Below are 144,179 nucleotides of genomic sequence, written 5' to 3' on the forward strand. Positions count from 1 at the left end.
CCTGGTAGGATGCTACAAATAAAAAGAAAAAAAACCTGCATTTTATAACACAGATCTTACTTATGCACTCAGTCTCAAATGCCAATACACTGTTGGTTATTAATCTGATATTTTAATCTGCTAAGACTACTAGAGGATGGAAAGAACACAGGTGGGGCACTGAAAAGTTCTCAGCCCAACCAAGACGAGAAATGATGCGGAACCATGAAACTTACAAGTTATTCCACACTTTTCTTGATACTTCTGTTTCAATGATATGAAATAAGTATGGAATAACTTGTAAGTTTCATGGCTCCGCATCATGTCTCGTCTTGTTTGGGATGAGAACTTTTCAGCAGCCCCCCATATTACATAAGAATCTTATGAAAGTTCAGAGGCAGTCTCAGGAAATATTATTCTTGCCTACCACAATTTTCTTCCCGCTGAGAGCAAGCTCAACCCCTGTAGATCCTGCCATTAGCAAATAATTTCAAATCAGTCTAATAAAATTGCACTACAAAGGCTGATGTTTCAAGGTGAGGTTTTATCATTTGGATAGCACACACGTTTGTCAGTAAACTGTAGTGCACGTCACAGCAAGCAGTTTGGGTTGGTTTGGTTTTTCCTAAAGTGTTGTACAGATCTTTAAGAAAATGAGATTCATTTTGAATATGTGCCAATTCAAGCTGCCAGATTTGTTCCATTGCTTTATCCAGATTGCAAAAGACTAAATTATAGTTCACAAAGGAATCTACCAGTGAATACATTAATCTAATCCGGGGCAGTTCAAACAAAATACTGCTTGTAGGTTTTGACAATCATCCTACCTTACTAGAAAGGGCAGAAACCCACAGAGGTGTGACCCTGCTAATCTGCAGAAGTGGAAAAAAAAAAAAAAAAAAACCCAACCCGACAACCCAGTGGCACAAACTGTAGAACCTTAGCTAAAAGGCAAATCTACTGTACTTCTGCAAAGATATACAATACAAAATTTGAAATGCGGCATTAGAAAGCTTTTCTCCCCCCAGCATCCTTGAGAGCACAGGACGCCACGTGCCTCTAGAGCAAAGCCCATTCCTCCAGCCATCATTTTCATGAAAGGAAAGTGCTGGGTAATGGAAACGTGCGTTCCTTTTAGAAAGGAGTCGAGACTTTAGCTTTCCACTCCAAAGGGTAGTAAGAGGATCCAGCAGGCTCTCGAGGGGGGAAAAGCATATATGTGCACAGGGAGGTGGCAAGCATTTACCTAGGACGGCGAACAACAGCAAGTGCCTGAGAATGGGATCCATCTGTGCCAGCAAGGAGGAAGTAGCGCGCGCTCTCCACGGTCAGCTCCTGCAGCGTTCTGGGAGCTGTGCCCGCAGCCGCTGCTTTATATCCGGCGGTTTCGACGGGGGCGTGTCCATTCTAAACCCGCCCCCTCTTGCCCGGGGCAATAGAGTAGCGCTAGAGGGAGCGGAAACTGGGAATGCCCGCGGTGAGCGGTGAGCTCATTCTTGGTGGGGGCGTTTTGCTCTTTGGAACTCTGCGTAGGAGAAGGGTTTCCTTCCTCCAGGGGGAAAAAGGAAAGGAAACCAAAAGGCCAGAAGTGGGGCTTCCCTTTTCTAATATATGTCCATTCAGGTAGATGGAAGTGATCAGAGACGCTTGGTCAGTCCCTGAGAGTGAAAGTCTGCGGGAGTTAAAATGCATGGAAAGGAATGTTTTTCCTAACTTTCATTACTTCTAAACTAGGTTTTCTATTAACAGGGATGATCTCAACATCAGCCGTGTTCTGTCAAATGGTTAGGTGAGTTTCACTTCAGCTAACATCTGTACAGACAGTTATTTAATAATGTCCACGGTCCCTCCTGGAAACAACAAAAAAAAAAAGTCTTCCAATGCACAAGGAAGAATTCAACTGGAACCAGGAAGTCGCGAATCACTGCAAAGGTAGCAGTTTATATTTAAAGAGATGCAGAATGCTCTAGGATTACTGAAATGCCAACTAAATATCAAAATAGCAGGAAAATATTTTAAAAAATAATATAAAACGGCTCTTTCAACCTTTGTAGGTCTGTGCTCTTTCTCCCAGTGCTGAGTACGTGCATTTTGCTATGTTACTTCCCTTAAGGAATGACCAGCAGGAGACAAGGAAGAAGGATGTCTGGAGCTGGTGTAGGAAGAATTGGTAACCTGCTTCCTTTTCAGGGCTCCCAGCAAAAAAGATATTGTAACAGGAACATGAGATGGGGAAAGGAAGTAGAGAATGACACAGGGACAAAGTTTGTTCCCGACTCCACCCTGTCCCTACAAGCTCTGCCACTGTCGCCGCCCCACCCCCACTGGCTTCATCTCCATCCCTACCCCGTCCCTGCGAGCTCTGTCCCCCATCCCCGCCCTGTCCTCACAGACTCTGTCTTTATTTGCACAAGCCTTGAACACTTAAGATTTTATATTTAAATAAAGTATTTAAAAAAGGATAAAAGGCTAGATTCACTAAGCCCACTGATCGTGTACACACCCAATTCACTAACCTCTGTGCCGATCATCCTCCGATCCGATCCAATCCGCGCATGCAAATAAGGGGAAACGGCATGCAGTCAGCGATTCACTAACCAAAATATGGAACACCGACTGGGCTGGCCCATCAACAAAGAAGCGACTGCTGGGGACCTGTCGCTCATGTCCTTTCCGACTGCCGCCCTGAAAAAGTTTCTTTTTTTTTTTTATATATAATGTTTCTTTATTGGGCAACGACAACAACATATAGTACAACACCAAACTTGTACAAAGCAGCAACACCAGGATATAAACATAACAAGAAAGAAAAAAAAAACAAAAACAAAAAAAAACCCCGCAAGTGCAGGTATGCATAAATCCATAACAGCCCAATACAGTATTTTACCATTAACCCCCAACCTCCCTTCATGTAGAACCCCACTCTCCCCCACCCCCCCCCAAGCCCCCCCCCCCAAAACCCAGACCCGTATGGTGCATAACACTCTAAATGAGAATATACAAAGAGAGAAAGAAAGAAAAAGACAAAGCAAAAATAAAATAAAAATAACAATAAAAAATATACTAGAGGAAAGAAACCAGGACAAAAGTCCGATCACATCTAGGGCAAAGGAAAAGAGCGCATGAACCCCCACCCAGTCAGCACAACCCAAAGGATTAGCTATTCAGTAATACACTCCGTTCCCTATGAGAAAGGGACAACCAGTATCCCTCCCACACATCCTGAAATTTAGTCCATCTGCCCTCATAATGAGACCCCACCATCCTACGCTCTACTAGCGCTAATTCATAAAGGGACCCGTGCCATTGGGAAAAAGATGGTATAGAGGGAACCCGCCAGAATATCAAGATGGCCCTCTTAACCAGGAGCAGAGCCTTGAACACAAACAATTTCTGTCCCCAGAGCAACCAGAGAGAGCCTCTCCAGCATAAAAAAGCGCAACATCCGGGGCACATGCTGGCAACGTGAGGGATAGGGAAGACAGGAAAGCCCACACTCGCTTCCAAAAAACCTGTATTAGAGGGCAGCCCCAAAACATATGTCCCAGGGTAGCGGAGGTCGCAGAGCATTTGGGACAGCGCTCATGCTCCGCAAAGCCAGCACTGTAGGCCCTCCGAGGAGAGATAAACATTCTCTGGACGAATTTATACTCCTGTTCCCTGTGTATCATATTGCAGGAAAGAGTACGCAGGAAAACAAAACAATGTGAAAGCATTGGGGACGTAATATTGCATCCCAAGTCAGCGCTCCATGCCCCAGCCAGTATGTCCGCCCTCTCAGTTGACAAAGGCAATTGTAGCTCAGTGACATAGAAACGGAGGCGCGGAGCAACATCCTCCCATAAAGCCAGACTTTGACCTAGACTCTTCGCCGCCACAGCGCTCCGGACGGTTCCCTCAAGACCAAGCACATAATGGCGTAGTTGCACATAACTAAAAGCATCCACTCGATCCAGCCCATATAAAGACGCCAGTCCCGTGGCGGGCAGGATGGCTCCACGGTCGTCAAGAACATCCCCCACTCTGCGAATTCCCCATGAATGCCAGAGCCGAAAGACTCGATTGTCACTGCCCGGGCTGAACTGGGGATTCCCCACAAATGGTAACATAGGAGAAGCACCATAATTTACACCCAGATGTTTACAAAGCAATTTCCAAATGAGTCTCATATAAGCCCAAACCACATGTCCCCGTTGTAATGGGTCTAACTGGGCCGAAGGGGCATGTAGCAGGAACAGTCCTGAAACCGGATACAAAAAGTCCCTTTCAACCGAAAAAGTCAAAAAGGAGGAGCTCTCAAGACACCAATCTCGGACTAATCTCATACCACACGCTAGATTATAGGCTCGTAAGTCCAAGAGGCCGAAACCCCCCTGCGCCTCCGGTAACATCAAGACACGCAGGGGCAGTCGGGGCCGTCGCCCCCTCCACAAAAATGTCCGCAGAGCACCATACAATTCGTCCAGGTCCGCCCGGCGCAGCCAGATTGGCAAAGTCTGTAGCAGGTATAACCAGCGAGGCACTATCATCATATTATATAAGAAAATGCGACCAGCCAAAGAGACCGGTAGAGCTCCCCACAGGCGGAGGCTCTCAATAGACCGCCGAATCAAGGGCCGTACATTTATCTCATAAAGGCGGGATAAAGATGCAGGGATGAACACTCCCAAATATTTCACCTGTGAGGAGGCTTCTTTCATGGGGAAATCCGACCAAAGATGAGAAATATTTAAATGGATAGGTAAAGCCTCAGATTTAGATACATTAAGCTTAAGACCCGATAATTCTCCAAATTTAGCAAACAGGTCCAACAAAGGAGAAAGATGGGAGACCGGATCAGTGAGGAGGACCATGATATCATCCGCGAATGCCATGCATCTCAGTGAGGAACCCCTAGCCTCCACACCCACGATCGAGGGATGAGTGCGAATACCTAATAATAGGGGTTCCAAAAATAAGATATAAAGCAAGGGAGACAAGGGGCAACCTTGCCTGGTGCCTCGCCGTAAGGAAAAAACCGAGGACGGCTGCCCATTGACCAGCACCGCCGCCTCCGGACTAGAATACAAGGCACGGAGAGCCCCCATAAAAAACTCCTCCACCCCATATCGGTGTAACAGTGGGAAAAGAAAGGCCCACTCGACCCGATCGAAGGCCTTTTCAGAGTCAAAACTAATGGCTAAAGCCTGCTGCTTCCTTGAATCACAATGGGCCAATGCAATCAAAAGCTTACGAACATTGTGACCCGCCTGTCTCCCCTTCACAAAACCCGCCTGTTCCACCCCTACCAACGAAGGAACCAATGGGGCCAACCTATTAGCCAATATTCAGGCCAAAATTTTTAAGTCAACGTTGATGAGTGAAATAGGGCGGTAGGACTCCACCAAAAGAGGGTCCTTGCCAGGTTTAGGCAGGACTGTAATCAACGCCCGATTAGATCCAACTGGAAAATGTCCCCCCTCTACAGACTGTTGAAAGTAGTTTCTCAGCGGGTCAGCCACGTGGCCCTGCAGTATACGATAGAACTCCCCACTATATCCATCCGGGCCCGGGGACTTACAAAGAGGAAGATTCTTTATTACCCCTAATACCTCTTCCCGAATAATTGGGGAGGCCAGGCTTTCGCTATCCTCCTCTGAGAGACGAGGTAAAGGGAGAGAATCTAAGTATTCTTGGATCGATACGTCCCTATCCACCACCTCCGCCGAATAAAGAGCTCTATAAAATGAGACAAAAAGCCGTTCTAGGTGGGATTGTGCTGTCACCAACCGCCCCCCGGAGTCTTTAAGAGAGGTAATGGAGGAGGACCCCCTCCGCGCCTTAGTCAACTGAGCCAACATTCTGCCCGGCTTGTTACCAAACCGATGTAATCTATACTTATAATAAAAAAGTGTTTTTTGGGCACGTTCATGTAATAGGGCATGGAGCGCCGACTGCGCCAATTGAAATTCCCGTTTATGAGACCCCGTAGGGGAGCGAAGGGCCAAAATCCTGCTCTCCCGAACCTTACGCTCAAGGGCCAGTATCCTGGCTGCCAACAATTTTTTTTTTTCGAGCACAGTAAGCCAGCACCGCACCCCAGAGCACCGCCTTAGCTGCCTCCCAGAAAAGACATCCCTCCCCAACATGCTCACTATTGAATTCTGCATAATCTTGCCACTGCTGCTCAAGGAATGTCTTAAATTCAGGGTCGGAGTACAAAGCTACCGGAAATCTCCATTTTCCCCCTCCACCCTGGTGGCCCCCTGTCAGATTCACATCCATCCACACCGGAGTGTGATCAGAGATGACCAGTGCACCTATTTCTGAGTGATAGACTTCTGAAAAGAAAGAACGAGAAAGAAAAATAAAATCAATTCTAGATGAGGAATCATGCGCTCTAGAAGAATGTGTGTAGTCCCTTTCGTCAGGGTGCAAAGTTCTCCAAACATCCACCAGATTCAGAGCATCCATCCACGCTAGGAGCCCATTGTCAGATCTGCCCGTCGGCCGGAGGTCTCCCCTGATAGAATCCAATACTGGATCCAAGACAGAATTAAAGTCCCCCAGGAATATCATAGGGACCCCCGGCATCTGTGAGATAGACATTAGAACCCCCAAAAGCTTCTTGTAAAAAGCTCTTTGGGCACTATTGGGAGCATACACTGATATCAAAAGCACTGTTCGATGGGACAACATGCCCTGAACTATTACATAGTGGCCCTCTGGGTCAGAAATAACTCGGGAGTGTACAAAGGGTATCGCTTTATGGATCAACAAGGCCACCCCGGCCTTTGCCTTGGGGGAAGAGGCTGAATAACACTGGCCTACCCACGACCTTCTTAATTTACCATGTTCCTCTTCACTAAGTTTAGTCTCTTGCAACCCCACAATGTCTGCCTGGTGTCTCGCTAGGTGTTGTAAAATCTTAGTCCTCTTAATAGGGGAATTTATGCCCGATACGTTCCACGTCACACAGCGCACTCCTCCTTTAGGGGACATCCCACATAAAGATCAGATCAGCCCTCTGAGCATAGGAAAAAGAAACCGTTGCCAGGAGTCCCAGCCCCCCCCCCCCCCCCCAGCAACCAAACAACCAATCCTCCAGCATCCATATCCATGTCAGCACCACACAAATCCCCCCCTCCCCTCCCCACCCACTGCCCCCAATTCCCTCCCCCACCCTTCCCCACCCCACCAGACACCACCACTCCAACAGAGGGACTCCTGAAGGCCCAGACCCCCTCCCCCGGCCCATGAAAAACAGTGTCCCAGTAAGTCTCATAGCAAAAGCAACAACCCTGCAAGCAAATAAGTAAACTTATAGGTAGGTCTTTACCCCATCCCGGCCAATGATAACAGACCTCAAAAACCCCAACTGCCTACATCTATTGACCACAGGAGGGAAAGCCCACCATTTAATTCTCTATAAGCAAGCAAGTATAATAAGAACATAGTCACACAGTCCCCAGTTTCCAGATAGATATCACACATCAGGAAAATCCAGCAGAAAGCCCCTTGAAGGGGTTCCCCCTCTCTTCACCGGCCCGAGAGCCGCAAGCCAATAGATGCCGGGAACCAGAGTGCCCCCTCAGGTGCGAGCCGCCAAATCAGGGAACCAGACATTCAGCTGTGTGCGGGCCGCCGCACTCGTGTCAAACACTACAGGTTGTCCATTGTAAAGGACCCGAAGTTTGGCAGGAAATTGCAGGGTAAAACGCAGCTGCTTGTCCACCAAGATTTTGCAGACGGGTGAATAGCCTCTCCGCAGGGCTGCCACTTGCGCCGAGTAATCCTGAAACAGCAGAATCCTATGGTTCTGGAATAAGAGATCTTTCCGTTGTCTAAAGTTCTTCAAAAGCAAATCCTTGAGAGCAAAGTTCAGAATTCGTATAATCACTATTCTGGGTTTAGGCGACCCCTCCTGCTTTCTGCCCAGTCTATGAGCCCTCTCAATCCTGAGAGGGCCAGAGGCAGAGGACTTAAGCAGCTCCTCCGCTAGCCATTTTTCTAGCACCGCAAGTAAGTCTGAATCCGGCACAGTCTCTGGGATGCCTACCAGACGTAAATTATTTCGCCTGGAGCGATTCTCCAGGTCATCCAACTTTTCCGACGTGCTCTGGACTGTGTTCTTGAGCTGGCGAAGTTCTTCCTGCACCATAGTAAGAGAATCCTCAGTAGTGCTCACACGTTGCTCTACCTCAGTCACCCGATTATTAAAAGTGGTCACGGAGGCCGAAAGTGTTGCCAGCGATTCGGTGACTTGATCCAGCCTGGTTCCCAAGGCCAAAACCACCGCCTCAGTGATCCGTGCGACCATGTCTTCGCACGTGGCATCCGCGGTTTCCGTGGCGCCCGCCATCTTGCCGTCGGCCCCCGGTCCCGATTTTGGCTTTTCTCGCTCTTTCCTGCCGCCTCTAGTCGCCATTTCCGGGGTTCCTTTTTGGACAAATTTGTCCATATAACTGCGTGCTTGCTGCTGTAGATACTGGGGTATATTCGCTCAAAGAGGTTTGGTCAAAAGGGCCAGTGCAGAGGGAGAACAGCGGAGCTCAGGGAAAACACGTCTTCCCTGCGCTCTGCAGGCCACGCCCCCGAAAAAGTTTCTTTAATACTGACCAATAACGCTGTTTCCCGTGCATCAAAATCTCAAAGCACAAGCAACAAATATGCCTTTAAAAAAAAAATTACTTTTGTCTTTCCAGCTGCAGCTATAGCATCTTCCTTTTATATCCGTGATCAATATTTTCTTGCCCCTTTAGCACATTTCCTGACTGCCGCCCTGCTCTCTGCCTCGACTCTTCTCTTGCCGCCCCGCTCTCTGCCCCGGCTATCCTGCTCACCCTTCCCCTTAGTGGGAGCTCATGGTTTCAACCCGCAGGTTTAAAACGGATTAAAACCACGGGCTCGCAAAGTAGGATAAAAAAAAGTTTCCAGCTATGTAAGCATGCGCAGACCACCACAGACAAAGAAGATGGTTTGCGCATACGTTAGGATCGCTCTCTAGTGATCTGTGTAGTCGGTGGAGGCATGCCTCCGATCGTCCTATTTTGCATGCAGGTGCGTTGAGAATCGGTCGCCCGGCCTCGGATTGCCCACGGATTGGATCTGTGGGCTTAGTGAATCTAGCCCAATATTCCGTACAACTGTTTATAAATCACAAATAGAGCCTTCCATTTCGATCTGATTTTGGTACAACCTTCCTAAAGATTCAGTTGCCTGTATTTTTACATCATCTGGAAAGATAATTGGATTGGCTTTTGGACACAGGTGTAGTAGAAAACCTAAACTGTGTACATAGTGGATGAACAGGAAAATAAGTGTCTATTAAATGTTAGAAATGTCCCTTGATGTCAGCAGAAAACAGAAAAAAACTCTTTGGAGTGACGATGTTCCTAAATGGACTTTATTTGAAAGTGTCAAAGTTCCAAAGGTACACTGAAATCATCCACATAAAATAATTCCATCCACATAAGAGCCTTAAAGGTCCTAGTCCGCTAGGGATACAGGACCCAACACAGTCCGTGTTTCGACAAAAAGTATTCTTCAGGGGTCCCTGGGGGTCCTATAAAGGTGAGTACGTGGGAAACAATTGTGTGGTGAGCCGGAAGTGAGACACTTTTGTTTTTTCCTTGATGTCAGCAGCAATGGATGAATCTGTTGCAGTAACAGTAAGATGCTTTAGCAGCTGAGCACATGATGGAAGGACATTGCAAATGGCAGACAAGACAAAAATGATGTCATTTAACAGTAATTCATTGAAAACCAAAAGCAGCTTCTGCATTTTTTTTTTTAATCATTGAATTCAATTGCAGATTGTCTAAGATATGTTAAATTTTTATATATTGATAAGTCTCAAGTTTTTAGAGAATTACATGGGGACAAAGTTTGTCCCTTTCCCCTTGGGCTCTGTCCCTGTCCCTGCACCATCCCCACATACTCTGTACCCGTCCTTGCCCTGCCCCTATGGGCTCTGTCCCCATCCCTGTGTGCAGGTACCCGTCTCTGTGCCATTCTCTAGAAGGAAGCTTGTCTAAGATTTCTCTTGGGGAAGTGTCTCCAGAATGGGATAGTTTTATACACCAAACCAGTGGTGTACCGGGGGGGGGGGGGGGGTCCGCCCGGGGTGCATGCCCCAAGGGGGTGCACAGCTGGCCACCCACCGGGGAATAGGCTGCCGCCGGGGAATAGGCTGCCACTGCCGCCATCGGGAACAAACCAGCGCCAAATTCTCCCTCCCTGCTTCTCTTCCCCACGGGGCCAACCAACTCTCGCCACCCGATGTCAATTCTGACATTGGAGAAGACGTCCTGGGCCAGCCAATCGCTGCCTGGCTGGCCCGGAACATCTTCTCCTACATTAGAATTGACGTCGGGCGGCAGGAGTTGGTTAGCCCCATGGGGAAGAAAAGCAGGAAGAACTCGGTGCCGGCCTGTTCCCGATGACGGCAGTGGCAGCCTTTCCCCGGTGGTGGTGGCAGCATCATGTTTCCCAATGGAGGTGGCATGGGGGAGGGCAGGGAGAAAGAAAGAAAGAAAGAGGGCAGGGTGAAACAAAGAAAGAAAGAAAAAAATGGGGCACGGAGAGAGAGAAAGACAGACAGAGAAAGAAAGAGGGCATGGAGAGAGAAAGAAAGAAGGGGGCAGGGTGAAACAAAGAAAGAAATGGGGCACGGAGAGAGAGAGAGAAAGACAGACATACAGAAAGAAAGGGGGCATGGAGAGAGAAAGAAAATAGAGAGCAGGGTGAAAGAAAGAAAGAAAGAAATGGGGCACGAAGAGAGAGAAAGAGAGAAAGACAGACATACAGAAAGAAAGGGGGCTTGGGGAGAGAAAGAAAGAAGGGGGCAGGATGAAACAAAGAAAAAGTTGGGGGAGGGAATGAGGTCTGGAGGAGAGGAAGCATACAGGAGGCTGAAAGAAGGGAAGAAATATTGGATGCACAGTCAGAAAAATAAAGTGCAACCAGAGACTGATGAAATTACCAAAGGTAGGAAAAATGATTTTATTTCAATTTAGTGATCAAAATGTGTCAGTTTTAAGAATTTATATATGCTGTCTATATTTAGCACTATGGCCCCCTTTTACTAAACCGCAATAGCGGTTTTTAGCACAGGGAGCCTATGAGCATTGAGAGCAGCGTGGGGCATTCAGCGCTGCTCCCTGTGCTAAAAAACACTATCGCGGTTTATTAAAAAGGGAGGGGGTATATTTGTCTATTTTTGTATAGTTGTTACTGAGGTGACATTGCATAAAGTCATCTGCCTTGACTTCTTTGAAAACCCGCGGAATATAAATGATAATTAACATTTTCTCTGCATACAGTGTGCTTTGTGTTTTTAAAATTTTATTGTTGGTAGATCATTTTGACTTGGCTACAACGTTAAGGGGGAGGGAGGGAGGGGAGCTGCTGAAAGACATCTAGTAATCCTTGCAGGCTTGAATGTGCAGGGAATTATTTTTGTAAAATCATGTTTTGTTATGTGACTGGCATTATTTAGACTTTAATTTCTATGAATGAATAGAATGAAAATGATATAAAATTACTTGCTTGTTTTTATGTGCGTGCGCTGAAGGAAAGTGGAGAAAGAGTGGGCTGAGGACGCTGAAGGGTAATGGGGAAGAGAGAGTGGGGAGAAGACGCTGATTTATAAATTGACAATTGTACAGAATATTGTTTCTTTTTATACTTTAATATAATAAGTTCAATATAAAACAATTCAAGGCTTGTGTAGATGGAATCAGGTGGTTTGCAAAGTGGTGATTGTTATGTATCAGTTTTTTCAAATTTACATCTACTGTCTTTATATTTTACACAGTATTAGAGGACATGTGTTACTGTTTTTGTGGTGTTGTGGTATTGCACTGTATGCAGAGTCTGGTTTCTTAGTGGTTCAGTTTAACTTTTGTCTACATATTTCTATTTTTAGTTTGTGATTATTCCATATTGGGCGAGGGTGTATCTCTGTTCTGTGTGTATGAAAAGGACATAGTTTTCAGTTGGCATTGACTGCAGGATCAATTGACTGTGCGGGATCTGGCTTGTTTAGTTTTACAATGTATGTGTTGGTGTTCTAGTGCTCACTGCAGTGTTTAAGATGCTGCCTTTTCCTAGGTACACTCTTGTCGTGTGATATGTGGATTGTTATTAAAAATCATATTTTTCATATAGATGGGGGGGTGTCAAAAAATGATGGGCCCCGGGTGTCACATATGCTAGGTACCCACTGGTAACCCAGATGTGATGAAAAACCAATGTATAATAGAGTAAACACTTTCAACACTCAGTGTTGAAAATGTTTACTCTATTATATGACATATGCTAGGTACACCACTGCACCAAACTGAAGAAACAGATGGGTACCGGTATATTAAAAACCATATAACAAATTATGGAGTCTTTTCACTATATTTGACATTATCAATATTTGTCAAGCCCAGTATCCTTTTCCCAACAGTGGCCAACCCAGATCCCTAGTACCTAGCTAGATCCCAAGTAGTACGAGATAGTAGAACAGATTTTATGCTGCTTTTCCTAAGAATAAGCAGTGGATTTCCCCAAGCCAATAATGGCCTATGGGCTTCTCTTCTGGGAAATTATGCAAACCTATTTTTTTAAACCCACAAAGTTAAATGATTTCACCACATTTTCTGGCAATGAATTCCAGAGTGTAATTACACGCTGTGTGATGAAATATTTTCTCTGGTTTGTTTTAAATCTACTACTTAGTAGCTTCATCGCATGTCCTCTAGTTCTAGTATTTTTGGAAAGAGTGAGCAAACGATTCACATCTACCCTTTCCACTCCACTCAGTATATTATAGACCTCTATCATATCACTCCTGAGCCATCTCTTCTCCAAGCTGAAGACCCCTAGCCGCTTTAGCCTCTCCTCATAGGGGAGTCGTCCCAAACCTTTTATCATTTTTGTCGCCCTTCTCTGTACCTTTTCCAATTCCGCTATATCTTTTTTGAGATACCGTTATCAGAACTGTTTGCTTGTATGTTGTGTACATAGGTGATTGCACATAAACCGGATACTGGGCTTGATGGACCTTCGGTCTGTCCCATTATGGCAATTCTTATGTTCTTAATTAGTTTGTATGGCGTTGTCTAGTTTGCGATCTGCACCCAAATTCTAGCTCCTTGGGAAGTCAGTCTGTCAGCTGTCAACCACTAGACTGCCATTAAGTTGAAGGAAACCCTTTACTGGAAACTTATAAGTTGACATGTGAGTCAGTGATGGCAGGATGGGATCGAGCCAGGATACAGACACAACGCATAGGAAGTGTTAGGAAATTGAAGAAACTACAGGAAGAGTATTTGTCCCTACAGAAACGTAGAACTCATCAACGAATCGGTGACAAGACAGAATGAAGAAATCTTTAAAACAACGTAAACAGTTCTTTGATATTTCAAACAAATGTTATGACTGAACTTAAAAATGAAGTAGATTGAGAATTCCTACAGATGCAAAGGCAGAACGTGTTTTCCTGCTGTATGAGTGGAGCTGACCTTCAAACAACTGCAAAAGAATGCAGAAAGAGGGATAATACAACGATACTTTGACGAAAGATGAAAAACAGAAGCAATTTGTTTCTTCGGCTAGTGACCAGCCACCAAAAGAAGTTTCCTTCTACATCAAAGGCGGCTCTGATGTTCATTATTTGTCGAGTACACAAAAATTACAATATACTGTTAAGCTTAGCAGCAGTTTTAAAAAAATAGTGAGGTGGGGCGACCCCTAAACTTTGTTTAAGTCTATCCTTCCCCTCGCTAAAAGGTATCCTCTATGCGGTAAAATTAGGAAAATCTCTCTTCTTCAGAATCACTGAGCTTTGGAATAACCTTACTGCCCCACTTCAGAATCTGGGCTCCTTTCAACTATTCCGAAAGCATCTGAAAACTAGACTATTCACAAAAATGTAATGCTCTCTTCCCTCCTACTCACCCTCCAACCTCACTAAGTTGTTTCTTCCTTATATTAAACTCTTGAAAACCGTGCCGAACTCTATATTTATGAAGAGGTTGTGGTATATAAACTTAAGGTTTAGATTAGATTAGAATAAAGTCAAATTTTGTGTGGTTTTCATTTTTTTTTTTTTTTATAAAGGAATAAAATTAGCTTTGTGGACAAACGATATATGTTAATTCATTTTTTGACCACCCTACTGATTACTATTCAGTGTATTGTAAATCATGAAAATAAATCATTTATAGTATTCTAAAACTATGCTCCGCCCACATGTGTGCCCCCTCCCTCTATGCAGTTTGGTGCTACTTTCTATTGCACGCAGGCCCCTGTCAATTAGTGACATATTTGAGGCATGTAAGTGGCCTCTACCTCTAGGTGCCAGTTTATAGAATTGCCCCATAGTGATCTAGGCCTCATATAGGAGGTCTTTTATTAAGGTGTGCTAGCCGATTTAGTGCACTCTAGGTGCTAACGTGCCCATTATATTCTATGGATGTGTTAGCATTTAGCGCGCGCTAAATTGGCTAGCGCGTCTTAGTAAAAGACCCCCATAGACAGAGAGGAACTACAGTGCAACCATCGAATGGAAAATTGGTAACAATGACTGTAGTGTCCTAAGAGAACTCTTCATATAAAGCACAGCAATGTGTTAACCCACTGGAAGTTACAGGGGACAGTGTAATAAGTTTGCAGTAAAAGTCTGAGGCAAATAATTAGCTTATCTCTGTATGTACAAGGGGTGTTCAATAATTTATCTACCCGAGTACGCTAGGCTGTGCATGTTGTGAAATGTCTCAAGGTTACTCATGCACAGTTGCGGTTCAGTGCGAGTCTATCATTCCAAGAGACAAGATGTCAGGAGAGTCCTCGTGTGAATCAAGTAAGAAACTGCTAGATTTGGAGCACCGTTCAGTGATAACATTTCTCACAAAAGAAGGGAAAAGCCAAAGGAGACCCATGATTGCATGACTGCAGCTTATGGGGAGTCTGCCCAATCATCATGCAAAGTAAAATTTTGGAGCAAGCAAATTAAGTGGGGTAGAGAGTCCATTGAAGATGACCCTCGCACTGGATGGCTTATGGAAGCAACTTCCTCAGAAATGTGCAAAAACGTTGAGGATTTAATTTTGTCAGACGAATTAAGGATTCTCGAATAGCTGAAGAAATGGGCATCTTGGCAGGTACCGTTTGGAAAATAATTCATGAAAAGTTCAGCATGTCCAAAGTTAGTGCAAGATGGGTTCCAAGAATACTGACATCATGTCAGAAGGCCGCAAGGCTCCAGTGTTGTCAGAGGGAAAGCCGATGGGGTCATGAGGATCACGTTGTTGACCACTGCAAGCAACAACTTCAACTAGAGGTGTGGGGGAAGGGAAGTGAAGGGGGGGAGCGCATGGTAGACAGGATCGGGGAAGGAGCAGGGGGGGTGGAGATGAGGGTGGGGGAGGGGCCCCATTGTCCTGGGTGCTTCTCACCCTCGCTATGCCATTGTTGAGACATCCAGGTTTTACTTCTATTGCTTTTTAATGGAAGTAAAACCCGGATTTATGAGTCCGTCCTGCCTTTTCTGAAGCCTTAGACATTTCCTGTTGTATGCTTAGAGAAAATGTGCGTTGAAGATATGGTAAGTAGCAAGGGCAGGAGTTCAGTTTGGGACTACAGGTTTCACAGTTCTACTAGGGGGCTGAGTTCTGTATCCTGCGATGCAAAAGCTGTAGATGAGGGACTTTAAATGCTTAAGAACATAAGAATAGCCTTACTGAGTCAGACCAATGGTCTATCAAGCCCAGTAGCCTGTTCTCATGGTGGCCAGTCCAGGTCACTGGTACCTGGCCAAAACCCAAAGAGTAGCAACTTTTCACTGTACCCACTAGCCAAGAAGGTGGCTGCTGTGAAGAAATACATCAGAACACATTTTTTTCTTAGGTGCATTTGTTTTATGTTTTTGATGTGGTTTCCATGGAAACCAAGTGTAACAGCTAAGAAAGTGACGCTGGCTCTTTCAGTAGGCTTCTTGCACGACGTGCCACGGAGCCTGCTGGAACACGTAACTACCTGATTGGATATCATGTTCTGTATTTTTTTGTTTGTAAAGAAACTAAAGTATGACTAAATATTAACCACCAAGTCATCAGTTCTGATGGGCAGCATTTCGGGGCAAGGGAAAGTCTTCCTGATCCCCGGTGTGCTGTAGCAAACACTTTCCTCAGTGCAGACAAACTGGTGTGATTTCGTTTCACCAGGCAAAAAGGGCACAGACCCCCACACACCAGCTAGTCAAGGAGAAGCACCTGTAAGTAATTTTTTTTTTCTTTTTTCTTTGGTGCATGCCTTCAGTTCAGGAAACAACAAATATGAATAGAAGATAATATAAACCATCTGTAACTTAAGTATGAGCTCCTTTATTAGGCCATCAGATGTGCTTTCCATAGTTGATCGCTTTTAATTAACGGAAATATGTGTATAGCTTAGGCAACAGTTTCACAAGTTTAATCATTACTTAGCACTCCTCACTGACCCAATGCTTTATATATATGCTTTATATATTCATTATATATATGCTTTAATCATACATGCTTTTGTGCATTTTATTTAAATAGTAAATAATATCAAAAATTTCAATTTTTAAATATGCTTAAAAAGCATTTATCTTGTGCACTCTATTCTACTATGTTACATAGAAACATAGAAACATGACGGCAGATAAAGGCCATTATCTCTTTCGCTCTCTGAGAGATCCCATATGCCTATCCCAGGCCCTCTTGAATTCAGACACAGTCTCAGTCTCCACCACCTCTTCTGGGAGACTATTCCACACATGTTGGATTAGGATTATTTTCTTCCAACATGTTTTGCCCAATGGCTGTTTTAAAGGTTGTCACCTTCAAAGTATACAACATATTGTTACAACTCTTTCCACCTAAACGGCACATATTATATAACTTCTGTAAAACCTTATCCCATCTCTCTTCTATTTTAATAATACCCCTTACTTATTTAGAACTATTTACCTGGGAACGCCATTCGGTCCACTTCTCACCGCATTCAATGCAATTCAAAATGGCCACGGCATTTTTTTGCAATTACTATACAGGAAGTTTAGCATAGGTAGCCAATCCGATGCCTGGCCAGACAACCAATAGCAGGTCATAGTTAGATAGTCCCCTTATTCAATCTATTTAAAGAAGAGTTGCCCATTCTATCTCCAAATTTAATCCATTAGGAGTCACCGTATTTAATTCAAATATCCAACGCTGTTTTTTGTAGTTTAATATCTGATCCAGTTCAGGGCAAACCTCTCATCACTGACAATTACTTTTCACCAGGATTCTTATCTCTTAGAAGCAAAGGATATTGTTGCCATAGATGTTGTATACAAAGTGGTAAATCTATATATATAAAATCGGAGGTATGTATGTGTGTATGTGTGTGTGTATGTGTGTATGTGCCGCGATCACGCAAAAACGGCTTGACCGATTTGAACGAAACTTGGTATGCAGATCCCTCACTACCTGGGATGATATGTTCTGGGGGTCTCGCGGCCCACCTGCACACGTGGGCGGAGCTACAAACAGAAAATCTGATTTCACCCATTCAAGTCAATGGAAAAAATGTAAAAAGCTGTGGGACCGATTTGAACGAAACTTGGTATGCAGATCCCTCACTACCTGGGGTGATATGTTCTGGGGGTCTCGCGGCCCACCTGCACACGTGGGCAGAGCTACAAACAGAAAATCATATTTCACCCATTCAAGTCAATGGAAAAAATGTAAAAAGCTGTGGGACCGATTTGAACGCAAATTGGTATGCAGATCCCTCACTACCTGGGGTGATATGTTCTGGGGGTCTCGCGGCCCACCTGCACACGTGGGCGGAGCTACAAACAGAAAATCAGATTTCACCCATTCAAGTCAATGGAAAAAATGTAAAAAGCTGTGGGACCGATTTGAACGAAACTTGGTATGCAGATCCCTCACTACCTGGGGTGATATGTTCTGGGGGTCTCGCAGCCCACCTGCACACGTGGGCGGAGCTACAAACAGAAAATCTGATTTCACCCATTCAAGTCAATGGGAAAAATGTAAAAAGCTGTGGGACCGATTTGAACGAAACTTGATATGCAGATCCCTCACTACCTGGGGTGATATGTTCTGGGGGTCTCGTGGCCCACCTGCACACGTGGGTGGAGCTACAAACATAAAATCATATTTCACCCATTCATGTCAATGGAAAAAATGTAAAAAGCTGTGGGATCTCCAGTTATTTTACTTAGCAACCTTGACCCACCAAAACTTTGCAATGGCACAAGGCTTTGTGTAAAGAGGTTACTGTCCAATGTAATTGAAGCGACTATCTTAACCGGAAAGGGACAAGGTGAAACCGTATTTATCCCGCGGATACCACTTATTCCAACAGATCTTCCTTTTCAGTTTAAGAGATTGCAAATTCCAGTGAGACTTGCATTCTCTATCACAATCAACAAATCACAAGGACAGACTATTACATACTGTGGAGTGGATTTAAGATCCCCCTGTTTTTCCCATGGACAACTCTATGTTGCTTGCTCAAGGGTGGGTTCACCCAAGAATGTATATGTTCTTGCTCCTGGAGGTGAAACTAAAAATGTTGTTTATAATCAAGTTTTGTGTTAGTTGTATTGTATTCATTTTGTCAAATATTTCACATTATTATTTGAATATTGTACTTTTTATAAAGCTGTAAAAAAATAATTTCTTTCACCACTATAAAGTATCTTTATTTGAATCCATTTACAGTGTTATTGCTATAATTAAATACCCGTGCAACGCCGGGGCATCAGCTAGTTAATTATAATTTCATACATTCATGTGAAGGATAATTCTATAAAAGCATTATCGCATGTATAAACTCAGTATGCACACACAAAATTCCTCTTCTAAAAATTACTCTATGAGTGCTAAGGATGCACATACTTCTATATGTTTAAAACTTCACCAACTGCAAAGAACCTAACTATTGCCAGGTTTTATCAAGCTGTGCTACAGGCCGGTGCGGTAAATGCTCCGACACTCATAGATTCCTAGGAGCATCAGTGCACTTATTTCACTGGCCACCACTAAAAACCTGTAGCGCAGCGCGATAAAAGGGAGGGTTTGTGAGCAAACTTTCTTAAGTCCTCTTAGAATTCATCAAGAAAGTTCTACGAAAGTTTTTGTACATTCAGAGTCTTTCTGAGAGAGCCAAAAAGGTTTTATGTGGAATAATATGGTGTAAAGTGCAGAGTCACAAAGGACTCACTGCAATTCAATGACATCTGCTGTCTAGAGAGAGAAAGGGTATTATACCAGCCTAGCTAGAAGTAACTCTGATATTGACTAATTCTCCTCTGGTTTTCTGCCCTTCCCATCTTTTTGTCTCTCTCATCCTCTCCGCCGTGCTATTGTCTTGTCATCATCCTCTCTTTCATGTGTCTCCATAACCTTCATTCTCCTACCACTTTTTCTCTTTGAAATCATCATTATACAGTTGATGTGTGCCACAGTGCCCTTCTAATGCATAATCAATATAATAAAATGCAGAGATATTTCAATTAAGGTATGACAGGATGTAAGTTGCTGTGAGATACTGACCTGTGAGGAAGGATCTATAGAACTAGAGGGAAACTCTATAAAAGGGCACTTATTGGGAGCCTATTCCAAAATGGAAAATAGGCACCTTCTTTCCTATATAGTATGCCAGTGTAGCCAGGTAGAGAGGGTGAATAAAAAATTAAATGCAATTTTTAAATTATGCGATAACCGAAACAGAGCTAGCAAAATGCAACATTTGTACTTGTATGTTGATACTTTGTTCATGCATAACGTGATCATTTATTTTTTTCCTCAAAATGGGACATCTATTTCCTGTTTCCAGTTGTAACTTCCTGTTTCAGTTTTTAGCGCAGGGAGCTGCGCTGAATGCCCCGCACTGCTCCCAACGCTCATAGGAACTCTATGAGCGTCAGGAGCTGCGCAGGGCATTCAGCGCAGCTCCCTGCACTAAAAACCACTATCACAGTTTAGTAAAAGGGGGCCATAGTGCAAAATATAGACAGCAGATATAAATTCTCAAAACTAACACATTTTTGATCACTAAATTGAAAATAAAATCATTTTTCCTACCTTTGCTGTCTGGTGATTTCATGAGTCTCTGGTTGCACTTTTTTCTGACTGTGCATCCTTCCTTTCTTTCTTTCTTTCTGCACTCAGGCCCAACAATTGTCCCTTTCTATTCCCTCCCTCCCTGCTTCCTATGTCCTTAGTGCCCCCAGTGCCTCCTCCTTCCCCTGAAGCCACGCCAAAGCTTGCCTGCCTTGAAGCTGACCCGCCGCCGCTTCCTCCTCTTCCTCAGTCTGCCACCGCCACTCGTCACCCGCTATACAGTCCCGGTGCCACAACTACAGGAAGGGAAGGGCCAGCACATGCAGCGATTGCACGCAGCCAGCCCACAAGCCTTCTCTTCGACGTCAGAATTAACTATTATAGAAAGAATGAAAGAAGAAAATGTTCCCCATATTACCCCTCCCAAATGGTTAAGAATACATGAAGGAAAATTAGTTTTGAGGGATGGGTTTCTCCACACCAGTGCAGCCATTTTAAAGAAAGACAGACAGTTATGCATTTTAACTCTTCCTGTTTCCTGCTTTCTTCCCTGCTCCCTAGGCTGTGCTATTGCTACCAAGTAGGACATGGCTCGTTCTCCCGCTTACAAACACCCAGGGGACATTGCAAGTTCACAGATACCATCTTGAGGCTAGTAGACCCGCTCTGATCAGTGTGCCCTTCCGACTTGAGATCCTGTGACATAAGGCCCACTAGGAGGCTATTTAAAAAAGAATGTGTTGGGTTTTTTGGGGGGGGTTTTTGCAAAGTAAAATTATCACATTAGAACATAAGAATAGTCATACTGGATCTAGTTCAGTATCCTGTTTCTAACAGTGGCCAATGCAGGTCACAAGTACCTGGCAGAAACCCAAATAATAGCAACATCCCATGCTACCAATCCCAGGGGAGGCTGTGGCTTCTTTGAAGCATTGTTGAAATAGTTCGTAGAGGGTATAGGGACTCCTAGGGCAACTGTTAGCCTGATAGAAGTTTTCTAGAATAGAATAGTCCTTTTTTCACTGTTCTCTTCTTTCTGATTCCATTCCTATGAAAAAAAGACAACTGTCAGTTTACAGGATTTCTTTGTCGCGTAGAGAATGGTAATGGGAGTTGGAAAGGAAAACTTTAGGTTCCATGAAAAGGTCCCCTCTATATCATGGCGCCGGTATACTGGTATGAGCTGGAGCCTCTAAAACAAATTTACCTAAGTACACTTTATATACATTTTTTGAATTGCATATCAGTCTGTAGGTTATTGTTCATTGAAATAGAATTCTAGGAATCTGACTGTTCTATTGCTATAGAAACTTGCGCTGGTGGAATAATGAACACCATTTCAAGGAAAGGCACTATTTTCATTATATTAAACGGTTAATGTCACCACCTGGAACCTAGACCTTGCCAGACATTCAGCATGAGGAGGATGAATGTAAGAGATGAATCTTTTAATTTGCAACATGCGCCATCTGATATTCCAGAAAGTTATGCAGTTGCAGTGAGCTCAAGTATTGTGCAAGAGGATGAACAGGGAAAACCGACAATTTGTAATGCAAATGGGACAAAGTTCACAAGCAGGTCTGCATGACACAGTGCCACAGGCTACACAGTAGAAAAGATGCAGCCTCCCCGTGGAACAGGGAGTGCGTCAGGAACATGGTACAAGACGTTGGGCTATTGTGTTCAGACAGAACTGAGCAACATAAAATGAAATGGCTTTCCCCTTTATATAATTGCTCTACAACTTTACATTATTATTATTGAGAGCTTCTATACCACTACTAATGGCTGAAGAGTTCATTCAGAGAGGTCTACATGATCCTCTGCAAAGGCGCTATAATACATGAGCTACTGTAAAGGAGTTATGTTACATTAGCTTCTGTAGAGATGTTACCATAAGGCGTTGTGAGGTGTTCCAACACATGGGCTCTATAATGAAATACACGGAGCTCTGTGGTGGTGTTACAGAGTTATTAATACCGGCATAGTTATGCCATAATCCATCATCCTACTTATATGCCCATGTTTATACCAAATCAATTCTCCTATGTATATACACATGTAATGCTAGGTTTACTATTGCAGCTAAATATACTAGCAAACAGCATTACTTTAGAAAACAACAACATGACACAAGGAACATTTATCACCCTTTATTAAAGCCAAGTAAGGAAGGTATTCTTCAGAATCCCCAAAGAGCAGATAATTCCAAAAATTGCTATCAGGATGGCATAAAACCACTGAGATCACTTTTTCTTCATAAATAAGATTAGAAGTATTGCGGTTGAGACTTCTTAATACAAGCTGGAGACCCTTATGAGCTTCCAGCATGACAACTCCCCTAATTCCGGAACCCAAGATTTACTAAAAGGGAGATAAATATAAAGGAGCTATAAATACAGAATGAGATAAACATACTGGAACCTGTTTAATGGTAATACAATTATATGCAAACACCATACCATTGAAAACAATCAGTGCTACAACTTTAAAGCAAAAAACAGAGCCGGTTCAAACAGTAGAACTGAAGTCCCATCCCAACATGGCTACATTTCAACGAACCAGAACCAGAACCAGAGACAAGCAATCACCAGTTCCTTTCTGCAACCCAGCTTCAGACACAGTGCAAGCAGTCACTTGATAAAAGGTGAGCCAAAGCAGCCCAACCCTTAGCATTGATAACTGAATTGCTCCTTAAGTTGGAAGATCCTGCCATTGCCCCTCAGGCCAGCTGAGTCAAACCACCTTTCTTGGTACCACCCTCGCCACCATTTAACACACTTGAGTCAATGCCTCCCTTGGCAAGGTATTACCTTGTATCACTCTCCAAGCTATTCAGCGAGTTTCCAGCTGTTTTATGGGGTCATTTCATAACCTATGTTAAAATCTCTAAAAAGGCTACAAAGGTTATTCTTTGGCTTCATAAAATAAGCTCTTAATACTATTCCTAATATTACATAAATTCTCATACACAGATTGGCCCCTGCTCTGGAGAAACTGTAAATACTTTTGTGTACTCTATAGGGTTAATTCTATAATGTAGGTGCTAACATTACGATTCTGACCCTTGTCTTCAAGGGGCATTTCCCCTTCTGCTCCCGACTACATCAGCCGCTTACGTACTCCCTAAGCTCCCTCAAGAGCACTCTGCTCCTACAATGCTAGTCAGCTTGCTCTTCCACTCCCTCCATTATCCGAGGGAATGGTACAGTTTAGGGGGTGAAGAACTTATGTGCACAACAGAAGAGTGGGACTTGGGTGTGATTGTATGTGTTGATCTTAAGATGGCCAAACAGGTTGAAAAGGGGCGTCAAAAGCTAGAAGGATGCTAGGATGCATAGGGAAAGGTATAGCCAGTAGGAAAAAGGAGGTATTGATGCCCCTGTATAAGACTATTGAGACCTTTTAGAATATTGTGTACAATTTTGGAGGCCGCACCTTCAAAAAGATATAAGAAGGATGGAGTCGGTCCAGAGGAAGGCTACTAAAATGGTGCGTGGTCTTCGTCATGAAGCATATGGAGACAGACTTAAAGATCTCAAACTGTATACTTTGGAGGAAAGGCGGGAGAAGGGAGATATGATAGAGACGTTTAAATACCTATGTGGTATAAATGCGCATGAGTCGAGTCTCTTTCATTTGAAAGGAAGCTCTGGAATGAGAGGGCATAGGATGAAGTTAAGAGGTGATAGGCTCAGGAGTAATCTAAGGAAATACTTTTTTACAGAAAGGGTGGTAGATGCTTGGAACAGTCTCCTGGTAGAGGTGGTGGAGGCAGAGACTGTGTCTGAATTCAAGAAAGCCTGGGATAGTCAGTGGGATCTCTCGGAGAGAGAAAGAGATAATGGTTACTGTAAATGGGCAGACTGGATGGGCCATTTGACCTTTATCTGCCATCATATTTCTATGTTTCTAAATGCTCCCCATGTCTCTGCCATTAGCTATACGAGCCCTAAGCTTTGGAACATTCTCCCATTCCATTCCATTTGAAATTCCAATTTCAAGACTGCTTTCAAAATTCATCTGCTCGGGTTAGCCTTTCCTAAAGCCTAACACACCTGTCCACTACCCTCACCACTATTATTTCTCTCTCACTCCTCTGCTTGTTTATTATATAAACTTCATAAAAAACAGTTGTGGCTTTTGTAGTATAGCAAGAATTGGTAAATAAAGACATTTTACATGCCAGTTACATATGTAAATTTTCAGAATAATAGCATATTGGATATGTGCACATTTGTGCATGTCTGTAAATGACAGATATGCACTTATGCATTATTCTATAAATATACATTGCACATATTTGACAGGTGGGCATACACATAAGTAGAAACTAGAAGTGTGGGTGCATAACTTATAGAATACTTTATTAGATGCCCTCAGTGGCATAGTGAGGGTAACCGACGCCCAGGGCGGTGGTACCCATCTTCTGCCCTCTTCCCCACCCCACTCCCTGGCGCACACACCTGCACCCCTTGCCCGTACCTTTTTAACTGTGGCGCTCACAGCAATGAACTTGCTGCCCTTGTCGGCTTCGGAGCGTTCTCTGATGTCACTTCCAGACATAACGTCAGAGAAAGCACCGAAGCCAACGCAGGCAGCAAGTTCATCACTGCTTGTGCCGAAGTTAAAAAGGTACGGGGAAGGTGCATGGGTATATGCGCATGACAGGGGAAGGGGTGGAAAGTGGGGATGGAGAGGATCAGGGGTGCCATCACCCCGAGGAAGACCGCATCTGGGGCGGACCGCCCCCCCTTATGACACCACTGGATATCCTTGTTCATGAAGGTCGGGAAGTATCAGGACAAAACATCTTGAAGACACTTTAGGAACCACCAATGAGCAAACGATGTGGTCTGTACTGGAACTGGGTAGATTTCAATTAAAGCTTGGGACTCTCCTTGTAATAAGAATGTAATAGCATACCAGTATTCATAACCATTGGCTTAAGTATATACAGTACCTGCAAACCCATTCATTGAACAGAAGAAAGAGAATGGAGGGGATAAAAATTGAGGGGAAAAAAAATATCTTGAAAATATTGAGGATAATCCAGAATATGGATGTTAGGATGATCTTCGGTTTAAAAAAGAATGAACATGTCAGTCCGTTCTTTCGTCTATTACATTGGTTGCCATTGGAGGCAAGAGTTCTTTTTAAATTCTCTTGTATCTGCTTTAAGCTGATATCGGGGCAGTCTCCCATTTACCTTTCCCCTCATTTTGAGTTATATAGGCCACTGAGGGAAACCAGAAGTTCTCACTTATTTGCCTATCCCAAGATAAATGATTGTCAATATAAGACTTTTTTGGATAGATCCATGGAGGGGCATAATCAAAAAGGACGTCTAAATCCGTTTAAGTCCATCTCGCAAGTCGTCCAAAGTAAAAAGACAGCTTAAGACACATTTTCGAAAGATACGTCCAACATTTTTTCGCTTTGAAAATCGTCTAATTATACGTCCTGCCGATCTGATCATCCAAGCCACTAAATCATCTATCTTTATACCACATTTTCGTACAACTTTCCATCCAAGTCCAAAACGCCTAGAACAAGCCCTGTTGGACATGGGAGAGATCTGCAAAGTGATGGACTGCACACCCAGATATGCCACCTAAATAGTGGGGTACCTTACAGGGCACTGCTGTGAACTTCACAAAAAGGGTGCCATGTCTTCTCCTCTCTACAGCTCCCTTATAGGTTACAGTGAGCCCCCCAAACTACCTCCAAAATTCCCTACACCCACTTATCTACCACCCCAATAGCCCTTATGGATGCAGGAGCCACTTATATGCCAATACAAAAGGGTTTTGGGGGTATATAGGGGAGTGCACATGTTTAAGATCAATGCAGTGATTACAGGGGCTTATGGGCATGGGTCCTCCTCTCCATGAGTCCCCACCCCCAAGATGACTTAAGCTGCATCTGGGCTTGACAACTAGGCTACTTATGCCAGGTGATGATGGTCTGGAGGCTGAATTTTAAAGTTATGATTAAAATTTTTATGGGGGTGGGAGGGGGTTGGTGATTACTGGGGTAGTGTGTGGGGGTCTGTTTTATATGTTTGCAGTGCTTATCTGGTGACTTTAGGTGGGTCACAATGTCCAAGTTCCGTCTAGGCTCTGTTGTAAAACTTTTGGTTATACATGCTGTATGACTAAGTCTAAGCCGGCCCATGTCCCGCCCAATTCCCGCCCTCGACACGCCTCCCGAAACGCCCCATTTAGCTTTGGTCGTTCAGTGGCACTATGAAGGCCTAGGTCGTTTAGAAATACATCCAAAACCCGTTTTTATTATCGGCACTTGGACGTTTTTCAGAAATGTTCGTCCAAGTGCTGACTTAGGCCGGTTTTTGGACGTTTTTCTCTTTCGATTATGAGCCCCTTAGCGTTTCAGGCAGGCAAATTACAATCTTGGTTAGGTGAATGTATCCATCAAGCCACGTCTTATTGTTCTTTCCGTAAATTAGTCAAGACCACTCTGTTTGACAAATTTATTACTTAACATTGGGACTCTTGCATATTGTAACTTGTATTTTATTGCAATTTTTGTATTTTTATGGCATGACTGTACTTCGCTGATTGTCCAGCTCTTCTTAATGTAAACCGCCTAGAACTTTTGGTAATGGCAGTATAAAAGGATAAAGTTATTATTATTATTATTACTGGTTAGTTTGAATTTACCTTGAGAAAAAACAGATGAGGGGTAAAAGGGGCTCTCAGGAAAGACAAGGCCATAGTGGAGCTAGTACATGAATTCTTTGCTTCGGTTTTCACTGAGGAAGATGTGGGGGAGTTACCGATGCCGGATATGGTATTCAATTCTGATGAGCAGAGAAACTCAAACAAATCTCTGTAACACTGGAAGATGTAATGGGTCAATTTGACAAACTGAACAGTGGCAATTAACCTGGACTGATGAAACTGAAAAAATGAACTTACTTCTTGTTGTTATTAGTAATTTATAATATTTCTTTAAAATCCAGCATAGTACTGGATGACTGGAGGGTGGCCAAATGATGGCAACTTTTAAAAAGGGTTCCAGAGGTGATCTGGGAAATTATAGACTGGTGAGTCTAACGTCAGTGTTGGGCAAAATGGTAGAAACTATTATAAATGTGGACTTTCTGGTGGTGGAGCAGAGCAATTACTATTAAATACAAATATAATGGAAATGTCTAGTGGGGTTCCCAAATAACACCACACAACCAAGGGATTCAACAAGAAAAGAATTATAATGTTTATTAAATAGAAACAGATGAAGCGCGCTAGGTAAGCTGTCCAGGGAGGTACCAATTTATAAGGCTAGATGATATTTTTAGGTGGTAAATTTACCCTCCCCCCACCTCCCCTTTACAAAAGCGCAGAAGAGGTTTTTAGTGCCGGCCAGTGCGCTGAATGCTTTGTGCTGCTCCGACACGCATAGGCACCCTATGACCGTCGGAGCAGCGCAGAGCATTCTGAGCGCCATCCAGCGCTAAAAACCTCTTCCGCACTTTTCTAAAAAGGGGGGGGGGTAACAAAGGTAACAGAATGTTAAAGTTACCATAAGGAAGTTCATCTTCACCCAGAGAGTGGTAGAAATCTGTAACACTCTTCCAGAGGCTGTTATAGGGGAAACCACCCTTCAGGTATTCAAGACAAGGTTGGATAAGTTCCTGCTGGAACAGAACATACGCAAGTAAGGCTAGACTCAAATAGGGCACTGGTCTTTGACCTAAGGGCCGCCGTGTGAGCAGACTGCTGGACACGATGGACCACTGGTCTGACCCAGCAGCGGCAATTCTTATGTTCTTATGATGTAGGTGCCTAACTGTAGGCGGACTTTATAAACTTTGGGGTTAATGTTCATACCAGTTCTTTGACAAGCCATAAGGGTTCTCTTATTGTACCAAGATTGCATCATATGTATCTGTCTATATGTGGTTGGGATGATGGCAAATTGACAACCGGTGCTTAAGCATGAATATCTATAACCTGCACAGACTGACCGCGGCCATGATGTTGGGCAGACTGGATGGAATATGCAGGTCTTTATCTGCTGTCATTTACTGTGCTAATGTGCTATTTTCTTTCCATTGTCAACATGCCTGATCCAAAGATTTACTAACTTTTACTATGTTTATTAAAATCTTTATATACCACATATACAACCAAAAAGGATCAAAGTGGTTTACAATATAATTTAATCAAATATAGTAAAACCTTGGTTTGCGAGCATAATTTGTTCCAGAAGCATGCTTGTAATCCAAAGCACTCGTATATCAAAGCAAATTTCCCCATAGGAAATCATGGAAATTCAGACGATTTGTTCCACAGCCCCAAAACTTTAATACAAAATACTTTTTACGTACATGTATTGCAAGACTTTGCTCGTTTAGAACAGTCACTACATTCCTTCCATGTCAGAGAGAGAAGAACCATCAGCTCAGTTGTGATGTGTGTATACTGTATGTACTTGTATTGCAAGACATTGCTTGTATATCAAGTTAAAATTTAATAAAACATTTTGCTTGTCTTGCAAAACACTTGCAAACCAAGTTACTTGCAATCCAAGGTTTTACTGTATATGAAAAGAATGCACAAGAGAGTAGAAAAATGGCAGTGGGGAGGGGGTAAAAGCAGGATCCTAAATCGATTGTCAAGGTCTTGAAGAAGAGATAGCATACAGAATATGGGTTGACTTGCATGCGGGATGAGATACAGGAGAGGTAGGGTACCAATAGAAGAAAAAAATATATAAAGGACAGCAGTGAGTAAAATGTGGTGAAATGGAATCATATTTGTAGAGCAAGATGGAAGAAGACAAAGGAAATGAACTAAGGGGGGTATGAATACATACAAGCCACAGTATGGATATGGATATTCTGGAAGGAGTGGGTAGAAACTATGGGATAAGCCAGTGGTTCCCAACCCTGTCCTGGAGGACCACTAGGCCAATCGGGTTTTCAGGCTAGCCCTAATGAATATGCATGAAGCAAATTTGCATGCCTATCACTTCCATCATATGCAAATCTCTCTCATGCATATTCATTAGGGCTAGCCTGAAAACCCGATTGGCCTGGTGTTCCTCCAGGACAGGGTTGGGAATCACTGGGATAAGCGATAAGATAGAGGCAAACTTGAGTGCAAAAAAACAGAAAAGTTAATTGGAGAAGAAAGGGCAATAGTTAAGGATGGCACTGTGGGTGTAAGACTAGCACAAGGGGTAATCTAATAGATGGAACTAGAGACAATAAATGGAAAGAGAAACAAGGAAATGATATTAAGGTGGAGGAAGAGAAGGAGCGAGAGAAAGAGACAGGATTGGTGTTAAAGGGAAAATATAAGAAAAGGGAAAGTTAGATGTTTTGAATTTGGAGTCTACACAAAAGGGAGTCCTGTAAACTGTTGTTTGTCCAGTAGCAGCTGAGCAGAGTTTATTGTTTAAGGATCTTTTAGTCTATGTGGTTCAAATAACTTTGCATGGGAGCAATTGAACAGGGGAGTAGGGGTGTGCAGCCAGAAAGCTTTCATTCTGTGTCCTTTCCTATGTGGTTTATTGGAATGTTGGTGTTATTTACAGGTTTTCTGGGAATTTTGTTATCACAGGAGCTATATCACACTCATTCTAGAGCAGGGGTGTCAAACTCAATTACATAAGGGGCTGAAATTTTTTAGATACTTAGGGGTCCTTTTATTAAGGTACGCTAACCAATTTAGCGCCCACTAAATGTGCACCTTAATAAAAGGACCCCTTAGTCTTAGTAGAAGTATAGGGTTACAACCTCTCCAACCCCATGCCGGCTCTGTGATGTAAACAAGACAAATAAAAAAAGACTTTTCCTCTCTCTTTTAGATCCTAGTTCACACTCGCTGTCTAACACCAGCTCTCCTTCTGTCTTCTTCCCTTTCTTTTCTGGAGTCTGAGGAATGGCTTGAGCAGTGCCGGGCTCATTTCTTCTTCTGCTTGCCCCATGCAGCAGTGTGTGTATATGAGAGCTTCCCAGCACTGGGGATCAGAAGGGTAGTGGAAGATATTTCTGTGTCTGCTTGGGACCTGACTGCAGGTTCACGCCGCATCATCTGTAGGTTCACACAGCCTGCAGAGGATCACTGGTCAGCAGTAGCGATCCTAGCAGGCCACCGTAGCTTCAGCTGCACATTCCCTCTGGCGTGGCCCCGCCCGCGGTCCTGTACATCAGAGAAGGGGCGAAACTGCGCCAGAGGGAATGTGCTGCGGAGGCTACGGTGGCCTGCTAGGATCGCTACACCGACCAGCAATCTTCTGCAGGCCGCGTGAACCTACAGATGATGCTGCACAAACCTACAAATTATGAAGCGCTTGTACTGGCGGGCCAGCTGTAGGGGAAATTTGAAATTGACTGATGGGCCAAATTTCGGTATTTGGCCCGCGGGCCAGAGTTTGGCATGTCTGTTCTATTGATGACAAACCAAAAAACCTATTAAATTTCATTGTTTAGCTGTTCATTTTCTCTGCTCTGAACTCAAATTGGGGATATAGCAAAATAGAAGACTCCCCAATAACATAACATACAGTAATGTAACATTCTCAGCAGAGCTGAGAAGAAGAGCTTTCTGATATGTATCAAAAAATTCACAAGCATGCAAATTCATTTAAGAAAGATTTTAAATATATGTTCATGATATCTTATTAAAGTCATTTTTTTGAAAGTTTATTTAATTTAAAAAAAAAGGAAAAAATAAATTTTCTCACTTTTCATAATGCAGAGCTCCACTAGGTATACTGATCAGCTTAAAAGAATCAATAAAACCACAATTCACTGCAAGCCTTGGCAAGTCAGTTTGCAGAAATGATTGCCAGACCAATGCAGCAAGGCTAAAGGGAGACCTGTGCTTTCTAAACTGCATAAGAACATAAGAACATAAGCAGTGCCTCTGCCGGGTCAGACCAGAGGTCCATCCCGCCCAGCAGTCCACCCCTGCGGCGGCCCAACAGGTCATGACCTGCCTTAATCACCAGAAGGGGCCCCCTTGCCCCCTAGGTTTCTCATCGAAGTCCTATCTTCCCATCAATGTCCTAACCTTCCGGCCTTGCACCTGCACGACCTGGTGAGCTGTCTATACTTATGCAACACCCCAGCACCTCCCTCAGTACCCCACGATCCCCTTTTCCCTCAGGAATCTGTCCAATCCCTGTTTGAATCCCTGTACTGTACTCTGCCGGATCACTTCCTCCGGGAGCGCATTCCATTTGTCCACGACCCTTTGGGTGAAGAAAAACTTCCTTGCATTTGATTTGAACCTATCTCCCTTCAGTTTCTCTGAGTGCCCCCTCATACCTGTCGTCCCTTTTAGTCTGAAGAACCTGTCCCTGTCCACCCTCTCTATGCCCCTAAGTATTTTGAAGGTCTCTATCATATCCCCCCTGAGCCTCCTCTTTTCCAGAGAGAAGAGCCCCAGTTTATCCAGCCTCTCAGCATATGGGCAGTTTTCCAGCCCTCTTACCAGTTTCGTTGCCCTCCTTTGGACTCTCTCAAGAACTGCCATGTCCTTCTTGAGGTGCGGCGACCAATATTGAACGCAGTATTCCAGATGTGGGCGCACCATCGCTCGATACAGCGGCATGATGACTTCCCGCGTCCTGGTTGATATGCCCCTCTTGATGATGCCCAGCATCCTGTTGGCTTTCTTCGAGGCTGCTGCACACTGTGCGGATGGTTTCATGGATGGATCCACTAGCACACCCAAGTCTCTCTCAAGTCCGGTGTCTTCCAGCAATCTCCCCCCCATTTTATACTCGAACAACGGGTTCTTTTTCCCTATGTGCATGACCTTGCATTTATCTACGTTAAAGCGCATTTGCCATTTGTTTGCCCAGTCCTCCAGCTTATCGAGGTCCCTTTGCAGTTCCTCACACTCCTCCCTGGTCCTAACTCTGGCGCAGAGCTTGGTCTCGTCTGCAAATTTTATAACCTCACACTTTGCCTCCGTTTCCAGGTCATTGATAAATATGTTGAAGAGTAGCGGCCCCAGCACCGATCCCTGCATGTATGACATCTCTTGTTTTTGTTGGCCCTTTAAAAGGCATCGTGCCCTATCATGGTATCCCGCAGACATTTTTACTCGGCGGCACAGTAAACTCCAAGCCGCGGCAAGAGGACACCCGGAAATGCACGAACTTCAAAGTGATGATGTTACATGTATGTGCGAAGGCCCTCCAGATGAGGCCCTGAGCTGCCAGTGGGGGGTGCTAGAGCAAGAGAGGCATGGAGAAGAGGAGATGCACCGGCGAGGAGAAGAGGCGTGGGTGCTGGCTGAATGCCTACAGGATGGGCCTTTCGCCATGAGAGGCACGTCTTGTAGGCAGTCAGCCAGCACCGGCACCTCGCGGCACACCTGGAATCTCGCTGCAGCACACTAGCGATACACTGACCTATCAGATTCCCATTTTTCAAAGACAAATTTTTCTGGACTTTGTTCCTGTATTTGGTATGCAAATATTAAAATGGTTTCTCAAAGACATGTCTGAAACAGGCTTTAGCAGGAAATGCAGTTGTTACCTATACAAATCAAGAATTTTTATTTATTCATTCATTCAATTTTCTATATCGTTCGGGAGTTCAGAACGGTTTACATGAATTTATTCAGGTACTCAAGCATTTTTCCCTGTTTGTCCCAGTGGCCTCACAATCTATCTAATGTACCTGGGGTAATGGGGAATCAGGCAACCCCACCTAGGGTTGCAAGGAGCAGTGTGAATTCTGAAATAATATGGTGTGGTCATCAGATATGTTTATTGATTTATTGATTATGATTTCTTAACCACCTTTATGAAGAGATTTTCCCAAGGTGATGCATAACAGGTATAGCCTAGAAGAAAACTTACACAGTGTTTAACAACATAACAAAAGTAAAATGACCAAATGTCAGGTTGTCCCCTTGTATCAGTTTTGAAGACTGATTAAGGAAATCCCATTTGATGCTGGACCCCAAATATACTATAAAATGTATATGGTATAACTTTTCCTATAAAAGAATTGGCTATAAGGGGGGGGGGGGGTGGAGGTGTCTACTTCATTTGAATTTCAAAAATCGAGTGAATCACAGATGAGAAGGTTTTCCCTGAAGCATGTAAGAATTCCTTTCTCCTGAGACTCTGCCAGTAGAATTTTCTAGGTATGTTATAAATGGGTGAGCCTCTCAAGAGAGAAGCCCGGGCAAGTCCATTTATGTTCTGTGACCACAGCACAGGCTGCATGGATCCCCCTTACTCTAAGAAAGCTAACAGGAATTTCATTTTTATTAGTGTGTATATTATACTGCCATTGATTTCCTGTCTGTGGAAGTCACACATGCTTAAGTCATCGTGATCACCCATCCTGTTGCAGAGTATCATTAACTCATTAGGACATAAGCAATAGAACATATACAAGTTCAGGCAACTAGAGTGATCACTGATCATATTTACTTAAATTTAGCTCACTCCGTTTCATGGTGGTTCAAGGTTATAGTAGGTACAGGAAGTCCCCGGATTAAGAACAAGCTACATTTTTAAAGCTGTTCTTAAGTCGGATTTGAATGTAACTCAGAACTTGTAGATTTTAAGATTCTTGCTGCTTACCTCTGCTCCCAGCTGATAAAAGGGCCAACTGTCCCTACCGGTGTTCCCTCTAAGGTACAAATAAGTATTTCTTTAGTCACCAGTCCTTAATTCATGTTATTATACTCTTACACCGAAGTTCCTCAGAATGCCACATCAAAGCTTAAAGATGGTAAAGCTAGTGTGGTAGCCCTCCTCACCGGAACTTTTTTTTTTTATTTTTTATTTTTATATATATCTTTAGTAGCTTTTCTTGTGCTTATTTCAATTTAAGCTGAGCAAGATGGACCTCTGGTCTGACTCAGCGGGGGCAACTTCTTATGTTCTTATGTTCTTAAGTGCTTACACCTAAAACATTAGTAATAATTTAGATAACTTAGGGGTCCTTTTATCAAGTCGCGCTAGCGGGGTTAGCGTGTCAGACATTTCATCACGCGCTAACCCCCGCGGCAAGCAAAAAAACTAATGCCTGGTCAATGGAGGCATTAGCGACTAGCGCGGCAGGCGGTTTAACGCACGGTATTCCGTGCGTTAAACCCTTACCGCACCTTGATAAAAGGACCCCTTAGATAACTTAATTTAAAGTGAGACTTAGCTTGAAAACATTATTGCCTCATTCCCCTAAGACGCGTTTCATTCTTCCTCAGGGTCAGGGATGTTAAATAGGCTGCAAAAAATAATTACAATTAGCTTCATCGCAACTATCTAAGTCCCCCTTATCAGAATATATAAATATTAGCTTACCAAAAATGTTCAAGCATTTAGCATTTAGCTTGCTCCATAGAGAAATTCTGCCGAGGCTATTAACATGGCCGCAGCGTTCCTAGCTATGCTAAAGAAGGATACACCCAACAACCAATCAGGGCAAGATTAGCACGTTCACAATTCTAAGTACCTGCCCACAGACAGGGACTATTCAGCTAGCGTCATCCACTCACTGGTTTCATTCAAGCCCTGGGGAATCATAGTATTTAATTTTAACATCCAGCGGAGCTCTTTAAGATTCAGAATACGTTCAATATTATCACCCTCCCACCCAACATGTACAGTATCAATTACTCTCCACTTTAAATCTGATATAGAATGCTTGAATAAGGTCCAATGATGGACCAAAGGTGCAGTTTCGTTGCCCGTGTGAACCCTGGACTTATGCTCCTTTAGTCTAATTTTAATAGAGTGGATAGTACATCCTATATGGATTGTAAAAGATAAATCCAGTCTTGTTCTTTAAAATTCAAAAAGCATTCATAGAGTCACCCCTTCCCATGATTGCATCACTTTATCTATAATACACCACTAAAGATCCTCAGTCATATGCTTATAATTATCCAATATTGGACTAATGTAGCCATCAACATTTGATTTTTCATGTTAAATCAGTGATTTTCACTTATTTTTCTGTTGAGGCCACTTTGGATCCAAACGAACTAAAGGAGAGCCAAAAATATCTTCCCATGCAGAGCCGTATCAGTGCAGACCAGAGTGTCTCAATGACATCCATCCCTACCAAGCCATCTTCAAATTTTTCATTGGGTATCCTCAAGGAGGTGGGCATTTCCAAATACATTCTCTTCTTAAGAACATAAGAATTACCGATGCTGGGTCAGACCAGTGGTCCATCGTGCCCAGCATTCCGCTCACACAGCAGCCCTTGGGTCAAAGACCTGTTCCCTAACTGAGACTAACCTTACCTGCGTACGTTCTGGTTCAGCAGGAACTTGTCTAACTTTGTCTTGAATCCCTGGAGGGTGTTTTCCCCTATAACAGCCTCCGGAAGAGCATTCCAGTTTTCTACCACTCTATGGGTAAAGAAGAACTTCCTTACATTTGTACGGAATCTATTCCCTTTTAACTTTAGAGAGTGCCCTCTCGTTCTCTCTATGTTGGAGAGAGTGAACATCTTGTCTTTATTTACTAAGTCTATTCCCTTAATTATCTTGAATGTTTCGATCATGTCCCCTTTCACAGGGGCACCAATACCTCCTTTTTCCTACTGGCCATTCCTCTCCCTAAGCACCCAAGTATCCTTCTAGCTTTTGTCATTGCATTTTCAACCTATTTGGCCACCATAAGATCATCACATCCTACCCAAGTCCTGCTCCTCTTTAATGCACAACAGTTTTTTACATCTAAACTATACCGTTCCCTCAGCTGTTTGCAGCCCAAATGTATAATCTTGCATTTCTTTGCATTAAATCTTAGCTGCCAAATTTCAGACCATTCTTCAAACTTCACTAGGTCCTTCCTCATGTTATTCACACCATCCAGGTTGGCTACTTTATTGCAGATTTTGGTATCAAAATTGGCCCTTCAGCAATATCATTTACATAAATGTTAAAAAAAACAGGCCCAAGAACCGAACCTTGAAGCATACTACTGGTAACATCCCTTTTCTCAGAGTGATCTCCACCGATTACTACCCTCTGTCACCTTTTTCTTAACTAGTTCCTGACCCAGTTCATCACTTTGTGACCTATCCCAAGGGCACTCAGTTTATTTATTAGATGCCTGTGTGGATCACTGTCAAAATCTTTGCTAAAATCTAAATACACCACATCTAGTACACTTCCTACCTCTTGTTCCAAGTCTTGTCCAATGTTTGTTTGTATGTACATTTCCTAGACTGTTTAATAGGAGGTATATCAAAATATAAATTTGAAACTTGAAACTTCCTCTATCCAATTCTCTGGTCACTCAGTCAAAGAAATTGATCAGATTTGTTTGACAAGACCTGCCTCTGATGAATCCATGATGCCTCAGGTCCTGTAATTCAATGGATTCCAGAAACTTCACTACTCTCTGTTTTAAAAGCATTTACCACAGAAGTCAGACTTGTGGGCCTCTAGTTCCCTACTTTTTCCTTACTTCCACTTTTGTGGAGAGGGACCGCATGCACCCTTCTCCCATCCTCCAGTACCACTCCTGACTCTACACTTAGAAAAGCATTGAAAAGGTCAACCAGTGGAGCCACTGAAACTTCCCTAAGTTCCTTCAGTACCCTTCTGGACCCTTCTCTTTGTACATCTTTAATTTAACCAACTCTTCATGAACACAATACTTTGAAAATCGATCAAGGTCTACCACTCCTCCAGCCCTATTTTCTTTTGTCTTCTGTGGTCCTGTTCCTGGCGCTTCAACTATGAACACAGAATAGAAATATTTGTTAAGCAATTCAGCCTTATCATTATCAGCTTCTATATATTCCTCCCCTTCACTTTGAGTCTCACAATGCCACTTTTGCACTTCCTCCTATCACTATCCAGGCATCAATTCTGTGATGTAATCCCCAATCTAAACAAAGTTAGGTTTGTTTGTTTTTAAGTTTAGAACCTTCACTTTTGAATAAGCCTTCTCTACACCTATCACAATATTAAACCACACCATGCAGTGTGCCAGATGATCACCCACTGTAACATCAGAAACACTTTGTTTGTAAGCACTAAGTCCAGTATGGCCCCATCCCACATGTGTTCCATTACTAACTTCTGGAACAGTTTTCCTTGAAGAGAATCCAGTATCGCCTTACTTCTATATATAAAGATGAAGCTGAAGGCTAGACATGCTTCAGAGATTGGACAGAGGCTATTCTGTTACCAGTGAAGCAAAGAGAAGTATCTGATACTACTGAAGGTCTAATGTCTGGAAAGACACTGAGGATGTGGCCGCCATAACATAACAGTAGGCCTAAGCTAAATCATAAATAACTTGTAAATAACAGAAACACAAGCTAGTGATCAGACTGACCTGATAATGTCACACTGTTCCCTTGACAATGCTTGGGAAGCAAAACATAGCTATTTACCTTGAGATCCCCAGTATTTGCCTCTGGTGCTGCACATAGGTCTGCTGAGATGTCTCGTGATTCAGTCACACGTGATATCTAAGTCATTAGTGTTGCTAGGGAAAATTACTAATGAAGTATGATTAACCAGAAACCATGTGACTTGAATACAACCAATAGAACATTGCTGGAGTATGCAAGTTATCATTGGATTATAGTGAAGCAATTGTAATTTAATTGGAAGATGTACCAACTAAGTATGTATAATAATGAATTAATTGATGATGTCATGATTTCAATAAAATGGCCAGTCACTTGTAATTCAGGGAGATTTTTTGTTGGTTCCCTACCAGTTAGTAGGATGCCAAGAACTCCCAAGGCCTTGAATGCTTAAACTACACTTTTGTGTCTGGTAATTTTTTCCTTGGCTTCCTCTAGAGATGGAAGAGCGAGCTGAGGGGGTTCATGTAGTTATTTAGAGCAAACAGTTGAAAACTTCATTGTCTGCTATTGAGACAGACATGGGGGAAGCCACTGCTTGCCCTGGATCAGTAGAATAGAATGTTGCTACTACACTGCTACCTCCATATACGCTGTGATAGGGGATTAACAGACCCATGAATACAGAAAAACCACAAATAACTTTTTCATATGTTATTTGCTGTTTTCTATTAAAAACCATCATGAATATGGTAAAACCGCGAATAACATGGTGGGAGACCTGGCCTGTTCCTGAAGGAGAGACAAAACATGGTGAAGAAAGTGCTGGGAATCAGCGATTTTCTCTGTAAAGCTTGGAATCAGCAATTTCTCTATGCAAGCTGATATAATTTGGGGGGAGGAGCCAGCAAGCTAAAAACTGCAAATAATGGAAACCGCAATTGTTGAAACCGCGAATACGGAGGTAGAAGTGTATTTGGGTTTCTGCAAGGTACTTGTGACCTGGATTGGCCATTGTTGTAAACAGGATACTGGGATAGATGGACCATTGGTTTGACCCAGTATGGCTGTTCTTATGACAGTCTGTGAAACTTCAAAAGCTACCTCCATCTCTTCAGGTTGTGAAAGTTCTTCCGTTTCTACTAGGAACTTTTGTCTCCCTACCCTGCCCTGGGAAAATATCTGTTATACTCTCAGGGTAGCTCAAGAACTTCTAGACCCCATCCCTGAAATCTGGCTTTCTCTGATATGCCAACTAGAGAATGACAAAGTGACAAAATTAATCACCGTTCCCATCCCTGCGGATAACCGCAGGAAACAATCCTGTGTCATTCTTAAGTGTCTATCTCAACCTCAGTCCTTCTACACCAGCATTCTTCAATGCAAGGCTTGAGGGTCAGTGGTTGTGCCCATTCATACTTTGATTCTTCCCTCTCTCCTTAAAGAATGACATGGAGATGGTTTACCGTAGTTATCTACAGGGATGGAAACGGTGATGAATTTAGTCACTGTGTCATTCTCTAATGCCAACCTTATCTAATGCTTCTGCTGGGGGATGGGCCAAGGACTACATTTCCCATGATTCCTCTGGTCTTCCCAGGCTTGCTGCCCAGCCTCTATAGGGGCTTTTTCTCTACCCCTCCAAGGCACATAGCTGTTTTTTCCATTCACCATCTACCCACAGATCTTACTGCTATTATCTCAGATATGAGTTTTTATTTTACTTTTTTCTGCTGTCTTGCCATGGGACCTTGCGTTTTTGAGCAAAGCATTCCCCTTTTCCCTCTTCTTCATACTGGGATCCAATCCCGAGGTTACTACTATACTGTATAAATAGACCCCCAGATGTAGATAGCCATGCTGTGCATTTTTTTTTTTTTTTTAATAATCAGCCTATTTTGGTATTTTATCTTGTTCTATGGGACTTTATGTGTTTTTAAGCACCAGCTGCTTTTCAGTTTTAGTATAGGCGCAACCTAGTGGTTTATGCAGCAATCTGAGAAATAGGTTCAATTCCCACTGCATGACTGCAACTCCTTTTGACTCTGGGCAAGTCGTTGAAGTTCTAGGGTTATCATATGGCTCCAGAAAAGGAGACTGGATAGAGACATCCAGGTTTTACTTCCACTGAAAGCAATGGAAGTAACGAGGATAGATAAAGATAGGGTTACCTGAGCTCTGGGAAAACCCAGACATAGCCTCTTTTTAGAGGACTTTCTGGATGCGCGGACAGACTTTCCAAAACCCAGTAGTTTGTCCGGGTTTTGGAAAGCCCTGATCTCCTGGCTGAGTCTGGAGGGCCTCTGAACGTGCACAGATGGCATCACATGCATCCGCGCATGCTTAGAAACCCTCCAGACATGGCCCGGAGGTCAGAAAACAAAGATGACACTTTGCAGGGGCGGTGCTGGAGGCAGAACAGGGCATGGCTGGGGGCAGAATGGGTTTCTCTGGACAAAAATCTGGTAACCCTAGATACAGACACCTGGGTTTTATTTCCATTGAAAGCAATGGAAGTAAAACCTGGATGTCTCAATCCGTCCTCCTTTTTCTGGAGCCTTATTGTAACTCTATGTTGAACCCTCCATTGCCGAGCCTACAAAATAAGTACCTGTATATAATGTGTAAACTAGAGGTCTGCACGGGAACAGGGATCACAGGAATCCCACAGGGATTCCCCCTAGGTCAACGGGACTCCCACGGGGACCCCTCCCAGGCCCACAGGACTCCCATGGGGACCTCTCCAAAGCCAAAGGGACTCCCACGGGGATGGAACTGGGGTTCCTTCCTATCTCGACTCAAGGCCTACCTTATTTCTGGTCCGGCGCTGGGCTGAGCTCCCGACGAATCAGTAGCATGTCACGTAGGCCAGGGGTAGAGAACTCTGGTCCTCGAGAGCCGTATTCCAGTCGGGTTTTCAGGATTTCCCCAATGAATATGCATTGAAAGCAGTGCATGCAAATAGATCTCATGCATATTCATTGGGGAAATCCTGAAAACCCGACTGGAATACAGCTCTCAAGGACCGGAGTTCCCTACCCCTAACGTAGGCAGTAAGCTCAGCACAGGCACACATTGGTTCAGCTGCAGCACAATGGACTAATCACAAACATCCTCAGAGTTCTAAGATAGTTTGTGATTGGCCCATTGTGCTGCAGCTGAAAAACAGATCCTACAAAGTACACCAGAACAACGCTTTCTCATACAGCTGGGAAAACACCTGCGGTGTACCGCAGGGCTCCCCTCTATCCCCCACCCTGTTCAATATCTACCTAGCCTCCCTAGGTAACCTTCTACACACCCTCAAGCTCAAATTTTTCATCTATGCTGATGATATCACATTAGCTATCCCTTTTACCAGCCTCACTCCTGAAACACTCGATTACATTACAAACATACTCAACCAGATTGAGCTCTGGATGCTAGCATTCAGGCTGAAACTAAATTCCGACAAAACAAAATTTTTTCTGGCCTCCCCCAACGACAAAATCAAGGACACCACAATCCTACTGAAAGGAAGGCCTTTCCCCCTTGAAAACACAGTAAAAATCCTGGGTGTTACGCTGGACAGACATTTATCCTTAGAAACTCACACCGACCTCAGCGTCAGGAAATGCTTCGCGGTACTCTGGAAACTCCGCACTATCAAAAAATACTTCAATGACTCCTCGTTTCGCCTTCTAGTGCAATCCTCCATTCTCAGCATTCTAGATTACTGTAATATTATTTACCTGAACTCCACAAAGAAAACTACCAGAAGACTAAAAATGATCCAAAACACCGCCGTTCGCCTCATCTACGGCCTAAAGAAATGGGAACATATCACCCCTTTCTACCACCAACTTCACTGGCTACCTTTCGAATCCAGAGTGCTCTTCAAATTCGCATGCTTCTGCTACAAATCGGTAAATGGTCTCTCGCCAAGATACATCAATCCCCTCTTTAACCTTTACTGCACCAACAGGAAATCCCGCAGAATTCAACTGTTCGCCTACCCCTCGCTAAAGATCTGTCATCTTAAAAGATTCCTAGACAAAACCTTTGCCTTCCAAGCAGCCAAGATGAACCCATGGATCGCCCAAATGATTCTTGAGGCTCCCACTTACCTCGACTTCAGAAAAACACTCAAAACTTATCTATTCAACATACAAGCCCCGTAACGCCCCCTTCCCGGAATCACCCGGCCACACGTTCGACCCTTCTCCACCCTTTATTGATCGCTGACTTCCGCCTCCTTCCTCATCAGCCAAGCTCGGCTAAAGTTGTTGTAAATCCAATAAATTCTGGTAAATCAGCCCGTTCGGCCCTATTGACCGCTTTCCCCCTTCTCTCCTTCCCTCTTCCGCTTCTTCAGCCATGTTCGGCGGAAGGTGTTTAAATCCAATACATTGTTTGTAAATCGGCATGTCAATGCGGATCCTAATGTAATTGTTGTGAACCGCCTAGAACTCGATGGGCATGGCGGTATATAAGAATAAAAATTATTATTATTATTATTACTGCCTACGTGATGAGCTCCAGAAGAGGGAGAGCTGGTGGCCAAGTTGCTGCTTCTGGGGAGCTGCAGTGTTTCACTTTTTGTTGATTGTAAAAACAGAAAGACAGTACATCAAATCCTATCCCCTTTCTCTTTATATATATTTGGACTTGACTTCCTGTTAAAATTCCTAATCACATACTCCTTTTACTTGTTCATGTTTGTCAGGATTTGTTTATACTCACCCACTCTCTTTGTTCCTTTGACCACTTAAAGCAAAACCACAACAGCTATACATAAATGCTCTGCTCCGGGTGCATAACAGTAATTTGTTAACAGGAAGTGAGAAGAGCACTAGCTATTTGGCTCAAATACAACAGCATATAAGGAATTGGTGAGGAGACTGCATGATTTGTTGAGTCAGGAGACTTTTACGTAGTGGCGCAAGTTTACATTTTGCCACTTTTTCACAATTATTATGTGCTTTATTTAGGGTTGCCAGGTCACTACTGCCTTCAGGCAATACGGGTTGCACAGAATGCAATAGTGCGGGTGCTGTTGCACTTTGACCATATATCACCAGGTTTGAAGGGTCTCCATTGGTTGCCTATCTCTTCGAGAATACAGTGTCATAGAGCAATGCATACTGAGGCTTCCTTGATGACCAGTTCTTTACTTCAATCTTATTATCCTGACTGATTTCAATATTAAGCTGATAAGTTGTTACTGCATGTCCCTTCTTTCCACCAGGTTAGACTTTAGATCTATAAAGCAGTGATTTTTTGGTTGGCTGGGAAAGGTTTGTGAAATTCTTTGAGGTAAGGAATATTCCTCATTATTTGTACTTTAGAGAGCAACTGAAGGCCTGTTTGTGAGAGCCTTCTATGAGGGGAGCTCTAAGAGATTTCTGAAGGAGTGTAAAAGTATGTACAGTGATGTTTATTGTTAGGATTTACTGTATGTTATTTATGGGGGGGGTTATGTTTATGGGTGTATGATTTATTATGGGCCTGATTCTCTATATCACGTCTACAAATTCGATGCCAATTAGTGCAGTGCTAAGTGTGATTCTATAGAAAGTTATCTGCAATTTATAGAATCACATTTAATACTGGTTACGTCATGCAGGCCTAAATGCCTCTACCTAAGTTATGCGCACATTGGCGCATAAGCTAAAAACATGCTCATACCTTAAAAGAACGCCAACAGTCTGCTCCTTTCACACACCCCTTTTTCAGATTCACTCACTCGAACTGATGCATAACATTTTGGGCAGTGTGCATACCATGTTGCATGTGTAACTTTTAATTACCATACCATCCTATACCATATTATCATTCTCTAACCCCCACACCTCTCTATTTTCTCTTCCCTCCCCCGCAGTCCTGCATCTCTTACTCTCCTCCCCCTCTTATGGTTTGGCACCTCTCACTCTCCACCCCACCCCCGTCGATCCATTATCTCTCACTCCTTCCCCCAACCCTCCAAACTTGGTTTTGTGGTCAGCAACAGCAGCTCTGAACACTGGTCACTTCTGACAAGTCAGCCCCGGACTTTCCCTCTGCCACCTCCAACCTCATCTGATGCAAATTCCTGTTTCCAGTAGGAAAGGTGGTAAGAGAGGGAAGGTGCAAGACAACCTGTGTTCAGTGCTGCTGTTGCTGGCCGCAAAAGCAAAGTTGGAGAGTTGGAGGGACAGTGAGGGATACCAGCCTTCAGGAGGGGTGGGTGGAGAGGGGGATTTGCTGGAGTTTGAGGAATGGGGCAGAATGAGAGAAAGTTTGATGCCAGGGTTGGGAGAAGTTGGAACTAGAAGAATGAGGCAGATGCTGGTGGGTGGCAGTGGGAGAAGGGGTTTAAAAAGTAAGAGCTTGGCAAACAGGAAGAAGGCACAGCTTGGTCAGAACAGTGGCAAGAAGATAGAGGCAAAGGCAAGGGCCCAGAAGGATCACAAAAGATCCACAGCTTCAGAGGTGGAAAGGATAAAAAAGGGAAGAGTTCTGGAGTATGGCTAAGGATGAGGAGAAGGCTGAGGAAGGAAGTTTGACTGAGGATGGGGAAAGGTGCTAGAGGGAAAAATGTGCTAGGATTTAGAATGTTGGGGTTGTGGAGGCCAGTTATAGGCTGAAGGGGTCTGGCTTAAGAAACAGAAACAGGGAGAGCGGAAGGGGAAGAGTACTCTGATTTAAAGGGAAAGTTGGAGTACTCTGGTTGAGAAGAGGGAAAAAAGAGTACACCAATGTCGGTGGAATGCAGACAGTACTGGAATCATGGGGGAAAATAGGAAGAATTCTCAGATCAATGCATCACCGAGGAGGAATCAGAGTGTAAAAGTGCTTTTATGTGTGAAATAGAATGGAGGAGGAACAATATTGGCACCTAACGTGGCTTTACAGAAAAAAAAATCACTATCTTTACCTCTCTGGACATCAATATCTGATCTTGTGGAACATAGATTGCTGTTGATTCATTTGTTTGATTTGGGCGTTCAGGTTGAAGTCCTGAAAAGGTTTCATTCCTACCTTACTGACAGGTCCTTCTGTATCTATAATAATTCTTCCTCCCTTTGGTACCTTCTGGACTCTGGTGTGCCTCAGAGTATTAGCACCTTACCTTCATGCAGCTTTAATTCTGTTCATGGATGTTAGATTTTTTTGCAGAAGATAGTTCTTTATGTTGATTGTAACAACCTTGATTTGACTTCTTTCTATCACTGCTTGCCTGTATGTTTTTGTTTTGTGGTTCAAAGCTCATAATCTGAAACTTACCTACTCAAACCCCACAGCAGTAACAGGTCAAGCCTTCATTCCCTCCATTTCTCTTAGGTAAACCTACAATTCTTTCACATTTTATTTCAGTGCTGGGTGCAGTGCCAGTGTTGGGGGTGAGCAGACAGGACAATTGCTCTGGGCATTACTGGGGCTCCAAACTTGCCTGAAGTTGAAGGAGACACAACAAGCTTTGGGTCCCCTTCCCTTGCATCTCCCAAGGGCCCCATCATGCCAGTACCAGCCTTGGATGGGTGCTATTATCAATTAGAGCAGTTTCCCAAGTCGGTCCTAGATTACCCCCTTGCCAGCTAGGTGTTCAGTTCAGTTTATTTGACATACCGCAGATATAAATCATAGTTAAAATCTGACAATAAAGAGTATGCAGAAGGGGGAAACAAACTACGGTAATAAAAATTTGACAAACAATGAACAGGACAAGATGTAACTGGGACACAAGGAGAAAATAAAGAGGAATGGTTACAATAATATCAAGGATCAAAGGGTGGTGGTGGGGAAACATAAAGGGTATTGGGAAAGCTTATTTCTGTTCTCCAAATGGTAAAGAGTCAACTTGTGTAACATGCCAAAAAATTTGATAGTCTAGTTGATAGCCATTGCTGGCTGTGACATACCAAATCAAATTTAGTATCTTTGTTGGTACTGAAGGTTCTTAAAGTCAATCTAAAGTATCATCTATCACTTTTCAAATACTTCATGTAAGTCATACCAGGACCCTGAGATCTCAAGCCAAAAATTGCTTATTTATTCCCCACCCAGAATGACCCATCTTGAGTTTATGTGGAATTCAGCTTTATATATTGTATCTCCCCTCCTACGGAATTCATTAACACAATCTCTAATTCATAGAAAGCTCAGTAGCAATATTTAGTTGGCCTGAAGCCCTGTTTCTTCTCTTGGGCCTTTGGCTTGATTGTTGCTGTTGTGGTGCCTGTAATAGCTCTGTATGTGGCTTTTCACTTCACTCCTATCCTCTTCCTCTGCTACTGAAGAGTCTTCTGGTTTCCTGTAACAATTGTTAATATATTGATTTCCTGTAGAAACTGCTCTGCTACTCCTGTGGTATAAAAAGATTGCAATAAAATAGTTGTTTTTATGTTTGAGTAAGTGGGGTAGACAGAAAAGGAAGCAGCCTAGTAATCAGAAGAATGGCCTAAGAACTAGGGAAGCCACTTCTGTTAAGGACACTCCAAAGTCACTTTATCTCCCATTGTCTCAGAAAGAACATTTGCACACATACCTACCAATCTGAGGGCTCCCCAAATTAACCAATCAAATCATGCCTATGATCATGCAGCTGTGCTGGTTGATACCTGACAGAGAGAATTAAGGAAAGCTGTGAAATTTGAATAAGATTGCACCAGAAAAGACTGTAAAACTGCTCTACATTCACAGAAGGCCACTGGCCAACATTTGTGGAGAAATTGGAGAAAGGCCAATATAGAATCACAATTAGTTGGTGTACACTGAAGAGCCAATGCGGAAAGCCATGAGTTGGCTCATGAAAGGTTTATATCAGAAAATTAATGATCCACAAATACTGCAGCATGCTGTAATCAGTGAGTCTGCAAATTACTGCTGTGTTAAAATCACAGCAGCTCATTGCAAAATGTTACCATTTCTGTCAGTGCTTGAGCGATGATTGGCTCATGCACTGACAGCAATGGTGACCTTTAAAATAAAAAACAACACACAAGTCACTGGTATCTGCATTAGCTCTCCCTCCCCTTTGAATCCCTGGTGTCTTGCAGCATCCTCCACCCTGCTGACCCAATCCCCCTTGGCAAATTTAAAAAAAAATTCCCCTACCTGACATGACCTCCCTTTCCACCTCCCTGACTCAAAAAAAAAAAAGAAATTTCTGGTGTCTAGAGGCACCCCCCACTCTGACCCCCCTCTCCCAATAGGCCAGGATTCCGGAGTTTAAGACAACCAATGCCTACTTGCTCCTGTCTTGAGTGCCACCTTCTTGAAAAATGGAGGCTCCTGATGCTGGGATGCACCAGGCAGGGTCAGTCTGGGAAATAAGGAATCTTTCCTCTTATTTGGTAGTCTCCACCCAAATAAGCCAAGAATTCCCTTATTTGCCTGCCTGGGAGAACTATAACTCTCAAAATTTCACGTTCAAATATGGCATGGTGAAAAATAATCAATAAGTCCCATTGAGTTGAAAATGGGCCAAATTAGATTGCCTTCCAGAGAAATAAACTCCCACCCCACCCCACCCCACCAAATGGCAATGCATTTCTGTGTGAGAAGCAGTTCCAGCACCAGCAGCATATAGAATTTAATACAGTGAAACATTGCAATTAGGGAATTACTCCTTTCAAATTTTCACCCCTGTTCTCTACTCTCCCAAAAACAGTGGCAACAAAAATGCAACACACATTCAAAGAAAACAACTCCTTGTCTCTAACTAGCTGCCTAATAATGATTCCGATGTGTATTTCATTCATTGTTGTTAATTCTCCTGTGAAACTACTGACTGAATCATATAGTTCTTATTAGTTGCTACATGTACTGCCAGTGCCAACTAATACCTACCAGATTAAAGTACTGGAAAACTAAGCACATGCCTAGAGCTTAACCAGTCAATATTCAGTTAGTGGAGATCAGCAGTTTTTATGCAAATTGACATAGTATAGGCTAACGCCTAGTGGTAATACTGGGAAACTACCACTAGGGGTCATTGCTGCCATTTTGAACCTAGAGCTGATAAGGCAGGAGCAGAAAGGGGGCTGCTCTAGCCCAATCCCACTAGACTTAGAGGGGATATGATAGAGACTTACAAGATCATCAAGGCCATAGAGAGAGTAGAGAGGGACAGATTCTTCAAACTTTCAAATAATAAAAGAACAAGAGGGCATTCAGAAAAATTGAAAGGGGACAGATTCAAAACGAATGCTAGGAAGTTCTTCTTTACCCAATGTGTGGTGGACACCTGGAATGTGCTTCCAGAGGATGTAATAGGGCAGAGTACGGTACTGGGGTTTAAGAAAGGATTGGACAATTTCCTGCTGAAAAAGGGGATAGAAGGGTATAGATAGAGGATTACTACACAGGTCCTGGACCTGTTGGGCCGCCACATGAGCGGGCTGCTGGGCACGATGGACCCCAGGTCTGACCCAGCGGAGGCATTGCTTATGTTCTTATGACACTGGACATAGGTACGACGAGCAAGGTGATTAAATTAGCGGACGATATGAAGTTATTCAAAGTAGTGAAGATGCAGGGGGATTGCAAAGATCTGCAACGTGACATAATCAAGCTCGAGGAATGGGCATCGACATGGCAGATGAGGTTCAACGTGGATAAGTGTAAAGTGATGCATATCGGTAACAAAAATCTCATGCATGAATACAGGATGTCTGGGGTGGTACTTGGAGAGACCTCCCAGGAAAGGGACTTGGGAGTTCTAATCGACAAGTCAATGAAGCCATCCATGCAATGTGCGACGGCAGCAAAAAGGGCGAATACAATACTAGGAATGATAAAGAAGGGGATCACGAACAGATCAGAGAAGGTTATCATGCCGCTGTACCGGGCCATGATGCACCCTCATCTGGAGTACTGCGTCCAGCACTGGTCGCCGTACATGAAGAAGGACACGGTACTACTCAAAAGGGTCCAGAGAAGAATGACTAAGATGGTTAAGGGGTTGGAGGAGCTGCCGTACAGCGAAAGATTAGAGAACTAGGCCTCTTCTCCCTCGAACAGAGGAGATTGAGAGGGGACATGATCGAAACATTCAAGGTACTGAAGGGGATAGACTTAGTAGATAAGGACAGGTTGTTCACCCTCTCCAAGGTAGGGAGAACGAGAGGGCACTCTCTAAAGTTGAAAGGGGATAGATTCCATACAAACATAAGGAAGTTCTTCTTCACCCAGAGAATGGTAGAAAGCTGGAACGCTCTTCCGGAGACTGTTATAGGGGGAAAACACCCTCCAGGGATTCAAGACAAAGTTAGACAAGTTCCTGCTGAACAAGAACGTGAGCTGGTAGGGCTAGTCTCGGTTAGAGTGCTGGTCTTTCACCAGAGGGCTACCGTGTGAGCGGACTGCTGGGCATGATGGACCACTGCTCTGACCCAGCAGCAGCAATTCTTATGTTCTCCCCAACCTGCTACACAGGTTAAGAAAAGCACAGGGGTGCTATCTGTCAAATATCTGGTGACACTCCAGTGTGTCCTGACACACTAGTTGAGAACCATTCTTCTAGATCTATACCTCTGTCATGTTGCCTGTAAATCTTCTTGGAGAGGTATAGATCTAGAAGAATGGTTCTCAACCAGTGTGTCAGGACACTTCTCTGGTTTGTACCTCAGGTAATGAAGGACATCCATGACTTGCTCAGGTTGCCCAGTTCTCAGCTGTTAGGCCAATCCATTCAAACATTCTCTTACACAGATCCCATGACTATTCATAACCTGCTCTCACTGCCAAACCCAGAACTAGGTCCTACAGTTTGTCTTATCAGACTACTGAGGTAGGGGGTGAGAAATAAAGGGGTCAATATTCCGCCAGTGTCACTCAAGCATTTTGCTGACCCTGCCAGAAAGTCAATGCCGGGCCATGTCCAAGCTTCAGCTTTGAATTTTCAGGTTTCCAGATCCAGCTAAACCATAAACATTTAAGTGCAATGTTTGGCACTTAACCAGCTATGGGGCACCATAGGACTGACTTAATTGGCCCAAGTGCTGACGCCGCCCCAGAACAGCTGGTTATGAGTTCAGCACTAATAGCATTTCTGGCTGATTAAACTGTTTTGAAAAATCGACCCTATAGTAAATAGAGATCCAAGGCAGGGGTCCATAAATGTATGCTTCCCTAGGGCCCAATATAGTGTTAATCTATTCATGACTGTGGGCCAATAGCACCTAATAGTTAAAATGTAAAACCTATCCTTTCACTATCTCTTGGTCTAGTTGACAAAGCAAAGACATATGGGATGTCAAAGAATTGGTTGATCAGTCCTTATGGAAATCCTTTGCTGAGTTGCAAGCTTCCCATCATTTAGCGGATTCAGAATTTTTTTGTTGGCTGCAGCTTAAGCCAGCAATACATAAGTGTGATATATCTGTTGCGAATCTTAAGATGCAGCCAGACTTAAAAGTATTATTCTATGTTTAAATTATTAGACACACAGCTTCTCGCTTTTATACCTTACTAGTCTTTTAGCCTGTTACATTAACGGGTGCTAGAATATATGTCTGTCTGTCTGTCTGTCTTTCTTTCTTTATGTATCCCTCCCGGTATCTGTCTTGTCTTTCTGTCTCTCTCCCTCCCGCTGTCTGTCTTTCTTTCTGTCTGTCTTTCCCTGGCCCCCTTTGTCTGTCTGTCTTTCTGTCTCTCTCCTTGCCCATGTGTCTTTCTTTCTGTCTCCCTCCCGCTGTCTATCTTTATTTCTTCCTCCGCTGTGTGTTTCTTTCTTTCTATCTGTCTCTCTCTCTGCCCCCTTTGCAGAAGCAACATTTCTCTACCCCGCCCACTTCCCTGTGCAGCAGCCACAGCAGCATTCTCTCCCCCTTCATTTCCCTGTGCAGCAGCATTTTCATCCCCCCACCCCATGTGCATCAGCAGCATTTCCCCATGTTCATCATCAGCATTTTCCTCCCCCCCCACTTCCCTGTGCAGCAGCATTTCCCTCTCCCACCCCAGTTCCCTGTGCAACAGCATTTCTCTCCCCCCTGTGCAGAAGCTGAAACAGCATTCCCTCTCTCTCCATTTCCCTGTGCAGCATTTCCCTCCCCCACCCCACTTCTCTGTGCAGCAGCATTTCCCTCTCCCACCCGTTCCCTGTGCAGCAGCAACAGCATTTCCCTCCCCCCACCCCCTGTGCAACAGCAGCAGCAGTATTTCCCTCCCCCTCCACTTCTCTGTGCATCAGCAGCATTTCCCTCCCCCCTGTGCAGAAGCTGAAACAGCATTCCCTCTCCCTCCATTTCCCTGTGCAGCAGCATTTCCCTCCCCCACCCCACTTCTCTGTGCAGCAGCAGCGGTATTTCCCTCCCCTTCCACATCCCTGTGCATCAGCAGCAGCATTTTCCCCTACCCCCCTTCCCTTCCTGCGGTCTGCCCGAAGATTTTAAAATACAGTGGCGAGGAGTTTGTAGATGGGGAATGGGAAACAAAGCCTGCCTCCTGCCGTTTGCCAGTGCCCTGAAAGTGTTCTTTCTGCAGCTTTCTACATATGCTGCAGAAAGAACACATCTGAGGCAGTCAGGCAAATGGCGGGAGCTTGGTTTCATTGCGCTGCTAGCTGCCCAAATTTTTTTAAATACAGCATTGGGGAGCTGGTAGGTGGGAGAATTTGGAACTGGGGAGAGGTCAGATCCAGCTGAGAGGAGTGGGGGCTAGGGTTGGCTTGGCTTGGCTTAGACGGAGGGAGGCGGGAAGGAAGGAGGGATCCTTGGCGGTAGTGGCTTAGGTGGAAGCAGGCAGGCAATATCCATGGTGGCACGTACCCCCTACTTAAAAATAAACTTCGGGCGTGAGGGACCGTTGTATGCACGCATGCGCGCTTAGGGGCTCATAATCAAAAGAAAAAAAATGTCTAAAAAGTGGCCTAAATGGCTACTTGGACGATCAAAAAGCCTAATCGTCCAAGTACCCATAATCAAAGCTGGTTTTAGACGTATCTAAAACCAGCTTATGCCTTTCCCCTGCCTCTAAACGCACAGAGAGAAAAGAGGCATTTTTAGAGGAGGGGAAACGGCGGGCGGTAGGATTGCAGCAGTTATAACCAAAACATTTGACAGGTTGCCTAGTCAGCACTTATATGTTTTGACTTAGACCAAGTCAAAACAGGTATAAGTGCCGAAAAAGGGACTGCTGAGCTGATCGTGGCTGCTACGATCAGCTCAGTGGCCCAGCAACCTGCCTACCCCCCTACAGCAATGATCGCGGCAGGAGAGATGGCTCATCTCCCCTGCCATGATCCACCCTTCCCCCCTGACAATGATCAGGGCAAGAGGGAGCCCAAGCCCTCTTGCCCCGGCGGAACCCCGATTCTCTGATTACGTTCAGGGCAAGAGGGAGCCCAAGCCCTCTTGCCCCGTGGCACCCTGATTCCCCGATTACGTTCGGGGCAGGAGGGAGCCCAAGGCCTCCTGCCCTAGGCAGCCCCAAACTCTCCTACGACATCGGGGCAGGAGGGAACCCAAGCCCTCCTGCCCCAGGCAGCCCCAAACTCCCCTACGACATCAGGGCAGGATGGAGCCCAAGCCCTCCTGCCCCATGCCCCCCCCCCCGATTACGATCGGGTCAGGAGGGAGCCCAAGTCCTCCTGGTCTCTCGCCCCCCACCCTCTACAAGATCGGGCAGGAGGAAGCCCAACCCCTCCTGCCAAGGCGGACTCCCTTTCCCCCAACCCCCACTACAATATGGGCAGGAGGGATCCCAGGCCCTCCTGCCCGCGACACAACCCCCCCCCAAACGACCGCCTCCACGAACCCCCTATCGGTCCATGTGCTTAAGGCCCTGCCCACAGGAGGAGCCTAAGGCTCCTGGGCCTATTCTGGTTGGCCCAGGCGCCGCAGGCCCCACCTGTGGGCGGGGTTTCAGCCGCCTGAGCCAATCCGACCCCATTCCGGAGCCGGCTGGCCTGCTGGACGGGCGGGCTTGACACCTGTCCGTCCGGCAATGTTTTGAGGTAAGGGGAAGGGGGGTGGGGGGGTCGTGGGGTCGGCGGGGGGGGTGTCAAGGGCAGGAGGGCCTGGGATCCCTCCTGCCTGTATTGTAGTGGGGAATGGGGGTCTGCCTGGGCAGGGGGGTTGGGGATCACGGGGCAAGAGGGCTTGGGCTCCCTCTTGCCCCGATGTTGTCGGGGGGGGGGGCGGGATTCTGTAAACGGTGTTGTTTTTGACAAACACCGGTTAAAGATCCAGCTTTTAGGCAAAGGACTGGTTCCTCCTTTGCCTAAAAGCTCTTGTTTTGGACGTTTGGGGCTTAGGCTTTTTTTAGGTTGATTATAGGGTTTAAGTTTAGACGTAGTGGTGGTCTGGGCATTTAAACAGCTGAATGTAGAGGCAGGCCATTATCAAAAAAAAAAAAAAACCCCTCCTTTTGGACGTTTTTTTTGATTATGGACATTTTCCCTGCTTCTACTTTCAACGTTTAAGGCCTTAGGCCAAAAGGGGACTTAGACGTTTGTTTTTTTTATTATGCCCCTCCACGCATTTTATTATAATAGATTGAAAGGATTCAAAAATTAATCAAACTAGGATCAAGCTTTACTCCTTTCAAACCAACAGAATGCTTGGGTATTGCATTGAGCCATCCTCTTCCCTGTGTCCAAGTTTAGGTCATGCACAAAAACCACATACATGCACAGAAGAGGTGGAAAGAATTCCATGAGCCATGCTCTGCATGCTTTCCCCACTTGTATAGTATACCAAACTGTCTGATGAAATAAATACATCAATTGAATGACCTGATATAGTTCTGTAAGCTTAATTCAGCTTGTTCAATGCTTTATTATTTAGCTTAAATGTTGGAATACAGCTCTATAGCACATTTAGGCACACTTTTTTCTCACATTTTCCTTCACACAGTAGGTTGAACATGAAAAACAGGATTCAAAACGGTGTGCTTCTTGGTAAACATGTTTGTCATTTGAATGGCAGTTGCTAGTTCAGTTGAATTAGCTGGTATAGACTTTTGATGCAATCAGCATTGGTGCATACTGACTAAAATCAATTACATCAGTCATACATCTGCCTGTTTCCCTTTTACAATTAGACCTTTTTAAGTGGTTTTTGTGAGAAGGAGTGTTGTGGCAAAAGACACTAAGGCCCATATTCTTTAAATGGTGCCTTAACTTAGGCGCCAATAATTAAGTGCAAAATGCCATTTAAAAGACATTTTAAAAGAATTTTCAAGGCACTTAAAAGAACAATGCCAGAATCGTGCCTACAGAGGCATTTTTCAACACCTAATGCTACTGTGGGCATGGCTAACATCAAAAGTGGCATTTAGCGCCAGAAAGAAAGGACTTCAGAGGTTGCAGCTACTCCAGAACATAGCGGCTAGACTGATTTTTCTATAATGCCCGATTTGAGAGGGCCAGTCCACTGCTGATAGAACTACACTGGTGTCAAGTATAGAATTCAATTTAAAATTGCATGTATGGCTCACAGGGCTATATATGGAGACAGCTTGACTGGACTAACTTCAGCCATCCAAGTTTCACACTCCTTCTATAACTCAAGATTGACCCAATGCTATAAAATTACCTCTTCCCTCTCCATGTCAAGTTTAGAGAAAATCATTCTTTGAATCCACCTTTGAGTTTCAAATCCCCAAAATTTGGAACTGCCTCCCGACCTGCTTACGTCAGACCTTCTCCTTTCGTCAGTTAAGGAAACCACAATGATTCCCAGTTGACATTTGCAGGGTATAAGAAATAATATGATATGGTATGGTATGGTATGGTATGGTATAAAGCGCCTCTGTAGGCATGGTTCATGTCACAGGTAGGGGCCAGAAACATAGGCCTTGAAAATCCTGGCCTACATTTCTGGCGCCTACCTTTCCTGAAAATACGATTCTTTAAACAGCCCTGTGACGTAATTGATACACAATCGGTGGCTGCCAACAATGGCACCATTTAGAGAATCCAGGCCTAAGGGGAGAAGCTAGTACTACAGAATTTTTCCCTTTTGGACCAATAGTTTCCTTCTAGAGTTTGCACTGGAAACTCCTGGATAACACTACAAAACACTAAACCTTAGTTGACTTGAACTTGTTTAAACAAAAATGCACTTATGGTGAGTGAGACCTGGGGTGTCAGCTATGACCAATTTAAGCAAGAGCGCTTCCACGGTCTGTCAGTTCTTCATACATCCCCAATCATCATAATATAATACTTTTTATAGAAAATTTTTTTTAATGATTTTTTTCACTATCATAGTTATCAGTGCATCTATCTAGAATTTTAAAGAACTTATCTTTAAAAAGCTGTGTCTTCATTCCATTATGAGTAATGGTGGAACATATCATTTATTCCAACGTTCCGTGCAATTCAATACTCTGAGTATTGAATTGCACGGAACGTTGGAATAAATGATATGTTCTACCATTACTCATAATGGAATGAAGACACAGCTTTTTAAAGATAAGTTCTTTAAAATTCTAGATAGATGCACTGATAACTATGATAGTGAAAAAAATCATTTTAAAAAAATTTTCTATAAAAAGTATTATATTATGATGATTGGGGATGTATGAAGAACTGACAGACCGTGGAAGCGCTCTTGCTTAAATTGGTCATAGCTGACACCCCAGGTCTCACTCACCATAAGTGCATTTTTGTTTTGTTCACTTTTTGCTTTATATTCTACGTTTGTGAGGTTGAACTTGTTTAGCCATAACTATTTAAAAACCAACGGCCTCTTTTACAGAGCTGTATTAGCAAGTCTCACTGCAACAAATATGACGCAGTTCATAGGAATTGAATGGGCTATGCACATTTTCACACTTTTCTGCTGTCTTAATCTTGCTGTTGCATGAGGCTTAATGCCATATCAAAATTAGTCCCTGCAGTCTTATCCTGTGGACGGGGGAAGTAAACAGATGGAAAACTAGAATTGAGAAGGGGACAGAAAAATGAAAGAAAGCTGAATGTGAAAGATCAATGCCAAAGATGGATGTAGGGCATAAAGTGAAGAAGAACAGGGCAAAGAAGAGCAAATAAATAGGAAATGAACATGAGGCCATTTTAGCTCATTTTGAAAAACAAAATATATATCAAATAAGTCCTATGCACAAATATGGTCATCATATAAATAGGTACAAATATATGTCACAAAACATTAAATTTTACTATAAAAATTATTTACATGCAGTTGTGTCTGCGTGTGTGAAACATTAAATTGTCCACAGCATGCAGATTAAAGACAAAAAGACAAAAATGAGAAACAAGAACATTCCAAAAATGTTTTTGACTGCTGTGATTTTTTCCCACACACGGAAACCACCTTGCTTCTCATATAAATATTTAAAAAATTCAGTAAAAGTGAAATTGTCCATGGTTATGCTGTACGAGTTGATCTTTCTTCTAGTGAGAAGCCATGTCCCAGGTTACACGTTCATGGTGCTAACTTCCTTGTATTCCTTTTTAGGCTGTTTGAATCTTTTGGGGTAATACCTGAAAACAGTTCATACAAAAGCAGAAGTCAGTACAAGAAGAAAACTTGTAAGGCACAAAAGCTCTGCATAAGCTCAGTTCCATGCTACAGTTTCATAAAAACAGTGGTGGGATTAGGGAGCAGAAGGTGAATATCCCAAGTGAAGCAGCCCATTACTATCACACCCCAAAAGATACTGCCCTCCATTCAGTGGTCTGTGTGAAATGAGTAACTTTTTTAATCCATGCCTATATCAAAAATGCTAATTCTATATACAGTAGACTCTCAGCTATCCGGCACCCATGGGGATTGGTTGATGCCACATAACTGTTTTTCTGGTTGCTTCAGAGTTACTGTAAAAGAATACTGTCGCACCAGGCAGCTGTTCCCGACAACACCCCTCCCTCCGGCCCCCTAAGCAGCAGAATCAATCCTGACAACACTCCCCCCCCCTCCATTACCAAGGCAGTAGTGGCAGCCGGTGAACAGAAGCAGCACCGTAAATGAGTTGCTTCCGGCCAGCTCCGGCAGGGCCCTTTTTCTGCTGCATTGGAGGTGACATGGAAGAGGAAAGGCCCCGCCAGGGCTGGACAGAAGTAGCTCAGATCCTGCCGTTAAAGCTTGGTCACTAAAGAACTATATTTTTTTTGCTGTGCATTACACGGAGTGCTCATTAAAATACCAATGAGCTCCTTGGAATGCATTAGCATAGGATTCTCGGTGGCTGCTACGACAGTCGGTAGCAGCCACAGAGAACCCCTGGCCTGAGAAAATGCCACATTCACCTGTATAGATTTTCTACATTTAACCCAAAATCCTATCAAGTGCAATCAAAATTTGTAATAATTGGCATCAACAAGCCCTTATTCTACAGATTTTACACCTAATTTCTATGGTGTGCAACTCCATAGAAAGCAGAATGCATCAGGGAAACAGCACCGGAGAAGCCTTAAGCAGTGCTAGAGAACTGCTGCCAAGCCAGCAACCTCTTTGCATTATAAAAGCTGAGGGGGGGGGGGCTTCAGAATGGGGTGAGAAGAAGAGATGGACATCTTGGCCCACAGGGGGCCCCTGGAGCTGCAGGGCCCAGGGCAGCTGCCATGTTTGCCCCCCCCCCCTTAACGCTGGCCCTGCATATTGTAAGTAAAAACCAATAACATGAGTTCTGTATCCATAGAAAAGTAAGCAAGGGAAACCTAAACACACATTCCCCTGAATTCTATACATGGCGCACAAAACTTGTGGGCACAATTTGAGTAATAAACTAATTAGTACTGATAATTGGGCACTAATTGGCAATAATTAGAATTTATATTTGCGCAATTGATAGGTGTAAATTTTTGCGCACAGATCTGGAAAGGGGACATGGCAAGAGTTGGTCATGTATGTTCCAAATATTTGCATGCTGTGTTACAAAATACAGCAGATCCGCACCTAATTTAGGCACAGGGATTTACACCAGGTTTCAGCTTGTTATAAATCCTCATTCCTAAAAGTTAGGCATGGATCCTAGGGAAAGCGATAAGAGTTGGTATTCATAAAATAAAAAAAATTTCAAGAGGAGTATAGAAAGGAATACCAGATGAAACTGAAAGAAGCCAAGAGAGAGATATGTTTGGCAAAAGTGCAAGCGGAAGAGCAAATGGATAGAAATGTAAAAAAGGGGAGACAAAATTTTTTTGAAGTATATTAGTGAAAGGAGGAAGACAAAAAACGGAATTATGAGACTAAAAGAAGCTATGTGGAGAGTGGTGAGGAAAAAACAAACATGCTAAACAAATACTTCCATTCTGTGTTCATGGAAGAAAATCCTGGAGAAGGACCACTATTTGCTGACAAACTTATATGTGAGAATGGAGTGGATACTGCGACATTCACGGAAGAAAGTGTTTATGAATAACTTGAAACTTTGAAGATGGACAAAGCCATGGGACCGGATGGGATCCAGCCAAAGATACTGAGGGAGCTCAGAGAGTTTCTGGCGAGTCTTTTTAAAGATTTGTTCAATAAATCCTTGAAGACAGGAGAGGTTCCATGGAATTGGAGAAGAGCAGATGTGGCTCCTCTTCACAAAAGTGGTCAAGGAGATAAAGCAGGAAACTACAGGCCAGTAAGCCTCACTTCGGTTATTGGAAAGATAATGGAAGCATTGCTGAAGGATAGTGAACTTTCTAGAATCTAATGGGTTACAAGAGCGAGGCAACATGGTTTTACTAAAGGTAAATCATACCACATGAATCTGATCAAATTCTTTGACTGGACAACCAGGAAATTGGATTGAGGATGTGCACTAGATGTAATTTACTTAGTTTTTGATGTGGTTCCTCATAGGAGGCTCTTGAAAAAACCTGATGGGATGAATTTAGGACCCAAAGTGGTGAACTGGATTAGAAACTGGTTGACAGACAGACAGACAGACACCAGAGGGTAGTGGTTAATGGAATTCACTTGGAGGAAGGAAATGTGAGTAATGGAGTGCCTCAAGGATCGGTGTTGGAGCCAATTCTGTGCAATATGTTTGTGAGTGACATTGCCGAAGGGTTAGAAGGTAAGGTTTGCCTTTTTGTGGATGATACCAAGATTTGTACAGAGTGGATATCCTGGAGGGAGTGGAAAACATGAATAAGAATCTGCAAAAGTAAGAAGAATGGTATATTGTTTGGCAACTAAAATTCAATATGAAGAAGTGCGGAGTAATGCAACTGGGGTGTAGGAATCCGAGGGAGTCATATTTGCTGGGAAGTGAGAGGCTGATATGTACAGAAGAGGAGAGGGACCTTGGGGTGATAATGTCCGAGGACCTGAAGGCAATGAAACAGTATGATAAGGTGGTGGTTGTAGCCCAAAGGATGCTGGGCTGTATAGAAAGAGACGAAACCAGCAAAAGAAAAGAGGTGTTGATGCCCCTGTACAGGTTGTTGGTGAGGCTACAATTGGCATACTGTGTTCAGTTATGGAGACCCTATCTGGCAAAGGATTATAAGCAAGTGGTCTAGAGGAAGGCGACAAAAATGGTAAGGAGTTTGTGCCAAAAGATGTATGAGAAGAGACTGTAAGACCTGAATATATATACTCTTGAGGAGAGGAGAGGACAGGGAAGATATGATACGGATGTTTAAATACTTGAAAGGTATTAATATAGAACCAAATCTTTTCCAAAGAAGGGAAACTGATAAAACTAGAGGGCATAAATTGAGGTTGCAGGGTGGAGTAATGTTAGGAAATTATTTTTCTTGGGCAGGGTAGTGGATGCCTGGAATGCCCTCACAAGAGAGGTGATTGAGAGGAAATGGTGACAGAATTCAAAAAAAGCATGGGATGAACTAAGAGGATCTCTAATTAGAAAATGAATGATATAAAACAAACTAAGGCCGGTACTGGGCAGTCCTGCACAGTCTGTTTCTCATATATGGGAAGAACACAGAAGATCTATAATTAGAAAACGGATGTTATAAATTGATGAACTCAGGCCGATACTGGGCAGACTTGTACAGTCTATGTCATGTATATGGCAACTTGGTTTAGAATGGGCTGGGGAGGGCTTCGATGGGAACTACAGTAATTTGGAATACGAGGACGGTGCTGGGCAGACTCTATGGAAGGAGTGGCAACTTTGGTCCTCGAGGGCCGGAATCCAGTCGGGTTTTCAGGATTTCCCCAATGAATATGCATTGAAAGCAGTGCATGCAAATAGATCTCATGCATATTCATTGGGGAAATCCCGAAAACCCGACTGGATTCCGGCCCTCGAGGACCAGAGTTGCCCACCCCTGCTCTACGGTCTCGCATATTCTGCAAACAAAGAGATGGTTTGGATAGGCTGGTGTGAGCTTCGATGGCAACTCCAGTAGTTGGAACCTAATGACAGTATTGAGCAGACTTTACGGTTAATGGCCCAAAAATAACCAAGAAAAAAAAGACAATTTCATTTAATTAAGAATTTTTTTAATGTGTGCAAATATTAGGCAGACTGGATGGACTGATCAAGTCTTTTATCTGTCATTTACAATGTTACTATAAACAGCGCCCAACTCAGAGCACCACTTATAGAATAGTGTTTAGTGCTCATTTTTTTTCCCGCGCCATATATAGAATTTGGTCTGTTCCGTCAGATACAAATTTGCGAAACTCATGCCACATTTCATGTGACAAAATGCTATGAAGTGTCTCTTAAAGACTATTTGCTAAACCGAATAAAGAAAACAAAAAAATGACAGACCATCTGTTTTCGTGAGCATTTGTTGTAAAATGCTGCTTCAGAATTCTATGGATAAGCTAGTCACTCGCCTTCTGCATTCCACCACAGACACAGTTATAGGGCAGTAACATTTACCTTTTATATGCGAAGTACGAGACAGATGCGATGATGAGGATTAGAAATGAGACGACGAGAACCACTATGAGTACCACGTGCTCACTGCTCATGGGCATAAATACAAGTTCAGAATGCACACAGCGAGCACCAGTGTAGCCCTTATCACACCTAGTATGGTAGAAAGAAAAGCTAGATTAGGTTCATATATATATATATATATTTGGACTTATTATTTTATATATATATATATGTATATATATATATACTGTCCTCCAGAAAGAGAAAACCCAGAATACAATAAAACACAGCAGAATAGTAAAATACTTTGCAGGAAGGAGCCGCTCTTGTCGGGATACATGATCTGAGGATGAAGAGGTTACCTTCGAAAGCTAATCATAAACTACATTAAGGGGTCCTTTTACCAAGGGCCTTAGTAAAAGGACCCCTAACTTAGTCCAATAAAAAAAGGTATTTTGTTTTATTCTACATATTACCTTGAAGAGTGGACTAACATGGCCACCACATCACTTCACTGTTCAATGTAGTAAACCACTTCGGATGAATCTCTTAATGAAAAGGCAGTTAATAAGTCCAAATAAATAGACCAGTAAAATAGCAAATTAACATATGTGAGTTGTTTTACAGATAACAGGTTGTTGTTGAATATTGGCGGTACCTGGATAACTTCCAACAGCAGTTTCATAACTAGAGAATGACAAGGTGGCGGTTACCCGCGGCTAGCCACGTTTAGCCGCGGGTAACCCGCCAAAACGGGGAAGAAAAAACAGTGGCCTCTGCGGGACGGGGACAAGGCCATTCACTGCCCCGTGGAGCGGTGAATGGACTTGTCCCTGCAGTGAGGAAATCAAGATCGCGCGGTTCCCGCCATCTCCCTCCCTCCACCTCACCTTTGAATTGGAAGAGCACCGCCGGTTGAATTTCTGCTGGTCCTCGCGAAGGAAAAAAAAAAAAAAAGCCTCTACTTTTCTCCTGCTCTTATCGCCAAGCTGCAGCTACTAAAGCCGACAGAAAGTCTATCCGACGTCAATTCTGACGTCAGAGAGGAAGTTCTGGGCCAGCCAATCGCTGCCTGGCTAGCCCAGAACGTCCTCTCCGACTTCAGAATTGAGTCGGAAAGAAGACTTCCGGCTTTAGCAGCTGCAGCATGGCGGTAAGAGAAGGGGAAAAGGACAGAGGCTTTTTTTTTTTTTTTTTTGAGCGGCAGGGAGGCAGCAGGCTGGCTTTGGCTAGGTAGGGAGAAAGGTAGACAGGCACAGGCAGGCTTCAGGGGTGGGGGTGGGACAAAGTGTGAAAGGCAGTGAGAGGGACATAGGAAGGAGGCACCAGGGGGCACTAAAGACATGGGGAGGGGGCACTAAAGACATGGGAAGGAGGCACTGGGGGCACTAAAGACATGGGAAGGAGGCACTGGGGGCACTAAAGTCATGGGAAGGAGGCACTGGGGGCACTAAAGACATGGGAAGGAGGCACTGGGGGCACTAAAGACATGGGAAGGAGGCATCGGGGGCACTAAAGACATGGGAAGGAAAGAGGGAGGGAATAAAAAGGGACAATTCTTGGGCCTGAGTGCAGAAAGAAAGAAAGGATACACAGACAGAAGGAAACGCAACCAGAGACTCATGAAATCAATCACCAGACAGCAAAGGAAAATGATTTTATTTTCAATTTAGTGATCAAAATGTGTCAGTTTTGAGAATTTATATCTGCTGTCTATATTTGTCTATTTTTCTATAGTTACCGAGGTGACTGAGCTTGCGGAGATGGGGCGGAAACAGGGTTTTTAAATTTTAGTCCTAGTAGTTTGCCGGTCCACAAAATAATTATTTTATTTCTGCCAGTCCACGGGTGTAAAAAGGTTGAAAACCACTGATGTAGAGTATGCCGGCTTTCTTTTTCGCCAAGCCGCGCTCTCGTTGATCAATCTTCTCCTCTCTTGCAACTTCCTGTTTCCGGTTGCGTCAGAGGAGAATATTGAACAAATGAGCACCCGCACATGCGGCTGGGCGAAAAAGAAAGCCGGCATACTCTACATCTAAGGTGAGATGGAGGGAGGGAGATGGCGGAACACTGCAGTCGGTCGGGTGTCTGCTGTTTTTGTATCACTGCCTGCCTGCGCTCACGTTCCAGATCCTCCTGCATTTTTAGTGTGCACAATTGACCTGATTTGAGCTATAGGTGAACATGGGGGACACGTCATTGAAAGGGAGGACAAGTTAATTGATTTATTTTATGTTCGGTTTTTACTACAGGGCAGAGGCACTGAAACAGATTCTCAGTGCAGTAGTAGTAGTGGCAGGACTCTCTTCTGTCTTCATGGTGTTTCGCAGTACTGAGGCTTATATGGATGCTGTGGGGACGGTGACGGGGCGGTGAATGGGATGGCAGTGGCGGTGACGGGGCGGTGAAGGGAAAGGTGGTGACGGGGCGGTGCAGAGGATGGTGGGCAGGGAACGGTGCAGTGACGGGGACAGATTTTTTCCCCGTGTCATTCTCTATTTCATACCTGGATATTCAGTGCCGAATCCAGATATATCCCAGCTCTGAATATCCAACTGTAAATTTAAATATCATGGTCTGAAGTCAAAACTGACTGTAGTGTTCAAATATCATCAGCTACATTTCTCTTGGATAACCAAGGGGGAAGATATTAGCATGGGCTACCATTAAGATGTGTTACTTTACTGTTAGCCCCAGTTACTAGTAATTGGGACTCATTTCATAAAATGAGACCTGTGCACAAGATGGGAATAAAAAACATGTTAACTACATTGACATTATGCCTCCGATTTAAGGTGATGAAGACTATTCTTAGAATGTTATTATAGAATACAATCAAAACTACTGTTCCTGAAGGAGCACAGTTAAATGATTGCAAGAGAAGTACGTTTTTATTTCCTGCTATCTCAATGCCATAACTTTATGCAGCTGAAAAATAAGATAGATCATGAAGCCCAACTAACGGAGGCAATGAGGACAACTTCGCACTGCCTTCTAGGGCAGGGGTAGGGAACTCCGGTCCTCGAGAGCCATATTCCAGTCGGGTTTTCAGGATTTCCCCAATGAATACGCATGAGATCTAGTTGCATGCATTGCTTTCAATGCATATTCATTGGGGAAATCCTGAAAACCCGACTGGAATAAGGCTCTCGAGGACTGGAGTTCCCTACCCCTGTTCTAGGGGCTCCGAGTCTAACCAGTTCAAACACAGAGCTCCTGGAAACTCTGGTCATCATTCCTATGAGTGCAGCTGTAGCTTAAATTGAAATATACAATAAAGTATTTCAAAGCTCAATACTTCTGCAGTGTCAGCTTGTGTTTGGCAACTCCAGTCCTCAAGTGCCACAGATAGTTCAGGTTTTACTGAAAACCACAATAAACATGAATGAGATAAATTTGCATACTCTACCTCTATTGTAGGCAAATCTATCTCATGCATATTCATTGTGGAGATCCTGGAAACCTGACTTACCTGTGGCATTCGAGGATTAGAGTTGCCTATCCCTTTTCTAGAACATATATTAAAAGTATGTTAAATCACCAAGGAGCGGTCCACAGTTCAAATCATTAACAGTGATACACATCACAGTTCTCTGTTTAGAGTAATGGGTTCTCATCAACTTTACTGTAAATTATAAAACAGCTATATACCGTATTTTTCGCTCCAAAGACGCACATGACCATAAGACGCACCCTAGATTTAGAGTAGGAAAACAAGAAAAAAAAAACCCATTCTGAATCAAATTGTATACTTATACCAGGCTCTGCACCCAGCCCCCTTCCCTCCCTGCCCTACCAGGCTATACAGCCAGCCCCTCTCCTTGCCCCGCCACTACCCTGCACCCTGTATCCCCTCTGGTGGCCTAGTGTTAGGCCAGGACAGGGTAGGTCTAAGTGGTAGGCAGTCCCCAACCCCACCCCGCAAGTCCCAAATTGGTTGCCACAGCTTCAGCAATAAAGGAGGGGGAAAAAAAGAGCCAAGACAAATGCTGACTGGGTTAAAAACCTGTCCCCATCCCAAAAGACCATCACCAGCATCTTGCTCTGAACACTAGTTTGACTCAATACCATAGTTTGTTGTAGTTGTTGCTGGGATAATAACAGGAACGAGTCCAACCCCCAAGGTTGGGTATACGGATAGGCGATTCTAAACCTCAGCCACGCTCCCTCACACTTGCATCCTCTCATTGGCTGAGCTGCGTGGAAGTTGCAACATTCACACAAGAAGGAGGCAGCTGAGAGCACACTCGCCCATTGTAACTAGAAAGCAAGCGGTGGTGGTGATGGCAGGCTTGGGTTATGCACACTTGCGTCCTAAGCCGCCACCTCCTTCCCCCATAGGCTGCGGGAACAGAGAGACAAACACTTCCTTCCTGCTTATTGGTGCTTAGGAATGTAGAGAGACACAAACGCCTCTTTGCTGCTTACCACTGGCGAGTGTGTGTGTAGGGTCAGGAAAGTAATTGGATGCATCAGGAGGTGAAGGCAGTTTGAAAGCAACTCTATTCCAGTCAAGAAACTGTTGGGGGGGGGGGGAGAGTGTCGGACTAGCTCCCTCCTTTAAAGTGACCCTCGTCAGCCCCTAGGTTCTTCTTTAACTCTCCCTCCCCCAATTGGCAGCTCTCATGTACCTTCCAAGGCGATTCTCCCACTCATGAGTGTTGGCAGCGGCAGTGTTTCACATTCAATGGCTTGTGTCGGCCCCAGGACCTGCTAGTGTAAAAGCTGAGGGGCGCGTTCTGCCGTTACTATCACAACAAGGCCCGAGATGCTCGGAGGGTGTGTGTGTGTGTTATATTCACTCCATAAGACGTACCTTCATTTTCACCCACTTTTTGGGGGGGAAAAAGTGTGTCTTATGGACCGAAAAAATACGGTATATTTGGAGGGTTTTTAATTCATAGGTTACTTCGTTAAGCATATATACTTTGCCACAGGTATTTTACTGGGCAGGAATGTTTGCCTTGTTTTGAGCTGCCTAGACTAGTGTCTCTCAAACTGTGTGCCATGGCACAGTGGTGTGTCCCGAAGAGATTCCAGGTGTGCCACAAGAGATTCAAGAATTTTATTTTTTTTAATTTCCTTCATAAGTATACATTAGAATAGATGACATGTACATTCCAAACGCAAGAGTCTCAGCGTTATGAGCATCCGAGTGTGTAAGGATACAGGCGCCCAGAGAAGCATCATTCTTTGACGTGATTGGTCCTTGAAAACTAAATGCAAGTAATTTTAGTTTTATTTTTTTATGCAGTCGTTATCCTAACTTGAGCAACAAAGCAACGAAGACTGTTACCGTTTGGATCTTCTTATCTTTGGATTTTCATCTGACAGAAATAACAGAAAAAAAAATGACTGCAGATGGTGGATGACGACGTGTGTTTGCTTGTCAACTGTGGAGCTGCATTTTTAGTTCATATTTATTTATTCAGTTTTCTATACCGTTCTCCCAGGAGAGCTCAGAACGGTTTACAAGAGATTATTTAGGTACTCAAGCATTTTTCCCTGTCTGTCCTGGTGGGCTCATAATCTATCTAATGTACCTGGGGCAATGGTGGGGGGGGTTAAGCGACTTGCTCAGGGTCACAAGGAGCAGTGTGGGTTTGAACCCTCAACCCCAGGGTGCTGAGGCTATAGCTTAACCACTGCACCACATTCGCCCCTAAACACAAGCACATCCAACGCACTGATTAGCAATTCTATTCTATCTGCTTTAGTTTTACCGTTGATACAATTTCCCATACATAGCTTTAAAAACTTTAAATAAATAACTCAAACTTAATTTTTTTTGTTGGTTTTGCAATTTTATAATTTCAATTATAATGTGCCGCAAAAAAACATTTGCTCCGTTTAGTGTGCCAGAGCTAAAAATGTTTGAGAGATGCTGTTCTAGACTGATTACCAGCATGAGTTCAAAATAGAGAATGACATGGGGACAAATTTTTCCCCGTCCCTGCGGGAACTCAATTTCCCCATCCCATCCCCGTGAGTTTTGTCGCCATCCCTGCCCCTGCCCCATTCCTGTAAGCTCTGCCTTAATTGCACAAGTCTTGAGCACTTATGATTTTAAAGTGTTTGAAGCTTGTGAAGATGAGGACAGAGCTTGCAGGAATGGGGTAAGGACAGGAAAAGAACTCGCCGGAATGGGGTGGGAAAATGAGGTCCTGCGGGGACTGGGAAAAATTTGTCCCCATGTTAGTCTATAGTTCAAAACGGATAATAAAAAAGCCAGTTTTGAGCTTCCTCTGTTTGAGCTTAAAAAAATGGAAAAGCCATATGCAAAAGGCAATGGCCATGTGCAGCTGGCATTTCTGCCACTTCTTTTTCATATAGGCTTGTGGCAGAAGTGAGATGTTAAAAGGGAGATTCCAGAAACGCCAATATGAGCACCTTATGTTTGGCCATTGTGACAACACAGGAAGAAGACAATTTGATTTGCTAAAAGGAATTTTCCTTGTATTTTTCTGTTTTTTTAAATATTCCTTAATGAACACAGAATAACATTGTGCAATATCATATTACAATATTATATTCAGTGCTTTTTTTTCCTACAATGAAATGCAGGGCAGGATTAATTTGTCGAGGGCCCCTAGGCACACATGTACACTGGGCCCCCCTGCCCCGCCCCACCCCACCATGCGCCCAGGCGGAAACAGGAAGCTGCGTCAGAGGGAAGCTTTGGGCAAGCAGCACCACTTGCACAATTACATTCCCGTTGCCTTTCTTACCCATGTTGCTTGCTTGTCTTACTTTCCGTCGATGGGGGGGGGGCTGCATTGCCGATTGGGGTTGGGCCCACATTGCCAATCGGGGGGCCCACGTTGCCGATCGATGCTGGAGGGGCCCATCGCCATTTGGAAAAAACAATGTTGATGCCCTCCTTCATCAGGCCCCCCTGACAATTTCGGGCCCTAGGCACGTGCCTATTTGGCCTATTGGTTAATCCTGCCCTGAAGAAATGTGCTGGTAGTGAGATCTACACATAGATGGAAAGAATCACGACTAAGCACTAAGCACCCAGTAATCTACATCCCTATAGGAAACCTCTTACCTGGCATCCAACTGCACAGCTCAGTAACACTGCAATCTTACCCTTTCTATCCTCCTTCTTACTTGCTGATACTTTGCCACAGTTAAGACTTGGAAAAAGCAATGGGGAGGGAATTGAGAACTTCCCTTTCCACTCCCTCTCCTATTGGCACCTATCCCCTCTTTTACAAAACTACGATAGTTTCTAGATTGGGGAAGCTGCGTTGAATGGCCCGCGCTGCTCCCAATGTTCATAGGAACTCAATGAGCGTTGGGAGCAGCGCGGGCCATTCAGCGCAGCTCCCTGTGTTAGAAACAGCTATCACAGTTTCATAAAAGGAGGCCCTAGTTTCACCTGCTCCCTCTCCTCTCCTACTGAAGGTTTTTTTACAGATTCATACTGATTTTTAATCAAATACATATGTAATATGGTCAAAAGTGAGACAAAATATATACAAAGAGTGCCCACAGCAGTTAATTCAAATTACAGAATGCTTAATTTTAACCAATTTCTGGGTTCTGCTAGTGTTCTATATTCTGCCTTGCAGTGGCGGAAGGAAGGAAGTAGCTTCTTTATGATCAAAACTATGGCTTCAAAATGAATTCTTTCTGAAAAGATGCCCTGTGGAGATCATTTTCAAAACAGAAAAGTGCCCAAATAGTGGCACAAAATGGATGGATTTTTTTTCACACAGAATTCCAAATCACTATTTTCAAAACCCATTATCAAGAGTTGTTTTCTATGCAGGTCGTTTGAAGTGCATCTAAGTCTCAAGGGGACATTTTAAAGGTGTGTTTTGGATGGACTACAGTGGGCTTATGATCTGGATCTTTTTCTGCAATAATAGAACACTGTAAACGTCCAGGCAAAAAAAAAAAAAAAAAGTATATTTCAGGCTAGACCTGCTTCAGTAATGAATAAGGGCCAGAAAAGTGTCTAAAACCCTCCTTACGCCCCCAGTGGTCACTGACCCACTCCCACCCCCCAAAGATGTGAAAGAAAGAGTACATAAAAAAAAAACAAAAAACATTGAGATAAACTTTCAGTTACACTAAAAAATAATAGGTCACACCGAGGGCCTGTTTACTTGTGGTTATAGAAATCACTAGTTAAAGTGGAGCAAAAAGCCTCAAAAGCATTCACTGAAGCAGTTACATACAGTAAGATATAACTGCCAAATTCTTATCATAGGCCCAAAAAATCTCCACATCTGACCTTTAACATTTCAAGTAAATCACAGAGATAAGGCAGACGCCAACCAAGCTTGCATGCCAGTCACTTTTCTCAGCTCATTTGGAGATATTCTCCGGTTAAACAAAGTCCCAATGATACTCAGATAGCACCCCGGCTTCAATATTTATCCATGAAAGCTCCTTCAACTCCCCCACAAAGATCCTTGTTTCGCCCAAGAAAGAACAGCTACATCAGGGAAATGGAGATGTACCAAGCACTGACCAAACTACTATGGCGGCCTGGAGTAGTGCAGACTAAGACAAAAATTTAAATCCCGGACAAATTATGTCATTTCCAGGATCGTGGGAACTCTTTGTCGGGAGTTGAAGGAGCTTTCTTGGATAAATATTGGAATTTTATGAAACTAGACAATATCTCCAAACAAGCTCAGATAAGTGACTGGCATGCACGCATGGTTGGCATCTTTCTTATCTCTATGGTTTACTTGAAACGTTAAAGGTCAAATGTGGGAGTTTTTTTTTGCCTATGATAAGAATTTGGCAGCTATATCTTTCTGTAAGTAAACTGCGGCAGTGAATGCTTTTGAGATTTTTTTCTCCACTTTAACTGGTGATTTCTATAACCATGAATAAACAGGTCCTCAGTGTGACCTATTATAATATTTAGAAATAAAGAGTACATACCATCCTGTATGACAGCTGCAGAAACTTATGACCATTCCTATTAGAGCAGCAAGTAGGTCCCTGAATTAGCCTAGTGATTGGTGTAGTGGACTGCAAAGAATGAGACTCAGACCCATATCTCACTCCAACTAGCACACTTGTGGTGGAAAGGTAAGTCCTCGATAATCCTACTAAGAACCTACTGTACCTATATATATAAGTGGCACTTGCAGGCATAAGGGCTAGTGTCGCAGTATACAGTTGGGTACAGTAGGTTTTTGGTGGGTTTTGGAGGGCTTCCCATACAACGTATGGGGGTAATGGCGAGATGTGTACCTGGAAGTTTTTATGGGAAATCCACTGCAGTGATCCCTAGGGTGCTCCACTGCTCTGTTAGCATGTCTGTGTGGCCAGTCCTAAGAATGCTACACACACACACCCGCCCCAAACATCATCATGCCTTGTTTTTGTGCATTTTTTCCTTGGATATATTTTTTAAATGGTCCTAAAAGATACAAGATGTACTGAACTCAAAAACATCTAGAAAATGGCCATTTTCTCTACAGGATTTTTAGACGTTTTTCCCAAAACATCCAAAATCAGATTTAAACATCATACTAAAAATGCCCCTATGTATGTTCCATCATAACGTATATTGGGCTTCTACATAGCCCCTTCAAGATCCTCAATATTTCAGAGACACAATGCAGTAAGTTCATTGCTTCAAACAACATTTGAGTGAGAAACCCTCAAATTAGAGAGATTAGACATACTTTTTTGCCATCACAGGGCAGGATTGTCCTTGGTCAATGTAAACCGGGCTGGTGATTCAGCTCTACTGATTGACTCTGTTTTCTGCACTGTTCAGCCCCTCTCCTTATAGGCAGCAGCCTTCAGAGATCAAGCGGGGAGGGATAAGACTGAAACAGACAGGGCAGACCTCCCCTTGTAATTTCCTCAGGATAGATGCAGAGGGGTAATAAAAAAATAAAAATGTGCAAGTACTACGTCAAATACTGGCAGCACAAAAGCCTTCCTCCCATTGATTTTCTCAATAAAAATTTTTCATCATAACATGGACTATTTTGGCATCCCTGCTGGTTGTAGAAATAGCAGAACTACCACAATCAATTTCAGTAAATGATGCACCTGTAATATTTTATACATTTATAAAAAGACACACTGCAATATGCTAAAGGCATTTTCTTACTGGCAGAAGTGCGCATCGGCTTCCTCCAGGTACTTGCACTCTCCATGAAAACAGTAACTTTGCATTTCTGGTCGACAGCTGCTTATTTGAATTGGAACCACACGGGAACTGTGCTCTGTGAGGGCTGCAAAAAAAATGCAGAAAGATTACGTTTTTAATTTCCCCTTTTTCTTTGTTGCCCTATTTTGCAACAACAGTAAAGACCACTGCATTTACTGGCATAGCGAGGGTGAGAGGCGCTCCTCCCCCCCTATTCTCTGGCCCCCCCAACCCCCATCTGATCCTTCCGCACCCCCTCCTGCTGCACAAGCATTCCCCTTCCATCATTCCTCTAACGTTCGTGGCGCAAGCAGAAACTCCAACTTGCTGCAAAGGTTAAAAAGGTACGAGGGAAGGAGGGCGGCATGTGCGCGTGGTAGAGAGGGACGGGGAAGGAGCAGGGGGGGCAGAGAGGAGGATGGTGCTCCGTCAAATGCACGCAGCACAATTGCTCCCCAACATTTGCGTGCACGACAAATGCGCACACTGAATGGGTGGGTGATCAGATTCGACAATGAGCCCCGACTGGATCCTACAGTCAAACCTCGGTTTGCGAGTGTTTTGCAAGACAAGCAAAACACTCTAGCAAATATTGCCTCGCAAACAGAGCGTTGACTCGATTTGCGAGCCCCCACCCCCGAAAACCGGCATCGCCCGCCACCCGCCCAAACCCTTACCATGATCAGGCACCGGCACGCAGCACCAACCCACAGGATGTGCCAGTGCTGAAGGAGTCTGCTGCCTGCCAGTGATCTCTGCTGGGCCTAGAGTATCTGCACATGCTCAAGGCCTTCTGGCTCCCGCTCTCTCCAAGATTCTAATAAGATTCTCGGAGAAACCCGAGAATCTCATTAGAATCTCAGAAAGAGCGGGAGCCAGAAGGCCTTGAGCATGTGCAGATACTCAAGGCCCAGCAGAGATCACCAGCAGGTGGCAGGCTCCTTTGGCACCGGCATGCCCTGTGGGTTGGTGCTGCGTGCCAGTGCCTGATCGCAGTAAGGTGTGGGCGGGCAGGGGGCGATGCTGGTTCTCAGGGGTGGGGTGGTGGAACAAATCGCCCATGTTTCCATTCATTCCTACGCGGAAAGTTGCTTAGATATAAACTGTACTTTGGTTTACGAGCATGCTTCTGGAACGAATTACGCTCACAAATCAAGGTTCCACTGTATTTTTGAGGGTTACAAAGTAACCCTCTTTTTTGAGGGGGTGGGGGATACACCCCCCCACTATACTTAAAACATTCACTTGTTATCTAGTGTTAGGATAAGTTTTACATGATGATTATGGGAACCCATAAGGGGTCACCATCCTTCTCTCCGCCCCATGCTCCCTCCATAAAGGGATCCCATAATCATCATGTAAACCTAACACTAGATAACAAGTTAATGTTTTAACGGGGCACAATTGGCATTCGCACACTTGTTGGGGTGCACATTTGATGGGGTACAATCATCCTGCACGTAATTGTCGGTGTACCGAAGAAGGGTGCCGGCGCCCCCATCAAGAAGGCACACTGGGTGGACCACCCCATCCTGCCCTCCCCCCATTACTACTCCACTGACTACATTGTCAAACACTTTCATAAGAACTTAAGCCATGCTAAGTCACACCGAGTTCCATCAAGTCCAGCTCCAGACTCCAAGATGGTTGTCAGTCAGCCAGATCCAGATTTGTCCAACTGGGTTGATCCAGTCAGCGAACCTAGTCTTTGGCAGTGCCCGGACTTTGCCTAAAGTACCAGACAGGTCCAAAAACTAGACCAACATTTCTCAAAGCTCATTTCCAGAGATGAGCAGTGGCTTTGCCAAGTCTACCTGGCTAATATTTTCTTATGGACTTTTCCTCCAGGAACTTCTCCAAGTTTCTTTGAATCCAACTATGCTAGGTACCTTGACTATATTCTCCAACAATTATTACACATCTTAATTATGCGCCATGTGAAAATATTTTCTATGATTTGCTAGTTCTATGGAATGACCTCTTGTTTTAGTGTTTGAAAGCTGAAGAACAGCTTTAGTGGAGTTCAAGAGTGTCAGGTCTGGAGTGCAGGCTCAGCCATTATAAGGAGTAAGACTGATTTCATCAGACAAGGAAATACCTCAGAACACCTGAAAAAGCATTACTTAGTGTCAGGTTCAGTCCCTTTGGAACCCCTTCGGAGCTATTTGAGGAGTCAAGGAGCCAGGAACTTTGGTTCTTTAAGTACTAGGGAAATGGAAGATGTAGTGGTAGGTGGGCGTGTCTCTCAACTAAAGGGCCCATGGATCAAAAAATACTAGCATGGTGAGTGGAACTGCTTTTGTTGGACTTAGAGCTAGATTCACTAACAATAGCAACTCAATCACTGTTGGCTGATTTTCCAACAGCGATTGATTCACTATTAAGTTTGCATGCAAATGATTTGCACAGAAACCCACCAACTCATGAGCGATTGAGACATGTGCAGAGTCCTAACAGTAGTGACAGGAGAAGCAGCCTCCTGTCACTGCTTTCAGGGCTTCTGCCGGGTTGTGGGGTTTTTTTAATGGCACAGATATTTCCCCATCCCGTCCCTGCAAGTTTTATTGCTGTCTCTCTCCCTTCCCCATTCCTGTAAGTTCTGCCTTAACCGCACAATCCTCGAATACTTATGATTTTAAAGTGTTTGAGGCTTGTGCAGATGAAGACAGACCTTGCAGGAATGGGGCAGAGACACAAAAAGAACTCACCGGGACAGGACGGGAAAATGAGTTCCTGCGAGGATGGGGAAAAATTGGTCCCTGCGTCATTCTCTAATTCTTAATGCCCTTGCAACATCCTGAATGCAATTGCACCTAATTAGATGCTAGGATTGTTTCTATGAGGGCTGTCATATTATGGATAAAGTCTAACAGTGGTTTGCTCCTCTCTTCTCATAGATTTACTTAGCTTATCCTTTGTATCTGCAACCATTTTTAGTCACACATACTACTATGGCCTTCTGATGAGAACTTTGGTCATAGAGTCAGCCGCACAATCCCACAGCCTGGTTTCCTGAGGTCCTGATCCCACACTGCTGCTGCTTGAGTTCTGATGCCAGAGAAGAATTGCCAATCTTACCTAAAGCTGTTGTACAGTTGCCTGCTGTATCACCATCTCCGCATAAGGGAACCACTGTTGTACCAAAAGCAATTTGGAACAGGTAAAAACCTAAGGAGAAAACCAGTAAGAACAGTTTCAAAGAATGGCCAATCTTACTTGCTATTTACTGAGATTAACATTTGATATTTTTCACTAGTCTTCAAAATTTCATGGTATTAAGTAAAACATGCAGTGTCACTCTTGACAGAGTTATGTTTACCTAACATACTTGAATATAAATTGAGATTTGGGAGCAAAAAAAAAAAAAAAAAAAAAAAAATATATATATATATATATATATATATATATATATATATATATATATAGGAGGAGGGCAGGTAGGCACTGATTCAAATATAAACCTCTTATGATGTTTCTGAATCAGCCAGGACAGGAGGGGAGGGATTTCTCCTGTCCTGGCTCACTGCTGGACCACCATATATATATAAATAAGAAGTTTATATTTGAGTCAGTGCCTACCTGCCCTCCTTCTAGACTTGTTACAGGCCTTTTCTAGGCCTGCCATAAGCCCTGGTGGTCCAGCAGTGAGCCAGGACAGGAGACATCCCTCCCCTCCTGTCCTGGCTGATTCTGAAACATCATAACTCCCTCCTGCCTCCCAGACCTCCAGAAAACCTACCTTGAAAGCCCCGGAATCGGGACAGAAGCGATCTTCCTACACTCCTGCCCCTTGCAGAGCCACTATCTACGAGTAAAATGGCTGCTGTGAGTTCTTGCAGCAACTTTGCAAGTTCCTGTGGTCTCGCAAGGTTGCTGCAAGAACTCACAGCAGCCATTTTAGTTAGTGGCTCTGCACGGGGCAGGAGTGTAGAAAGATTGCTCCTGTCCCAGTTCACCAGGGCTTTCAAGGTAGGCTTTTTAGAGGCCTGGGAGGTGCTATGTTTCAGAATCGGCCATGACAGGAGGAGGGAGGGATCCCTCCTGTCCCAGCTCACCACTGGACCACCAGGACTTACGGCAGAACCAAGACAGGCCTGCATCGGGGAAAGAGGGAGAGGGGGCAGGGTGCAGAGCCTGGCAGGGCACTTGAATATGAACCCTCAGTTTATATTCCAGTTAACCTTTTCCCCCCCTTTTTAGGAGGAAAAAAAAGGTTACCTCAGCTTGACATATTGCCTTTCAATGAGGGATATCAAAGTAGTTAATCTAAAAGTAGCTTGGCCATAGTGAAGTGGAACTACAACTCACTGACAAGAAAGAAAATTAAAAAAAAAAAAGTAGAGTAGCTAAGAGTATGGAGGGGAGAGCTTGTCAACACTATCCTCTGAGAGGTCTACCCCACCGCCAATCCACAGAAAGCTGAGTGAAAATGTAAACTTTCAAAGAGGCTCTTTATTTCAGGAAGTACTGTACTGCTCAATGAAGGGGGAGGAAGAACACTCCATAAGAAGGGGGCAATGCAGCCATATGAATTTGAGACAAGAGCAATACATGGGAGGAATGGAAAGGTGGAATTCAGAGGAGGAATGCATAAACTGGGGCAGTATGTATGGGGAAATCAGGGAGGATAAGTAAGAGAAAACACTTGAGTGCAAAATTTCATGGAATAGTGTTAATCTTTTGTTTTGAATTCTACAGTGTAAGTGATGTACAAGTAGTTTTGAGCACACGAGGAATAATGTGGTCATGTCAGGTATGCGTGAGGAGCCTAACTGAAGTATTTTTAACAGACTAGCCTTTTCAGGAGACAAGAGGAAACCCCAGCATAAATGATGTTAAGAGGTTTTACCAGGATGCTATGAGAAAATATAGAAGGGTTGCCCATGTGGTTTCAACAAGATATAACCACAAATTGATCAGATATAGCATAGAGCCAGAACCCTATACCTAACTATTGAGGTCATTGGGAGGTTGAGGGACAGCTGAGAGTTAAAGATTACCTAAGGTACTTGAAGGAATCCATCAGGGTTTTGGGGGTATGATGTAATGCTGGAGTATGACACAGATGCAGGGGCTGACCAGTGATCCATAAAGCCACAGATTTCAAAGGGTTAAGAAGAAGATGAGAAGACAACCAGATGTTCGAGTCAAAACAAGATTGAAAATCAAGTAAGTCAAAGAATGGAAAATAAAGATCGCTCTATGATACGGCCACACTTCAAATACTGTGTGCAATTCTGGTTCTCATATCTCAATAAAGATAAAGCTGAATTAGAAAAGGTACAGAGAAGGGTGAGAAAAATGATGAAAGGGATGGGACAACTTCCCTATGAGGAAAGGCTAAAGTGTCTCTCTTCAGCTGGGAGAAGAGATGGCTCATAAAATACTTAGAGTGGAAAGGGTAGATGTACACCGCACTGATGTTATAATCGAAGAGCAGTATATACAGTAAATACAAATAAACAAACATACTTGTTCCAAAAATACTAGGACTAGGGGGCATGCGTTGAAGCTACTAAGTAGCAGATTTAAAATAAACCAGAGAAAATATTTATTCACACAAGGTGAAATTAAACTCTGGAATTTGTTGCTGGAGAACATGCTGATATCAGCTTAGCAGGGTTTAAAAAAGGTTTGAAGAAGTCCATAGGCCATGATGGAGATAGCTTGGTGAAATCCACTGCTTATTCCTAGGATAAGCAGCATAGAATCTGTTTTACTACTTGGGATCTAGCTCGGTACTTGGGACCTGGGTTGGCCACTGTTGGAAACAGGATACTGAACTTGATGGACCTTTGATCCGTCTTAGTATGGCAATTCTTATGTTCTTATAAGGATCTTAAGTAGAGACCGAAAAAATATTGACAGCATAGAAATATGCACTAATACAGTAGTCTCAAACTTGCAGCCCGTTAGGTATGTTTATCATAATCACAAAAGTAAAATAAAACAGTTTCTTGATATATGTCTCTTTAGCTATAAATGACAATATTATTATTAGCTTAGCTAAAAGGAAATATTTATAAACTATAAAGAGTTTTACCTCATGCAAAATTGTCATTTCTTTAATAAGACATTAACTATTTTTTTTCTGAGGCCCTCCAAGTACCTACAAATCCAAAATGTGGCCCTGCAAAGGGTTTGAGTTTGAGACCACTACACTAATAGATCTCTCTTGGATCAGCACAGTAAGAGGACTAAGGAATATATTAAAGAGAAGAGGTGACAAAACTGAGCCCTAGGGGAACACCGCACACACTAATGGGAGTGAGGCAGAAGTGGAAGAGGACAGTGACACAGTAAAAATCCAAACAGAAAGAAAAAGAGGTGAACCACCTGTAGACCACACCTATGGCTGAGAGTCTGGAAAGCAGGAGAGACTGGTGAACAAGGTCAAAGACTGCAGTTAAATCAAGGGATATCGCAAATGCAGCATCACTACAGTCTAAAGCAGAATGTAGATAATTCAGGAGGGAAGCAATGACTCTCACGTCTCTTAATGAGCACGCCTGAATTCATGAGCTCAGCTACCACATGACATTTGGTCCAGAGCCAAGCTTAGCCATGCTCTTTCACCCACATCCCAAAGCCTCTGTAATCAGATTCCAGTATGTTTGTAGGCACTATGATAAGTGAGATCTTTGATGAATTATTTTTAAATATTGTTATCTGCCTAGATGTATCTTATTTAAATATTATCTGCCTAAAATCTTATTTGAGATTAGAGTGGGCTATAAATGATATATAGGAGTGTGGTGTAGTGATTAGAGCTAAAGCCTCAGCACCCTGAGGTTATGAGTTCAAACCCCACGTTGCTCCTGCTCCCTATGACCCTGTGCAAGTCGCTTAATCCACTGCCCCGAGTACATTAGATTGTGAGCTCACCAAGATAGATAGGGAAAATGCTTAACTACTTTGAGTGTGGTTGTAAAACTACAAAAAGGTGATATACAAGTCCCAATCCCTTTCCCCTATAGAATAGAATAGGAGAAGTGCCACCAGACAAAACAACATGTAAAACATAGCAAGAAAATATCTGGATTAACAATCTGTGATATTTACAGCAAATTTCAATCATTAGTGAGTCCTCTAAAGTAGGGTTGCCATATTTCCTCTATGGAAAAAAAAAAAAAAAAAAAAAGACACCTCGTCCCCACCCTGTTCCGCCTCCAGTTCCACAATCACCTCACCTCCACACAAACCTCCCCCAAGCTCAGGACTGCATCTGTGCATGCGCGAATGTCGACGCGACGATGAGACATGCATGCGTACGACATCACATCGACATATGCGCAGGCGCCCTCCAGAAACGGCCCTCAGGTCAGGGACTTCCCAAAATCCAGACAAACTGCTGGGTTTTGGAAATCCCTCCAGGCACCCGGACAGTCTTCTAAAAAAAAAAAAAAAAGGACATGTCTGGATTTTCCTGGATGTCTGGTAACCCTACTCTAAGGGATTTATGGGCTGCAAATGGGTTTCTAATGAGCTTCACTACTACATATAGACACGAGACCCTACAGAGTTGCCAACATTCTAAACTGATTTTGAGTGTCGACACAATCATTAACCCGTCCTGGCACAATGAAGGAACTTGCACTAGTTAATGTCAAAATGTACAGCACTGCGAATGCCCTTCAGCACTATAGAAGTGTTAAATAATAGTACTAGTACTGTAATATGTTGGGGGATGGACCGAAAGTCCATCAAGCCCAGTATCCTAACACTAAGCTCATTCACAATGAAACCGTACTTTAAAACAACAAATGCAGCAGTTACATCCCATTTGGGTGCGGATCCCTTAAGCACACATTAACCAATTAGTCAATTAGGCGCCAATTATTGGACTTAGTGCCAAATATTGGAATTAGTGCCAATAATTGGCACTAATTATGAGTTCCGCGCACATCTACCTTTTTTTATAACATGAGCACTTAAATTTCATAGTGTGCAACTCAAAAGAGCAAGACCTTGGGAGAGGGAAGGGCGGGACAGGGGCATTCCCAGAAATTAAGTGCCATGTTATAGAATACTTGCATTTCTGTGCCCAACTTCCATCGGTTGGGCATGAGGATTTACACCAGGTTTCAGCAGGCATAAGTCCTTGCATCCAAAGTCAAGCATAGGATGGCTCTAAATGCTATTCTGTAAAGGTTTTTAGTGCTAAGCAATTTTTAAGAACATAAGAATTGCCATACTGGGACAGACCGAAGATCCATCAAGCCCAGCATCCCGTTTCCAACAGTGGCCAACCCAGGTCCTCCCAAGTACGTAGCTAGATCCCAAGTAGTAAAACAGATTTTGTGCTGCTTATCCTAGGAATAAGCAGTGGATGTCCCCAAGCCATCTCAATAATGGCCTATGGACGTCTCTTTTAGGAAATTAGCCAAACCTTTTTTAAACCCTGCTAAGCTTTGTGGAATTGGCACTTAGCATGGCTCTTAATGGTCTTGCTGCCCTCTGGGTTTGAATTAGCCAAGTGATGTGACCCCTCCTGAGGAAGAGTGCGAAACTTGAGTCAGGGGGCCTGGTTTCTCAAAATGGCTTTCAGCTGTTTTTATTAATGAGCACTTTAGAGCACTAGCACCTTAATATCTTCAGTCTATGGCTGCCGTCACATCTATCAAGAAGCCTCCTGTTCAAGATTTCAGATAAGTTACCTTTATTCTTTATTAATTTTACAACAATATATTATGGTAACAGCAGGAGGTAATGGGACAGTAAAGGCGAAGGTAGTCCCATCGGCAATCATAGTTTAGTGTAATCACTGAACAGTTTTGGTTGAAGGGTCTGAGCACATTACACAATTATTTATACATTTAGAGCTGTGATAATTGAATGACATAATTTTGACCACTATTTACTGAATCCAGCCCATTTTGTGTTAATAAGGAAAACGACCTCTTAATTTGCTTTTGCTCTGTAAAGCAAATCATTAGTTTGGCTGAAAGATCATACTGTATGTTCCGTATTTTTTAAAAAAAACCCCACCACAAAACTGTAGCTAAGTCTTATTCTGCTAATAAAAGTAGATGTCTTATGTAAGGAACCTCTAAGAGTGAATTGTTGCTTTCTGGAGCCAGACTAACCAGCCTTTCATGGTTTTATTTTTAAATACCTTAAGCCTAAAGAGTAGAAGTGCTGGAAACGTGGTTCCAGTCTGTGTCAAATAACAATTGCAGGTATTTCGCCTGTGACCTAATTGATAGACTCTGGGTGTGCCACTCGTAGCCAAGTTATCCCAGACTTTGGTCCACCCTTGGGCACAAAGCAGTAATCTTCAGACATTGCACAGCACAGGTAAAATGTTTCTGCCATTGAATATCAAACACTTGGACAGGCTTTATTGATTTAAAGCTTGTGCCATTAGCTTGGTCATTTAAAAAAAAAAAAAAAAAAAATGGAATGGGGAGGAGGCAAGAGAAGAAGAAAAGTGACACTGTGAAAACTTGCAACAAACCATAGCTATAAAGGTAAAAAAAAAAAAAAAAAAAAAGTCTTAGCAACGGATAAGCCAAGAATTAATACTCGAGCAAACATGCCAAATAGGTCAAGTTTCAAGTTTTCAAGTTTCAAGTTTATTAGGTTTTTATATACCGCCTATCAAGGTTATCTAAGCGGTTTAACAATCAGGTACTCAAGCATTTTCCCTATCTGTCCCGGTGGGCTCACAATCTATCTAACGTACCTGCATAAGAAATGCAATCCAGCATAATGTAGCCGGACCACTTTGCTTAAGATCTGGCCTTCGGCCTTCAGCTATTACATCACACCATACATATCTAGCTGATATGCCAAAAATAAATCCAGTGAGGAAATATGAGAAATAATTACTGGTAACTAGATTATTCACAAGTAGAGCGTCTCTAGAGGATCATTAAGGAATAAAATTGCTCTTTGTGCAAGCTTCTTTGCTTCACATATCATACCCTCATAACTAACTCCCTGATAAAGTATTAAATAAAAATATGCATTTTACAAGGAAATTTAGAATGTGCTTTATGATCTTGGGGAACATAATAAGCAACTGATCAAGTAAAATAGTTTTGTGTCACTTAAAGCCAAATACCTGACTGAAATAGGTTCATTTCATATTGAGACATTCAGTAATTCCATGCAGTGTTCCAGGGTTATTAGCATAATGAAATTTGTCGAGTCATATGTACTAAAAAAGGTGGTATGACATTTCCATAATTGCTAATGAATTTCCTACAGGGGAAAAATAAGTTTTCAGTCTTCACATATTTATCTGGTTTCAGACTATTATATATATATAAATTAATATACTTTAGAACTTCAGGACATGTAAATATATTTCAAATCTTTTGGAACCCTTTCACTAAAAGGCATTAAGCTCTTAAGATATAGTTGGTGCATGCTAACAGGCTACCACAGAACGCATTAAAGCATTTTACAGTATTTTGGTTGTGCATGGTAACCCACATTTCCTATTTTTTTTAAAAACCCTTTTAGGAGGGGATGTGAAATGGGTGGCTAGTGGGCGTTCCCACATTATCCAGCTAGTGTGTTCTGATTAGCACACACTAAGACCCAGATTCTCAAAACGGTGCCTGAAAAAACGAGAAAGGTTGCAAGTCACTCAAATTATGGCACCATTTTGAGACGCACGTTCTGCATCGAAGATAGGCACCAGAAATGTAAGCCAGGATTTTATAGACCTATATTACCGGTGCTTATCTTCGACATAGAATCAAGCTTAGTGGTGCCCACCCATAACGCCTCTTTTGATGTTCAGAGCTGATAAGCATCTGCGTAGATGCGATTCAGGCGCCTTGCGGTGCCTAATTTTTTCCCCAAATTAGATTTTAATTGAGTTTTAATGAAATGGTCAATTACCACATCGTATCGCCAATTAAAAAACACTTAACTTAGGTGCTGTTCGGGCACCTACTGGTGCCTTCTGAATGGCGCCATTTTGAGAGTCTGGGCCTAACTGTATAATGAAGGGTTAACGAAGGAGCACTTAAAGGGGGATTCATCAAAAGGCGATAAGAGCATTAGTGCATGCTATTGCGTTAGCGTGCACTAACCGCTAAAGACACCCATTATATTCTATGGGCGTTTTTAGCAGTTAGCATGTGCTTATCGCCCTTTGATGATTTCCTCCCTTCGTGTTTCTAAAATAGGAGGTGGTTAAGTGTTCCTGCATTAATTCTTTGCAGGTACCACATGCTGATGGGAACATTAGCGCATGACCTGCAAAAACAACAACAAAAGTCCCACAAAAATGCCGCAGTAAATCTAGGCTTAAAGAGGGAACATCCTGCAATAGAACACGCTAAGCCCAGGTTTTACTGTACTGTCATAAAAGTGCCCCTCAGAGTTTTTACAAAGCCACGGTACCGATTCCCAGTGCGGCAAACACGGCACAGATCACAGGAAGCATGAAACTCTATTCCATTACTGCTCATTTTTGGTGCCTTTTTAAAAAATTTTCACATCAATATCCAGGTCCTAACAATCAATTGGCACCCATTAAAATTTGTACACACATCTAGATGCATGTTATTCTATAAGGCGTGATATAATTCTCTTAAAAACAAAAAAGGAAAGAGAGCAAGATAATCAAAATAGAAGATCTTCCCTCCCTAGCGCCATAAAGGAGGAAAGAGGGGGCGACAGACTGTAACAAATGACCAAATAATATAAGAAAAGGGCAGGTCCTAAGTCAACACAGCAGCCCTGGGGACACCAGCCCCTAGGCACGCTGCCACAATAATGACCCAAAAGGGTATCCACTGTGTAACATCCCTAATTGCCCTAATTGTGTATAACAGTGCACAACAAAAACGTGCTACATAACAGTCTATTGCCCCACTCCTTTAAAGAGCAGGGAATCAGCAACCGAAATCTGCGATAACGCCTGTGCCGGAATGGCAAAAAGACACTGTGCTTATCTGCTGGGTGCAGTGGGAGAGAACGCTGAAAAGCAAATCCCACCCTGAAATTCCATAAGCTGCGTGTAGAAAGTAAACAGTCCTACAGGGCTCCGTTTCAAAGGTAGTGACCCCCTTCATCAGGAACTATACACTGCAGGACAAACTGTAAAAGTCCAAACACCCCCCCCTCCCTGGGCAGTCCGTGTTCATGGGCAGTTTTTCCAAGGCAGATTGAAAAAAAAAAAATGGTGCTGGTTAGTTCTTTTATTATTTGGTCATTTATTACAGTCCATCGCCTCTCTTTCCTACTTTACAGCGCCGCTAGGGAGGGAAGATCTTCTATTTTGATTCTATAAGACAGTGTTCTTCAACCTTTTTACACCTATGGACCGGCGGAAATAAAATAATTATTTTGTGGACCGGAAAACTACTAAGACTGAAATTTTTTTAAAAAACCATCGCCGCCCCGTCCCCGCGAGCTCGGTCCCACAAACCATCTGATCCCATCCGCACAAGCCTCAAATAGTTATAATTTTATATTGAACATATTTTATTAAAGTATAAAAAGAAACAATATTCTATACAATTGTCATTTTATAAATACAAATAATACAGGGCAAAGATCAACAAAACCCCTGTCTCCCCTCCCCTTCACATATATCCCTTCTACTATCAAGAAAACTGAATAAGCCAAATTATTACAGAATGCTACACAAATATCAAGTAACAGAATACCACAGTCACACATGACAGGAATGGTGTTAGGGGAGTGGAACTAGGGCAACTGCCCCCTGGTCAGAGAGAGCCCTAAGCCAGCTGGAAGCTAAAGAAGCACTGCCTGGGCTTTGCACTCCCCAATTATGTCTAGCAAGATACATATTTCAAATCTGATATATTTGAATCACAAGATAGAAATAAAATTATTTTTTTCTACCTTTTGTCGTCTCTGGTTTCTGCTTTCATTGCCTTTTCACTCTCTTCCAGCCAGTGTCTGCCCTAAGAACATAAGAACATAAGAATTGCCACTGCTGGGTCAGACCAGAGGTCCATCATGACCAGCAGTCCGCTCACGCGGCAGGCAGCCCTCTGGTCTAAGACCAGCACCCTAATGGAGACTAGCCCTACCAGCGCACGTTCTTGTTCAGCAAGAACTTGTCTAACTTTGTCTTGAATCCTTGGAGGGTGTTTTCCCCTATAACAGCCTCTGGAAGAGCGTTCCAGCTTTCTACCACAGAACTTCCTTACGTTTGTACGGAATCTATCCCCTTTCAACTTTAGAGAGTGCCCTCTCGTTCTCCCTGCCTTGCAGAGGGTGAACAACCTGTCCTTAGCTACTAAGTCTATTCCCTTCAGTACCTTGAATGTTTCTATCATGTCCCCTCTCAATCTCCTCTGCTCAAGGGAGAAGAGGCCCAGTTTCTCTAATCTTTCGCTGTACGGCAACTCCTCCAGCCCCTTAACCATTTTAGTCGCTTCTCTCTGGACCTTTTAGAGTAGTACAGTGTCCTTCTTCATGTACGGTGACCAGTGCTGGACGCAGTACTCCAGGTGAGGGCGTACCATGGCCCGGTACAGCAGCATGATAACCTTCTCTGTCTCTTCAGTCCAGCATCTGCCCCTTCCATTCACTGTCTGTCTTTCCCTGCCATCTCTCCTCCTGCCCCCCCCCCCATGGTCTGGCATCTCTATCCTTCCCTCCCCCCTGTGGTTTTTAGCATATCTCTCTTCTCATTTCCTCCACTCAGATCTGATATCATTATCTGCTCTCTCTTCCCTTTTCTTCTCTGGTCTTCCTTCTCTATTTTCTGCCTCCATCTAAATTATATTCTTTCTTACTATTTAGTCCCGTTTCCCTCTTTTCACTGTGTCTATGCACAGCTTGTCACCCCTTGCCCTCACCCCTCCATTATCTTACTATTTTCTTCCCCCTTTATTTATCTCCTCCTTCCATCCAGTATGTGTTCTTTCCCCACTTCCATTCAGCATCTGCTCTCCCCTCTCAACTGACATCCATCTGCCTTCTGCTCTCTCTCCCTTCTTCTCACTTCCATCATCTGTCCCCTTCTCTCTCTCTCATCTCCTCCATTCCATCATCTGCCCCTTCTCTCTCTCTCTCTCCCCCCCCCCAACTTCCATCATCTGCCCCCCTTCCCCTCACCTTTGTGGGTCACTTTCTTTCCCCTGAGGGTGGCTCATGTCAGAGGGGAAGCTTTGGCCGAGCAGAACCGCTTGCAAGGAACAGTGGAACTTACTTGATTGATGTCGATGCTGGGGCCCGTTGCCGTTTGAAGGAAAAAAAAAGGGACCTGCAAAGGCGAGAGGAAGGGAAACCTCCAGGACAGCTGCTCTTTGCCCTCCTTCAGCGGCCCAAGAGTCCAGACCACCAGCGGCAGCTCTGTGTACTTTTAACTTCGGCACAGAGCTGTCCCTAATCATTAGTTTAGCGCGGTTTCATGAGGCAGCCTCGGGGCCTTTGCTAGGCTGGCCCACTTCGATGATGCGATGTGGGCCGGCCTAGCAAAGGCCCCGAGGCTGCTTCATGAAACCGCGCTAAACTATTGATTAGGGGCAGCTCTGTGCCAAAGTTAAAAGCATACAGAGCTGCCGCTGCTGGTCTGCAGGTGCGGAGACAAGGCAGGAGTCCCGGCGAAGGCAGGAGTCCCGGCACAACGACTGCAACAGGAAGTTGCAAGTCAGCTGACGCCGGCTTTTCGTTGCGGTGGGGACCGAATCCTTTGCGGACCGGCAAGATTTTGTTTGCGGACCGGCACCGGTCCGCGGACCGGCGGTTGAAGAACTGTGCTATAAGACATCAAAAATATGCCAACTGCATATGCAACTGTATTCTCAAAACAGATGAAAGGGAAAAGTAATATAAATTGCCCAGCATAAAAATTTGCTGCACCCCTTTTCAATTCAAGAAACTCTGATTCACATATCATACATAGAGACCTAGAGGCTAGTGAGGCCCAGAAATCACTTTAAGATAAGTCTTTCACACAGGAACTCCATTCTAGAATATAAAGCAATGAATGATTGGTATATGCGATGACTGGATGTTGAGGCTCAAAACCAGGGTAGTATCCCCAACTAGCCTCTAGGTCTCTAAACATAGAGAGGGGCATAATTAAAAGGGATGTCTAAGTTCGTTTTCGTCTAAGTCGCAAGTTGTCCAAAGTAAAAAAAACAGCCTAGGACACATTTTCGAAAAATACGACCAAAAGCTTTTTTTGTTTCAAAACTCGTCTAACTATACGTCCTGCCGATCTGATCATCCAAGTCGCTAAATCGTCCATCTTTATACCACACTGTCGTCCAATTTTTTGTCTAAGTCAAAACACCTAGAACAAGCCCTGTTGGACGTGGGAGGCGTCTGCAAAGTGATGGACTGAACACCCAGACATGGCACCTAAATAGTGGGGTACCTTACAGGGCACTGCTGTGAACTTCACAAAAAGGGTGCCATGTCATCATCTCACTACAGCTCCCTTATAGGTCATGGTGAGCCCCCCAAACCACCTCCAGAATCCCCTAGACCCACTTATCTACTACCCCAATAACCCTTATGGCTGCAGGAGCCACTTATATGGCAGTACAAAAGGGTTTGGGAGGTGTATAAGGGAGTGCACATGTTTAAGTATCAGTGCAGTCATTACAGGGGCTTATGGGCATGGGTCCTCCTCTCCATGGGTCCCTAACCCACCCCCAAGACGGCTTAAGCCACCTCTGTGCTGGACGACTAGGCTTTCCTCTGCCAGGCTGCCAGGTGATGATGGTATGGAGGCTGAATTTTAAAGGTGCCCAACTCCCACCCTCGACACTCCTCCTGAAACGCCCCGTTTAGCTTTGGTCATTCAGCGGCACTATGAAGGCCTAGGTCGTTTAGAAATACGCCCAAAACCCGTTTTCATTATCAGCACTTGGACGTATTTTGACAATGTTCGTCCAAGTGCCGACTTAAGCCGGTTTTTGGATGTTTTTCTCTTTCGATTATGAGCCCCATAGCGTTCTATAATCAAGCACTAATGTATGATATGTGAATCAAAGAGTTTCTTGAATTAAAAGGAGGTACAGCAAATTTTTATGCGGGACAATTTATTCTATAAGGCTTGGCAACTGGGGAAGGGATGTGTCAGGGGCATTACACAAAGTTGCAGCATAGTCCCATTTTTGCACCAAAATGCCCAGAGTACTAGCATTTACACCAGTCGCTGTTTTAGCTAGCATAAATACCAGTGCTCAACTTTTGGCTGAAAAATGGGCTCTCAGGCTCCGATTCTATAATAGCTTCACAGTCAGAGTCGCTACCATTGGTTCAGATCCTTGATTCAGTAATTCCGTGGTCCTTAGGATTTCGGTACTTAGGGATAATTCTTGATTCTTAGCTGTCTTTTAGGCAACATGTGCCATACCTTATCAGAAAAGTGTAAATGCTATTTTAAGTTCCATCTTTTGAACATGCTATATCGCTATTTGCCTTGGAACAATTACAAAACCATCTTGCAAACAATAATGCTGTCAACTATGGACTATTGTAACATAGCATTGTTGGGTATGCCTCAAACTGTGTTGAGCTCTCTGCAGGTAGCCCAGAATTCCATCATTAGAACTCTGAAAAAACATGATCACGTGTCTGAGTTCTTATTATAAGTTGTACTGGCTGAAAATTGAGTTTCGGATCAAATATAAGCTTTTACTTCTGACCTATCTGAGCGTACAGGGTCGTGCTCCTGGCTACCTGGTGCTGTGTGTAACCTCATATTTCCTCTACCAGTTATGTTCCTCGACGCAGCGTGAATTGACGATACCAGCAAGGAGAGAGGTCAGACTGAAGATAGTCGGGACGGGGGTTTTCTCCTGTGCTGCCCCTGAAGAATGGAATAAACTTCCACCTTACATTAAGAAGCAGGCAAGGGGGGGGGGAAATTTAAAAGATTACTGAAACGACACTTGTTTTGTCTCATGAAGTATGTAGGATGAGTCTTTATTTTCTTCTAAATTCATGCTCTGGCTGGTTCATTGGTGTTTAGTGTGGAAAAGAATATGTAATAACCCAGTTCTGTGGATATGGATGGTTTGGGTTATATATTGTGAAACCTTTTATATTGTTTTTAGATGCTTATATGTAATTTTATCGTGGATGTTGTTTTGTGCTCCGCCTTGATAAAGGTGGAATATAAATAAACAAGCATGAGCATGCATAGCCAATCTAGGCACTGTAATTATTCAATTAGGCTTCATCAGCACCATTAATTGAAAATCACAATGAAATCGCAATTAATTAGATCATAGGCACCTCATTTAAAAGGCGACTACAACTTCCAGGTAGGTGCCTAGACTGAGGTGCCTGCCAGAAAGTAGGCAAGGTTAGGGGGGGATTGTGGGTGTGTTTTTCATCTAGGTGCTTAAATTGGACTTAGGTGCCCGTATTTAGGCCACAAAAACCCTGGCATAAATAGGGGGGGGGGGGGGGCGCCTAAGGTTTTGACGCCTACCGGTGCCAAGTCCAATTTAAGCGCCTAATTTAAGCACGATTCTATAAACAGTGCCTAACTCAAGATTAAGAGCCAATAGTCACTGCGTTGCCCAGCACCAACCGTTTAGGCACCATTTATAGAATCAGGGCCTAAGTGCTATATATATATATATTTAGCACTTAGGCCCTGATTCTATATATATGCACTTAGGCATATATATATATATATATATATATATATATATATATATATATATATATATATATATATATATATATATATATATACACACATATATATACATAAAGCATTCAACCCAAAGTACTGATGTTTTTCGGTGTTATTTATAGAATGCCCTCTTAACTGTAGACAATAGCTAATTCAATATAGCTAATCTTCTATCTATATTTCTATCTATATATATATAAAATTGCATGTATGTTTGTATGTATGTATGTTCCAGCATAACTCTGAAACGCATGGAACAATTTCAACCAAACTTGGTATACATATCACTTACTATCTGGGAACAAATACCGTGGGTGTGAGAAGGGGGAGACATGTAAAAATAATAAAAAAGACACTTTAAAAATGAGTGTCTAATCCATAGTTTTCGGGGTTACTGAGATGAATACTGACACTCCCGATGCCGTTTAAGTCCAAGTTCAGCCCCATAGAGAGGCCCATTCTTGCTGCTAAAAATTAAGATGTTCACAATTAAAGTTTCCAAGTTTCTTTATTTTTGATATACCGTTTATCATACAAGTGTCTAATGGTTAACAATAACATATAGTTACAAATTAAAATCATGTCTAAACTAAAAAGGAGGGAAGCATTGACGCTCTGACGTACATAAAACAGGAGGGAAGTGGTAGAGGGAATTACATTTAGGGAGGACGGGCTCACTTAAAAAAAAAGCGTTTTGATTTCCGAAAGGGTTCTGCAAAAGTAAAGGATGATTAGTCAGGGGGTCTGCGATTAAAGAGAATAGGCATCTTTAAAAAGAAAAGTTTTCAGTTTGATTTTAAAATTTATCTAAGAATAAGAATAGCCTTACTGGGTCAGACCAATGGTCCATCAAGCCCAGTAGCCCGTTCTCATGGTGGCTAATCCAGGTCACTAGTGCCTGGCCAAAACCTAAGGTGTGGCAATATTCTATGCTACCAATACAGGGCAAGCAGTGGCTTCCTACATAAGAAATGCCTCTGCTGGGTCAGACCCGAGGTCCATCATGCCCAGCAGTCCGCTCACGTGGTGGCCCAATAGGTCCCGGACCTGTGTAATAATCTTCTATCTATACCCCTCTATCCCCATTTCCAGTAGGAATTTATCCAATCCTCCATGTCTTTCTCAATAACAGACTATGGACTTTTCCTCCAGGAACTTGTCCAAACCTTTCTTAAAACCAGCTACGCTATCCGCTCTTACCACAACCTCTGGCACTGCGTTCCAGAGCTTAACTATTCTCTGAATTAAAAAAAATTCCTCCTATTAGTTTTAAAAGTATTTCCCTGTAACTTTATCGAGTGTCCCCTAGTTTTGGAATTTTTGATGGAGTGAAAATCGATCCACTTGTACCCATTTTACTCCACTCTAATTAGTTTTCTAATTGGAGATCGGCGGGAAGGGCATTCCATAAGGTAGGAGCTGTAATGGAAAAAATGGATTTGCGAGTTGTGTCATAAAAAGAGTTCTCGTATCGGAAGAATAGTGAGCAAGTTTTGTTTACTTGATCGGAGAGCCGTACAAGATGCATATGGAATTAAAAGTTGTCAATGAAAGCTGGTTGATGAGAGTTTTTAGCTTTGAAGACAAGAAATAATATTTTATAAGTGAGGCGGTGTGTGATAGGTAGCCAGTGTGCCTTGAGGAGTAGGGGACTGACATGGTCGTATTTTTTTTGCATGGTAAAGAATATCAGCAGTGTTTTGTAATAGTTGTACCTGACAGATTTCCCTCTGGGTTATACCTTGGTAGAGGCCATTACAGTAGTCAAGTGTCGAAATGACAAGAGAATGAATCAGAATGTTTATAGAAGGGGAATCGAGGAGGGAGGAAATAGAACAGATAAGCCTTAGTTTGTGAAAACATTTCTGTGTTACAGCACTAATTTGTTGATGGAATATAAGGTTTCTGTCAAGGATAACGCCAAGAAGTTTAACTTTGCTGTCCATTTGAATGGGGGAAGGAATCTGCTAGTGCTACTTAAAGAGAAACTGTAGCTAACCACATTGAATTATCTGTCGTACAGTTAACATGCAGGCGGCATCTATATTTTTTCTGTTAGCTGCATGGAAAAATTCTAGAATTTCCTCAGTGCAGACGTTTTGAAGTCACCAAACATGCAGTACTTTTGGGCATTACCATATAGTAACTTCAAAGCCTTTGTGCACTTAAGGGGCTGTTTTACTAACCTGTGGTAAAATGTGGACTTTCCCCACACAGTAAACCCAGAATTACTGCAGCGGTATTTTAAGGTTTTTATTTTTTGCAGGTCCTGCGCCTTTAGCATGTGGAACTTGCAAAAAAAAAAACAAAAAAACACCAGCAATACCCCAAACTAGAGCGTATTGAATAGCACAATTTACTATTTGACTGAATATGAATAATGAAAAGCATTTATTTGGCCAAATATGAATGCCAAATACAAATAATGGACATTGGAGTTTAACATCATAAATAATAAAAGAAGCAACCTGAAATCAGAGATCAAAGGGCAAATTCTATAAGAAGCGCCCAAAAGTTAAGCGCCGATATAGGCACTGTTTAGCGCGGTTCAAGTAAAATTGGGTGCTGTTTAGTGAATCACGCCGAGCAGCAACTATTTTGGAGGCACACATTAAACAGGCCAGCTCTAGGGACTACTAAAAGTTAGGCGCCCATGCGAACGCTTAAGCACGCTAAAGAGCAGTGATTCTGTAAGAAGGCGCCTAACACGTAGCCACGCCCACGCCTAACATGCGTAGGGCCTATTTTTTTGAAGGCCGCCTAAATTTTTAGAGGCGCCTTGTTACAGAATCGCGCTTTCTTGACAGGCGCCTATGTTTCAATCAGTGCTGATTAAAAAGCTTAATTGAGCTTGTTATTCAATTTGGATAGGTGCCTATCTAGTTGGGCACCTCCGAAATAGGTGCCTAACTTTAGGCGCTGGTTACAGAATTTGGGCCCAAGTGTTTATTTCAGTAGGATTCAGCACAGTAGAGCCCCAGATTATTCGTATTCAAAATTTAAATCACTATTCAGGGCCAAATCGTATCAAATAATATTCAGTACAGTACTAAAAATAATGCAGGAGCACACATCACTATTCAGGAGGCACTAAGTGATCCCGCTTTAAGTACATGTTATCCAGTTAGCTGGCACTAATGTGAACGTATTAGCTGGATATTGTTTGTACACCCATCCCTTGCCTGTGCCACACGTTCCAAAAGATATTTGAGAAAAAATAAACACTGCTCCTTGTGACTGAAGGCGACTCACTCAAGCCTCCCATTGCCCCAGGCACAGACATGGAAATATTCTCGAATACCTGAATAAAATTCATGTAAACCATTCTGAGCTCCTCTGGGAAAATGGTATAGAAAATTAAATAAATAAAACATTTTAATGTGGTTTAGTAAAAGGCTCCGAGGCCTGGATTCTACAAATGGCGCATGAACCCCACTTTTACAAAACTGTGGAAGCTGTTTTTAGCATAGGCTGGCGCGCCGAATGCTCTGCGCTAATCCTGATGCTCATAAGAACCCTATGAGTGTCGGGAGCAGCGTAAAGCATTCAGCACCAGCTGAAAAATGCTTTCACAGTTTTGTAAAAGGGGGGTTAATTTAGACAGCGATAGGCGCCATAATACCGCCTAACTTAATTGATTTTAATTGGCATGTTAATTGACCACATCATTTAAAATCTAATTTCTCATTGAAAAGGATGGAGGTGCCTCCAGCAAAGGCACCATTCTCCCGGCTATGGTCACAGAAGGCATGGTTAACACTGAAAGTAACCTTAGGTGCCCTTAGGCGCCTTCATAGTTATGATTCACGTCACAGATAAGCGCCAGAAATGTAGACCTTTAAAACGCTGCCCTACATTTCTGGCACGTATCTTTGCCATGGCCGCAATTCTTGAAACAACGCCGTTGTGCGATTGGCACCACTTTTTTACGCAACCACCATGAACGGCGCCGTTATGAATATCCGGCCTTGAGTGTTTATTGTACTCTTTATCAGCATAATATGAAAAATGGATTTGTCAGCAACAATATAAAACAATACAAGTTAAACTATTTAATTTCTCTATGTTAGCGAGGACCTTTAGCTACAAAATCCCATATTGTCCAAAATGGGAGGGATGACTTTTTCAGAAACAAATCACTACAGTGCTTGCTTGTTGGATTCAATGTGGGGGTAAAAAAGTAGAATTCATAAAGCAGAATTATATAAGGCTCATGCACATATTTCTCTGTGCACATCCAGAACTGGTAGTTCCAAAGGAAGGAGGGGACCTAGATTTCATCATACCATTTCCACTTTTTTATACCTAAGCAAATATCTGTGTCTAGTTAGATAAATAGCTAAAGTAGTAAGTAAAGAAAACAAGCAGAAGCTCAAAGGTAACTATTGCTGACCTGCTTGCCAAACTAGAAGGCACTTAAGTATGAACAAAGCCCTTAATTCCTGAAATACATGCCCTACCCTGTAGTGGGCAAGAGTGATTACACAAATTCTAAGTGGCTATTTTTTTTTTTTTTTTTAGAATGCGATAGCAAATTAGTTAAAGAATAGCAACCTTCCCCCAAAAGGCAAATTCACAACCAAAATGCTACAGAGTTCTGAAACAGGTACTGTCATGATAGACATGTCTACTTAGGTTAGATCTGGAAAGCACAACCGTGCATGTATGATGTCTTATCCATATAGAAATGTCAAATCACATGGCTCATTTCCAACATTTTTTCCTTGTGAGTGGTATACAGCAGTGTTTCTCAACTTCTTCAAGCCAAGAAACCACTAAGTCTAACAAATACATCAACTGAGTACCCCTACCCGAGCTCCGCCCTAGAGCCACCCAAGCTCCGCCCCAGACCCACCCAAGCTCCACCCCCAACTAGTACATCCGATAGACTTAATCAACTTGAATGAAATTACACTCATTAACCAAAAACTAGAAAAGATTAACTCTTGGCTTGACGCACATATGCTCTCCTTGAACGTAGAGAAATCAAAATTAATGATTTTTCCATTCAAAGATGGCCTTTCTCTCCAAACTCCTCCCAAACTCAAAAATCTACCTATCAAAGTGGTACCTTCTTTAAAATTATTGTGAGTCACATTCGACTGTAAACTTACTTATCACTTACATATTAGTACAGTGGTCCAATGCTGCTTCTATTGTTTGCGCATGATTAAAGCTCTAGCAAAATTGTTAGAGTCCGCGTCCCTGAACATTTTAATCCATTCCCTTGTTATTTCATGCACAGATTACTGCAATGCACTCCTCAAAGGCATAACAAAAAAGAAAATAAGATGACTCCAAATAGTACAAAACACTGTAGTAAAAATGATATTTAATGCAAAAAAAATACGACCATGTTACCCCTCTTTTACATAAAGCTCATTGGTTACCAATAGAACATAGGATTACCTATAAAATTCTTCTACTAACTTTTAAAACCAGAGTAAATAACCAGCCAGAATTTATTAATAACTTACTTATCCCATATAATCAAATAGGACTTTAAGATCCACAGCTCACAACCTTCTTACCATCCCCTCATTGAAACATATAAGCACAATGAGGACTACAATTTTCTCTTTAGCGCCACCTCTCTTTGGAACAGTAACCCAAATTACTTACGTGAAAAAATCAACTTTTGCCAATTTTAAGGTGAAGTTAGACATTTCTCTTTCTCGATGCTTTTGTAACTTAAAACTGTCCTTTTAAGGGCAACTTAAATTCAAGAAAGGTTCTTACCTTCAGTTCCCCCTCCCTTTGTTATTCTTCCCCTTGTGTTCTCTTTCTCTCTATCAATTGTAGTTCTAACCCTTCTTCCCTTTTGTTCCCATATTTAAAAATTGTCATTTCCCCTGGTCTGTTTCTGTTTAAAATGTATTTTATTTGGCACATTGTTTTGGAATTATTGTATACCGTCTAGAACAGTGGTTCCCAACCCTGTCCTGGAGGACCACCAGGCCAATCAGGTTTTCAGGCTAGCCCTAATAAATATGCATGAGAGAGATTTGCATATAAAGGAAGTGAGAGACATGCAAATCTGCTCCATGCATATTCATTAGGGCTAGCCTGAAAACCCGATTGGCCTGGTGGTCCTCCAGGACAGGGTTGGGAACCACTGGTCTAGAAGGCTTGATTGGGCGGTATAAGAAATTTTAAATAAACTTGAAACTTGATCACAAGGGGCAGCAGGGGGATCTTAAGTCTGGCCTTGCTGGTTTTCAGCTTAGTACTCTAACCATTAGATTACTTCCATACCTGCTCCTAAAAAGCAAGTACTTTTAGTTCCCTTCCATTCACTAAATCTGACTGGTCTACATTGGTTCTGAGATTATTATTGATATCACATGCAGCATGATCTCACTATTTCTGAGTGGGAGGGCCACAGAGGAAGTACTGGTACCTGTAAAACTGAGCAGTAGCCTTTAATTGATATAGAGTGGCTATTATTGGCCATAATTTTGAACTACTGAGCAGAATACTGAGGTTGGAACTTGTTAAAAAAAGGCCAAAAAACCCTGAAATCATTGCCATGCAATGAAACCTGCTATCATGTAATCCTGAGATAGTTTTATGTACATTTGAGAAGCAAAGTACAAGCAAAAGGATCAGAGTCCATATGGACAGAGGTAGGAAGCCATGGCCCCTCTTCCATGGGAAGAGCTTAGATGCCCATCTCCCCAAAATTTTCAGGGATAACAACCATTTCCAGTGTGACAGGCTGACAGAAAGGAAAATGTTATTGCCCAGGTCAATGGCTCTGTTAAGAAATCTCTTCATATTTTTACTTGTTCCTTTTAAAGGAAAAGGACTTATTTAATTAGACCCTAAAATATGGGTACTTCATGTTTCTAGGTGGGGTTACCAGATATCTAGGAAAACCCAGACATGTCCTCTTAGAGGACTGTCTGGGTGGCTGAATGTTGTTTTTTTAATGGGGGGAATGTCTGGGTTTTGCCGGCTCTCCCAACTCCTCCACCTATCTCCTCCCCAGGCCCAGCAGATGTAATTTAGTCTTCAGGCTGCCAGCAGCAGCGAGGTGAGCCTGCTGCTACCAGCCTGCTCTGCAAGCCACCACTCTGCAGGACCCACTTATGCAGGAACAGGAAGTTGCTGCAGAGAAGCAGCTTCTAGGCCAGGCTGGCAGCAGCAGGCTGAAGATTAAATTACAGCTGCTGGGCCTAGGAAGGAGGTAGATGGGGGAGTTGGGAGCTAGAGAGGTTGTGAGGGGAAGCAGCATCGGAGGAGAGAAGGAGGGGAAGGGGCTGGAGAAACAGCACGGAGGGAGGGAGGGAGAAAGAGTATGAAGGAAGGCTGGAGAAACAGCATGGAGGGGAAGAGGACTGGCAGTATTCAAATCCAAGCTAAAAGCCCACTTTTTTTGAAACTGCTTTCAACTCTTAGCTCCCACTCACTGCTGCCCGATACCTATACCCATTGTATCATTTCTTCTACCATAATCTCCCCAATCCTGAGATGTCCTGCCTGTCTAATTAGATTGTTAGCTCTTCTGAGCAGGGACTGTCTATTATATGTTAAATGTACAGTGCTGCATACACCTTTCAGCGCTATAGAAATGATAAATAGGAGAAGGAGGAGGAGAAGCGTTATGTAAAGAAGAGAATGCTGGAAAAAAGAGCATGGGGTAGGGTAGTACTGGATGGGAAAGAAGAGACAGAAACAGCAGGAGAGGAAGTTGGAAAGAGAGATGGCCACCCATGGGGGAGGAAGGTTAGAGGAAGGGGAAGAGGGAGAAGCACTAAAAGGGTACAGAGGATGGGAAGGGGGTCCAAGGAAATGGGTGGAGTATGGGTAGGGTCATGTGTCCTCTTTTTATTTTTTGTCTTGATAAATATAGTAACCCTGCTTCTAGGTGGGAGCAGAAATCACTGCAATATAGGTCACCTGGGTATGCTAAGGATGGGGCTGCTTAAGGACAATCAAAATCAATATCTAAAGCAGCCAGATATGGCTGCCAGCATTCTTGTGCTTTAAACACAGTAAAATGATTCAGTAACACTGGGCCTAAAGTTAGGGTTATGATATGGATCTGGGTTTTACTTCCACTGAAAGCAATAGAAGTAAAAATCAGATGTCTCAATCTGTCCTCCTTTTTCTGGAGCCATATGGTAACCCCACCTATAGTTAGGGTTACTAGATTTTGTCCCAAAAAAAGGACATGTGGCCCCACCCCATTCCACTCACAGCCCTGCCCCATTCTGTCCCCCAGCCCCGGCACCACACAAACCCCGTCTCTTCAGGGCTGTGTCTGGAGAGCATCTGCGCAAGCGCAGATGTGACTTGATTATGTCACATGCATTCACACATGCATGTAATGTCATCATGTCACATCCGGTCATGCGCAGATACCCTCCAGACATGGCCCTGAGCTCAATGGTTTTCAAAATCTGGACAAACTGCTGGGTTTTGAAAACCTGTCCGGACACCTGGACAATCCTCTAAAAGTAAGTCTAAAATACGTGCTATAAAACATACTTGCATAATCAGAGCTAGTAAGATTTTTAAAAAGATCATGAATTCTTCCAGAAGTATAACTAAAAGCAGAGGTTTGAGGCCTGCAAAAACTTTAAATATCCTTACTATTGCTATTAAAAAAAAAAAGTCTGAATGTCTACAGGAGTAGGAGACTTCTGTTTAAATCTTATCCAAAAAGATGTCACTTTCAACTACAAAGTACTCTTATACCAGAGCCAGGCAAAGGATATCTCTCTGTTGCCCTAGATCAGTGATCTCAAACTCGCGGCCTGTGGGCCACATGCGACTCGCCAGGTACTATTTTGAGGCCCTCGGTATGTTTGTCATAATCACAAAAGTAAAATAAAACAGTTTCTTGATCATATGTCTCTTTAGCTTTAAATTACAATATTATTACGACTTAGCCAAAAGGAAAGATTTATAAACTATAAAGAGTTTTACCTCATGCAAAATTGTCATTTCTTTAATAAGACATTAACTATTTTTTTTTTATGAGGCCCTCCAAGTACCTACAAATCCAAAATGTGGCCCTGCGAAGGGTTTGAGTTTGAGACCACAGCCCTAGATTAATCTTTAGCTATGTGCCACTCCCTCTCAAGGTATACAGTATCTCTCCATCCTTAGCCCTCTGGTGTTCAGCATCTGCCTTTCCATTTTTAACCAACTTCACCCTTCAGGTTTCAAGCATCTCTCTGCTTCCACTTCTGGGCCTGCCTTCCCCTGTCTCATTCCTTGTTGCAGCTGTGCTGGTATAACCAAGTTTTCCCAGGCTTCAAGGCTCTAAACAAAAATCTGCATAGCTAGCACAGGACCTTGAGATCTGTGCACAATCAAGGCCTGCTACATTCCACCCCCTATCTCCGAAACCACCATTGAACTTCCTGTTTTTAAATGGTGGGAAGCAGCAGGCCTTGAGCACGTGCATTTATTCAAGGCCCCATGCAGGTCCTGCTGACTTTTATTAAATAGGGATAATTGCCTCACCAGTGCACCCAAGAAATGTGTAACCCACCAAGTGGTCAGGCAGCTGTATTTAGTAATGGCTCAGCTAGCAAAGAGGGAGGAGTTCTGTATTTTGAATCGCCAACACCGCTTCTTTCAGTCTATATTTTTCTGCAACTACTTCTTATTCAAATGCTATCAGGTGCAGCCATGCTTAGCTTCTAGCCAGCTACTTTCAGGATGAATGTCCAAAGTGACAATAAGAATTCTTGTATCCCGCTAAATCCTAACAAAGAAAAAAGAAAAGAAGAAATTATTTAAAATATTTCCTAAATAAGTAGATCTTTTTGGACCCCTGTTAGGTTGCATAAGCTAGATAGTTCCAAGTCTAATAGATGCTGGCACTGTCATTTAGACATTGGGAAACTGGATCCTTTGATACTTAGCTTTTCGAGGTCAATATGGGGTAAAATTAATAACATTTTAGAATCATCAATTTCATTCTGGTGGGCAAGTCTTTGCTCTAGTTATACACTTGAAAGAATAAATGCTGAGAATATGGGGCATGGTAATATGCATAAATTGATATGGGGCCCAGTGGCATCTTATGTTACCTCATTATAGTTCATAATAATTGAGTGTTTAATGTGAATCAGTTTTTGTTTATTTGGTACATATCCAGGGTAGGGTGGGAGAGGGTTATTTATTTCATAATTTGTTTTTTTTGAATTTCTACACTTGGGATGGGTGGGAAGATATCATTATCTAAAATAGGGTAAGGTTTTTATGGTAATATATGTATTTATGTTCTATTGAATGATTATTGGGTGGGTGGGTGGGGGAAAATGGTTGATTATGAGCATGTGAAAGTTGAATGTGCTTTTATTGTATCATTATACATTGCATTTATTGTATTGCACTGTTGAAGGTTTGAAAATCAATAAAAAAAAAAAAAAAAGGATCTTCAGATTTTTGTGAAAGAGGATGTAAGATGATGTCTGTAACTCAAAAGGTAGAAAGAGCCAAAAGTGAACAGCTTGATGGCTGAAAGATTCACTCAAAGTTGTTTTTTTTAAAAATGTATCCCTGAGAAGGATGGAAATTAAACTAGAAAAGGATCTCTAGTCCTAAACTCTCTCCAATTAGAGGGAAACAAAAGTATACTCAGTAAATATTCTGGAGTACATCCCTCAAACATTTTAAATACTATGGGCTCATAATAAAAAAATATAGAGCTCCGTGTTGGGTGGCTTGTGGGGGGGGGGGGGAGTGGCAAGATGGCAGTGGTGTGAGGAGCCGAACGAGATGCAGTAAAAATCTAACTGCCTCTGCTTTCCTCATTACACATATCGTACCTTGTTTTTCCTCGATACGAAGAGGAAAGGGGTGATTAGGGCCATTTCCTCGCTGGCCCTGGCGTCCACCCCGATCCAGCAGACAGTGGATTGCTTCTTCTCGGCTTTCCCAGCAACTGTGCAGTCCGGAGTGGAGAGCCCGGTATTGGGTGGAAATAAGAGAGAATCTTTCGCCCTTTCAGACATGGAAACATCGCTTTATCCTCCGGGTTCCCTCAATCCTCCGTGTCCAGCGACTACCGAGGCGCTGAGGCAGGAGATATACGATCCTGGAAGTGGAGACACAGGGTTTCCCAGCGAGAGCACGATGTCCATTGCAGAACAGCTGATGGTTGCAAGCAAGAGAGAGGAGTTTTCATCGGAGGCATCCTTGAATAACATCCGGCTTCTACTTCAGCGTTTGGAGAACAAAATGACTAAATCATCGGAAGAGGTAACCAAAATAACAGATAAACTTGACTCCTTAACTAAAACTGTTGAATTCATGAAAATGGATTTTACAGGCCAAGCCAAGCAAAGGCAGGATGAAATACATCATTTGCAGCAATTTAAAATAGCATCAATTAAGGACAATCCATTTCCTTTTTTTCGCCTCTCGTATAGTTTGACCACTCTCCCCATTATTGTGGTCTAAGAAGGGGATTATGATTGATCGATTGATATTGTAAGTTTGATTTTCAATGCCTTGATTTGATTTTCCTCCCTGTGTTTAATGGTGCAAGATTTACTCTTGAAGTTTAATGTAAAATTAGAAATATATAAATAAATAAATATAAACATCCAAAAAGCGTCCTAAATCGGCACTTGGACGTCCTAATCGCCAAGATGATAATCAAAACCACCTTTCTGGACTTCTAGCAAGGTGTCCCAGCCTCTGTGTGTCCAGAGCTTGAGATAGGCATGGTGGAAACATGTTATGGGCGGGCTTTGGGCGTGCATAAGAGTGGATTAGACTTGGACGTCTTACAATGATAATCGAACATTTTGCAAGACGTCCTAGAAGGAACTTAAGACGTTTGGAGCTAGACCCGTTTTAAGTTCAAAGTGTTTTATTAATTTTTGGAAAACACAATACAAAGGAATAAAACAAACAGAAAAAATAATTGCAAAGTACATGGTCCAAGCACATAAAACGTTTTAGAAGCATCTAGGTACCACAAAGGTACCCAAACTGACCAGATGACCACTGCATGCCTCAAGATAAGACTCCCCCACACTCCCCCAGTGCTCACTGACCCCCCTTCCACCACACAAAAATGAGAACAAAAAGGTGCATACCTGGTTCTAGAACAACAGCATATGGTATGAGGAAGCCTAGTAGAACATCAGGTGTGTAGAGTTACCCGGTAGGTGGGCTACTGAACCACAGATGGGAGGACCCAGATCATTAAGCTACTCTAACCACAACATCTATGGTATTAAGTATGAGCCCATCAAAACCCACCCAAACCCTACTACACTGCCATAAGGTTTCAAGGTTTATTAAATATTTGATGAATCGCTATATCTTTATACAAAGTGATGTACATAATAATAAAATTAAGTTAAAATACATACAGTATATATAAACAATAGAAATCCAACAAGACTAACAACAATTGGGAGGGAAGGGGGGTTAAAGTTACATCTATTATATTAAGAAATACATTTAAGGAAAAAACATTAGGGAGTAAGGGGATTTTAAAAGCAAAAAGTAATAAAATAAAGTAAATTTTAGATATTAAAAGCCTTTTTAAAAAGAAATGTTTTCAGGGATTTCTTGAAGGATGAAATGTCTTTTTCAATTTTTATGTATTGGGGCAATGAATTCCACCATTGGGGGCCAACTACAGAGAACATATCTAATCTTCGAGTGCCTATTATTTTTAAGGAAGGAACAACTAATAGATTTTGGGAAGATGATCTAAGTGCGCATGTGGAACTATGGGGAATTAACATTTTTGAAATGCACTGAGGTTGATTGAATATCAAATTTTTAAATATAATTAACAAGACCTTAAATTCTATGCGCTGGCAGATAGGGAGCCAATGTGATTCAATGAAAAGAGGAGTTACATGATCAAATTTTTTGGCATCATGGATTAATTTAATAGCAGTGTTTTGAACAATAACCTGCTACCTGCAGCCATAAGGGTTATTGTGGTGGTACACTGGTGGGTATAGTAGGTTTTGGGAGAGGTTTGGTGGGCTCACTATACATTATAAGGGGGTTATGGTGAGAGATACATCCAACACCCTTTAGGTGAAATTCACAGCAGTACCCTCTAAGGTTCCCCATTGCTCTGTTGGAATGTCTATGTAACCAATCCATTACTATGCTGGCCCCTCCCACATCCAAAGAGTCTGGATTTGGACATTTTGAACATGGATGTTTAAGTATTTATAAATGGCCAAAAAAGTTAGATGTCCTAAAGACCAAGACGTCCAAATGGTGTTTCCCTGCCCCGATATTTGGACATCTTGCAGAATGCATCCAAAGTCAGACTTAGACGCACTACCAAAAATGCCCCTCCACACATGCTAACTTGACTACAATATGAGCCTCAGTAGGAAGCTGCAGTCTTTAAAACAACTCAACTTTACAGTGTAGCATTTTGTTTATGATGCTATTAAATTGGTCCTCCAGCCTCAGGAATCGCTGCAGACACAAGAACTTTGGTGTCACTGCTGATCAACACTCAAGTCATATTTACTTACTTTAGCATACCTGGGTGGTTCAGCCAGTCTTTGCAAGCTGAGAGAGAGAAGGGGGAATATCTCATTTCAAACATCTAGTTCTATCTAAAATGGGCCTTTTAAGTATTTAGAATGACAATTAGAAACATAGAAACATGACGGCAGAAAGGCCAAATGGCCCAACCAGTCTGCCTATCCACAGAATCCACTATCTCCTCCTCTCGCTAAGAGATCCCTCGTGCCTGTCCCACACTTTCTTGAACTCAGACACAGTCTTTCTTCACCACCTCCACCAGGAGACTATTCCATGCATCTACAACCCTTTCTGTAAAAAGTATTTCCTTAAATTACTCCTGAGCCTATCACCTCTTAACTTCATCCTATGCCCTCTCATTCCAGAGCTTCCTTTCAAATGAAAGCCTCACCTCAAGCGCATTTATGCCACATAGGTATTAAACGTCTCTATCGTATCTCTCCTCTCCCACCTTTCCTCCAAAGTATACATACAGATCCTTAAGTCTGTTCCCATACGTCTTCTGATGACTACCACTGACCTTTTTAGTAGATCGCTCTCCTCTAGGAAAAGACACTCTTGGGAAGATCTGCAGAGTTCTGGAATTCTCTGCCCAGTGAAATAAGAAAATTTGTCTAATATCGGGCTTTTTAGGAAAGTGATAAAAACGTGGTTATCTCAGAAATATTTTTGATTAAGGAGGGTGGATATTACATCTTTTAAGATGTATTTAATGGCTTGTAAAATTAGATAGAAACATAGAAATAGATGGCAGATAAGGGCCACGGCCCATCTAGTCTGCCCACCCTAATGTCCCTCCCCTACCTTTGCCTTGTGAATAGATCCCATGTGCCGATCCCATTTGGCCTTAAAATCAGGCATGCTGCTGGCCTCAATCACCTGTTGTGGAAGACTATTCCAGCGATCAACCACTCTTTCAGTGAAAAAGAATTTCCTGGTGTCACCTCGTAGTTTCCCGCCCCTGATTTTCCACGGATGCCCTCTTGTTGTCATGGGACCCTTGAAAAAGAAGATATCTTCCTCCGCCTCGATGCGGCCCGTAAGATACTTGAACGTCTCGATCATGTCTCCCCTCTCTCTGCGCTCCTCGAGCGAGTATAGCTGTAATTTGTCAAGCCATTCTTCGTATGGAAGATCCTTGTATTATCTTTCACTGCGCTTGGAACTGTGGGCCCTTTAAACAAGCTGCGCTAAAGGTTTTTAGCGTGAGCTGGCGCAATAAATGCTCTGATGCTCATAGAATTCCTATAAGCATCTGAGCACTTACCTCGCTAGCCCGCGCTAAAAACCTCTAGCACACCTTGATTAAAGGAGGGGGTTGTGGTTAAGTGGACTATAAATAATGTATAGAAATTAAATTAGTGTATGCTATGTTAATGCGCTACATTAACTGTCTAATGTAGTGCTGCATTGTTGATGTGTTAAAAAAAATTCATATTAAACTCCTCTCCCTTCTAGCGCATAAGACTTCTCTTCAACATGCTCAGTTATCTCACACATGTCACTATAGGTACGAGCAAGTCGCCAAAGGAAATCCGATCTGTCACCATACACTGGTGGCACGCTGCAGTTGATTCACAATTCTGAAGTACACTTGGGGGAATTCATCAAGCAGCAATATGGTCTTAATGCACCTTAACGCACGTTAAGTGAATTAGCCTGTGGTAAATGCTAAAAGCCCATAGATATAGAATGGGCTTTTATCATTTAGAACACACTAAAGGCCATATTCTATAAACTGCACCTACATCAGGTGCCACTAGGTGTCCTAACTGCGGCCACCTAGCAACAACTAGGTTCGGGATCCGCACCTAACTTTTTAATTGGCTTAATCAGCAACGTAATTGACCGTGTCAGTTTTCAGCCAAGTGGTAAGGGGGAGGGTTAGTGCGGGGGAGCCTCCCAGTGGCAGAAGGGAGTGGGCATCACTCCTGCTGATTTTTTATACTAGGGGGTCGTTCATCGGAGGGGGGGGGGGAGTGGTTGGCAGGACTGTCATTGGGGGATTTTTTTTAATGGGACAGATATTGAGCATGTGTAACACACGCACATCATCTGTGCCATTAAAAAAAAAAAAAAGAAAGAAAAAAGCCCAACAGTTGAGTAGCAGGAGGCTGCTTTGGGGCTTCTGCCACTCAGCTGTTTGGGCTTCTTTTGTGCATATGTCAGTCACTCTCACAGCGACTGATTGGACAGGATTAAGACGAACCTCCGTGCAAATTATTTGCATGGAAACTTGTTGGAACAATCGCTGTTCCAGAGTCGGCCAAAAAAAATAAAAAATAAAAATCGGTCAACAGCAACTCACACAGTCTTAACGATTGTGTTTTCTGCACCTAGCCCTTAATCAGTTAAAAGGCTTAATTGGCATTTACTTCATAATTGGCTTTAATTGGACTTAATTAAAAGTTAGGTGCCTAACTCAAAAACTGTTATTCTATAAAAAGTAAGCACCTAGTCCCATGGTAAGTGCCTACCTAAAAGTGGGTGTGGTTATGGGTGGATCTTAGGCGTGTTTTCGAGTTAGGTGTGTCTTTTTGAATTAGGCACATTTAGGTGTCTAACAGGTACAGGTAAAAGAAAACCCTGGCATAATAAGGTGCACCAAAAGTTAGGATGCCTAGCGATGCCTAACACCACTTAGGCAGCACTAAGCCTGATTCTATACAATGCATCAGCATCAATTTTTTTAGGCAACCTATACAGAATCAAACCCTATGAGCATAATGCTACTGAAAACTTTTGCAGACCACTCTGGCACTATCTGGGTGGAGCAGAACATACTAACTCAGTGGTCAAAAAATGCTTCTTTTGCATTGTGGAAACTAAGAACCATAAAAAAATATTTTGATCTTTTATCGTTCAGACTATTGGTGCAGGTATTAATTTTACCTATTTTAGACTATTGTAAAGTCATCTATTTAGGAGTGCCCCAAAAATTTTTAAGGAAATTAAGGATAAATCAGAATACAGCTGTCCGACTGATTTTTGGTTTAAAAAAGAATGACCATATTAGCCCATACTATAGTTTACTTCATTGGCTGCCTTTTGAGGCAAGAGTACTATTCAAATTCTCCTGTATCTGCTTTAAGCTGATATCGGGATTGTCTCCAGTTTATCTTTTTCCTCTTTTTGTGTTGCATAGACCATCAAGGGAAACCAAAATTTTTTTACTTATTTGCTTATCCAAAAATTAATGGATGTGAATATAAGACCTTCTTAGATAGGACCCTAGCGTTTCAAGCAGGTAGACAGCAATCTTGGCTAGATAAATGTTTTCAGCAAGCTATGTCATCTTATTGCTCTTTTCGGAAATTAATTAAGACCACTCTGTTCGATAAGTTTATTACTTAATGAGAATTTTATTATCGGAACTGTATTTTACAAACATCTGCATTTTTACTGCATTATTGTGTTTCGCTGATTTCCAGTTTCTTTTGAACTATTCCAACACAAGCACTCGTAGAAAAACTTTATTTAACTATCCCTCCCTGAAATCATGCTACCGTAATATAAGAAGTTTCTTGATAGAACTATAACATTCCAGGCAGCCAAACTAAATACATGGTCAACTCATACTTGAAGCTGCCTCTTATGCTGATTTCAGAAAACAATTAAAATCCAGATCTTAAATCATGTTCATGGTCATAACTTACTTGAATTTCTATGGCCTTAATTTACTACGATTTTATCAGTGGCTCTTCTTTAACTACCACTGTTTTATTTAAACTATGCTATTATCTAAAAGATGCATTTTTATAGACTTTATTATACTTAAGATTGTAAAGTTCTCTTCAGTCTGTTATTTTAAATTGATTGTTTGTACTTTTGTTGTAAACCGCTTCAAACTTCTGGTATAGCGGTATATAAGAAATAAATTATTATTATTTTTTGTGTAAACTGCCTAGAACTTTTGGTTATGGCGGTATAAAAGAATAAAGTTATTATTATTCCACCTATCTATATACAGTAGCTATATGGATTAATTTAGGACAGCAAAAAACCTGTCCTAAATTGAACCACTTAATTATACAGATAGCAGCTGATTAGCACCAAATATCTATTTAACGACAGTGGTCACTGCTATATACATTTACACACCACCACCTCTTCTGTGGTTAGTGGAATAGAATGCATATAAAACATATGAATATAGCATAAGAACATAAGATTCGCCATACTGGGTCAGACCAATAGCCCATGTAGCCCAGTATTCCACTTCCAATACTGGCCAATCCATGTCATAAATACCTAGCAGAATCCCCATGTCTATTTTAATAGCAAAATAATGGACTTTTCCTCCAGGAACTTATCCAAACCTTTTTCAAACCCAGCTATACTAGGTGCTGTTACCACATCCTCTGGTAACGAGTTCCAGAGCTAAGTGAAAAATATTTTCTCCTATTTGTTTTAAAAAGTAATACCATGTAACTTCATGGAGTGTACCCTCATTGTTATACTTTTCGAAAGAGTAAACAATCAATTCACTTTTATCTATTCTGCTCCACACAGCTATCTCTTCCCCAAGCTGAAGAGCCCTAACCTCTTAAACCTTTTCTCATATGAGACCAGTTTCGTCCTCTTAAATCATTCTGGCCACCTTCTTTTAACCTGGAAATGTACACCAGGGTTTTACAGGCCTACACTTCTGGTGCATACATTTGATGCAGAAGCATGCTTAGCAACGTCAGACATAAGCCTCACCCATAATCACGCCTCTTTTGATGGTCTGTGTCGCTAAGCATCTGTGTAGATACGATTCCGATGGTTTATAGGTGTCTCATGGCATCTACTTTTTTCTTTTAATTTTAATTGGTTTTTAATGGCACAATTACCATGCCGTTAATAGCCAATTAAAACAATTCACTTAGGTGCCCGTAGTGCACTTAATGGCGCCACTTTTTGAATCCAGGCCAAAAATTTCCTCATTCCAATTTCAAGCTTATTTATAAATATGGTAAAAGGTCACAATATAGATATCTGGGATACTCTGAAATGTCTATTTAACCCTACCTTCTGTTTCCTTTCTTTACGAGGCCAGCATTAAAAATAAAAAAGTTTCCTGCAGAATTTAAATACTGATCCGATGGTAGCTAGAAAATAAAGGTGAAGAGAAATTAATGTAACCAGGAAGTTCAAAGGCACTGGGAAAACAGAAACTGACCCAGCTCATTTTGCAAAGGGCTTGGTTACAATGAAGAAATATCTGCCTTATATAATTAAATGGTGTTCACATGGTGCAACGGAGACACATGCTTATTAAATGTGACAGATGACAGATTTGCCCATATACATGAAAATGAAAGGTGAGAAGTATAAGATACAGAGTTTGGTAGTAAGTTAGAAGTAAGTAAAAAATAATAATAACCTGTGGCTGTCAGAAAGCAGGAATTTGAATGCTTTGCAAAATCGTTTTTTATCGATCAATAAATAGCATTAGAGCTGGTTCTTTATAATATCGATTTTAAGTTTTACTAGTTTAAGTTATAACCTTCTTATTTATTAATTACACCTAAGAGCTCTCTATTTCTATGAAATGACACATAATTGGGAAAAATTAGTACCGTGATAAGCTATCATGAACTGAGGTTAAAAAAAACAAAACCAAAAAACCAACATCAAGCAGTCATTTCTTTATGATTTAAGATGGATGCTCTCAAATACGAACTTTATATATTGGTTTTAATTTTAGGTTTGGTGAATCTCTTTCGTTTCATAATCTGTTTTTATTGAAATTTTAATCAGTATAGAACAATAAGATTCGGTACAATAATCTCTTTCAAACCTCATGTGCCCCACGTAAAGCGTAAATACAATGAGCCTTGGAGCAAGACGAGCCTGAACGAATGTCCAGAAGAAACCCGATTTGCAGTCCCAACGCGGTGGTCACGTTGCTCAGCTCGGCGACAGCCAAACAAGTTTCTCTGCACCCTTAGGGGAAATCATGCCCTAAAGAAAGGACGAGCCGGACTTACCCCCAAAAATGCAAAGCTGGTACATGCTCCCGCAGCAGCCCACGCTTGCACCTGCAAACAACATCCCCCAGCGGCTGGTAGGTCTTACAAGCACTTGCACGTTTCTTGCTTCTTTCTGTCCCCACTCCCAGTCTAGCAAAATCAGGTGTATATAGGAACAACCGCCTGTAAATCGGAGCAAGCGAGCAGCGTCTACCGGTCAGGAGGTAGCTGAGGGGTGTGAGGGCATAGAGCTAGATCAAGTTTCTCGAGATCACAGCTCTGCAGGTACTACCGGCATGCGGCGATACTTATGCGCAGCAGAAGTGGGCGGATCGCATCGAGCTGGAGTGGGCGGAGCCGGAAGGGGTTCGGCCTCCAGGTGGGCGAGGAGGGGTCCTAGAACTTTAGAGTTTGGAAATGCAGCAGTGACTCAACATACGCATCCCAACTACAACTAAAGCTATGATTTAAAAAAAAAAAGCTGGTACCGATTTTTTTTTTTCTTACCTCACAGTAACTTTTACTTCGGATCACAGTGTCCGGATGCCTTGCTCGCAGTGGTTATATTCACTTGCTAAAATTAATTGTTCATTTTGTTTTTCCATTTTAACTTCTGTAGTTACAAAGGGAAAGTGAATCACTGAATTAAAGTGAATCACTGAATAAAAAAAAAACAATAACCTGGAGGCCAAGGATGAACCTCCCCCCAAGAGTGAGATTCAGATACTGTGGCCTCGGTATAAATCTAGAAAATTTGAAATGTTGTTTTACAAGTGACAAAAACTATATCTGATTTTCTTTGATGTTTCTGAAAGGATAGAGACATTCTCGGGGGGAGGGGGAATTCTTCACAACTATATTAAACTAGGGAGGGGTTGTGCATAGCATAGCTGCTGCTGCTTCTGTACACAATTTTGTTCATAAGATTGGGTGGCAGGTGTTAAAACGAGTTTTGCACATGAGCTTACTGTGCAAAGACTTATGCTGATGGCACACAATTCATTTCAATCTCAAGATTGAAGGTACTTTCTATTAAACTTACCTCCTCCCCTTTTACAAAACCGTAGTGGGGTTTTGTGCGCAGGCTGCAGCTCCCGTTAGATGCAAAGAAGTGCACAAAAGACTTGAATGCTCTTTGCAGGATTTTAAAGGTTGAGGCATGCATCACTGTACCATAGAACTTCACGGTCCTGCGGTATATAAACTGTTGTTATTATTATTATTATTACCACATTTTCGAAATACTCCAACAGAAATACCGTACTCAAATTGTCTTTTCACCAACATCAGTTCCTTCTGGAAATTAATTTCCATTTTATTCTCCAAAATATATATAAACAATCTTTGCAAGTCCCCAAATCATTTTCAAGGGGTTGATATTCAATGCCAGATATGGCTCCTGGCTGGTTAAATCACTTGTTCAGAGCTAACCACTCATTTTCAGTCAATACCTCTGAAAATGTCCAGTTAGCATCAACCAAAACTGGTTACCGTATGTACTCGAATATAAACTGAGATTTTTGGGCCAAAAAAAAAAAGGCCCCAAAATTGGGGTCTTGGTTTATATTTGAGTCTACTACCATAGTTTAAACAAATATCCAAATCTAAGCCTACCAGGCTGTTGGGAATGGCGTTGCGGGTCAGGGACAGGCACAACATGCAAGGCAGGCAGCTGATTCCTTCTGGCGGCGGTCCTCCATGCTGTTTGCTGGCCCCTTGGAGGAGAGGGGAGTGAGAAGTCACCAGCGCATCTGGATTGTAAGTAGCCTTGCCTTCGGTTCTATCTCGGTCCTGCTAAACCGGCTGGCAATAATGAAGCCAGACGCCGCAGGAGCCTTCCCTCTTGCCAAATCACTAAAGGCTCTGCCAGTCTCGATCCCCCCCCCCTCTGAAGTTACTTCCTGATTTTGAGGGGTGGGATCGAGACCAGCAGAGCCTATAGTGATTTGGCAAGAGTTAAGGCCCCTGTGGTGTTGGAGTTGGAGAGGTATAGGGAGGTAGTGCAGGACGGATGGGAGAGGACATGTGTCTGGATGTACCGAGTGTTGGTTACACCAGAATGTGAATCTAGTCCATTTAAAGTTGTAACGCCATTGCGTGCAAGGTTTCCTCGAAGCTTCAATGATGGCTGATACTGGTGTAGACAATGTAAATGCATCTATATACCAACCATGCTGTGAGAGTTAATGAATGAAGATTGGGATAAACTAAACTAAACTTTTTTCAAAAATTCAACAAATTTGTCTTCAAAATAAATGTTCTATTCTACACCAGTTCGATTTATCTGCAGCGTTTTATGTAGTACATCATGATATTTTACTTCAGCTCATTTCAGATATAGGTCTCCATCAGGTTGTTTTGGATTGGTTTTCTAAATTTCTACTGTACCGTTCCTATTCAGTAAATATTCAAAGCAATATCTTCAATTCCTGGCAGCCTCCCTGTGGGGTTCCTCATGGCTCCCCACGCTCTCCAATTTTATTCAATCTCTATATCTGTGGTTCCCAACTCTGTCCTGGAGGACCCCCAGGCCAGTCGGGTTTTCAGGATGGGAAGTTGTTGAGTGGTTGATTTTGTACTTTTGCGTATTACATTGTATTGTCTTGTATTACATTGTATTGTATTGTCTCTCTTATTTTGTTCTGGAGAGCTTGCTTGTTGATAGCCCTTGTTCTTGATTGTGTTGTGTCTTGACCTTGCTCTCTTGTGCATTTTCTTCATTAATAAAATTTCAATTGGAAAAAAAAAAAAACTACTCTATTTGCCAAACATTTTGAAAACTAATTCTTTTGAAGTTTTGCTATTATCTTCTATTTATAATTTGTAAATCATTCCCTGTTTATTTAATTGCTGTAAATCGAGTCAAGCCTTCTTAGAACGATGACTCGGTATACAAAGTTAAGCTTTAATTTAGTTTAGTTTTAGAAAGCCTCTTGAGAGAGTGGTCGGTTGTAACCACCATTGAAGGGATTGATGAAGTGATGAGGTCAATTGTAGTGTCTGAAATAACAAGTGCGAGGCTTGAGACCATTGAGTCAACAGTGCCCATTGAGGTTCTCTGAGATGCAGATGGGCAAATGGAGTTACATGAACTGTTGATGCCTTGTGACCATCATCACAGATTCATTTGACGTGCTGTGATTTTTGGAGAGTGGACACCTTGTGGCAAATTTGAACCAGGGTGTCAAGTCTCTGTTATACAAATGCACAAGCTTGCATTGTGTCCAGAAGGGCTCCAATAAACTCTAGTTTGAGTTGGTTGGAAATGAGATTTCTGATAATTGACTGCAAATCTCAGAAGCTCTAGAAGACGTACTGTCAAATTGATAGTTAAATTGAGCTGCTTGAAGGGAAAAGCCCTTGATCAACCAGTTGTCTAGATAAGGGAATACATGAAAACACAAGAGCAGAGTGTTGCAACCACTACAATGAAACACTCTGTGAAAACTCTGGATGCTGAAGATAGACCAGATGAAAGCACCCTGCTTTGGAAGTGATGTGTGCCCATTCAAAAGCGAAGATATTTCCTGTGGGCAGGGAGGATACTACTATTATCACTACTATTTATCATTTATATAGCGCTGAAAGGTGTACACAGTACTGTACATTTTGACATTTAATAGATGGTCCCTGCTCAGAAGAGCTTCTAACCTAACTTGGACAAACAGACAAGGAATTTGATTGTAGGCCTCCTTGAAATCTAGAGAGCAAAACCAGTCATTTTTCTCCAAAAGTGGTAACAGGTTTCTTAGAGAGACCATTCTGAACTTCTCCTTCACTAAGTATTTGTTGAGAGCACAAATATCTAGATTGAATGAAAACTTCCGGTCTTCTTCGGTATTAGGAAATACTTGGAATAGAGCCCTCAGCCCCTGTCCTGCAGAGGAACTTGTTCTATTGTATTAAGCTGGAGGAGGGCTGAGAGCTCTTGGCAAAGAAGTGTGGTCTGATGGGATTGAAAGTAGACTCTTTTGGTGGGTGGTTTAGAGGTGTATGTTTCATATGAAGAATGTAACCTTGTCTCACTATTTGTAGTACCCAGCAGTCTGATGTTATAAGGTACCAACGGTGGAAGAAGTAAGACAACTCCTGATAGGCAGTCTGTGATAAAGGCTGAACTATGCCAGCTAGGCTCTCTAGAAGAAAGTCAAAAGGATTGCTGTGATTTTTGTTAAGACTGTGGCTGAATCTTCTGAGTCCTTTGTTCTTTTGAGCATTTTTCTAGAAGAAATAGACAATGGTACATATCTGCACTTAGGGTAATAGGAAGAGTGCTTAGGATTATAAAATCATTTGGCAGATTAAGATTTAGAAGACCTTGAGGCTGAGGCTTGAGGCTGTTCATGCCTTGTGATAGCTTCTTCTATCTTGTCCCCAAAGAGCTCATCACCCAAGCATGGAATGTTGGCCAACTGCTCCTGGACATTGGCATCCAAATCAGAAAACTTTAGCCATGGTTGTTTCCTCATGACAATGGATAATTCTGATGCTCTTGAGGTGACATCAAAGGCATTGAATACCATAAACTTTCTCCTTTCCAACAAGTCATTAGAAATGTTGTGAAAATCAAGTAGTTGGTCATCAGGAATATATTAAACATAGAAACATAGAAGATGACGGCAGAAAAGGGCTACAGCCCATCAAGTCTGCCCACTCTGCTTACCCACCCCCTATCTATGCCCTATTGATCATAATAAGACAATTTCTGAACCACAGACTTCTTACAGTTCCATCCATTCGTCAAGTTATTTTATAACACAACTCACAAAACCATTTATTCTGTAGTCACTCCCACACTATGGATTGCTCTCACAATAGTGCTAAGACTGGAAACTAACTCTAATCATTTCAAATCTAATCGTAAAACCTTTCTCTTTAAGGATGCTTTTGAGATTTAAATAAATGGTTTACTTAAGTCTTCCCAATTTCCATATCGTTCTTTCCATTGCCTTCTCAATTTTTATTTTAAAAATTGTAACTCTCCCCTTTTACCTCCTGTACCATGTCTTGCCAATTCAAATTTTCATTTGTATTTCCTTTCCTTTGTTTTTAATTATCCTTGTTTGTTTTTTATTTTTTTAATGTAAACCACTTTGGTACTAAAGCGGTATATCAAACTATAATAAACTTGAAACATGTAGAAATTGTAACTCAATATTCTACTGGCTAGCATCAAATTATGAAAAGGTCTAGGGCCAAATTTATCCAATGTTCTTCCTTCTCTACCAGGAGGTGTGCTAGCATAGATTCTGGAACTGCTATCCTTCTTCATTGCAGATTCTACAAGCAATGATTAATGTTGAAGTTGTGGTTTGTCAAATCCTGGGTAGGACTGTACTCTGGAGCCACAGAAACTAGAAGTGGTGCTTCCCAATTTTTAAACATGGGGCCTCTTCTATCAAACTGCGCTGAATGGCCCGCATTGCTCCCAATGCTCATAAAGTTCTATGAGCGTCAGGAGCAGCGCGGGCCATTCAGCACAGCTCTCTGCACTAAAAACTGTTTGATAGAAGAGGCCCATAGTGTCTTTCATTAAGTTGTGAAAGGGAATCTTTAGACAACCCTTTGCTCTCTGCTTGTAGTCCAAAGCGCCAAAGACTTCATCTTGATCAGAAGAGCTTGAACCATTTGTCTAATAAATTTTGTAAAGACAAGACTCTCAGGTGGTGATCTCCTGTGTGGAGGTGGAGGAGATGGATCTGTCGTAATTCCTTATGATTCTTTAGCCGAGAGCTCTGGACACTCAGAGGAGAAATGGTGTGACAAATCAGAATCATATTCTTTGATGTCATAGGTTGATGATGGAGAATGTCAAGATAATCAACGAGGAGAGCATCAAGGTCTCTGTTGAGAAGGAGAAGACCGTGGAGATGTACTTCAAGATGCTCTATGGCATTGATGTGGTGGAGATCTAGAGGAAGAACTTTGATGTTTTGATGATGTCTCCTCGACTTCAAACAATGTCAGTGAGGAGTGCGAGACCTGGCTCTCGATGTCACTGTGTAAGACTGTAATATGCCAGCCAATTCCCTTTGTAGTATCTCCCTGATTTGTTCATGAAGGGAACGCACTGATACCATGGTAGCCATCAGTACAGATGGTGCAGATGGTACTAGGTGTCGAGGCATTGATGACCTCAATGGAGAGGTACACCTTCTAGGAGACACTACCAGCAAAGATGGTGAACTTGTTCCCATACATCGATGTTTTGAATTAATCAATGGTGTAGACACCTGGGACAATGCCAATGCATGTTTGGAAGAGGAAGCATGCCTATGCTTCTTAGCCTTTTTATTGGAATCTCCCGATGGTTGTAGCAGTGATGATGTAATCGTCAAGTGAGGCATCGATGTCGGTGCCAGCTTTGATGCTGAAGATGGAACTTGTGTGTTGGCGTTGGAGATTGTGGACATCCTTGATGCTCCCGATGTCCCGAAAAAATTTTCAAATTGGAGCTGTCTAGCCTTCAGTGAACTCTTTTGAAGTTGAGAGCTGCACTGAAAAGTGTCTACATAGTGGTTAGGGCCAAGACACTGAGCACACCAATTACACATCTCCCTTCATATTTGCAGGGGTTAGGTGCACAACACCCTCTCAAATATTTAAAAAATTGCAAATAACTTTAGGGCCCCCACCTTTACTCCCTCCCACTTCCTGGACCCCTCTATAGCTTACCTTTAAAGCCCTGGTGGTCTAGCTGTGAAGCGGGGCAGGAGTGATCTTCCTACGCTCCTGTCCCTTGCAGATCTGTTACCAAAAATGGCTGCCTCAAGTTCCCGCAGCAGTCTCGTGAAACCACTGGAACTCACAAAACCAACGCAGGAACCTGTGTCAGCCATTTTTGATTGTGGATCTGCATAGAGCAGGTGCATAGGAAGATTGCTGCTGCCCCACTTCACTGGTACACCACCAGGGCTTCAAAGGTAAGCTCTGGAGATGAGAGAGGCTGCTTGTTTAGTGATTCACGAATAACCGAATTTGTGAATCCCAAAACCTCGAATATGGAATGAGACCTATATGTGGATCAGTGATTGAAATGGTCTTGTACCAAGTGCACCGCTTGAAACCACTAGAGAACTTTGACATGGAGAGAAAGACCACCAATGCAAGACCAAAGGACTCTAAGGTCAGAGGAGGTCGAGTAAAAATGAATCCAAAAAAGGTTTGACACTCCCTGCTTGAGGAACGATTTGGGGATGACCAAAGGCCCAAAAACCAAACCTTGTAAAAAATTAAATTTTTCAAAGGAAAAAGACTGAAAATGAAATAAAAGAAAAACTAATGAGGGAAAAAAGAACCGGGTAAGCACAAAAAAATACGAGTTTAACGTGCTTTTGGAAGAACTCCAAATAACATAGCTTCTTAGCTGTGTGGAAAACTATGAACTGATTGTCCCGCGAATCGATGTTGGGTGGGAAGACAGCAGCGCATGCATGGTACGGGCAGTCTCGAGATTTGCAAAAAGTTTAACGTGGCAATACACTTTTGCACTGTGCGTACCAGATTCTGTGGATGATGTCACCCACATGTGAGAATATACTGCCTGTTTGTCCGAGGGTAAAACTGCTTCCCTCAAGGCAGATCATGAAAGACATTAATTAACTAAAAAAGGGCCCCTTTTATCAAGCTGCACTAGAGGCTTTTAGCATGAGCCAGTGCAGTAAATGCTCCACTAGAATTCCTATGAGTGTCAGAGCACTTACCTCACTGGCTCATGCTAAAAACCTCTAGTGAAACTTGATAAAAGTTGAGGAAAGTTAATTATCCTGACTGGATAGTGATAATTCAGAGTCTCTTAAGTGAAGACTTCTAAAGATTAAAAGTAACATTTCTCTACTGGAAATTACTGCAAAGATCATAAGCATTATATGAGAGCTGACTAATGATTGATAGGGTAAGTGTGACAGGGTGAAGTTCCTATCAGGCCAGTAGAGGGAGCCTGAGCAGTTAAAAGAAAGAGCTGATCTACATACCATCCTGCAAGGGCTGCTGGGAGCTGAACGCTCACCCTGAAGGAACAGTGCTGCTGAAAAGGACAGGTCCCACAAGGAGAACACCAGGAGCTTCTTTAGGAGCTGGGTGACCCTCGGAAGGAGGAATGCTGGCTTCGGCTTAACTCCCAGTAAGCCTAGTACTGGTTAGTGCTGATAGGGGACTCAGTGAAATAGAGGTACTGACAGGGGGGAATGGTGCAGAACAGAGAGACCCTGTCCTGTATTGCCTACCTGGTAGAGCTTAGAGGGGCTGGAGATCCCTTAAGCTTGATGACCAGTAGAAGGCCCAGAGAGAGAGCTTGACAACCAGTAGAAGGCCCAGAGAGAGAATCTGAGGGACCTGGAGAATCCTCAGAGTGAGGGGCACTGAGAAGCCAGCAATCAGAGAGACCGGTAGTAGCCCAGAGCGAGAGCCTACCTGGTAGAGCCTCGAGGGACTGGAGAGCCTTCAAGCTTGACAACCAGGGGAGGGCCAGTGAGAGGGCACCTGAATGACCTGGAGAGTGCTCAGAGAAAGAGTACCTATGGGACCAGGGAGAGTCCTCAGTGGAGTGCCTGAAAAACCGGGGAAGTCCTCAGGGTGTGACCGGTGACCAGAGGGTCTGTGGAGAGACCAGTGTACTAGGGAAGTTCAGGCTGACAGTGGCTGGTGGAGAGGCCGGTGTGAGACACCTGTGGAGACCAGCTGAGAAATTAGCCGGTCACTCCCTGAGGACTTCCCCGGCCAGCAACAAGAGGGACCAGTGGTGTCCAGGACTAGTGGGGACCTGAGAAGCCATCAACCAGAGTGACCAATAGGGCTAAGAGGGAGTGGCCAGTGGTGACCAGAGGGAATGGCTACCAGAATGTCTGGAGATGACTTTAGTGAACGGAGTGAGTGACTGGTGGCAACCAGAGGGACCAGCAATGGCTGGAACAATCTCTGGTGGACTGAGAGATCAGGAAGGTTGTGTGATGAAGAACAGTGCCTGGAAGACCAGAAGCACCTGGGAGTGGAGAGGTGAAGGGCAACGGCCACCCGGCCCGTTCACAGTAAGCTTTGTTTAACCTCAGATGTAACAATTGTTCAAAACTAGCTTTGAAATAAAATCTGAAATGTCAATGGTCATTTTTCTAAACAATGAGTGGTTTTGACTAATATGGAATAGAAGGAAAAAAACCAAAGCAAAAGATACAGTGATGAATGACAGATGGCTGCAAGCAATTACTGAGCCCTTCTTGGAGGTCAGCAAGTTTCCTCCTCTTTGTCTTCAAAGATCTATTATCCAGTCATTTAAATTTCCTTTGGAGTATTTTTGGAGGTTAAAGGGGGCTTATGCCATCCATAAAGACTGATCCTTTTAGGCATTTTTCTTTACAACTCTACAGCAAGATTCACTGTGAATCCCCTTGATCCAATTAAAAATGCTTTATTAAATATATATGCACATTAATTGTCCAGGATTTTGAGCCTTCCAGGCTTTGGCATAAGAAGCCACAGTAGAGGGTTTCTTCAAGGGCAAAAGAGTCGAGATAACTACCTCCGAATAACTGCACTTCATCAAGGTTGAGCGCTCAAGAACCATGCCATAAGACCAAAGTGCCATGGGTTCTCCATGGGCATCAATCAGTGACTGAGATGATATCAATGAAAAGGGAGCCAGAGTTTCTCATCCCGCTGAAGACGTACGAGATCTGCTTACCACGGGTGTATGAGTTGGAATATGAGACAGATTTTGAATCAAGTTCAACTTTATTTAAAATTTGATTTTAACGCTTATCAGCATTTCTAATCATTGTAAAATGATAAAAAAATGTGATATACAATTAAAATATTTACAACAGACTTAAATAGATGTTATTAGACAAACGCCACCCCAAAAATAATGTGCCCTGTACTTAACTCTCTCATCGTAGTTTTAGTGTAAATTCAGTGAGATTTCCTGAACTTCGTGTACTGCAGGGCTCAAGCTTATAAAGTGCCCAATTGCTGTGTTGTGCCATGGGAAGCCATTTCTGAAGCAAGAGCTAGTGGCTGCTGGAGCTAGAGAGACAGCCAGAGAGAAGCAGGTTAAGTCAGGGGGGGATTAAGAAAGAGAGAAATATACAGATTGGGTGAAGACTGGGGAGGAGCAAGAAAGAGGCTGGATAAGGGTTGGGAAGGGGGCATGAGAGAGGCTGGGTGAAGGCTCAGAAATGGGGCATGAAAGACTGGGTGAAGGCTAAGGAAGGGGGCTTGAGAGAGACTGGGGACTTGGGCATGAAACTGGGTGAAGGCTGGTGGGAGCGGCAAAACATGTTGGATTTATTCCCCCTGGCTGATGAACAGAATACTTAAAAAGATAAGTGACTGTCTCTATTTACTCTTTAAAGTACTACTCGAAAGAGTCCAGAGAAGAGTGACTAAAATGGTTAAGGGGCTGTAAGAGTTGCCGTACAGTGAGAGATTAGAGAAACTGGGCCTCTTCTCCCTTGAAAAGAGGAAACTGAGAGGGGACATGATTGAAACATTTAAGATAATGAAGGGAATAGTTTTAGTAGATAAAGACAGGTTGTTCACCCTCTCCAAAGTAGAGAGAACGAGAGGGCACTCTCTAAAGTTAAAAGGGGATAGATTCTGTACAAACGTAAGGAAGTTCTTTTTCACCCGGAGAGTGGTAGAAAACTGGAACGCTCTTCCGGAGGCTGTTATAGGGGAAAACACCATCCAGGGATTCAATACAAAGTTAGACAAGTTCCTGCTGAACCAGAACGTACGCAGGTATGACTAGTCACAATTAGGGCACTGGTCTTTGACCAAAGGGCTGCCGCGTAAGCAGGCTGCTGGGCACGATGGACCACTTGTCTGACCCAGCAGCGGCAATTCTTATGTTCTTAATAAAGGTTATGGGGAGACTAAGGGGCTCATAATCAAAAGAGAAAAACGTCCAAAAACTGGCCTAAGTCGGCACATTTCTCAAAAACGTCCAAGTGCCGATAATAAAAACGTGTTTTGGACGTATTTCTAAACGACCTAGGCCTTCATAGTGCCACTCAACGTCCACAGCTAAACGGGGCGTTTCAGGAGGCGTGTCGAGGGCGGGAGTTGGGCGGGACGTGGGTTGGCTTAGACTTAGTCATACAGCATGTATAACCGAAAGTTTAACAACAGAGCCTAGACGGAACTTGGACGTTCTGACTTAGACCATGTAAAACATGGTCTAAGTCACAAAAACCCACCTAAACTCACCAGATAAGCACTGCAAACACATAACACAGACCCCCACACACTACCCCAGTGATCACCAACCCCCTCCCCCACCCCCATAAAAATTTTATTCACAACTTTAAATTTCAGCCTTCGGATCATCATCACCTGGCCGCCTGGCATAGGAATGCCTAGTTGTCCAGCCCAGAGGCAGCTTAAGTTGTCTTGGAGGTTGGTTAGGGACCCATAGAGAGGAGGACCCATGCCCATAAGCACCTGTAATCGCTGCATTGATACTTAAACATGTGCACTGCCCTGCCCTATACACCTCCAAAACCCTTTTTTACTGGCATATAAGTGGCTCCTGCAGCCATAAGGGCTATTGGGGTGGTAGATAAGTGGGTCTAGAGGATTCTGGAGGTGGTTTTGGGGGCTCACCGTCACCTATAAGGGAGCTGTGGTGAAGAGAAGCCATGGCACCCTTTTTGTGAAGTTCACAGCAGTGCCCTTTAAGGTACCCCACTATTTAGATGCCATGTCTGGGTGTGCAGTCCATCACTTTGACGACCCCTCCCACGTCCCACAGGGCTTGTTCTAGGCGTTTTGGACTTGGAGGGAAAGTTGGACGGAAATGTGGTATAAAGATGGACGATTTAGTGGCTTGGATGATCAGATCGGCAGGACGTATAATTAGATGATTTTCGAAAGTAAAAAAAAGTTACACGTATCTTTCAAAAATGTGTCTTAGGCTCTTTTTAACTTTGGACAACTTGCGAGATGGACGTAAACGGACTTAGACGTCCCTTTCGATTATGCCCCTCTAAGTATTACTAAAAATTTATTTAATTTAGATTAAAAGATTTTTTTTAAAAACATATGACTTATAAGGAGGTAGGTGTGTAAAGCTCATGGCAATGAGATGATAACTGAGCCTTGAGTGACATTTCTGAAGTCTTGTTTATAAATTATAAGAGTCTTTTTGAATGGAATAATCTATATATATAAAATCGGATGTATGTATGTATGTGCCGCGATCACGCAAAAACGGCTTGACCGATTTGAACGAAACTTGGTATGCAGATCCCTCACTACCCGGGATGATATGTTCTGGGGGTCTCGCGGCCCACCTGCACACGTGGGCGGAGCTACAAACAGATAATCGGATTTCACCCATTCATGTCAATGGAAAAAATGTAAAGCGCTGCCAACGCAAAAACGGCTTGCCCGATTTGAACAAAACTTGGTATGCAGATCCCTCACTACCTGGGGTGATATGTTCTGGGGGTATCGCAGCCAACCTGCACACCTGGGCGGAGCTACAAACAGAAAATCAGATTTCACCCATTCATGTCAATGGAAAAAATGTAAAAACTGCCTCCGCAAAACCGGCTTGCCCGATTTGAACGAAACTTGGTATGCGGATCCCTCACTACCTGGGGTGATATGTTCTGGGGGTCTCACGGCCCACCTGTACATGTGGGCGGAGCTACAAACATAAAATCAGATTTCACCCATTCATGTCAATGGAAAAAATGTAAAACAGCTGCCAACGCAAAAACGGTTTGCCCGATTTGAACGAAACTTGGTATGCAGATCCCTCACTACCTGGGGTGATATGTTCTGGGGGTATCGCGGCCAACCTGCACACCTGGGCGGAGCTACAAACAAAATCAGATTTCACCCATTCATGTCAATGGAAAAAATGTAAAAACTGCCTCCGCAAAACCGGCTTGCCCGATTTGAACGAAACTTGGTATGCGGATCCCTCACTACCCGGGATGATATGTTCTGGGGGTCTCGCGGCCCAACTGCACACGTGGGCGGAGCTACAAACATAACTTCAGATTTCACCCATTCAAGTCAATGGGAAAAATGTAAAAAGCTGTGGGACCGATTTGAACTAAACTTGGTATGCTGATCCCTCACTACCTGTTGTGATATGTTCTGGGGTCTCGCGGCCCACCTGCACACATGGGCGGAGCTACAAACAGAAAATCAGATTTCACCCATTCATGTCAATGGAAAAAATGTAAAAAACTGCCATTCTCACAGTAATTCCAACTACCTGGGGTGATATGTTCTGGGGGTCTCGCGGCCCACCTGCACACGTGGGCGGAGCTACAAACAGAACATCAGATTTCACCCATTCATGTCAATGGAAAAAATGTAAAAAGCTGCCATTCTCACTGTGACCAATTTGGACGAAACTTGGTATGCAGATCCCTCACTACCTGGGGTGATATGTTCTGGGGGTCTCGCGGCCCACCTGCACACGTGGGCGGAGCTACAAACAGAAAATCAGATTTCACCCATTCATGTCAATGGAAAAAATGTAAAAAGCTGCCATTCTCACAGTAATTCAAAAACGTCTTGACCAATTTGAACGAAACTTGGTATGCAGATCCCTCACTACCTGGGGTGATATGTTCTTGGGGTCTCGCGACCCCCCTGCACACGTGGGCGGAGCTACAAACAGAAAATCGGATTTCACCCATTCATGTCAATGGAAAAAATGTAAAAAGCTGCCATTCTCACAGTAATTCACAAACGGCTTGACCGATTTGAACGAAACTTGGTATGCAGATCCCTCACTACCTGGGATGATATGTTCTGGGGGTCTCGCGGCCCACCTGCACATGTGGGCGGAGCTACAAACAGAAAATCAGATTTCACCCATTCATGTCAATGGAAAAAATGTAAAAAGCTGCCATTCTCACAGTAATTCACAAACGGCTTGACCAATTTGGACGAAACTTGGTATGCAGATCCCTCACTACCTGGGGTGATATGTTCTGGGGGTCTCGCGGCCCACCTGCACACGTGGGCGGAGCTACAAACTGAAAATCAGATTTCACCCATTCATGTCAATGGAAAAAATGTAAAAAGCTGCCATTCTCACAGTAATTCACAAACGGCTTGACCGATTTGAACGAAACTTGGTATGCAGATCCCTCACTACCTGGGGTGATATGTTCTGGGGGTCTAGCGGCCCACCTGCACACGTGGGCGGAGCTACAAATAGAACATCAGATTTCACCCATTCATGTCAATGGAAAAAATGTAAAAACTGCCTCCGCAAAACCGGCTTGACCGATTTGAACGAACCTTGGTATGCAGATCCCTCACTACCTGGGGTGATATGTTCTGGTGGTCTCGCGGCCCACCTGCACACGTGGGCGGAACTACAAACAGAACATCAGATTTCACCCATTCATGTCAATGGAAAAAATGTAAAAACTGCCTCCGCAAAACCGGCTTGACCGATTTGAACGAACCTTGGTATGCAGATCCCTCACTACCTGGGGTGATATGTTCTGGGGGTCTCGCGGCCCACCTGCACACGTGGGCGGAGCTACAAACATAAAATCAGATTTCACCCATTCATGTCAATGGAAAAAATGTAAAAAGCTGCCATTCTCACAGTAATTCCAACTACCTGGGTTGATATGTTCTGGGGGTCTCGCGGCCCACCTGCACACATGGGCGGAGCTACAAACAGATAAGCAGCTATCACCCATTCATGTCAATGGAAAAAATGTAAAAAGCTGCCATTCTCACAGTAATTCAAAAACGGCTTGACCGATTTTAACGAAACTTGGTTTGCAGATCCCTCACTACCTGGGCTGATATGTTCTGGGGGGTCTCGCGGCCCACCTGCACACGTGGGCGGAGCTACAAACAGATAAGCAGATATCACCCATTCATGTCAATGGAAAAAATGTAAAAAGCTGCCATTCTCACAGTAATTCAAAAACGGCTTGACCGATTTGAACGAAACTTGGTATGCAGATCCCTCACTACCTGGGGTGATATGTTCTGGGGGTCTCTCGGCCCACAACTCTATGTTGCTTGCTCAAGGGTGGGTTCACCCAACAATTTATATGTTCTTGCTCCTGGAGGTGAAACTAAAAATGTTGTTTATAATCACGTTTTGCATTAGTTGTATTGTATTCATTTTGTCAAATATTTAACATTATAATTTGAATATTGTACTTTTTATTAAGCTGTAAAACAATAATTTCATTCACCACTATAAAGTATCTTTATTTGAATCTATTTACAGTGTTATTGCTATAATTAAATACCCGTGCAACGCCGGGTCATCAGCTAGTAGTCTCTATAAAATTTGGGGTGTTTATTAGTCTGAGAAAAGATGGTTAATATATTTGGATATCCTCAGGATAAAGTTCTTTTGCCAATCATTTTTTTTATTGTAATACAGATGACAGCAGGGAGACTATTGACTTCTGTAATGATTAGCAGAGGCACCTTAAGGGACTAATTTACTAAAGTTTCTTTGCCCACTGACACAAAATGGGAGGGGGGGAATAAAACCTTAGTAAGTCGATTTCTAAAAGAGCTACTGCTAATCTGTGAGGGGATTCCAACTCCTCCCTCCCCCCAAACCTTACTGGGGACAATATTGGAAGGGTGGTGAAGGAGAAGCAAGAAAGATCTTAAACGCTGGCTCCTAGATTTGATGAAAATTTGTTGAAGCCTGCAATAAACAACTGAAGTTTAAAGTGCACAAAAAACTGGATGTCAAAATCAGAAGTTCAAAAAATGTGCTAAAATTGAAGCAAAATTAACTTTTTATTTCACCTTTAAGATATACCACATCTATATATATCTTTAAACATACAGTACTTGCATATGAATTTACCATAGAATACAATTTATAAAGTGAAAATATTAGATAAATTGATATTCTTGTCCACAATGTAGAGGGGAACAACATGGGCAAATTCAATAAATACTTACTTCCTGATATTCAAACTATTTAACTGGCCAGAAACAGATGCTAACCGGTAAATAGCATTTAACTGGCCAAAAGCATATATTCAGCTTGAGATAACCAGTTATCTCTGCTGCGGAATATTCATGGTTAGCAGCTATCTCTTCCTTCCCCCTCCCCGTAGTCTACCAGTTAACCAGCTATATCACGCAATAATTGGCAATATTCAGCACTGACTGGCTAAGTTTAACAGGCAAATCAGACTGCCCAATAGGAGTCCTATCTTTGCCCATTATAACTTAACTGGTCAGTGCTGAATATTGGCTTAACTGGTTAGATTATAGCCAGTTTTAAAAACCCAGATTTTCAAATGCTGGTCACTGGAAATGGCCCAGCATTGAATATCTGGGCTCACTGCCAACCATGGGACTTAGGCGGTCTGCCTCCCACAGTCTGAATATCAGACCCTGAATATATACATTGTGAGATTCAATGAGCTCCTACTGGAAAACTCAGGATGGAGAGGTGAATCAGAAACTTATTTTATTTTTCTCTCTTACAAGAAAGGGTGTCTTACATACAGAGTAGGCACACAAAGCTGAATGTGGTTATGCATTATATGGTTAGTTCTCACATTTCTGGTCCCTCCTGTCTATGTGCCCATTGGTCCAGAGTACAGGTAACTCACATTTCTAGACAACCTATCAATTGCAACTTGCAATACTGTTTTCCACACCTGTTTACTTCTCCCATTACTCTTGCTCTGTCCTTCCTCTAAGTCAGTGATTCCCAACCCTGTCCTGGAGGACCACCAGGCCAATCGGGTTTTCAGGCTAGCCCTAATGAATATGCATGAGAGAGATTTGCATATGATGGAAGTGATAGGCATGCAAATTTGCTTCATGCATATTCATTAGGGCTAGCCTGAAAACCCAATTGGCCTGATGTTCCTCCAGGACAGGGTTGGGAACCACTGCTCTAAGTGACCCTACCTCTATTTACTTTCACATATATCTAATCTAATCTTTGGTTTATATACCGGGTCATCTCTCGTCAGAGCTCGACTTGGTTTACAAATAGTCAAAAGACTAGAATGTACATAAAAAATAAGGAATAAAGCAAAGTTTAAAATTATAAATTTATCATAAAAAAGTCTTGCATTTTTATTGGTTAGTAAACTCTGCAGGTAAATGTTTTAGATATTGTGAAAATAGCAAGGTTTTTAAGGTTTTCCGGAATAGTTGTAGTTGGCCTATCGTTCTAATAGGATCCGGTAATCTATTCTAAATCTCTACCAACTTGAAAGTATAGTACTGACAGAGTTTCCCAGTTGATTTAATTCCCCTAAGAGAGGGAAATGATAACTTATACTTCTATGTGTTCCTCACATTGCAAGATCTATATGCATTCCAACATAAAGGAATCCATAGGTTGAATATTCCATAAAGAAGTTTGAAAATAATGCTTGCGCATTTGAATTGGATCCTATAGCAAGCAGGTAACCGATGAAGCTTTCTGAGCAAAGAAACGATCGAACTTTCGTTTCCCAAAAATGAGTTTCACCGCCGTGTTTTGTAACAACTGAAGGCGTTTCAAACTGCCTTGCTTGATACCCAAATACACAGAATTACAATACAGTCAATTCCACCTAAGTGCATGTCGGTTAAGTGCATACTTCGATTATCCGCACCCTACCACTACAGTCCCATTTTTTTTTCTATTAAAGTCAATGGACGTAAACTCCGGATATTTGCAATTTGGATAAGCACACAATCCACTTATGCGCACTGATGTCATAGGTCCAACCTCTATTCTTTCATGTTAAGTTCACTCCAGTTAAATGACTGACTGGAATGGCTAGGCTTCACACAGCAGCTTAAGCGCTGGGACAGCTGGGAAAGTGAGTGCTGGGACAGCTGGGAACGTGAGTGCTCCGCTTCCACTCAAGCTGTAGGGCACAGCTTTCCTGTACTTTAGGCTCCAGCAGCCCACACGCCATATTTAAACTGAGCCAGCTTAGCTACAGCCTCCTCCTCCCCTCCCCCACTCCTATTAAGCACACACTCCGTTTAAGCGCACATGGTAACCCGGTCCAAGGAGTGTGCACTTAAGCGGAGTCGACTGTAGTCCAATTGAGCAAGCACAATGGACTGAGCTAACAATGAGAAATGCTCCTGATGGAATAATGGTCTAACTTTTTACAGCATAGGCAGACTAAAGAAGCACTTTCTCTCTAACGGTTTATCTACATGCACATTCCTTCCTTCACATGCCCAGTCCCTTAGCTAAATACTTAGGACCTTCAATTACTTATTTTAACAAAGCCTGAATTCTGTAATGCTGAAGCAGCATGTTCCCGCAATGGCTTGAAACAACGAATTAGTTGCAAAGAATGTCTTTCTACTTTCCAAGCAGTTTGCCAATTCTTTCTCCCCCTAATGTTTCTGTAAGCATTTGCAACATGAAATAATTAACGCCAGAATATACAAAAAGTGTTAGCAGAAATATTAGTATAAACACTATATTATAAAAGTTTTCTTTTCACACTTCTCACATACATGAACACTCATAATTATTACTTTCCAACCTAATCCTGCTTCTAACCATCAATACATTGGGTTCTACTTTGGAACTCTTTTGGACCATTATCAAGAAAAGAGTTTAGCTATGTGGGTTCATTAAATACATAAAATACAAAGAGTATGAAATGAAACTGAATGTAGGTAAGCTTACGAGAAGCAACATTAGGAAATATTTTTCTCAGAAAGATCGACAGATACCTGGAATGCCCTCTGGGTTGAAGTGGTTAGGACATAAACAGGTTTGGGATAAACACAAAAGATCCCTATCTAGCAACAGAATAGGAAGAACAGAAATGACAGAGGTGTGCAGGCAGGTATAATCCTAGGCAGAGACATAGTGGAGGTAACCTGCATGTTCTGCACAGAGCGGAAGGTATAACTTTAGCCACCTTGCTAGGCAGACTAGAAGGACCATGTTTAACGTGACCATACGTCCCGTTTTGAACAGGACCATCCCGCTTTTAGGTAGCCTATCCCCAAGCACAGTTTTGGGATGCCGAAATTTCCCGTTTTCAGAAAGAGAGCAACCAATTGTAACAATTTCAAAAAAAGGCGCTGTGCAAGGGGAAACGGGATGTGACTTTACAAGCGGCAGGCCCACAAGCCTTCCCCCCCCCCCATCAATTCTGGCCCAGAATGGTCTCTCTGACGTTGGAATTGACGTCAAGGGGGGAAGGCTTGTGGGCGCACTGCTTGTACAGTCACTGTATGCACCTGGCCTGTTGCTGCATCGGCGTCAGGGAAGCAGGAAGAAATCGGAAGCGGTGGGGTGGGGCAGTGAGAGAGAAAGAAAGAAAGACAGATATCTATAATGTTATTACCTAAAAATTAGTAGCTGTCCCTTTTTGAGGGAAAAAATAAATGGTCACGTTAACCATGCTGGTCTTTATGAACCATTTGTTACCATAGGCACCAGTTCTATGGGTGCTATGAGTGCTAGAGCAGAGTTTCTCAACTTCTTCAAGCCAAGTACCCCCTAAGTCTAACAAATATCAACCGAGTACTCCCGTCCAAGGTCCGCCCCAGACCTGCCCAAACTCCACCCCTGATCCCACCTCCATAATAGTACTAATTATAATGCAATTTCTTCCATTAATTTTTCATATACACACAATATAATCTTATTAATACATAATGGTAAACACAAATTTTTTTTAAAAAACCCCACAAAGCACACTGTATGCAGAGAAAATGTTAATTATCATTTATATTCATTTTTTTTCAAAGAGGTCAAAGCAGATTACTTTAAAATATGCAATGTCACCTCAGTAACAACTATAGAAAAATAGACAAATATAGTGCAGATATAAATTCTCAAAACTGACATATTTCGATCACTAAATTGAAAATAAAATCATTTTTCCTACCTTTGTTGTCTGGTGATTTCATGAGTCTCTGATTGTACTTCCTTCTGACTGTGCATCCAATATTTCTTTCTTTCTGCCTCCCGCATGCTTCCTCTCCTCTGGACCTCATTCCCTTCTCCAACCAACATTTCTCTGTCCCTCCATGAGTCCAACTTTTCTTCCTCTCTCCTCCACCCATATTGGCAACATTTCTTCCTCTCTCACTGTCTATCTGTCTTTCTCTCATTCCCTCCCTTGCTGCAAAGGGAGTGGGGAAAGAGAGAGAGAGATCCAGGGTGCATCTCTCCCACCCCCTCTATTGCCACATCCAACATTTCTCCCTCTCTCATCCCCCGGATTAAGTGCAGTATTTTTCACTACTGTCCACCAGCCCCATGCCTATTTCTCCTTCTATAACTATGTCCAACATTCCTCCCCCTTGCATCCTCTTCAATCTGTCCCTCTGTTCCCTCTCCACCACCATATCCAACATTTCTCCCTCTCATCCTTCTATTCCCCATGCATCTCTACCTCACTCCTCTCTATATATATGCCCAACAATTTTCGTCTTTCTTCCTTTCCCCATGTGCACAATCTCTTTCCCTCTCACTTACACACTCCCTCCCTTCTATGTCCCAAGTTAGTGCTCTCTTCCTCCCTCCTTTTTGTGTCCCATGTTCATGCCCCCTCCCTTCTTTCTGTATCCTGAGTTCGTACCCCCCTCCCTGCCTTCCAGCCATTGTCCCAAATTCGTGTCCCTCCGATGTCCCAACGTGCTCCTCCCCACTTCCTTTCTCCCTTTGTCCCACGATCATGTCCCCTCTCTCCCTTACTTGTTACAACGTGCTCACTCCCTCCCTCCCTTCAGGGCCATCCAACTGGGCTGCTCCTTCCTGCCTTCAGCAGCTCTGGTTGCAGGGACGTGGGCAGCAGCTCTTACAAGCCTTCCCTCTGATGTCAGAGAGAAGGCTTCCGGGTCACCCACAGGCAATGTGCAAGAGCCGATGCCCACGTCCCTGCAACAAGTGCTAGTGAAGGCAGGAAGGAACAGCCCACTTGGAAGGAGGTAACTGGGATCCTCCGCTGACCCGGAAGGCTTCCCTCCAATGTCAGCTCTTACATCGGAGGGAAGCCTTCTGGGTCAGCTTCGGTGGAGGGGGGCATGCAGCTGGAGGGCAGGAAGGAGGGCATGGGATCCCCAGTGCCGCCGGCAGCATCCATTAAGGAGGAAGGGTGATGAGAGACCACGTAACCCCAACAAGAGCTCGTGTGCTAGAGAGCACCCTCAATATTTTTTGCAGCACTGCTCAAACATCAGAGCTGAAATCTTCCCAATGTAGAGCTGCAGGGTAAAACAGGAAGTAAGGCTGTGTCTCCTCAGCTACTGCTCCCTCCTCCCTCTGCAGCCTAATGATCTGACGTTCCTTAGCCAGCCAATAAGCTTTAAAAGAGGCAGGCCAGTGGCATAGGAGACACTTTTGTTCAGACAGTCCTTAGCCAGCCAATAGGCTGCAAGGGAAAGCAAGACAGGAGGTTGAGGTCACTTAAGCAACTTGTCTTGTTCTCCCTGCAGCCTATTGGCTGGCTAAGGAATGTCTCAGCAACAGGCTAATAGTAGCAGAAGAGAGAACAGCAGTGTAGGTCAGACATAGGGTTACCAGACATCCGGATTTCCCCGGACATGTCCCCCTCTTGAGGACATGTCCGGCCAGCTTTTCAAACTCGGCACTTTGTCTGGGTTTTGAAAAGCTTTTGACATCAGGACGGCATCCGCAAACACACGGATGCAACATGGTGACATCACACGCGCATTGACATCACGTTGCATCCGCGCATGTGCAAATACCATCCCAATGCATGGACAGGTTAAGGAGTGGGGGCGTGGCTGGGGGCAGGGCAGAACTGGGTGGGTCTGGGGGCGGGGCCATGGGCTCATATTTTACTTTGGGAAAATCTGGTAACCCTAGTCAGACAGGCATCCTGCCTTTGGTCTATCATAGAGAGGAGGAAGTGCTAAGGGAGGCACTGGGAAAGGAATGAGTAAGTGAAAGAGAAGAAGGGAAAGGAAAGAGTAGACACAGGCACTGATAGGTTATGAGAGAAAAAATGATTATAATGATGAATTATCCTTCTGCCAACAGATTAGGGGGAGCTGAAATGAACATCATACTAGTGCACCCAACTCCTTTACCTGTGAACATACCAAGATAAATAATTTTCATTTCAGAAACTAGGTTGCAGTGGAAGAGCTACACATAAAAGGTTAACCATAGGTGAGTATGAACATCCATATCAGTTTTCAGTGGTACTTTGCCCTTAGGACAATAAACAATAATATGTAACTTTATGTTTACTGGTGCCAAAGTCTGCTATACTTTTAACTTATTATAGAGTATGTATATATACTAATAGGTGGACCTGGTAATATACATACATGAACATATACAATTGTTCCTGGCCTTTTGAGGGCAACAATAAAAATGAAACACACATAAAGAGTTCAAATGGGATATGCAGAGATATATACCTTCTAACATGAAGCACAGCGATGAGACTGAGAATTCAAGAGTTAAATATAAGAAATAACAAAGAACTTTGGTCTAGCTATAATCAAGAGAAAATAAAAAAAACTCTGTAGAGTGACAATGTTCCTAAATGGACTTTATTTGAAAGTGTCAAAGTTCCAAAGGTACACTGAAGAAGACTTTTTGTTGAAACGCAGACCATGTTGGGTCCTGTATCCCTAGCGGACTAGGTCCTCTAAGGCTCTTATGTGGATGATTTATTTTTATGTGGATGGAATTATTTTATGTGGATGATTTCAGTGTACCTTTGGAACTTTGACACTTTCAAATAAAGTCCAATTAGGAATATCATCACTCCACAGAGTTTTTTTTGTTTTCTCTGGATTTTCTTCTTTGTAGATATTTTGGGGTCAATTCCTTTTGTTTTTTGCTAGCTATAATCAAGGCATTCTTTGTGCCAATATGTGCCAGTATGGCATTCTGGCAACATTTTTAATTGCTCCCCAGGGATTCCTGTGGATGTGGGAACAAAACTTTGTACTTTCCCTATGCCACTGGTCCTGCCTCCTTTGCAGCTTATTGGCTGGCTGAGGAATATCAGACCATTAGGCTGCAGGAGGAGGAGGAAGCAGTAGCTGAGGAGACACAGCTTTACTTCCTGCTTTCCCCTGCAGCTCTACATTGTGAAGATTTCAGCTCTGATGTCTGAGCAGTACTACAAAAAATGGTTTTAAAAAACCCTTTTTTTTTTTTTGTTTACTACTACTTATCTCTTATAAAGCGCTGAAAGACGGGCACAGCAATGTACATTATGACATTTATAGACAGCTCCTGCTCGAAAGCTTACAATCTAATTTGGACAGACAGACATGACATATAGGGTTGAGGACACAACACGAGAAGTGGGGAAGGGACTTTGCACATTAGCCTCTGGAAAAATTCATTTTTTAAAAGTACATTAACCATATACATAAAATCATGCAAGCCTATTAAAGAGTCCTTGGTCCTTTTTTGCTGGACCCCAACACGGTCCGCATGTCATCTTTCAAAAAAAAGCCTTCCTCATGGGTGTGTTGGTAATCAGTCCCAGGCAGTGTGGAGGAGTTCACATGCAGGTAATATTTTAGATAGCACAAGATGCACCAAACTGTAACACCTTTAAGTAGGGGACAGCAAACACTACACCTCCGACATCGGCAAACATTACTAAAAGGTGTTACAGTTCAGCGTGTCTCTTTCACCTCCTATGGGCAGGGCCTTAGGCACATGGGCCAAACTAAGATTCCGGTTGGCCTAGGTGCCTAAGGCCCCTCCTATGGGTGGGACCTTAGGCACCTGGGCCAATCAAGCCCTAGGCCCCTCCCTGGTGCAACCCACAATGCAACGGGAAGGGACAGGCCCACCATTCAGAGGAAGGTGGGCCTGCCGGACAGACAGAGGGAGGACCTGACCAGCCATCACAAAAAGGTTAGAGGGGTTCAGGGGGTTGGTGGGATCCTGGTGGGGGGACCGGGGGAGTGGAGGGGTGTCTGGGGGTGGACTGGTAGGTCTGGCAGAGGTTTGGGGGACTGTCCAACAGGAGGGTTGTCCGGCAGGAGGGATTAGGCATCCCTCCTGCCGGTGAAGAGCACCGATCGATCGCGTGGGGGTTTGTGGGGGGGGGGGGTTTCGGGAGGATTGCCAGGGAATATTTGGGGAGGGTTTGGGGAATCACAAGAGGAGAGATTGGGCATAGAGAATGACATGAGGAAAAAATTCATACCCATCTCCACCCTATTCCCTTGAGCTCGTCCCCATCCTGTCCCCGCAAGCTTCGTCCCCGTCCTGTCCCCATGAGCTCAGTCCCCATCCCCACCCTCACAAACCATCTGATCCCATTCCATCCCATCCACACAACCCTTCGCGCAGTCCAGCAGCCCCCACCCGCCCGCTCGCTGCAGTCCAAGCCTCTTCCTCCCTCCCTTCCCTTCCCCTTCCCTTCGCTGGGTTATTTTAATTTTCTCTTAACCAGCAGCTGGAGCCTTGAAGTACATTGTTTGCCAATTCATTCTAGGATACAATTCAAAACACTAACTCTAGTTCATCAGGTCCTGTATCATCAGCAACCTGAATATTTACATTCTTTAATAATACGTTACTCTCCTAACAGAATGTTGAGATCAGTGAAGGATTTTAAACTGATACTCCCTTCAGCAAAGAGAGCCAAATGGGAATCTACAAGAAATAAAGCCTTTTATTTCATTGGTCCCCAATTATGGAATCATCTACCACAGGATATTAGATTAGAAATAACCACAAAGGCATTCAAAACTAGGCTTAAGATCTACTTTAAGGAGTCATTTGGAACTCACATCAGATATTTCCTATATTTATTGATTGAACTCGATTCAGCGGCATGACTTTTGGGGAGTGTGATGGATAGTGGACATTTGGTCAGTATAGAAACCTTTTTTTTTTAACCTCTTATAACATTATACTATGTGTATCCTATCTCTTTACTTTCCTATCTTTAATGGAGTTCCTTTCCTAAAATATTTGTATTGTGAACTGCTTAGATCTGTCATATGCTGAAGCGGTATAACAAGTTCTAATAAAACATACACACACATATATGGGACAGGGAACAGAGGCAGATGTGACACAGAAAAAAATGTGCAGTTGAATCAACTGATTCCAATAATTGATTGATTGATTGATTTATAGCATTTATTTATGGGCAGACTAGATGAGCCATTTAGCCTTTATCTGCCATCATGTTTCTATATACCACTTATAATCTAAGTGGTTTACACTCAGGTACTCAAGCATTTTTCCCTATCTGTCCTGGTGGGCTCACACTCTATCTAATGTATCTGGGGCAATGGGGAATTAAGTGACTTGTCCAGGGTCACAAGGAGCAGTGTGAAATTTGAACCCATAACCTCAGGGTGCTGAGGCTGTAGCTCTAACCACAGTACCACTCGCTCCCTGCATTTCTGTGATTTCCCAACCAACTTGCCAAGTCTGATAGAACACAGAGAGCATAATCTGCACAGTTCAGCATCACTAGTCATTTCAGATTCATAGCAAGCAGCTTTTAACTCTGGCATCAAAAAAATTATTCTGTACAGTCTTGATGCATGCATGAACAAACTGAACTCTACCTCGATGCAACGAAACGTGGCTCAGGGCAGGGAGGAGAAGAGGAGGTGTAAAACTCTAAATAGCGTGTAGCTAGAGTATCGGGACTTGAGACTTGAAAAGAAATAAGTGGGAGGGACAAAATTGGGTTTACAACCAGGTGGGCAAAGTTCAAGTGGCTGCATTAGGTGAACAGTTTCATGTCATGAAGGTGCCTCTAGAGGTCATACTGATGCAAGAAATACAGCCCAGTTGTCAATTGAATCCTCTACCACACTATGTAATGTACACGAATCACTGTTATGTAATTTATCTAGATAATCTTTATTACGCAAATCTTTTGGTAATTCCTATAATTTGTATTCCGCCTTGAACAATATATAATGTATAATGTATTCGAAATTAATTTTCCTATGAACTGTTTTCCTACCTTCTTCTACTCTATGTTTATAACCTAACTAATTTATTTTTCTCAAGTACTTTAGCAAGAATGTGAGCCTTTGGGACAGTCAGGGAACTCTAAGTACTTTCTCTTCATCTTAATTAATCTTACTTATTGCATTTCTTCTGTTTCTACTGTAAACCGCTTAGAACCTCACGGTACAGCGGTATATAAGAAATAAAATTATTATTATTATTATTATTTATCTTGCACAAGAGGTATTGCTCAATGAGTGAAAATTCACTTGATACAAACTTTAGGGGTACAAATCTCTCAGGCCATTGCTATGAAAGCATTGCTGTTCGCCAGTCAGATTCAGCAGCTTGTTGAACTTTGTCACAAGATCAAAGTCTAAAATTGGCTAGACGAGGGTCAAAATGCATACAACAGTGGTATCAATAAATTGCTTCTTAGCTACAGCTTCCCACAACCTTAATCTTTAAACGCTTTTTTCAGAGATTTCTTTTTATTCACTGAGTGAGCAAATCTCTGGTGCTCTTATGCCACTTGGCATAGAGCTCCCTCTCACAAGTTTTTCTACATGGGGAATGGGTTTAAACAGGGAATATATGACTTTTAAAGGGTTATTAGCCATAATACATAAATTTGTACTTGCAAATATGAAAAGGAAATGGAGAGAAAAACACAAAGACTTGCTTGCTTACTATCCTGAAGTCTTCACGGATATTGCTGTTGGCAGTACCTGTACATCACCTTGTCGCTGTTCCACCCAGAGGCGCCTTTCCGTTGGGGACAATTCATGGTCACAGGTGATTATCTATTACTTGCCGGTACAGAATCAGGCAGAAACACAAAGATGTTGGGAGTTTGGGCGTGCCTCAGAAAAGGGGGGCTAGCCCTCCACCAAACACACCTAACATGCAAAAACCAAAGATATACAACCCACATCATGATATCACAGTCAGTAATTCATCTTTATTCTGTTAATGCTCCCACATGCAATACTGAGAGAAATAGAAAGAGTTATATATCAAGAGGGGAAGGAATACACAGCAAGATAAACACACAAATGGCCAAACAGGTAATGACAGAACATATGACACGAGCAGGACAGTCAGGAGGCATTGCTCCCCAAAACAAAATTGCCCTGGGCTAGAAGGATAATGCCCCCTTGCTTCATACAGGGGCTATAGCTTTTATCTGTTTTTCTGCTATGCCCACCTTTAGGGTTAATGCATATTCATAAAGTTCAGAAGTCCTTATTGTAAGTCAGGATTCACCAATAAACATTCCTGGTGTTCTTTGATCTTTTATTGTTCTCAGCTTGACAGCAATCCTACAACAGTAAAACTCAAATTTGTTAATTGCAGCGCTTTGATAGATGTGCATACAAACTCCCCAAGGCAGCAGGTGATACCTTGTACTCTGGGTGAACTCATTTATCATGAAGGAAAAACAGGTAGGAGTCAGAATTAGGGGAACACATAAAATGCCAAAGGCCCATATGCACAAAACTCACCGTGCGTTTAACGATTGTCATTAAATAAGTTTTAACAGGGTTAGCAACAAAATATTGCATCTATCATTTAAGTAGGAAGATCAAAGGGCTTTGGCCAATGTTGCAGACCAAACCTTGTTTCCAGACATCGGACTGTAAAATTTCTTTCACCAGAAACCGTAATTTAAATAATATTTTGTGCAGAGCAGATGTGTAGTCTGACAGCAGGAATGAGCAGGTGGGCCATTTTTGATGTGGAAGATGTGCAGCATGTAACAATATGCTAAAAGGGGAGGTTGCGCTTATCCCTGTGTATTTATATTCGTTAACTACATGTGAGACTGTGGGGGCAGTGTATGTGATGCCCTTGTGACCTGGCCTACATCGGACACACTTCCAGGAAGTTCAAGACTAGGGCCTAGATTCACTAAGCTCCCCAATCGTGTCCCGACCAGTTTGCGAGCATTCCCCGACCCAGACCTGATTCACTAACCTTCTGCCCGATCCAAACCGCACATGCAAATGAGGGGACTTAGCATGTATAAGTAAGAAGGCAGTGATTCACTAAACAGAAGAAGGAATACCGATTGTGCTTGCCGATCCAAAATGTAGCGACTGTTGAGGACCAGTCGCTTATTGTCCCTGCCGACTCTCCTGCTCTCTGCCACCCTGAATCTTCCTGCTCTCTGCCATCCTGCCTCTCTGCGAGCCAGTGGTTTTAACCTGTGGGTTTAAAACGGGGCTGCACTATGGCGCATTCTGTTCCGTGTTGTTCCAGTCTGGCTGCAAAGTGGGGCCAGCAAGTGCAGCCATCCCTCCCCCTTTTGTTTGACCTCAAGCTTGTGCGGAGAGCAAGCGAATGCGGGGATCACATCTACAGCAAAGAGGATGGTCTGCGCATGCGTCTGGATCGCTCTGCAGCGATCCGTGGGGTCACTATGGGGCATGCGTCTAATCACTTCATTTGCATGGAGACTCTTTATAGTGAATCAGTTGCCCGGCAAGACTTGGCCATTGATCACCCAGATTGATGAGTTTTAGTGAATCTTGGCCTAGATTGTTTGAACACCGGTCCAATATTGCACTTAAAAAAACTGCAGTTGGAAGGCTCAGCGGGAAAGTTTGAATTTTTCTTTGAATTTTCTTTTACTTTGGTTTTGCCAACTCACCCTCTCTCCGGACCAGGAGCAGTCAGGAGGATCTCCTTGGGCGTGGGAGTGCACTCCGCCTCTCCCCGATGCTACAACCGCAGAGCCAGTTGGAAGGCTCAGCGGGAAAGTTTGAATTATTCTTTGAATTTTCTTTTACTTTGGTTCTGCCAACCTACTGTAACAAACCTGTGGCCAGCTTTGTCCCTGTAAGGGATAAAAGCAAAACACGGTCCCTGGTCAGAAGGGCTGACCAGGTTAAAAGTAAAAGTTTGGTTTTGGCTGACTACCCCTCAGACAGTGAGGTAGAGCAGGAGAGGCAGGAACATAGGTACATCCAGCAGAGAGTGCCGTCTCAGGACAGGTACCCTAGAAAGCCTGGGAGGACTCTTATTGAGAAGTGGAGTCCTAGGGCTGGAAGTCCTAGGGCTCATTACCAGCCTAGGAGAAACCTGAGTTATTTCCCTAGGGATTTACTGCCTAACACAGCTGCTCTGAGGAGAGAGGGGTGGGGCTTTAACCAACATAAAAACAGAGTATGGAATCTCAGTAAGGGGAGCAGGGAAAGCCGGGACGGAGCTGGGGCTAACGAGCTCAGGCAGCGGCAGGAGAGACAGAAGAGCTTGGAGGCAGATAAGGGGAGAAGTCTCTCTCCTCCAGCCGCAGCAGTGAGGACGTGGAGATGACAGAGGACTACCTCAACTCCACCCCAGAGGCTGCTGAGCAGACAGAGGCTATGGACGTAGCTGAGCCATTGTTGGGAGCTAGCCATTTCCCCACTGACATGGAGGTTAGTTGTTAAGGGGAAGAAAGCAAGGCTGTGATTGTGCTGTCTCCCATAACCCAAGTCCAGCTGACAGAGATTAGGAGAAGAGCAGGAAAATCTCTCCGCTACTCTGTATGACTGCCCGGAGAGCTTTGTTTGCTCAAGGAACTTTTATCTGTAGGGGTGTGAAAGCTCCGTGGGAAAAACCCTAGTAAAGTTCACAGCTTATATAATGCCTTGCTGGGTTCCTTCGGCCAGGAAGCCCAGCTGATAATAACGAGCTGTGAAGCCTGCTCTGCAAACCTGTCCTTGTCTCAGCTAGGTAAGCTGAAACGTTTAAGAAATTCAGTGCTAGGTTTTGAAACTGGAATTACTCTGGCTGTGTTCACAAGGTGTGCAACGTTTGAAAGTTTTACTTTCCTGATAATTTTTATTTGCCTTTTTCCCTGGTGAAGAAGACTGTAGTTAAACTGGAAAGTCCAGGGTATTGAACTGTATGTGGCATTTATAGCAAGCCATTCTGACAACTGCAAGTTATTTTGTATTTTATAATTTTTGCCAAGACATACGGGTGGCTGATGGTATTCAGACCCCCGGGTTCAATAAAGTTCAAGAACATTCTTTTGTAACAAGTCTTACCTGTGTGGTCTTCTCTTTATAAGTTACTCTCAGTGTGGCCTGGCAGACTAGGCAGGCGCCTAGGTCTGTTCTACCCTGAAAAGCCTTCCTCCAACCTGAGGAGGCCACGCCGACAGGCCAGAACTCAACACACTTAGTCCCTCTGCTGGTTAGAGCAAGGGATAAGTGTGTCACACTACCCACTCTCCACACCAGGAGCAGTCAGGAGGATCTCCTTGGGCGTGGGAGAGCACTCCGCCCCTCCCCGACGCTACAACTGCTGAACCACTCAAAAGGCACAGCGCCTAATGGTGCGCAAACGTTCAGCGCACCATCTAAGGTGCACATCTAAGGCACGCCCCTTAGTGCGTGCCTTTGCGAAGCGACTGAGAAGCAACACCCCAAACTTCACTCTTCTCTGCCACTTTTCTGCTACTGACACTCCAAAGAACACTCACCCTACTAAAGAGGAAGATGGTTATCCGCGCAATCCTAGCCATAAATACATATTGGCTAACAGAGTAATTATTGCCTACTTAGAACTGCGGGCACTCCCTCCACCCTTGCTTGTCCAGAATACTCACACCTTTGTCCCCATGAGCAAAACCCCTTTACCTAACAGCCTTATCAGTCAACTGCCGTCAAGTCAGTGTCCTTGCCCCTCTAAGAGAAAAAGCAACTCCCTAACCTCCAGAAAATCACCTATAACCACACACCAACCAGCTCCTACCTCCTATCTTTCATAATGAAAACAATACCAAAGCAAACAAAAATTATCTAACTGATCATCCTGCTTCTAACCAACTAGAAAGCAGCAGCAAACAACATCTCCTTACAGAACATCTACTTACAGAATTCACCAACCATCCAGGAGAACCACAGTGGACAGAGACATAAACTGCCAGACCTGCATATACCACAACATCACACCAACATGGGGGAAAAGACATACAGATCCCCCCAAGACCAAACCACAATTTCACCCAAGATCACTCATCTACCCAAAAATAACTAACAATTCACAAACAGACTACTCCACACTAACATGTGCAAACATAAACATCAGAGCTCTAGGCCCAAAGATAGAACACATAAAACACTGGATAGGAAACGAGAATCTAGACTGCCTCTTCCTCACAAAAACATGGCTTACATCAGACTCAGATTCCAGGATAATGGAAGTCTGCCCAAAGGGATACAAGATAACAGTGATCTGCAGAGAAAAAAAAGAGGAGGAGGTCTGGCCATCTTAGTCAGAAACTCCCTAAACCTAAATATACTAGACAAAACATGGATCTACTAGCCTGCCAACTTTCATGTACCATACTAAAAGGTTCTATAACCTGCATGCCTTCTACATAACACCAGGGAATTGGAACACAGCAAAACCAGAATTTGAAGATTTCATATAACGAAACTCACTAACAGCAACTTACAACCTAATCCTAGGAGACTTAAACCTCCATCTAGAAGATCAATCCTCCAAACAAGTAAAACATCTATTATCATACTTCGAAGCCTTAACATACAAGATTTTAGACCCACAAACCACACATGAGAAAGGACACCAACTTGACATCGCTGCCTTCATGACTCAACAGCCCATGCTACCAGAGACCAAATCTCAAAAGGAAACTGGTCTCGATCCCTCTGGTCAGACCACTACACATACACCTTCAATATCAACTGGGCTGAAGGCAAAACCAAACCAAAATCTCAAAGATCAACCTAAAACTCTCGTAAATACCTCGACCCCCTCCAAATTCTGGAATATAACAGATGCAACGATCCAAGAAGGTAACCCCAAAGACTTAATTTCACATTGGTGGAATCTAAGTACAGCTACCCTAGATGAGCTATCCCCAAAATAAACAAAAACCAGAATCAACAGATGATCAGACAAATGGTCCGACAACGAACTACTCCTACTCATAAGACAATGCAGACGACTAGAAAGAAAATGGAGAAAAAGTAACCAAGATCACACAAAAACAGCATGGAGAAAACTAAACCAACAATACAAGCTAAAACTAAAACACACTACACCAACCTAATAGGCAGAGAAACCCAAGACACATAAAAACTATTCCATTTATTAAAAGAACTCACAGACACCAAACCCCCACCTGGTCAATAATGACACCCCTCCCCCCTCAGCCACCATGTTAGCTAAATACTTTAAAAACAAAATTACAACTACCAGAACAACCTTCACTGGAACCCCGACTCACCTAGAAGAGATCACAATGCTCCCCACAGAAATAGAATCAACAGCTACAAACAGAATCTGGTCACACTTTTCCACTATACAATGGTCCGACTTACAAACTATATAAACCAATACAGCCACGCAGCCTGCGACCTCAATCATTGCCTACCATACCTGTTAAAAACCTCCAGTCCCAAATTCTGTGCTTTTCTCTTACAATGGATACAAACCATGCTCACAGATGGACTTTTCCCACAAGACCTCAGCAAAATCATCGTCACCCTGATACTAAAAGACCCTAAAGGAGCGACAGATCAACCACCCAATTACAGACCCATAGCCTCAATACCACTCTATGTCAAGCTAATGGAAGGCCTCGTAGCTAAACTCCTCACCAACTACCTAGAAAACCACAACTTACTCCACCCTACACAGTCTGGTTTCAGAACCAATTATAGCACAGAGACACTAATAAGTTCCCTCCTAGACACAGTTGGCCAACACCGCAGCACAGGCAAAAAAATGCTGATTATACAACTAGACCTCTCTGCAGCATTTGACTTGGTGGACCATGACATCCTACTACAAACACTAGACACAATAGGAATCACAGGCAAAGTACACACATGGTTTCAAGGATTCCTACAATCCAGGACTTACAGAGTAAAGACAAAAAAAAAATCAGAATCATGGTCCATCCCTTGCGGTGTACTCCAATGATCCCCGTTATCCCCTACACTCTTCAATCTCTACATTGCAATCCTAGGCACTTGCCTAGACAAATTAGGCTTAACCTCCTATAACTATACAGACGACATCACCATTTTCTTTCCTTTTGATCAACCAACACCCACAATGACAGACACACTACACAGAACACTAGAAACAGTAGCAACATGGATGAAAGATCACAAACTGAAGCTGAACTCAGACAAAACAAAATTCATACTCCTCAAAAATCTTAAAACCCCAACCATAAAAAAACTAGTTATAAACTCAATCACTTACCCCATTCAACCCACTCTAAAACTTCTGGGAATGATGATAGACAGATGCTGTACCATGCAACCACAAATCAACAAAACAATACAGAAATCATTCATGGTCATGCGAAACCTAAGGCAAGTTCGGAAATTCTTCAACAGAAAACAATTCCAGCTCATTGTCCAGTCCCTAGTCTTAGATCTTCTAGACCAGTGTTTTTCAACCGCTGTTCCGCGGCACACTAGTGTGCCGCGAGATGTTGCCTGGTGTGCCGTACGGTCAGGGCCGCCATCAGGGCAGTACCACCAGTCTAGGGATAGGGGCGGTCCGCCCCACGTGGACAGGAGAGAGCTGGACGGGGGACCCGCGGAGTTCAATACATCTCGAGCCGCGAGGCTCGTCTTCTGTTCCTGCCTGCCCTGCAGCTAACATATAGCCGATCGCAAGCGTTCCCCGATGTCAGCGCTGACGTCGGAGGGAGGGCTTAAGCAAAGCCTGCCCTCCGACGTCAGCGCTGACGTCGGAGAATACTTCCGTTCGGCTATTAGTGCGCGGTAGGGCAGGCAGGAAGCAGAAGACAAGCCTCGCGGCTTGAGCTTCGTTTTGCTGAGAAAGTTGCAAAGATGGGCTGGGAGGCAAACACGGAACACAAAAGGGGGGAGGGAGTGCGTTTTGGACACAAGGCATGAACTTGGGAGAGAGGAAGGGAGGGAAAGAGATGCTGAGGTGGGGGAGGGAATGCGTTTTTGGACACAGAAGAAATGGACTTTGGAGAGAGGAAGGGAGGGAATGAGTGTTTGGACACAGAAGGCATGGACTTTGGAGAGAGGAAGGGAGGGAAAGAGATGGTTGTGTACACGGGGAATAGAAGAAAGGAGAATTTTTGGTCATAGGGAGGGAGTGAGGTATAGATAGTGGCATACCAGGGTGGGGGGGGGGGCAGTCTGCCCCACCCCGGGTTTACGTCCCAAGGGGGTACACAGCTGGCCACCCTCCAGTGTTGTCCCTAGGCCGGCAAACTGCGGCTCTTTAGCCACTTGAGTGCCACCGCTGCCAACGGTGTTGTTGGCGGTGGCAGCATTATAAAATACTTTCTTTGTGTTTATTTGATTCCTATTCAAGATAATTACTTTATATATAGTCAATATAGGCACAGAGTTAAATTTTTTAACATTTTCTAATGGTGGTGTGCCTCGTGATTTTTTTCATGAAACAAGTGTGCCTTTGCCCAAAAAAGGTTGAAATACACTGTTCTAGACTACTGTAACATCCTCTATCTCCCCTGCCACACAACCGTGATATAGCAACCACAAACAGTATAAAACACAGAACTGAGACATATCTGTTCACTGAGGAAACACGACCACATCACCGCAGCATACCTCGACTCACACTGGCTCCCAATACAAGCAAGAATACTATTCAAATTCTACTGCCTACTATTTAAAACCATAAATGGAGATAGCCCAGCCTACTTGATCAATCTCCTAATCCAAACTACCACAACCAGACACAGGAGAACACACACACACCATTCACGCACCCTCCAATCAGAGACATCAAATGAAAAAAACTGTACGATAACCTACTAGCCACACAGGTGGCAAAACTAGACCGCCAACTCTCCAATTTACTGATCACAACCCCAGACTACAAAACTTTCAGAAAAGAAATAAAAACACTGCTATTCAAGAAATACTTGAAAACAAACTAATCATCATAGGAATCATCTCAATACCCGGAAGCAACCTGCTCTACTCTACACTTCCTCTGGAAATGTCCAGATAACTTCCTATGTAATCCGCAAGGTAATGGCGGAATAGAAATCACTAATGTAATGTAATGTAAAAAGAAATTGATGTGTTGACCCACCATTATGTGGAGATGAAGCACACGTTCCAAGAATTTAAGTGTTTGATTTTGGAGCATATACCCGTCACGGAGTGACGGGGAGACATCAAACGCACTCTTTATCAACACGAACAAAGATGGATATATTTTTTAGGAACTTTGTGGCTAAAGGGCTTGAATCAGAAACTGGAATGGTGCATGTTTTTTTTGAGTGCACCAGCTGTTCGACGTTGTCATCCTTTCTGGAAGTTGCACCAGAAATAAATTGAGTATAACCTTTTTTGAGCAAGCTGTGTCTCTTGTACCATCAGTGCACGATTATGCAGTAAGAGCTATAGCTGCAAAAATCCCTCATGCAGCCGTTTAGTAGCAAAACAAGGCCTTTGATGGAAGCACGACTGAGCATGGTCTGCAATTGGCTTGGGGCAGCCTGACTGTTCATCTGTTCACTGCCGGAGGTGAAAGGAAACATCTCTGGAAGGAAGGCAGGCGCCATGCTTCACAGCTAAGTGAAAGCTTTTGTTATCAAGTACACTGTATACAGTGGTGGGCTTTGGCCCTATGTGAGACAAAACATCTTTGCATGTGAAGTTTTTTTATGCCTATGACAAGTAAACAGGCAGCTTGAAATCAATCTTGATTGCTGCTTCATAATCAAAGTTTAAGGCTTTTTCTTCACAGTTGGTATGAAAAGTGTCTCTCTCTGTGGTTAATCCCACCTCTGGCCAGTAACATTGTGGTTTTCAATTTTTTTTATTTAAAAGTCTCTATCATATCTTCCCTCTCTATCCTTTCCTCCAAATTATGCATATTTAGATCTTTAAGTCTGTCCCCATATGCCTTATGACAAAGACCACGGACCAATTTAGTAGCCTTCCTCTGGACCGACTCCATCCTGTTTGACATGTAGAAAAGCTTTATAAGATTACTTTCTAAGAAGGCAATAATCAAAGCCATAATCAAAGTCATTCTCTCCTGCTGGAATTCTCTCCTGTTGGACATAAGATCATCACGAAGTTATAAACAGTTTAGAAAAAAGCTGAAAACTTATCTTTTGGGCAAGTTTGTTATTATGGCTTAATATGTATATATATCTTAATGCATATATTTTAATGCATTTTTTTCCTAGAAATGCCACGCTTCTGTTCTGCCTAGCCATACCCTATAACAGGCCAGTGCAAAACTTTTGACAACACACTGATTTTCTATAAAGAGAATAGAACACACACCAACTTCTATTAAAACTACATATAATATTTATTATTAAAAAAAATAAAGAAAAAAGAGACATCACTGTGGATAGAAACCTTATCCTTTAGTCTCTCACAAACTGGGTAGCCTCTTAACGGTCAGACTAGGAGCCATTTCCATGGGAGGGGCTTCTGGGCAATGCATGTGTTCATGTCACAGATGAGCTACGAGCTTAATAATATTGAATAAACACTGAAGAGGTAATTAACTCAACTATGATATTGTTGTTGAGTGACAAAGGAAGTAACTGTGACTGATAAAAAAGTCACTCCATAAATAATATTGAAAATGAATTTTAACTCAAGATTTATCAGATTACAGATACAATTGTATCTGTAATCTGATAAATCTTGAGTTAAAATTCATTTTCAATATTATTTATGGAGTGACTTTTTTATCAGTCACATAATAATATTGAACGGATTCTTTGATAGTGCGCAATGTTTATCCCTCAAACATACACAGGATAGCACATGTCTAAAAGTCTGTTATCAGTATACAAAGGTTCAAACAAGGTCAGAGAAGACATCTGCTCTCCCTACACAATAACTAGAGTTACCATATGGCTCCAGAAAAAGGAGGACGGATTGAGACATCCAGGTGTTACTTCCATTGCTTTCAAAAGAAGTAAAGCCCAGATGTCTAAATCTGTCCTCCTTTTTCTAGAGCCATATGGTAACCCTACAATAACCAACAGACACCAACCAGGTAATGCTGACAAGAACTCAG

The 144,179-nt window shown here is 43.0% G+C and overlaps 2 protein-coding genes across 2 annotated transcripts in view; both read right to left on the minus strand.

The window, feature by feature from the left end:
* Positions 1 to 1,340, minus strand: part of AREG (amphiregulin) — a 14,242-nt gene extending 12,902 nt beyond the window's left edge. The window contains exons 1-2 of the mRNA XM_033914410.1: positions 1,226 to 1,340; positions 1 to 12 (exon numbers count right to left, since the gene is read on the minus strand). The exon at positions 1 to 12 is cut by the window's left edge and continues 159 nt beyond it. Of these exons, the coding sequence (XP_033770301.1) occupies positions 1 to 12; positions 1,226 to 1,268 (55 nt within the window). The 5' untranslated portion in view covers positions 1,269 to 1,340. The remainder of the gene's footprint in view (positions 13 to 1,225) is intronic.
* Positions 1,341 to 55,323: 53,983 nt separating this feature from the next.
* Positions 55,324 to 107,545, minus strand: EREG (epiregulin). The gene is made up of 5 exons (XM_033942518.1): positions 107,273 to 107,545; positions 73,274 to 73,363; positions 70,157 to 70,280; positions 60,061 to 60,210; positions 55,324 to 55,747 (listed from the first exon to the last, which is right to left on the minus strand). The coding sequence occupies exons 1-5, from the start codon at positions 107,334 to 107,336 to the stop codon at positions 55,681 to 55,683; spliced, it is 495 nt and encodes a 164-aa protein (XP_033798409.1). The 5' UTR covers positions 107,337 to 107,545; the 3' UTR covers positions 55,324 to 55,680.
* Positions 107,546 to 144,179: the final 36,634 nt, after the last annotated feature.

The sequence above is a fragment of the Geotrypetes seraphini genome, chromosome 1 (assembly GCF_902459505.1).
Source record: "Geotrypetes seraphini chromosome 1, aGeoSer1.1, whole genome shotgun sequence".
NCBI lineage: Eukaryota > Metazoa > Chordata > Amphibia > Gymnophiona > Dermophiidae > Geotrypetes > Geotrypetes seraphini.

Coding starts and splice junctions, on each gene's coding strand:
- EREG (XM_033942518.1), bottom strand. CDS start 107,336: ATGTTGTTTGCAGGTGCAAGCGTGGGCTGCTGCGGGAGCATGTACCAG. Junction 60,211..70,156: donor GCCGATGCGCACTTCTGCCA/GTAAGAAAATGC, acceptor CTACCATACTAG/GTGTGATAAGGGCTACACTG. Junction 55,748..60,060: donor TCGTACTTCGCATATAAAAG/GTAAATGTTACT, acceptor AACTGTTTTCAG/GTATTACCCCAAAAGATTCA.